Source organism: Chlorocebus sabaeus, chromosome 7 (assembly GCF_047675955.1).
Source record: "Chlorocebus sabaeus isolate Y175 chromosome 7, mChlSab1.0.hap1, whole genome shotgun sequence".
Classification (NCBI taxonomy): Eukaryota; Metazoa; Chordata; class Mammalia; order Primates; family Cercopithecidae; genus Chlorocebus; species Chlorocebus sabaeus.
This window is the reverse complement of record NC_132910.1, coordinates 1,322,382-1,466,560: the sequence shown is the minus strand read 5'-3', so window position 1 is coordinate 1,466,560 and position 144,179 is coordinate 1,322,382. Positions and strand designations below refer to the sequence as shown.

The following is a 144,179-nucleotide window of genomic DNA, read 5'->3' as shown; positions in this document are numbered from 1 at the left end:
CCTTTTGAAATTTGAATGTTTCCCACCGTCTTCTACCTTCTAGAGTTACCGTTGAGGAGTTCTATGTGTTCTGATGCTTCTTCCTTCAAAGTGTTAAGATTGTTCTCCTTATCCCTGGCTTCTGACACTTTATGATGGCATGTCTTGGAAAGAACTACTTCATTTATTGTGCCCAGCGCTACTTGGACCTTTTCTTTAATAAGATGCATGTAAGCTTCAGAACTAGGAGCCTTCTTTATTATTATTTTTTATATTGTACACTCATGTTTTATGTTTTCAGAACTCTTATTCATTTAATGTTGGACCTCCTGAGTTTATCCTTTAATCTTCTTAATTTTTCTTGTTATTTTTCTCCTCTGTGTCTTTTTTTTTTTTTCTGAGAGATTTCCTTGATTTTATCTTCCAATTCTTCCACTGGACTTTAAAAATTGTGATTATATTGTTGCTACATTTCTGGAGATGATTCTTACTGTTTGGTTCTAGGGTATGGTGCTAGAAAGCAGATTGTAAGCTCTGTGCTTTTGTGCTGGGTGGTGCTATGGTTTGAATGTGTGCCCAAGAGTTCATATGTTGGGGAAACTTAATCCCCAAGGAAACTGTGTTGAGAGATGGGACCTAAGAAGAGGTGATCAGGTCATGAGGGCTCTGCTCTTGTGAGTGAATTCATATTATTACCATAGGGGTGGGTTTGTTATCATAGGAGTAAGTTCCTGATAGAAGAATGAGTTTGGCCTTCTCTCCCTCCACCCATCTTGTGCTTTCTTTGCCCTTCCACCTTTCTGCATGGGATGATGAGGCAAGATGTGGGGCAAGATGAAGACCAGATGTGGGACCCTCAACCTTGGACTTTCCAGTTTCTAGAACTGTAAGAAACGCATCTCTGTTCCTTATATATACTTAGTTTTCAGCATTCTGTTACAGCAGCACAGAGTGAATTAATACAGGTAGGTAGGAGGGCTTCTGGGTTGATACTCTGTATTCTAGTAGGGGCCTCTTAAATATCAGTATATGGAGGTATTTTTTCCCCCCCTCTAGACTGTGGGCTTCTCTAGAGAAGAATCTTGCAATTTCTTGCAGGGAGAAAGTTGGAGGCATTATGTATATCTGCCTGCAGCACTTTGGGAGAAAGCATGGGAAGAGGTTGAGGCCTGCTTTCACATAATCCCCGCTTTTCAGCCCCCTCTGCTTTCTACTATGTTATTATCACTGAGTTAAAGGGCCTCAGATTCAACTGCTACAGAGTACAAACTTCCCATCTCTGGAGTTTAGATATTTGGAAAGAGGTGGTAGAGGTGGGGAAAGTAGAGATGTGATATGGATTAGACTGATTATTTAGGATAGGGAGAAATGGGGTGTTCCAAGTACTCTCTGTGAAGTCTTTACATTTCTGCACCCATATCTCCCAAAATATTGGTTTTACTTAAAATTGGTACTTCACTCCCCTCTCCACCCAAGACATTTATGTTTTAGCCTCTTCTTTACTAAGTCAGTTAAAACTCCTCCATCTTCTTTTTCTCTTTCAAAGTTTTGTTGGAATTCTTTCAGCTTCCTCTCTTTTGGTTTTTATTAGTTGATAGCTTTTGGTAAGTACAATTTGTAGATATATAGAAAATTATATTTTATAGATGATGACAAGAAATTTTTCAAAATGTTTGTTACAGAGTTTTTCTGTTTTGTTTTTTTGAGTCGCTCTTTGTCTCCCAGGCTGGAGTGTACTGGCGCAATCACAGCTCACTGTAGTCTCAAACTCTTGGGCTCCCACAATCCTCTCACCTCAGCCTTCTGAGTAGCTGGGACTACAGGCATGCACCACCACACCCAGCTAATTTTTACATTTTTTGTAGAGATTGGGTCTCACTTTGTTGTCTAGGCTAGCCTTGAACACCTGGGCTCAAGCGATCCTCTCTCCTTGTCCCTTCCAAAGTGCTAAGATTATAGGTGTGAGCCACCACACCTGACTTTATCTGCCTTTATGGTCATTTTGATGGGTTTGGGGGAAGAGCAGAGATGAATTTGAATGTAAAATCTCCATGCTTAGATATTTCAATCTACACATTTTAAAAATGAACAAAGAAGAAACCTAGAAAATCTGGCTAATACAAAATCATAGCTAAGGGTGCAGTGGGATAGAGAAAAAAATAGGAAGTCCGACTTCTTGTCTAGTATCCAAATGAGTGCAAATTAAAACCCACCTGAGAGTCATAAAATGCCAAACGTAATTTAATCTTTCTTTATACATTCAAATGTTCCTTTGGGCTTTCATCAGGAACATCCATGATTACTGTACTGTACCTGAACATTTTTTGGAGTTATAGTGGACTTAATTTATGTTCTAGAAATGGACTTTTCTTAAGTGTCTTCTAATAGCACCGTGGTTTCTTGACATTCATGGATGGTCAGCTTCTGCCTTCCTTTGGAGCATTATTTAATAGAGTTTATTAGTTAATGTGATACGGGTTAGATCAGTTTTAAAAAACAGTATAATGATCTTTTTACCATTTCCTTAAGTTAGAAAGTGCAGGATTTTTTTAAAAAAAAACCCTCAAAAGATCAACTGAGATAAGATATAATGGAATGTATTAAATATAACAAGAAACATTCCATGCACTATGAAGAGTATGGAAACAAACAGGTGGAATTATTCAAAATCCTATTCAGAGCATTAAAAAGGCATTGGGCTACCTGTAGATGAGAAAAGATAATTATACTACCATGAGCATCCTGGGATTTATAACTGACATCAGTTTATCAGTGTTTCTCAGACTTCATTCTGAATAAACGTTATGAAGGGAAGTTCTTAAATGCAGATCTCTAATGCCCACCTCTAAAGATTCTGTTGGACCAGGGTGGGATCCTAGGCCTGCACTTTTAACAAGCATCCCCACTGACTTGCCTTCAGGCCAGCTGCAGTGCACTTTTAAATTGTAAATTTAGACAGATGATAATTCAAATAGTATTACTTTCCCCTTCTTTCTCTCTTTCTTTTCACTAATTCTCATTTCCTCTTCCTTAAATAATCAATCACTCATGAAGAATTCAATCAGCAAGGAGCCTCCACAGTCCTTACTATCTATTTGAAGAGGCAGGGCACAAAGGCAGCAAGAAATCATATTGAGTGTCAGGTGAATCTTGTGTCAGCTACTAACACAAAACGACAGGGGATACAGTGGTAACAGACGTAGGATTTTCACACATGAAAAGAGAATTAAGCTAAAACTTGGGCTATTAATTGGTAGGAAGACAGGGGACATTCTCCTAGATGAGGAACTGGCATGGGTGGAAGTCCTCACTTCCTTACTTGTGTATCTCAAAAGCACCTCCAATTCCATGTGGCTGATGCTGGACCCATGCTGTCTTTCTAGATCTGGACCTTCATCACTCTTTCCTAACTCATTGATTATTATTATAATCCCTGCAGCCTCTCAGGCTGGGAGTTTATTTTATTTTTGTTTTTTAGGCCATGAATTGATATATTATTCTTTGCCCCACCCCTTCTCTCCAACCATATGAAATCCATTACTTCATTTGCCACTGTTACCTCTAAATATCTTTGTCTCCATGTCACCATATTCATCCAAACTAACATATTTCACCTGGATTTTTGCAGTACCTGCTGATTGATCTTCAGTTGCCCTTTCCCAGATTTTTTCCTTACTTTGACCAGAACACTTCTCACAATATTCAAATTTGATCATTCTACCCTTTTAATTTAACAAATATCTAAATAGTACTCACAATATGCCAGGCAGCGTTTGGGGAGCTTTACACGTATTAACTAATTGAATATAAATCTCTTGGTTAAAACTCTTTAGTGGCTTTCTATTGTCCTTACAAAACAGGGAAAAAGTAAGGTGGCTCACAAGGTCCTGCAAAGTCTGACTTCAAACAAATTCTTCTCCCTCTTCCTGTACCACTGGGTCATGTGCGTTCTGTGTTCCACCATGTGATGTTTCAGCTCCTAGAATTCTCCCTGCCCCTATCATCATTTGAAATCTTCCTAGATACTGGTTCACTCCATTCACCACTTAGCTTCACCACCCTAGCTAGTCATGTTCGTTTCTTACAAATATACTCATAGAACAATGACCTTCTCCTTCCAAGTTTTCTTTTTCATTGGCATAATTTTTTGATTCACTCATATATGATCCACTAGACAGTAGTTTTCCTGAAAGCAGGTTTCGGGAAGGTTTTTGCTTGTGAGACTAGCTTCGGTATATGTACAATGTATAGTAAAGAGTAGGGCACTCAACTTTTTTTTTTAGTGAGTAAGTGAAGAGAGTTAGAATAAATGGAAAAATGACCAGGGACAGTTCTTGACTAATTTTCCTATACAGCAGGTTCCCAGCAACCTGATTTTAAATTATAGGTCCTTCAGAAAAATGTTGCAAACATCCACCTATTATTTTCTAAAATGATTTTCAGTGCCACCTTGACAGAGTTCTCTAATCAGTGTAGCAGCTGCCTATGTGGTAATTACAACTAGGGATCCTTTTGTAAATGCTTAACTGAACTGGAAACAACAGTGGAATCACGAATCTTGATCAAGTTGTCAAAGCCTTTCATTTCTGGCTTTCCTATAACCAATTCTGATCCTTTTCTCAGTTGTGTTTGGGTCTTGCTTGGCTAGACCTCTGGTTGAAAAATTAGCAGCTCTTTCTCTCTCCTTTCCCCCCAAAACATGCTTTAGGACCAATCTTGTATATACAGGATGGGATTTATTGAGTTCTATATCAATAATTCGTAAATTGGAGAAAGACTAGCTGATGGTGGTGCTTGCACTTCTGTTGTATCAGACTAGGCCCCTCACCATGTGCCCCAGTTACAATCATTGTATTCCTGTCTTGGATCCTCGTACCTGCACCGCTGCCCTGATAACGTACCCTATTTTTCTGTGACTAGAGTCTTGTTTTATCGCTTACTTTGCACAGTTAGGCAGAAAGCTTACCTCTGCTCCCCAATCCAGTGAAGCCTCTCCAATCCAGTGAAACCTCTCTATGACCACCAATCCCTCCTAAAGCTTTTCAGTAATCTCATGGTTCACCTGAATTCCCCGGTCCTGTCTGCTCCAAGACTCCTGCGCTTTGCACCTGTTTCCCATGGTATGGTCTTTTGTTGGAATCTAAATTCTGCCTGCCTTCCTCCACATTCTCAGTAACTGAGGCTGGCTGCGAACCAGATCCTGCTTTTGCCCAGCCTCTATGCTACATAGCTCCCTGAGCCTTTTCCGATAGAGGTCGCGCATGTGGTATAGTTTGTGAGACTGGACAGGGCGTTCTGCCACCTGATATCAATAACATTCCATCATTTCCACATAGTGTGGCCTCCTTAGAGTTCTAAAGAATCTCATGTTAAAAAGCAAGTGTCTCCAGGAAGAAACACACTCGTACCTTCACTGAAAAACATGCATGTTAGAAGGCAGAGGAGGGCACTGGGGAGGACCCATGGAATAACAGCATGGCCTAATCCACCTTCTCATGGTTATCTACTTGTTTCTCCTCTCATCCTCCTCATGCTGAGACCCAACCAATTACTTGGAGTTCCCTTAGATATGAATTGTAATTTCACACCTTCATATTTTTGGCTATGCTTTTTGTCTTTTCTATAACATTATTTTCTTATTCTGAAATTGGATAAGTGTTATTTATTCTTCAGGCCTTATTTACATCTCATCTCTGATATGTGTTCCAAAAAATGTTTCCTTCAAGGAAAATATTTGCTTTTCATTATATTACTTATAACATCACTTTATACTTCTCTGTTTATGATTTTTTCTTTCTTGAATGTGAGCCCCTTGAGAAAATAAACTGCTTTATTAATCTTTGGATTTCTGGTTAAGAAATTCTAATTTTGGTTGTTTGATAGCATCACAGAAACTCTTACTTCAATTATCTTAATAAAACATTTAAAAGTATTTTGTGCTGTGAAATTTGCATTTGTAACTTTTTTGAGCTAACATGATACTTATGTTTTGTCCTTATGTAAAGAACATATAATATATCCTGAGCCAGATAAAAAATTTTGAGTTAGTAATATAAAAAAACCCCTCCAACTTACCCTGCAGGCATCATAAATTCCTTCCATATATCCGGCACAGAACATTCCAGATTTTATATCATTGCCATACACCTGTGGTTGCTTGCAGACATTATCACTTATGATTTTTACTCTGGCTTCTCGAAGTTCATTTTGGGATTCCCCTTAAGAAAAAATAAAGTTATTTTAGTATTTACAATCAGCATCTTTGGCTAGAGTGAAGTGAGCAGACTTTCCTAATATATTTTTCATAGTAAAATTGTCAATACAGAATGAGGTTAATATAAGCAGTTTCTAGAGAAAAGAATTTCTAGTTAAATCTGGCACATCAAATGATAATTATTGTCCAATCACATTTTTGTAAAGATTTCTGAAAGCAAGTAAGCCATTTGGATTCTTTTTTCTGGAAAATTTAACCTTAAAAATAATCAGTTTGTATATTTCAGGAAGGCCTTTTATCTTTTTTAAAGCTTTTATTTGTGGGTTCCAGATTGTTCCCAGAAACTTCGCATGCCTAGTTTTCTCCTTTGGCTTGATAAAATGCCTATAATACTTTGTACATTTATTTTATTATTTCAAGTTTATGATGAGCTTTCATAAATATAAAATATATGTGAAATATATATGTTATATATCATATATATAAAAAATGCATTAAATGGCAATGATTTCACTTCTAATATATTGCAAGTTGGTGGCTGCAGACTGTAAGCTAGATTCTGAGTTTTAGAAACCAGTATTTATGGCAGGCTACATAGAAAACTAAGAATAGCACAAGCATTCAGGGATTCTTTACACCAAACCATATATTGATTGGGAAACCATGACCTCACGGTTGGCAGAATTCTAAGATGGTCCCCAAGATTCCCGTGTGATTCCCCTCCTCCCACGTATGGGCAGGATCTGTGAATGTGATGAATGAGATTCTTATGATTAGGTTATGTTATACAGCAAAGATGAGGGAATTTTACAGATGCGATTAAGACCTCTAATGAGTTTGACTTTGAATTAACCAAATGGAGATTATCAAAGGTGGGCCTGAACTAATCTGCTGAGTCATTTCAAAAAGGGCGAGCCATCCTGGAGTTCAGAGCCTCTTTCCTAAAGAGTTAAAGCAGCACGTTCTACAGATGCAAGTCATGGAATTCTGCCAGCAACCTTGAGCAAACCCTCAAAGGAGCCACAGATGCGACCACAACCCCAGCTGACATCTTGATTACAGTTTGGTGAGACCCTGAGAAGAGGAGTCAACTAAGCTATGTCTGAATGTCTGACTCATTAAAATGTGAGATAAAAATAAATGAGTGCTGTTTTAAACTGTTTGTGGTTTTTTGTTACACAGTTATAAAAAACTAATACAAGAATACAATATATCAACAGCTATAGTCACCATGATGTATGAGAGATCTCTTAAACTTATTCCTCCTATCTAACTGCAAGTATGAATTTGTTGGCCAGCATCTCCCCAACCCCTTCCCCTGTAAAGACCCCCAGCTTCTGGTTGCTTACTGATGATACATTATATTCTTGAGAAATGCTACGAGAGTAGATATTAAGTGTTCTTGCCACAAAAATGATAATTATGTAAAATAAGACATTTGTTAATTAGCTAGATTTAACACTCACAATGTACATATACTATACTTCAACATTACCATGTTGTACATGGTAAGTACATGCAATTTTATACATCGATTTAAAAAAAAACTAAGTACATTTGAAAAAAACCCTAATACAAACACCAATTTCTTTAGAAGACCATTTCCAAGATTTATTTCTGAAGAAATGCTTGTAAACACATTTTTAAAAGTGCTCAGAAGATTTAAGTGTATATCTCAGAAATATGCTAAGAGATTTTTCAAATTATCCTGTTATTTGAATGCAACTGGTTTATATACATTATACACACACACACATATGTATATATATATTGCCTACTATTTCATCAGTTAAAAACATTCATGGTCTGGCACGGTGGCTCACGCCTGTAATCCCAGCACTTTGGGAGGCCAAGGCAGGTGGATCACGAGGTCAGGAGATGGAGACCATCCTGGCTAACATAGTGAAACTCCGTCTCTACTAAAACTACAAAAAAAATTAGCCGGGCATGGTGGTGGGTGCCTGTAGTCCCAGCTACTCAGAAGGCTGAGGCAGGAGAATGGCGTGAACCTGGGAGGTGGAGCCTGCAGTGAGCCAAGATCACACTACAGCACTCCAGCCTGGGCGACAGAGTGAGACTCTGTCAAATAAATAAATAAATAAATAAATTAATTAATTCATATCCAATGCTGAGAAGAGTAAGGTGAAACTGACAACCTATATATTGTAAGTAGGTGACAGTGCGAATTCACAACTTCTTCAGCAAACCAGTTGGTGAAATGTATTCCAAGTTAGAAAAGCATAGCCCATAAATTCTGGACATCCCTGAACTATATCTCATCTTCTGTAAAAATGCTTAATGATACTTCTTGCAAAATATTGATTTTATCAAATAATCAGCTTTTTATTTAATTTTCTCTATTTTTTAATTTTTAATTTTATTCATTTCTATTCTTATCCTTATTATTTCCTTTCTTACGTTTGTTTTAGGTTTATTTTTTTCTTTTTCTAGTTTCTTGAAGTGAGAGCTTATTGATTTGATATCTTTCCTTATAATATGCATTTTCTATAAATTTCCCTTTGTACACTATTTTAGCTGCATCCAGCATATATGTATATATTTTTGTTTTCATTCAGTTCTATGTGTTTTTACAAATTTATTTGAGGTTTTCCCTTTATTTACCTATATTTTTAATTGGTAAGCATTTGGGGATTTTTATGTTATCTTTCTGTTACTGATGTTTAGTTAGATTCTATTATGATCAGAGAATATACTTTGTATGAGTTCAATTTTAAAAAACTTCTTAAGGTTTGCTTTACAGACTTGAATATGGCTTCTCTTGGTGAGTAACGAATGGATGTTTTAATCTATTAATATACTTAATAGATTAAGAATGATAGGATAATTTATTTAATAGATTAAAAGCACCTGTGGGTCACTCACCAAGCGAGGCCATATTCAAGTAGGGTGGAGTGCTCGATAAGTGTCAGATTCTGTTGCCACTCACAAAGCATTATGACAGGTATTTTTCTGTGTCAATCTCAAACTCCTGAAAGACAATGATTTTTCCCACCAAGACAAAGGGGATTTGTGATGTCTTTTTCCCATGACTGTGAAGCAGAGAATGCAAGCCCTATCTTCAGAGAAAATCCATCCAAGAGAGTGCAGACCTAGGGAGGTGTCAAGTTTACAGCAGCACTAATCTACTGGAATTAATAAACTATAGGTAATATTTTCTGTGATTGGTAATAGAACCTTAAAGAAAGCAATGCATGTCTCAGTCTGTATAAGATGGAAAAAAAAAAAAAAAAAAAAAAAAAAAAAACCGCATGGGACATCTGGAGAAAATCTAGAGACCCTAAAAGCTATTCCTGCCTATATGAGTGAAAGTTTATTCCTAGTTCCTTAATAGGAGACTGACAATCAAACGCTTATTCTTTATAATTTCTTGTATATAAATAAATTGTATAGAATCCTGCAAATAGATTTAGTCATTCTCAGAAAGCCCTTTTGCATTTTCTCAAGCCCAGTGTTAAAGAAACTCTCTAGCTGTTGTTATACATATGTACCTGGACTACATGGTAGAATCCAGAGCACGTCTCACTAAGATTGCCTAAAACATTCAATAACTAAATCGTCATTATTTCTTACGAGACTAAGTTTAGTATATCAAGTTGAATCCTTTTAGAGAGGGCAAATAATTTGACAATTCATCTCTACACGATTCTTATTCACTATCACACTGAAATTAGCCTCTTTAGTACTGAAGCAAATTTTGCAACATAGGCATAAAGAATGTTTGAGTTAGTCACTCAATCTGAGTTCTCCTAGACACAGCTGGAACAATAGAAATTAATATGAATTCTGGCAAAGAAAAGAAGTAAATGTTCCTTTCTGTGTATTTTTTCTTGGTTGAGGATGATGTAAGTGTTGAGGTGTTGTTAGACACCTCTGACACTAGGTGAAGCTAGCGTCCCTCTGAATGAAGCCAACACAGAGAAACGCAGGGGCAAAAAATTCAGATTCAGAGACGCAGAGCCAGATGACATCATATAAACTCCTGTGTCTGAAGTGACACTTATTACGCTTTTTTAACTTCTAAATTACATGAGCCAAATTTGTTGAAGTTTTTGTTTCTTTGTTTTTTATTCTGCACCGGTTAATGTGAATTGAATTTCTGTCACTTGCAAAATGAGAACCTTAACCAATCCAATCAGACTGTGTGGAAATGGCTGTCAGTACAATATTGATGGAGATGAAATCACATTGCCCTAGACAGGGATTAGTGCTCTGTTAGCTATACTGAGATACCCACCACCATAGTAAAGGGCTCCAAATCCTGTGATGTAGACAGTTGAATTTGGTTGGAAGGATGCAGAGGCTTCTGGCAAACATATCCGGCGTACGTCATCTGAAAAAGTGACTCTGTAAGAGACCTGCACGACAGCAATGTCGTACTCTCTTGATGCGGAGTGATAGTTCTCATGGACAATAAATCTTCTGACATTTCTTTTCATTAAGGGAGGGTTGATTTTTGTTCCAAAACTAACAGTCCATTGATGTGGATTTTTATACCTGGAAAAAGTTAGAAATTAACAGAATGTATATAAGCTGCCCAAAGTATATGAACTACATTAATTGCATTTAGGCTATTACAAGAGAAATACAATCCTGAGAATACTTGGCTGCGGTTATAGTTTTCTTTGATCATTTAAATATAATCTATTGCTAATGTTTTGAAAGATAAAACATATATAAACACCATATTAGAACTGATATTTAATACAAAGCTATTGAATTTTGGAATTGTAATACACATAAAATATCATTCATTTATCCCTTCCACAAATATTTACTGAGCATCTATGTGCTGAGCCTTATATGAATTACTGGAGATAAAGTGATGAACAAGACCTAAGGTGCCTGCTCACAGGAGTATAAGATTCTAGAGAAGGAAAAAGATCAAAACAAGCAACCAAGTGGATAAATAACCTCAAACATTGATAAAGGCTATGAACAAAATACAATAGGGTAATGGAATAGAATACTAACAGGTCATTATGACTATTTTAAGAATGCATTTGGGCTAAGACATAGTAAATGAGGGTCAGTGTGAGGAGATGAGGGAAACAAATTCCCAGGCAAAAATCCCAAGGTCTTGCATTGAATGGGCTGCAGTCAGAACACAAGGGAAAGAACGGTTGGGGCTGAGCTTGGAGAGGTAAGCAGGGACTAGATTTTAGAGAGTTTCATAGGTCACGATAAAGTGCTTACATTTTATTCAATTGATACGGGAATCTACTGGATAATTAAGACAGAGAATAATGTAGTCTCGTTTACATTTTTAAAAATCATGTTGGTTCTTTCTGGAGAGTAGATTCTTGAAGGTCAAGAATGGATGTGGTAAAGTCTATTAGATGACTGCATAGTCCTTTGAGAGATGATCAAATGTGGTAAATGTGGTTGACTTCTAGCTTGTGGGCTTGGACAGTGGGTAGATTGTGGTACATACAAGGATCAGAAAAATCATTTAGTAGCAATGGAAGATGATCTAGTAAAGACTATGCTTTATACTTAAGGAAAATAAAGCCTGGATAGGTTAAACTATTTGATTCACATCACATATCTGTCTGCCTCTCTCTGCTCTTCCCTTTATAAAACACTGTCTCCCGCCAATTTATATTATTTGTATTTTTCAGAAGACTTCCTGCTTTATTTTATTATATGTGACACTAGCTACACATCTGTCTTGGTGTATTTAGTTACTGGAAGCATATTTTAAGGAAGACACTGACAAAGTCTCGAATGTTCAGAGAATAAGAACCAATGTAGTAGGGCATCTGGAAGTTGGTTCTGCAAAAATGAGGTAAATATATATACATATTTTTTTCACACACATATATATGCATATATATGTACATATATACATTTTTAGAAATTCAGGGTTACATGTGCAGTTTTGTTACATAGATAAACTTGTGTCATGGGGTTTTGTTGTACCTATTATTTCATCACCCAGGTATTAAGCCTAGTACCCATTGGTTACTTTTCCTGATCCTCTCCCTCTAGCACTCTTCAGTATAGCAAAGACATGGAATCAACCTAAATGCCCATTAGTGATAGACTGGATGAAGAAAACGTGGTATACATATACCATGGAATGCTATGCAGCCATAAAAAGAACAAAATCATGTCCTTTGCAAGGACGTGGATAGGACTAGAGGTCATTATCCTTAGCAAACTAAAGCACACAGTAATGATATTTATTTTCACTCATGGTTTGGATATTCTCACTCATTTTGTTTGGTCTGAAAAAGAGAAACTAAAGAATAGCTGTTACATGAATGAAGAGATAAAATTTGTTCCTGTTGTTCCAGATGAAAAAAGCAAAAACAAAAACAAATATTGATGGTGGAAGTTAATAGAGTGCAGATTTGGTGTTCAATGCTATAAAGATATTTGCAAAAATAGAACTATCTAGCACAAAAATGGCTAACTTTGGCAAAGTAAGTTTCCCGTTACTTTGAAAAACCAGACACCAGCATAGGGGATTTCTGGCTTTCTAATATATCAGCTTACTGAGCTCTTACAGCTTTCAAACATTAAGAATTTATGTAGATTCTTTTAAAAAATAGATTACTATTTTTTAAGATGGGATCTTGCATTGCCACCCAGGCTGGAGCGCAGTGGTGCAATCATAGCTTGCTGTAGCCTCAAACTCTTGGGCTTAAGGGATCCTCCTGCCTTAGCCTCTCAAGAAGCTGGAATGATAGGCATGCACCACCATTTCCAATGGGGTTTCACTACCTTGCCCAGGCTGGTCTTGAACTCCTGAGCTCAAGTGATCCTCTCGCCTCGGACTCCCAAAATTCTGGGATTACAGGCATGAGCCACCATGCCCAGCCTAGATTCTTAATACATATTTTCTTCAGAATATTAAGAGTCTCTATAAAGATTTATGCTCTTAGACAGATAAAATTTATTATAGTAACAAAAGTTAGAATTTTACAGGTCAAAAAGAATGTGAAAAGATCTAGTCTATCTATTATCTAATATACTAAGGTTTAATAATTTGCCCAGCTCTCCAACTGCCTGGGACATATTTTTCCCACTAAATTCTGCTGCCACCTATTATATAGAGATACTTGAGAAGTCTTTGTTATTACCATAATAATTAGTAATGAAGAAGAAAGGCAATACAGTTAATCTACTTAGAAAAAAATCTAAAATTTTAAATGTAATAGTGATAAAAATGACTGGTTATTATCTTGAAAAGTAAAATTAAAAGTTATAAAAAGTCATTTTATCTTATAAATGACTTTATAATTTAATATACATTAATAAAATGTGTGCATTCAGAAGCAATTATATGATAGCACAATTTGCTATTCTTCACTTCAGCTTTGTGTTCTGTGGCACTATTGTGAAGAGGTGCTCTATTATGCGAAGGTCACATTGAGTAGCCCAAGGGCCTCTCTGAATCCTTTGGTACTCCAGGAATCTCTTTTGAACTGCCTGTCTTTATCATGCTAGCAAGCTCTCATTTTGGTTGTAAACTGTTCTAATTCCACAGATCTTCATGTGTCAATGCTCTACATTTGATCTGCGGTTCTGGTTCTCCATCATTACAGTTACCAACTTCCTGCATTTATTGAAAATTTCCATTTTACTTTGGAATTGTTTGATTATTTATGATGAGTAGGAGACTGGCCCAAGTGTTTGGCAGAAACAGACACTAGTTTTAAGTGGAGAGCATTGTTTCACAAAAGATTAATGGTGTATGTTATTAGTGAATATTTTGTGTTAGGATGTCACAAAATAGTTCTGATTCCTTACACAGTTTCCTTATTAAAAACTTTGAGGAAATGATTGATGAATACTAGGATAATGACTGTTACTTCCTTTATTCCCATCAAATTTCTGATTAAGTATGCAAATGTAACATTATTTTTGAGAAGAACTTGAAATAACTTTTTCTTATTTTACTTCAGTAATATTTGGGACATTAATTGTTACCAAGAATATGACAAAACTCAGGGCTTTTTAGCAGAAGTGGGTTCTAACTTAAGGTCAATAACTTACCTCTGGAAGCAGTGTGCTGCAGTGACAAGCCATGTATTACTAATTAAGGTGGCCCCACACTGATGGATGTTATCATACTGAAGGGAAGCTTGCCAAGGCCAGGCCGCCTTGGGTGCAATGACTCCAGATGCTATTCTGTTGACGTGTAGTGGAACAACTCGTTTACCACAACCTGAAAAAGATGAGATCATTAAGTTATAAGAAACATCTTGTAATTACAAGAAATGACCTCATTCTTACTTGCCTGAAGACATTTTTCTATACTCCTCCTCCTACCCAGGACACTCACCTTACCTGTCACTGGATTCATGGCCTCTTCTCTCTTGCATTTCAGAGTTCACTTTCTCACTCTGTGAGACCAGGTTAGCTGACTCTCTGATGGACTCTCATAGCACTATGCACTTCCTCTGCCATAGCATTTATCACACTATTTTCATACTTCCTGACTTATTTATATCTTTCTCTACTTTGAAATTCTAATTTTAGAGCCGGGATCATGTTTTATTCACAATGGTACCACCAACTCCTGGTCTAATTTCTGGCACTTGGTAGATGTTAAAAGATACTTGTTGAATGAATAAATACATGAATAAAAATACTTAGGGTGTTTGCAAGACACAGAGGCAAATGCATGAACATCACTGCTCAAATTCATCACTGTTTTTGTAAAATCTTTCAAAATATAGGCCACAGTGATTTGAAGTGATTTAATGAAGCCACTGTTAGCAATTAAGATGAATATATTAAGCATATTTCTTTTTTTCTTCTTTTTTTTTGAGGTGGAGTCTCATTCTATCACCAAGGCTGAAGTGCAGTGGTGCGATCTCGGCTCACTGCAACCTCTGCCTCCCGGGTTCAAGCAATTCTCCTGCCTCAGCCTCCCAAGTAGCTGGGACTACAGGCGCCTGCCACCACACCTGGCTAATTTTTGTATTTTTAATAGAGATAGGGTTTCTTCTTCATGTTGGTCAGGCTGGTCTTGAACTCCTGACCTCAGCATATTTCATAGATAACTTGTCAGTCACAAACAATGGGTTTTATCTCCTCCCTATTAATTACTTTCTCATTATTTTATTTTGTAGCAGAAAGTACATTTTATGGAATTTTTAAAAATTAGAAAAACAAGTCCAGTATTCCCAATCAGAAATATATACTTTCTTCAAATTGCCCCAAAAGGTTACCATGGCAATTTTTTTCTTGAACATGACTAAAAGATCAGTCCATGAGTTAGAAAAAAAATGTATTTAAATCTATTGTACAAATAGTTATTATCTCTCAAAGAAAATTTGGAGCACAGATGGGCAAATATGAGCAAATATTTGAAAATGTCCTTTCTGATGTGAAAATTACTTGTTTATATAAGCTAACTCGACTTACTTGCTTGGACAGTTAACTCCCCTGTTGATGAGCTCATTGCTGAAAAACAAGACGAAACAAATAGTGATAATTTGATATTTTCCTGGTTGGTCTCAATGACCAGGAATAATCAGAGGATATTGACCATACATGGATTCTAGACAGTTGAACATACAGATTAATTAGGCAAATGGCTATCTGATACAGCATCTGTGCACAGTTTTTGTAGAGACTTATAGGCAGCCTCTAATTAGGTGGATACTATCACAAGCAACGGGTGAGTAAGGCACGAATAGTGGATGACTGCAGCCCACAAATAGTTTGTATTAATAGAGAACTATGGTTTTCCAGCAGTTCAGGGTAAAGCTTCTTTGTATTCCACTTCAGAAGATGGGTAAATGGGACAGAGGAAACAGGTTATATTAGTTCATTTTCACACTGCTGATAAAGACATATCTGAGACTGGGTAATTTATAAAGAAAAAGGGATTTAATGGGCTCAGAGTTCCATGTGACTGGGGAGGCCTCACAATCATGGAGGAAGGCAAAAGTCATGTTTTACATGGTGGCAGGCAAGTCAGAGAATGTGAGCCAAGTGAAAGGGGAAGCCTCTTAAAAAACCAGCAGATCTCATTCACTACCATAGAACAGTATGGGGGAAACTGCACCCATGATTTAATTTATCTCCCACCAGGTGCCTCTCACAACATGTGGGAATTATGGGGGCTACAATTTGAGATGAGATTTCGGTGGGACACAGCCAAACCATATTGCAGGTAGACTGTCTTACAGGCCTCAAACTCAGCCTCAGCCAGAACAGATCTGCTTTTTCTCTTTTATTTACTTCGAATTTCACATAAACTTTTCTTTTTTTTTTCTTTAGGATGAAAAAACTTTGAAGACTCTCGCATAAATGATATTTTAAATGCTTTTTAAACACAGTTCCTAAATACTAAAATTGCTTTTTTTAAACAATAAACTGTTACGTATTTCTTATCCAAAATATACTGAATATTGGTGAAAGCTAGGTATTGGACACAATCCGAGATTAAATTCTGTCAACTTCCAAAAAAGTGAGGAATTTGACTAAGGAAACACAAATATTTAACTTGTATACATGTATCAAAACACCATGTTGTATACAGTAAATATACACAATTTTTATTTGTCAATTATATCTTACTAAAGCTGGGGAAAAATAAAGTTGGTGGAAGTTTTCATGAAAATTGTGATGATTTTCAAGTTAAAATGACTTAGCTTACTGAGCAGATGAGAATAAACTATTTTACTTTTTCCTACCAGTGCCATGTTTCTCAGACACATTCTCAGTATTCTATTCCCCATTATACAAAATAAGACTGTTTCATTCTATTAACTTTCTACAAATTCCACTGGGGAAACTAGTGATGATAAACTCTACAAAGTGGGCACTTTTGAAAATATCCAATTCAAGTATACCCTTAAAGGCATCCCAAATCATTGTATGGTGAAGAATCAATTGCTTAGGACCATCAATTGCACAGGACCATCAATTGCTCTTGGTGCTTACTCTATGGAAGGAATTCAGTTTACCATCAAGTGTAGTTTAAGGCAGTAAATTTATTTCGTTTTTAATAAAACTATATATTTTGTCCTTAGTAATGCAATAAAGTGGAAAATAGCATAAAGTTAGAACTCTTCAGTTAAAACTTTGTCAACTTAGCCTGAGTAGGATGCAAGTTATCCATTTCCAGGAATGATACCAGGGTAAGTAGTAATGGTGGTGAGTATAACCAGATTTTTAGGTAGAATGATTACACCTAGAAACAAACTGTCAATACACAAGTAACTAGTTTCTAATTTTGACCAGAGATTTTTACTTTCCAGGTACAGAAATGGAAATAAACATTAACACTTTAGTTTTGAAAGCGACCACCTCCTAAAACGGTTCTGAGTGGGAGAAAGCTAGTTAATATTCAGGGCTCTAAGGCTACAAGTATCATGATGAAAAATGAAGCAAAGTCATCTGACACATAGGCAGTGAGCTGCTTGACTACAGCCGTGGCGTTTGCAATGCAAAGAAGTTGATTTTAGCTTTTTGCTTTGTCACACTGTGCCTCCTGAAGGACCCACACCACAGTTTTTTTTTGTCAAAACTAAATACAGATTCTTGATAAATTATAAATAAATCTTGGGCTACAGGGTTATTTCTAGACTTAATCTAGAATCTCTACAGTTTTCTGTTTATTGGTAGTCGAAAAATTATGTGTTCCCAGGAAGCAATGTTTTTGTCTATAAAAATTGCCTTAAAGATCCTCCTGAGCTGTCCACTGAATGTGCCTTTCTTTCTTTTTTTTTTTTTTTTTTTTGTTGTTGAGACGGAGTCTCGCTCTGTCGCTCAGGCTGGAGTGCAGTGGCCGGATATCAGCTCACTGCAAGCTCCGCCTCCCGGGTTCACGCCATTCTCCTGCCTCAGCCTCCCAAGTAGCTGGAACTACAGGCGCCCGCCACCTCGCCCGGCTAGTTTTTTGTATTTTTTTTTTTTTTTAGTAGAGACAGGGTTTCACCGTGTTAGCCAGGATGGTCTCGATCTCCTGACCTCGTGATCCGCCCGTCTTGGCCTCCCAAAGTGCTGGGATTACAGGCTTGAGCCACCGCGCCCGGCCGAATGTGCCTTTCTTAAGTGCTAGTGATGGCAGCTACAGGCTGTCTGGAGCAGTGGCAGCAAGAGCGGACGCGGGAGCAGCAGTGACGGTGGTAGGTCCCCTGTGCCCCACATCCCCGAGGCAGCCGACTGTGCCACCTCCAACCTCATGTGACCAGGCAGGACCCGCTCCCAGGCCTGGAGCCTCTCCTACTCCGGAACCTGGCCCAATGTTGCCATTCTCGACCATGGCCACTGCAGGGTGGGTGCGAGGAGAAAGTCCATGGAGCCCATCCCTGGGAGCCCCCCAGAGCCTGCCACCCTGGAAGCTACCGCAATGGGACTGGGCCAAATTGCCCACTGGTCTGGGAGCAATGAGGTCAGGCATGAAGGGGTGGGCAGAGAGGTGCCGGAGGCAGAACTGGGCCCTTGCAGATGGAGAGGTAGGTGACTAGGAGATCGTGGGACTACCTGCTTGCATAGAGGAGCTAGACGACTCTAGGGCCTACCGTCTGCTGAAAGCTGAACACTCAGTGGGACAACTTGCCTGCAGAGAGAAGCTTCTAACTCCAGGGCCTCCTCTCTGCTAGGAGCTGAACACCTGCTTGGACTCCCTGGCTACGAAGAGGAGCTGCCCACTGTGGGTCTCCTGTGAGCCGTTCTCTTGCTCAGTAAACCTCTTTCTCGTCTTGCTCACCCTCCACTTGTCTGCGTACCTCATTCTTCTTGGTCTCAAGACAAGAACTCAGGACCTGCCAAATAGCAAGACTAAAAGAGCTGTAACACAAACAGGAATGAAACATACCCCTTGCTGGCCACATTGTAGGCAAAAAGAGAGAAAAGCTGCAGCCTTTTAGGGATCCCAGACCTGGGAGCTCCCCAAGCCAGGGCTGTGACTCCCTCTTTGGGACCCTGCAGTTCCTGTCATCTTCAAGCTTCCTGGGTACCACCACATTCCCAGGTGCCAGCCAGAGAAGTTGCTTGCAGTGAGCTTTGTCCAGCCACAGCCTCACAGAGAGCCAGCACACCTGTGCCAGCACCTGGAGCTGCCCATCATGCTGCAGCCAGTGTGCCTGGCTGTGGGCAGTGACCAGACCCCGTGCTCACTCACACAACCCTCACAGCTCCATGCCTGGGTTGGCCTTGGTGGGCATGGGATCCAGGCAGGTAGCAGGAGGTGGGCAGTCTACCAGGTCAAGTGGGCAGAATGAGCCCAGTGGGCCAGAGCAAAACCTGGGCAAAGGCACCAACCTCTGGCCACAGAGGTTTCTGGCCAGAAAAGCAACACCCCCTAGGATCCCATATCACTAATAAACACTATTCTTTTTACATTTAAAAATTCTGAAACTTTCAAGGATCTATCTGCTACTAGTCAACCACTCAAATTAATTATTTCAGGTTTCCAAAGCATGTGCACGATGTAATAGCTTTCTCAGTAGTAACAGCCCCTTTATTCCACATTGTGTTTTCTATTTCCTTGTATATTCTTATAATCTCTCTGTGATTTCAGGAAGAACAAACATTATCATTGGAATTTTACAGATGAGAAAATGAAGACAAAGGCATGAGTCAATTATTTGGGTGGTCCTGTAGTGACTTAGTGGAGTCAGAATTGGTCAGGTAACTCTCTCTCTTTTTTTTTTGGGAGATGGAGTCTTGCTTTGTCACGCCCAGGCTTGAGTGCAGTGGCGCAATCTTGGCTCACTGTAACCTCCGCCTCCTGGGTTCAAATGATTCTTCCCCCTCAGTCTCCCAAGCAGCTGGGATTACAGGCGCTCGCCACCAGGCCTGACTAATTTCTGGTATTTTTAGGAGAGACAGGGTTTCACCATATTGGTCAGGCTGGTCTTGAACTCCCGACCTCAAGTGATCCACCTGCCTCGGCCTCCCAAAGTGCTGGGATTACAGGCGTGAGCCACCGCGCCCAGCCTCAGGTAACTCTCAAGTCAGTTTCTCCATTAGCATATTCTGCCTTTTAATTTAGTACAATTATTAAAATAAACTGAAGTTCAGAAGCTGAGCCTATAAAAAACAAAAAGACCAGGTAGTCAATGAACAATTTATGCTTCACTCTGGTTTCAGATAGTTCAGGCTTTTACATTCCTGACAAATTAACTATTTATTGGAAATTACACAGAATGCATCATGTAAGTTATCAGAATGGCCATTGTTTTACAATTTCTATTCATTTGCTTCCCCATCTAACAAAGAAGATGGATTAAGCACTTGTCAGGTTGCTCCCTTCTGGCTGGGAGAGGTCCTCAGCTTTATTCCCTAAGTAGTTGACTCGTTGTCACATCAGCAAACATCTGCCCATTCCATTACCTCACATTTTTTACTTCCTTATTTGGTTTCCTCTTGAAGAGTCAGCTAGACCCTTACAAGGGTAGAATGCCCTGTTTCATGTCTGATAATCACTTGCCCTGAATCTCTTCTGTAACTCTCTTAGGTCTAGTATCCATTGAAATTTGTAGGGGAAATCTGTACTTGTCTGCTGGAAGAAGATGCTGTGAAAACAGCTTAGTGGACGAGGGTAAACAAGTTTCTCTCTAGCTGGCTGCCTTAGAATCTTTAATATGGTACCATAAGGAAGAGTTTCCGAGAAATGAATATCATAGCCAGAATTTTTAAGATGTGTTTGACTATAGAAACCTTTTTTAATTGGAGCCTTTTAAGAAATTAGAGATTTAAATTTGATTCTTAGCTCCTTTTAATTACTGAATTCCTCAACCCTTTTTGCGTGAATTTCACTTCTATAAGGGTGAATTTGCATATGTCACTGGAATATAAAAAGAAATTAGTTACTTCTGGTAAAGGCAATAGAGATAGACCTTGATAAAGGTTCGTTCTCCTTAATTGAGGGAAGTGATAATGGTATAATGGGCTAAGGGTGAACAACAAAAAGAAGAGTGGAACAATGTACACGTAGTTTCAGTGATGTTTTCCTAGACTGTGATTTTTAAAGCATTAATGGTAAAATAACTCTAACAGCTTCAATCTTGGCTTGCCATTTTCCCAAATGCCCATAGTAAAAAAAGCTAACAAAAATTTTATGTCACCATATATAGAAACTATCAATAAAAGTATGGCAACAAATGAATTTGTGTTTTAGGAAGGTCCCACCCAGAAAAACAATTACTGCCAAACCCTTAGTATTTTCACTTGCTTAGTCACGGAGGCAGTGCCTAGGTGAGATTAGCCCTCTGTTGTAAATCCTTGCCTTTATTTTGGGATGAGTGCCAATCAGTTACTGTTGGGAAAACCACTGGATGACTAACTTCAGATGTGCTTACATTAGAGACTAATACACCTTGAAATGTCACATCTTTAACTTGAATTTTTTAATCTGAGTTCTAGCTATTATTTGGAATGGAAATAATGACAAATAAATTTGAGATTAGTCAAAATATGAACCTAATAGAGAACTTCATATCACACAGAAGGGGACCTCCTTACCATTAACTTGAACTGATGAGGCATTTATTGGCAAGGCTCTTAAATTCCTCATCTTCTGATTTAAGAAGCTTTGAATTTTCTTCTCTCTTACTGCCCTTTGCTCAGTAGAGGGGAACTGGAACACCATAATGACATCTGCTTTCACACCATCTTCCTCTGGTCTATGCCACACAAAAGAAAGGTACATTTTCAAAGAATACACCTGGAATTGTCCTTCAGTGTTTCCTGTATCTTCCTCCCTTGAATGATCCCTCAGTTGCTGAGAGTGTCAAGTGCTGATTGTCTCATGTCATTCTGACCCAAGGTCATTTCATATGTTCCCTCTTCTAGCTTTCATTATGTTTTCAGCGCATTTCCCGCAATTAATTTGAAGGATTGTTACAGAAGCTAGGAATGACAGACATAAAAAATCATCATCAAAATTATAAGCTTTGAGAGTGTAGAAGAAGCCTTCGTGTTTTCTTAGGCTAATCAACTGTATATTTGATACCTGAATCACTTCCACAGGGCCCATGACAAATACCCTGTAATGACCGTGCAATAATTAAAACGATAGTAAGTTTGATTTTCTAAAGAGGCTTGTTTCTCTTTGGTCAGCTCTGAGTTCATCATTTTGAGTTGAAATATGTCTCCCTATATCTCCCATTCCATAAGGCCTAGGTCTACCAGTTGGAACAAACATAAAATAATTTCCTCCTCTAGCCCAAATATTTGAAGACAACAATATTGTGGTCCCTGAGTCTTCTCCAAATTAAACATGCCCAATTTCTTGAACTTTTATAATATAAACAGATTCAAGTTCTGTTACCTGAGGAACTAAACTTTTAAATACTCTTAAAATAGGAAAACCAATTACAGGTTTAAAGAAAACCCCTGAAACTAATATATATTGATCTGTTATCTCTCCTATTGTTTTTAAACAAACAAATAAACAAAAAAACTGCGAAAAACACTAGAGGCCCATCTCCCTGAATCTTTTTTGGCTAAAAGGACATTCTGAGACAATTTATGTAATTTTGTTCATTTAGGCTCTGGAAATATAAAGATCTAAATAACTAGAATTTTATATCAAATTGGCAAACAGATGACTAATTTTACTTCTTAAATCTGAGGAATTAACATTTTTACCAAGTATTACATAGTGATGATGGCTACCATCCAAAGGACTTCATGAGAGTATGATAATGTTGCTACAATAATATGGTAAATGAGAATTTGAAAACAGAAAACATGAAATCTAGGAAGTTCTAGTATTTATATGCTTTTTCTCTCCTAAGTATTGTAGAAATTACCCAATTTATGTTATAAAATCCTTATGGAAGTCACTGCTCAGTAAAGACATAGAGAACTTTGGAGTACACCTGCCAACAAAGCATTATTAGTCTATTGGTAAGAAAGTGCTAATTATTTTCCCCAAATAAATCAAAATCTGAATATATTATTTTTCTTTATCTTTAAGAAATATGAGTCATACAGGTTCATGCATTTATGTATATGACATGTATGTTCTACTATGTAATTTTTCAAAATAACACAATTGAAACTTCTGAGCAATATCTACAACTGATATGAGTCTTCCCCCTCCACCACAACAAAGAGAAAATTTATTACAACAGGAATATATTTTTGTTTAGGCATGCCTCATGTCGTTAGTTTGCATTACAGATGAAATTTGTGATCTCATTTTGTAGCCAAGTTTCCCTGCTTAACATGTTTGAAATAATATAGTTGTCAAAAGAATACAACTTGGTGCATGCAATGACAAGCTGTTGGGTTTTCCCCAGGTCACGGGTTATGGTAAGTTCCAGGCCTCACAATAAGTTGATGGGGTTTGATTCCTGGTTCTATCACTTTGGGAAACTGTCAGTTGGGGAACTTTGAACATATTTCTTACCCTCCCTGAATCTTAGTCTTTTTGTTGACAAAATGGTGGTCAGCCTTATACTCAAAGACTGCTTTAAAGACAATGTTTATGAAAAATTGTAGCCAAAAGCCTAGTCCATAGAGACATACAATACATGAGGGTCCCTGTCTCCTTTGTTCCTTTTCCCTCCAGTCTTGTGATTCCACTTTTGCCCAACCATACATACGTCAGTCTGACTACTTGGTTCTTGATATAGTTCTTCTTCCAGGCTGAATCTATAAATATCTCATCCACCTGTTATATAACAAGAGGGAAGCTATGTGTTAGTAATATCTTTTATAATAAGAATATGTCTTTGATTAATGTTAAAGCAATAGAAAATTTTTTAACAGAACTAATATCATTATTTAAATTGGTGGATCTTAGCCTTCACAGTGCAACAGAATCATTTGCTGAATTAAAAAAATTTGTGGCCGGGCGCAGTGGCTCACGCCTGTAATCCCAGCACTTTGGGAGGCCAAGGCGGGCAGATCGTGAGGGCAGGAGATCAAGACCATCCTGGCTAATACGGTGAAACCCCGTCTCTACTAAAAATACAAAAAATTAGCCGGGCGTCGTGGTGCGCGCCTGTAGTCCCAGCTACTTGGAGGCTGAGGCAGGAGAATGGCGTGAACCCGGGAGGCGGAGCGTGCAGTGAGCCAAGATGGCGCCACTGCACTCCTGCCTGGGCGACAAGGCGAGACTCCGTCTCAAAAAAAAAAAAAAAAAAAAATTTATGGATGCCAGAGATCCTCTCCAATAATTTTGATTTTGATTGGTCTAGAGGGGATGTAGGCACTCATATTTTTAAAAAACCTACCCAAGTAATTCTACTGTGCTAGAGTAGGTTTCTGGAGTAGAAGGTATCTTGCTAAAACACGATAGAAGGAGTAGCACGATAGAAGGAGTAGCACGATAGAAGGAGTAGCAGAGAGATACAGAGCAGAGATGGGATATTCAGGGAGGCTTTGAGTGGTGACAAAGAAAACCCTGCCTCAGTCCTGGATCTGAGCCTATGCTACTGCTCACAAACTGGGCAACCTTGGCAAAGTTACTGAATCAATTTGAGCCTCAGTTTTCGAACCTGTAAAACAAAGATATTGGTCTGCTACTCATAAGGCTATGAAGGTTAAACACATATAAAATGCTGGGTAAGATTTGGTAGTTAATTGCTGATGGTCCTCTAGCCTCCATCCTGGCATTATAGGTCTTAGCTCTGCAGGTCTTCGCTCATAACGGGTAAGGAGGAGGCATTAGGGATTTAGGAGAGAGCCAAACTTTTAAAATTGTTGTTGATTGTGGACCCTAGGGTAAATCAGGGAGGAAAAAAGGATTAGGTGGTATTCCAGTATTAGCTCAAATTTGTTACTCAGTTTATGTCACCAAAGTAGGAGAAGCAAAGCCACTGCTTTTAGTCCATATGCCTGGCTTTAATCTACTGCCACAGTATTGTGATGCTGTGATCTATCACACCTGGCATTTGGCTTGCAGTATCCCCTAGCACTCACTTGGTAGAAATAGTGTCATCTCAATGTGGGACGGGAAACTACAGTTCATGTTGGACAGAGGAACCAAATGGGCACACAAAATATCCTAAATTCTCAAGGAATGAGAAGAAAAACCAACTGTCATGACTGAAACACACACACACACACACACAAATATAGGGAAAACTGTTTCAGGGATCAAGAAACAAGTTATAACTTTCTTAGCACACTCAAGAATTCATAAATACTTCATCAGGAACTGAATTATTTGATTTCTTCTTTAACTCTTATTCCGTAAAATAAGAAATATTTTCATTCCTATTAGAAATCTGTGACTCAGAGGCATTATGTGAATTTCCCTGGCATCATGCAGATACTAGTAAGCTGGGACTGAAACCCAGGTCTTCTATCTGTAGGGTGCTCCTCTTCCCACTCAATCACACAACCACCCTGTTAAATGTGATGTAAATTTTACTTCAGTTTCTTTCATAGAACATATAGTAATAAGTTATCAAATAATTTATTAACCTAAAGTATAAAACTTGTAGAGATATAGGTTTGGTAATAGCCTTAAACTGAAGATCAAAGATAGCATTTAGAAAATAAATTGCTAGTATCCAAAATATGTCTTTATTGGTACTTAAAGAAAGAAAGCCTAAATGGGCTGAGGTGGTGTGGGGCTTATATGCTAGAAACAAAATTCTTTTGGAAGACATGTTTTCGAAAGGGTGACTTTGTTATAATAATTTCTCTCTCTTCACCCACAGCCAGCTCTACTACTCAGTATGGAGGCAGAGGAGTCCCCCCCTTCAACAAAAAAAAAAAGGCAAACAAAATGGAGCAGGGAGAAAAGTGATACAATTTAGAAGGAAGAAAAGTAAATAGCAGTTGGGTATTTAAAGAAGTTTGTTTTGTAATTACCCTCTGAATAAGTTCAATCACAATTGATTCCTGGCCATTTGTAACTTGTTGGTGAAGGCATTGGATTAAGTTTTTGACTCTGGATAACATCATCAATCTGGCAAGGTGCCTGCTATGAATATCTAAACCAAGCATCAATTTTATCTTTGAATGGTTAGGTTGTCTGGGAAGATAGGAGCTGAAAAAATAACATAAGAAGAATCTAGGCAGAAGAAAGTTTGGTGATCACAATAATAAAAAGGATTCTTCTTTATAAAATTCTAGGACCCTCTCTCTAGAAAAGTCTCATTTGCTAGATCTGAGGAGGGCTTGGAATCTTTAGGTGATACAGGTAGTCTGAGGACAACGCTTTGAGAAATGGGGTAGAGGGACTGGTAAAAAGAAATCTTATAAAATGAATTTACAACAGGAGGAAAATCAGAATAAACGTGAACATAAGTTTTATTGTTGAATGGAGCTTATGTATAAACTAGCTTTCTAAAGACCTGGAAATTGTTTCCATGGCAGATGATGGCTTTCATTATTAGAAGCATTCTTTCCGCCAACGTTCTGGCATTCCAAGTTCCCAGAAGTTTCAGAGAAACTTATACATTTAAAGCTGTGTGCCAGCTTGTTATAAATCTATATCTATGCAACCTAATAGCATTAGCAGTTTGTAAATCTATCCTACCTCCTTCTTTAGGGCATTTCTAGAATTTTGTACTTTGAGTTTGTCTCCTAGCATTGAACAAAAGACCCTCTTTCAGGGTAGTATCTCTTTCTGCTTGATGATTTTGACATGCTAGAAATTACACTGAGATTAAGTTCCAAGAGGGCAATTGAAGATTAGTTGGGTGTTTAATGAAAGAGTGAGGGAGAGGCTGTCAACTCAAACAAACAGACTCACCCAGCCATTCAGCTCTCATTCCTGAATTAACTCTGTTTATACATGTTGCCTGCTTTTCTCTGCAGATGCTTCCTGGCTGGCTCCCCTTACAGCAGTCTATGTATTCACTTGGGGAGTGTTTTGTGGCTAACACTGCAAACCACAGGTACATGTGTCACCAAAGACTGGCATATGGAATGTAAATGCAATATAAAAGCTGTTTTTTCCAACATAACACCAGGTGAGCTCCTTAGCGTTAAAGAAACCAAAACTATGTTGTGAAAAAAACTTTACCTCCTATTGCTTTCTCCTAATTATAACATGAGTAACATACAAAGGATATTATGTAAGAGGGCTTTTAAAAAACACTTTTCGCCTTAAATAAAGCTTCACTGAAGTTTCATTGCCACAGAGATTGAACTCAAGGTAGAAATAGAGAATTTGAGCCTTGGAGCCTCTGTTCACAATGTCAGACATTCAAGGTCCTCTCCCTCTGTGACAAACCTGCCCGGCCCCATCTTCAATACCACCAGTACTTTCAGGCATGGCCCTCATTTTCCTGCATACTCGCCCCTCTCAGGCTGTTCCTTTGGTCTGTAGCAACCTTCTCATTCTGCAAGTTCTGTGTCCCTGAATCACAACTATCCTTCAAGGCCAATCTCAGATAATACCTTCTTTGGGGATATTCATTCATCTCAAACTAATCTGTCTTCCTTCTGTCTCAATTTTTCTAATTCCTCTTTACACCTTCTATTCTTTAATGTAGACATTCATTATATATTTATGCAATATATTCACTATGTATTTATTCAAATATATAGTCTCTTTTATTAAATGGCAAACCCTTTATGCATAGAGCTGGCAATTTATCTTTTCATACTCTAGAAAATAGCATAGTGCTTTGCATGCTGTTGGTCTGAAGTATATTTTTGTGGAATAAACAAATGAATAAAAAGGTGAGAATTTATTTATCAGAAAGTTTTGCATTTACCGGGAAAATTTTACAAGACTTTTTAAAGTGTTTGCTTTACATCAGGTTGAGATCAATGCTCCTAGAAAAAAAAGAAAATTGCACGTGAATTATTGGCAGGGATTTTTTTCCCTGTTTGTGGACATTTTCAGGCAATTGATTCTTTGTGGAAGGCTCCTCCTTGGTAAGACTGTAATAATTATAATAGTAGGAATCACTGTTGTCTGCCATATATGCACCAAGCACAGACGTCATTGTGTTTGAACTCATTTGCTTTCAAATCAACCCTCTATGATGAGTACTATGATTATCCACATTTCATAGAAGAGGAAGTGACTTGCCCAAGTTGACACAGCAGTGAGCCACAGAGCTCACTGAAACAAGGGCCATGTAGCTTCAGAGCCTGTTAATGCCTTCATAGTGCCTACCTCAAGATGAGCATGCAGGTAGGTTCTCACTAAGACCTCCTACCCACTGATGGGCAGCAAGCAGTTTGGAAGTGGATCAGAAACTGTTGCACCCCTCTCCAAAGGCAGCCTATTTTCTTTACTCCCCCAAAATAAGAACCATAATCTTGGTAGTTTTTACTGCAATCCTTTAAGGTTTGTGTCATATCCATATAAAACTCCAGGTGTTTTTTTGATCCAAGAAGTCGGCTATGAACCATTCTCTCAAGCCTGGATAGAGGTTAGTCAACCTGAGCACTGAGTGATGCTCACAGAATTTTGAGGCTTATTAGCCTTCTTGGGGTCAGGTCTAACTGACCAGTGTCATACACGCTGTGTGGGTGCGGAGGATGCCATGAAATTGTGACTTTCAGATTACCCTAAACAAAGAGGTAATCAGATCATCAAATGGGATGTGATACTTTGTGATGCCATCAGTCATTTCTTTGATTGCACTGGTCCTCCTTCAGTGTTTCTTTGTAGAATGTCAGGAGGAAATGGACAGACATCTGTGACTAATCACATGTAACAAGTAGCAATATATGAGATATGCATATCCCAAATTGGTTTACATTTCTGAGATTATGAGGCAAAATATTTATAGAATTTAAAAGTTTGCAATTAAGGATTTTAAAGAATAAAGTATTAACTTTCGGTGTACCACAAAAACCTAGATCTTTGAATTGCTTTTTTAAAAGAGGAAAATATCTCATTTGGATCTATTTAAAGCTGTACTAAAAATATTTAAAACCAGGATACCCAAAGCAAGGGAAGGTCATTATTTAGAAGGTTCATGTCCTCTCCAGATTTGTTGTCTTCTAAATCTCCCAATTTGATTCGTTTATGAGAGAGAATCATTTTTCTTAGCCTTTTATAGTGCCTAACATGACATCATGCTGTATTTGCTGAATGATGAATGATGAACTACATAGATCCTCCTGTGAAGACTATGCTGTATTTATAACTTTATCAGGAAATTTAGAAATAGTTCATATTACTTCTTTTCTCAAAAAACTTCCCTCAAAAAGCATACTCATTCACATCTTTCTTCCAACTGTAGATTGTTCACACTAGATATACATACCTACGTAAATATATCCATCAGTTTCCTTCATCTCTCTCTATTACAGTTCCTTCTACCTTTGCCTTCCTCACCAAAAACTGATACAGGGAAATGAGAACGAGAATATTTTTCTATAGTAAGTGTATCTAATGTATCTGTCAAGAAAAAGTGAGCTAGCACAACATAGAGGATTTATAATCTTTATGGATTTAAAAAATTAAATGAGAGAAGAATTGATTTAGATTTTAATAATTTTATCTTCTATCTTAGCTGAGTCCTTTCCTGACAGTAGAACAATTTAGTGGAAAGAGCACATGTATGGAGTTACCTAGATGACTTCAAATCTCCCCTCTATCATTTTCCAGCTATGGACCTTAATTTCAGAAGCTTGGTTCTCTTACCTGTAAAGAGAAGATAACAGTGCCTTCCTTGTGGTGTTACATCCATGTTGCTGCAAAGGACATGATTTCATTTTTTTTATGGCTACATAGTATTCCATGGTGTGTGTATATATATATATGTATATAGATACCACAATTTGTTTGTCCAATCCACCACTGATGGGCATCTAGGTTGATTCCACATCTTTGATATTGTGAATACTGTGGTAATTAATGTGACAGTGCATCTGTCTTTTTGGGAGAAAAGTTTATTCTCCTTTGGGTATACACCCAGGAAGAGGATTGCTGGGTTGAGTAGTAGTTCTATTTGGTACTTTGAGAAGTCTCCAAACTGCTTTCCACAGTGGCTGAACCAATTTACATTTCCAACAGTATTGAAGCATTCTCTTTCCTCCACAGTCTCATCAGCATCTGTTATTTTTTTACTCTTTAATAATAGCCATTATAACTGGTATGAGATAGTATCTCACTGTAGTTTTGATTTGCATTACTCTGATGATTACTGACGTGGAGCATTTGTTCATATGTTTCTTGACTGCTTTGTATGTCTTCTTTTGAGCAGCATCTTTTCATGTTCTTTGCCTACTTTTTAATGGAGTTATTTGGTTTATTTTGCTTGATGAGTTGTTTAAGTTCTTTACAGATTTTGGACATTAGACCTTTTCAGATGCATGGTTTGCAAATATTTTCTCCCATTTTGTAGGTTGTGTGTTTACTCTGTTGATAGTTTCTTTTATTGTACAGAAGTTCTTTAGTTTAATTAGGTCCAACTTGTCAATTTTTGTTTTTGTTGAAATTGCTTTTGATGACTTTGTCATAAATCCTGTGCCAAGACTGATGTCTACAACAGTATTTCCTAGGTTTTCTTCTAGGGTTCTTACATTAATTGTTTGTGGTCTTACATTTAATTCTTTACTCCATCTTGAGTTAGCTTTTGTATGTGGTGATAGTTAGGGGTCCAATTTCATCCTTCTGCTTCTGACTAGCTAGCTATTCCAGTACCATTTATTAAATAGAAAGTTCTCTCTCCATTGCTTATTTTTGTTAATTTTATCGAATATCAGATGGCTGTAGATGTGTGGCTTTATTTCTGGGTTCTGTATTCTGTTCCATTGGTTTATGTGTCTGTTTTTGTACCAGTACCATTCTGTTTTGATTACTGTAGCCTTAAGTTATAGTTTGAAGTCTGGTAGTGTGATGCCTCTGGCTCTGTTCTTTTTAATTAGGAGTGCTTTGGTTATTGAGGCTTTTTTTGTTTGTTTGTTTGTTTGTTTGTTTTTTTTTTAGTACTGTATGAAGTTTACAAAAGCTTTTTCTAATTTTGTGTGGAAAGTTATGTTGGTAGTTTTGTAGGAATAGCATTGAATCTGTAGATTGCTCTGTGCAGTAGGGCCATTTTAACAATATTGATTCTTCCAATCCATGAGTGTGGAGTGTTTTTCTATTCATTTGTGTCATCTCTGATTTCTTTCAACAATGTTTTGTAATTTTCCTTATAGAGATCTTTTACCTCCTTGGTTAAATGTATTCCTAGGTATTTCATTTGTGTGTGTGTGGCTACTGTAAATGGGATTGTGTTCTTGATTTGGCTGTCAGCTTGGACATTATTGTTTAGAAATGCTACTGAATTTTCTACATTGATTTTGTATCTTTAAACTTTACTGAAGTTGTTTATCAGTTTTGGAATCTTTTTGTAAAACTTTTAGGGTTTTCTAGGCATATAATCATATTGTCAGTAAAGAGAGATAATTTGGCTTCCTGTTTTCCTATTTGGATGCCTTTTACTTCTTTCTCTTGCCTGATTGCTCTTTCTAGAACTTCTAGTACTATGTTGAATAGCAGTAGTGAGAGTGAACATTCTTGTATTGTTCCTGTTCTTAAGGAGAGTGCCTCCAGCTTTTGCCCATTCAGTGTGATGATGGCTGTGGGTTTGTCAAAGATGGCATTTATTATTTTGAAGTATGTTTCTTTGATGCCTAGCCTGTTAAGGGTTTTTATTATGAAGGGATGTTTAATTTTATCTAAGCTTTTTCTACATCTATTGAGATGATTGTGTGATTTTAATTTTTAATTTTTAAATTTTTTTTGAGATGGATTTTTGCTCTGTCACCCAGGCTGCAGTGCAATGGCGTCATCTCGGCTCACTGCAGCCTCTGCCTCTTGGGTTCAAGTGATTCTCCTGCCTCAGCCTTCCGAGTAGCTGGAATTACAGGCATCTGCCACCATGCCACCATGCCCGGCTAATTTTTGTATTTTTAGTACAGATGGGGTTTCACCATGTTGGTCTCGAACTTCTGACCTCAGGTAATTTGCTCACCATAGTCTCCCAAAGTGCTGGGATTACAGGTGTGAGCCACTGTGCCTGGCTAATTGTATGGTTTTTGTTTTTAATTTGGTTTATGTGGTAAATCACATTTATTGATTTACATATGTTGAACCAGTCTTACATCACAGAAATAAAGACTACTTGATTTTGGAAAATTCACTCTTTGATGTGCTGCTGGATTTGGTTTGCTGGTATTTGGTTGAGGATTTTTATATCTATGTTCATCAGGGATATTGGCCTGTAATTTTTCTTTTTTCGTTGTGTTTTTGTCAGGTTTTGGTATCAGGGTAATGCTGACTTCGTAGAGTGGTTTAGGAAGAAGTCTCTTCTCAATTTTTTGGAGTAACTTCATTAGAATTGATCCTAGCTATTTCTTGTATGTCTGGTAGAATTTGGCTGTAAATCCGTCTAGTTTGGGCCTTTTTTTCCTTTTGGTTGGTAGGTTTTTTAAATTATTGATTTAATTATGAACTCAATATTGGTCTGTTCAGGGTTTCAATTTCTTTCCTATTAAATCTTGGAAGATTGTGTTTTTCCAGGAATGTACCCATTTCCTCTAGATTTTCTAGTTTATCTACATAGAAGTGTTCATAATAGTCTTACATGATCTTTTGTATTTCTGTGGGATTGGTTGTAATGTTACCTCTGTCATTTCTGATTGTGCTTATTTGTATCTTCTCTCTCTTTTTTTCTTTGTTAATCTAGCTAGCAGTCCAGACTGGTTTTGGCTGACTCACAGAGGAAGCATAGTAAGGGTTTCGTGTCCTCAGCTTCACCTTTTAACATCAAATGGCTGAAAACTCCACCCCTGGATCATACTAATGCCACCATTTTTTGAACATGCAAAACAGTAAGAGGCATAAAGCTCAATTGCACATGGTCATGTTTCTCCTTTCATAAGTATTTGTGACTTCCACTAGAACTTATTGAACATGTATACTTAGCCAGCTCATTCAGCATAAATTCCTGGCTTATCCTTCCCTCCCTCGAAGTGCATGCTCTCAGCTTCTGCTGGACGCCATGCTTCTCTGCCTGCAGGATGACCAGCCTACAGTAATCAGACATCAGTAATGTCTGATTAATGGACTCTTCTCTGAAGGATGATATGAGAGATGAGATATATCTGCTCCACTATCTCAGGGAACAGGGATGGATTATAGCAGTATCTAAATATGAACTCATTTTACTTTTGCATCTCAATTTGCATTCAAATCAGTAAAGCCCAAAGAGAGGAAGAACAGGACCTGCCACCTGTCTTCCTTGGTTGTCTAATTAGCGCCCATGTAGGACAGAGAGAAGAATCTGGTTGTATTCATTGGGATTTAGCAACAATAAACAGGTGTGGCTCAGGATGAGGCATAAACTCTTCCCGTAATTCTTCTAAAGCTAACCTGGTGGGAGATGGGAGGAGAAAAACACCTGTCTTATTTAAACAGAGTTAAAATAATATAAAGCCTTTTCTGACCATGGGAATCTTTGTCCGGTTTTGAAGTTTTTCTATACTTACTGTGCTCAACATATAATTTAGCCCTTAATTACATCATGTCATGATATTCAGTTCCATGTGTGTTACTCACATCTCTCCAAAAAGATTGGAAGCAGTTTGAGGAGACAGATCATGTTTCCTCTTCTGCAAGACCCAGGTGCCAAGAAACGCATGCAATGAGCTCAATAATCACATCACATGTTAGGAAAAGCCAAGATATTTTAGCTATTTATATTTAAAAATTGGCTCACTATATGAATTAAAAAACTGAATCTACCTAACCTCACATCCAAAGGTGGATTCCACATGTATTAGAGACCTAATGTAAAAGATAAAACTATAAGGTTAATAAATAACATGGTAAAATATTTTTATGCCTTAGAAGGGAAGGAGGACTTCTTAAAGAAAAGCTTCAAAATACAATCATAAGGCAAACAGTGAAAAAATGATTACCTCAGTTACAGATTTCTGTTTTGTAAAGAACAACATGGTCAATATTAGTAGAAGACAGAATGGATAAGTGCAGTGTCTACAACCAACACACCATCAATATCTAGAAAATGTGAAGAACTTCTGCAAAGCAATACAAATAAGGTAAAAAAGCAAGTCTAACAGAAAAATAGGCAAAGAATATGTACAGGCAATTTATAGAAATGAAAGTCCAAAAAGTTAGTAATTATACATAACAATGCACAAACTCATTAGTAATTAGAACATGCAAAGTAAATCACAGTTAAAATACTACTTTATACTTATTAGTGTGGCAAATTCAGAAAGTCAAATAATATCAAGTGCTGTGGACTGAATGTTTATATTCCCCTGAAGTTTATATTTTGAGATCCTAACTCTCAAAGTGATGGTAGAGGAGATGGGGCCTTTGGAGGATAGTTAGGTCATGAGGGTGGAGTTCTCATGAAAGTCATTCGTGTCCTTACAAAAGAAAGTTCTCTTATGGCTTCTGCCATGAGGGACACAGCAAGGTGGTGTTCTATGAACCAGGAAGCAAGCCCTCACCAGACATCTGCTAGATCCTTGATCATCTTCATCTTGGAACCTTCAGCCTCCAGAACTATGAGAAATAAGTGTTCACTGTTTAAGATACCCAGCCTATGGTATTTTTTGTTGTAGTAGCCTAAACATACTAAGATACTAAGTGTTGGTTAGATGTGGGGACATGAAATCCTCATGCATTGTAGATGGGAGTGCACACTGATTCAGCCATTTTGAAGAGCAAACCTGCGCCAAATGGTCAAATTAAGTATATGTACATTCAATGACCTAGTAATTCTGCTTCCAGAAGTACTTGCATGGTCTATAAGGGGGTAAGTAGGAGTCTGTTTAGTGTGGCATTTCTTGGCATGACAGGCAGGTAAAGTATAGTAGATACACACTATGAATTAGCAGTTAACAGCAATAAACTACAGGTATATATAGTAACATAGATCTTTTTTAAAGTTCTCAGTAAAAAGAGGTGAAACAAAAGTGATTTGTAACACAAAATATAAGTTAAAAGCATGTGCATGCAAAACAACAAAACGTATTTTTGTAAGAATGAATACAAACAAAAGAATACCTCATGAAACATAGAATGGTTGCCTGCAAGGGGGAGGGTAAGTGCTTATGCTATGGTGATAAAGGAGGATAAATAAATAATGACAACCAGGGAAGGGCCTTGTAGGTACCTATGATGATAATATGTCCTTATTTAACTTAGTCTTAGCCTTTTAAGGAACACATGCTTAGCTGAAACTTAAAAGTCCATTTTTAAATAGAGTTTCTGTTCATCATGAACCTCTGCATTTCTCTCACTTCTTTTAGAGCTTTTGCATTCTTGTCCGTTTACTTCAGTGAAGACAGAATTGCTTAGTTAACTTACAACAACAACAGTAACCGTAGTGTTGGCCATAAAACATCAATTAAACAAATTTCAAAATTTCCCAGTAAATTGTAACATTTTCCATCATTCAAAGAATGTGTTTATCTTTTTAACTAAGGCAAGTTAAGAGTTTTCTTTTTTTACATTGAGGAGGTTATGTGGAGTCACTTAGGACTGGAGGAGTAGAGGAGGTATTTGGGTGTATAGGTGCAGGCTCCAAGTTCATCCTAGCATAACTCAAGAATTGATTGCAAATGCTCTTTTATAAGATGCTCTGCATGTGAAAGAATGAAGAATCTATATCAATCTGTAGACATTAATTATTGGTTGGGAAAGATGAAACCATAAAATTAAAAAATTGTGCATGATTTAATGTTAACTGAAAATAGAGATTATAAACTCTACAATATTATTGTAAATATGATGCCATTAGGTATACTAGGGACAAAGAGCAAATGATCACAGGAAGAAATGATAAATGATTTGAGAAAGAAAGTATCTTAAAAATGATTCTTTGACTAAAACAAACCAACACATTTGTCCTTTCTTTCTTTTTAAAATAACTCTCTGCTTCTGTGCTTCCTTGTCAGAAAAATTTATTTGAACCTAGTTATTGAGTGACAGTTGATGGGCATTCTGAGTGGAATGATTATATAACTGAGTGTGCTTTTTTCTTTTTGAGAGCAGTCTTGCACTTTAGCTTTAACAAAATTGTTAGCATTTGACTTGATTACTACAAAATAAGTCTGAGTTTTTGTCTTTATCAATATACTTACAAGATGAACGTAAATTCTGAAGATACTCAAAATCTTAAAATGCAGTCTTACAAAAAAGTGTGTAGACTTATAAAAACTAGTTTTGGTATGATTAGGCTTTTCTTCTGGGGAAACTTAGTGGAATTGGGGAAGAAATGGGCTAGGATATCTTGGCCTCAATTCTCTTACCTTTAAATAAGGTAGTTGAGTTAGAAAGAGGAGCTTATTAGAATCACCCATTTGTTAGACATGCAGATGCCCTTACTCACCTCTCCCCACCTACCCATCTCATCAGACTCTGATTAAGCAGGTCTAGGATGGGGCCTAGCAATCTGCAAGATGATTCTAATGTGGGTGGTCTGAAAATCATGTTTTTAGAAATGGAGAAATGATCCACAAAATCCCTTCCACTTACATTATTCTGTGATAAAAAGAAGTTTACCTGACTCACCAAATTTTCGGTCGTCTCTCGTAAGTCCTTAAGTTGATATGTGTTGCTTTGTCCAAAATTGTTATTGATTTGTGGATCTAAAATTTTAAAGGAGCCATGATAGTACTCCATTTTTTGGTCTGTAATGGAAATGAAAAATAGGAAACTAAATGGTTGGGACAAAGATTTCAGAACCCAATTACAGTGGGGCCAATATAAAGTCCTGAATATGTCCCTGAGCTCCTTCATATTTGAATTTTGTTTAAAAAAATTAATGTTTTATATTAATTATAGTAGCTGCCATTTATTGAGTTTCTACAATATGCCAGACTCCTGTGCCGTTTTCATGAATTAGCTCATTTAATCCTCACACCAGCTCTCTAAGATTGGTATCGCCTTCATTTTACAGATAAGAAAAGTAAGGCACAGAGGCATTAAGTAACTTGTTCTATAACTAGTAGGTGGCCTGTCCAAGCTTTAAATCCAGACAGTCTAGCTGTAGAGCTTGAACATTTCATTGCTACATTGCTCCTTGCTGAGTTGAAATGTGTACCACCATACGCTCTAGTGGAAGTAGAGATAAGTGAACGTCCTTGTGAGTTTTGATTTGTAACAAGACAATCAGGCACACTAAGAAAAATTTGAAAAGAAAGTGTAGAGAGGAGCTGTCTTGAGATTGAAGACGAGACTAGTGTGCCACAGGGATAAATCTATTAGGAAATGTAAGAAAGGAAAGTAGTTGGGACTCCCAAGGAATTTGGCAATCTGAGGAGTAAGGCCCAGTGGGGGTAAGAAAGCTACAGAGTTAGAGAATGGAAAAAACACAAGACAACCTAAATCCTTGAGAAGCCTGGCTCAGGGAAGAGGCAGTGGGTTTCTAGACTACAAATCAAGGAAAGAAACAGGGATATCAGGAAGGCATATGTCTTAAGTGGGAAATCTCTGGATCTTGTAATACTTTTTTGGATGTCCTGATTACTTATCCATGTAAGTCATACTGTTATCAAACCTTACTCTCATTTTAAAGGGGCTTTTATGCAACGAAATAAACAGCCCTGAGAATCTTTTGACAATGGTATAAACTACAGCTGGGGTTGTCATATAAGGCCTAGGACTATGATCTTAAGCCCTTTAAGGCTCCAAATAGAGTCTTTACTCCCCCATTTAGTCTGTAGAAGGTGACGACAGATAAGACCATTAAAGTGAGCAGCCTGAGTTATTTATCACATACATTCATGTGAGAGTGACATTGTAGAGATTTGTCAAAAAATATAAATGGCTTGTATTCTCAGAAAGAGACTCAATATAAAAAGAGAATCTTGAAGTGAATTATTTGTGTAATTACAAATATATTTATTGATAAAAATATACTCCCTGAATATTGTTTTGGCAAGAGTAAATTTTTTTCTCTAAAAATAAATGATAATATTGTGTCATACTATAGGTTTTCAATCATTTTAAAATTCCTTATTTTATTAGACAAGTGCTTTTCTTTTGCCTTAGAAATGTTGGACAGAAAATGATGGTCCAGCCGGGCGCGGTGGCTCAAGCCTGTAATCCCAGCACTTTGGGAGGCCGAGACGGGCGGATCACAAGGTCAGGAGATCGAGACCATCCTGGCTAACCTGGTGAAACCTCGTCTCTACTAAAAAATACAAAAAACTAGCCGGGCGAGGTGGCGGGCGCCTGTAGTCCCAGCTACTCAGGAGGCTGAGGCAGGAGAATAGCATAAACCCGGGAGGCGGAGGTTGCAGTGAGCTGAGATCTGGCCACTGCACTCCAGTCTGGGCGACAGAGCGAGACTCCGTCTCAAAAAAAAAAAAGAAAATAAGGGTCCATGAGTAAAAGAGCCAATTTTAATAACTAATTAATCATAGCTTTTCATTTTAATATATGATAAGTGATGAGCTGTTTATTATAATTACTAGTAAGTTTCAGACAATTACAATTTTTGATCTTTTTGTGTAGATTCTCACACAAATCTAGATTGAGAATTCTAAGGAAATTAGAAATCTGTCTACTTTGATTAAGCTGTATCCTGAGTATGCAGAAAAGGAGTCACATATAATAAGCATTTAGTACTTGTTTATTGATGAAATGACTGAAACAATTAAATATACTCTGGAAATTTGCAGGTAAATGTGCAATTTTTTAGATGAAATTACATTTACATATATGTAAATGAAGCTTTGCTGAAAAATAAAGTCAAATAGAGTGAAATCCTTAATTTTACTTACGAAATACTAGGAAGTGAACCAGGAGACCTATGGTCACTGCCACCACTGTCAGGGACAACACAATGAGAACGGCAATCATCCATGGCTTCAGATACCTTCTTTGGGTGCCAAATCCTACCATCCTGCAGAAAGGAAGGGCCCACTGGTTACTCTCAGATAGTAATGCTGCAGGCTTTCAGCTCTCCTTAGACAAGTTCAAGCTGCTGTAGCCTGCCTTTCCCTGCAAAAAGTTGTTGGTCTTTAATTTTGTTCAACGTCATCTTGGCCTGAGAAGATGTGTTTAAAAAAAAAAATCAGGATCTGGGAATCCTAATTTGCTCCTGGTTTCTATTCTAGAGGCATTTGATGGCCTCTTTGTGGCAGTCAGGAATGGTTTCTCTTAGCAGCATGGTCCAAGGTGGCACATATACTTGAAAAGGGACCATTCCGCCTTTCTCCAACACTTTATTATTTCTTTCATCTATCTATCACTTTAGAGTTTACGAAGTGACTTGAAATCTATTATCTAATTTATTTTTATCTTTTATCTTTTATTTTTAACTATTATGAAAATGTTCAGACATAAAAAATTACTAAGAATAGTATAATTATATATATATATATATATAATGTTATTACATCAATTGTTAACACTTTGCCATGTTTGGCTCATTTATTTTTTTCTGCTGCTATATTTTAATGTGAAATAAGACATCATGTCTTTTTACCAAATCATTATTATAAACAATTAGGATATGTCCAACATAACTATGATACTATTAACACTCCTAAAAAATTAATAATATGTCTGCCATATCATCTAATGCCCAGTCCATCTTCAATTTCCCTCCATGGTTTCATTATAATTACAAATGGTTTGTAAAAGCCAGGACATAATCAAGGACCGTGTAGTGCACTTGGTTGTTATGCCTTTTTAATCTCTTTTAATCTAAAAGAGTCCTGCTTCTTTTTGAGTTTTTAATGACATTGACCGTTGAAGAGATCAAACTAATCGTCCTTTAGAACATCTTACTTTCTGGACTTGTCTGAATGCTTTCCTGTGGTATTATTTAACTTGTTCTTCTATATCCCTCATTTCCTATAAATTGGATTACCTTTAGATTTTCTTTAGATCTGAAGTCTCGATTAGATTTTGGTTAAATTCATTTGGCAAGAATACTTCAAAGGTGGTGCTGTGTATTTTATATTACATCACACCAGGAATAAAAATTTTTCCACAATTTTGGAGGAAAAAATAACTCTGCTGTTCTTCTGGCACCTATGATCAGCAACAGCACTTATCACATTGAATCAAATATTAGTTTGCGTGTATGTTCACTTACAGATAGCTTCTCAATGGGCTGCATTAGTCTTGTTCACCTTTTTACCACTAAGACCCAATAAGGCACCTGGTACAGAGTAGGAATCATATAAATCTGTGAGAGTCAGGCAGGAATGATACTAACATTATACAGGAAATAACAGAGGATGAAAGGGAGGATATCTGTTTAAGGGCCCAGGTCGACTAACTTCCATGCTTGTTCTCTAAAACTTGCTATCATAATGAATTTTACTTATCCATTTTATCGGAGTTTATCTCTTTATGTGTATATATTGATAGCCTAAATTTTTTTTTGGAAAGAGAGGATATTTTTCATAGTTTCTTCACAGGATCAGTTGATTTATAAAAAGTTTTTCTTTTGACTATAAAACAGTTTTCTTTGTTTTGTTTCGTTTTGTTTTTTTTGAGACAGAGTCTCGCTCTGTCACCCAGGCTGGAGTGCAGTGGCGCGATCCCTGCTCACTGTAAGCTCCGCCTCCCGGGTTCACGCCATTCTCCTGCCTCAGCCTCCCGAGTAGCTGGGACTACAGGTGCCCGCCACGACGCACAGCTAATTTTTTTGTATTTTTAGTAGATACGGGGCTTCACGGTGTTAGCCAGGATGATCTCCATCTCCTGACCTCGTGATTCGCCCACCTCGGCCTCCCAAAGTGCTGGGATTACAGGCATGAGCCACCGCTCCCGGCCTTATGAACCTTTTTTTTATATATAAATGCCAGGATAAAAGGTAAAACTGTTTGGACCTAAAATAGTTAAGAAGATAATAGTTTTGACATAAGTAATAAAATTAATCAAGAATCCTAGTGGAATGTGAGAGATCTGAATTCTATTGAGTAAATATTGACCATGTGTGCACTGACTGATTAAAAATAATCTAGAGAACTGGCTGTGGAAAGGCAGCAGGTCCTCTGATAAACAAGAGCTATCATGCTCGAATAGAACAACAAACAGAATTCCCATGGGACGTGACATTATTTAACACCTTAAATGACTTAAAACATACATTCATAAGTGAAGGAGAACTTAAAGACTGTTTAGTGTGATTGAATTACTTTCCAAATGAGGAAAATGAAGTCCAGTGATGATTAAGTAATTTCTCTCGTATAATAGAACTACTAGTTATTTCAAACTCAGGTCTTCTAACTTCTAGGACACAAATTTATTCTAAGTGCCTCTCGATTGATTTCATTCAAATTATTGAATAAATTTATCATTTATATATTAATCTATTCATTCAATCATACATGTTCAATTTGTTCAACCCTTCATTTTCTCATAGAAGCTTATCAATATGCCTTCAAGTCATTTGAAAAGAAAAAAAGACCAAAGGAGAAAAGTTAAAACTCAAGGAAATTTATAAGCTTTCAATCCATTTTCCAATTAGAGCACGGTTCCTCTGAGTAAGATAAATGGAGAAAGTAGATGAAAGAATCACATTTCCCACCACCAAGACACACATAAAGTCAACTGATAGGAACTGAACCGTGGGATCAGAGCTGAAGAGTGGTTCAATACCCATTGACACACTGATCAAGTGTCATGGAAGTCATATCTTCAAATCCCACAGAAGGAGCTGTGAGCATCTGAGGGAAAATGGTGGCCAACAGACTAGAGTGATAAGTTGTTAAAGAGTGTTTCTCCTTCTGAGGAAACATTTAGATAGTATAGCAGATGTGCGCTGCCAGATTACAAAAGCTGCAGAAGCCATAGGATAAAGCTGCAGCTACTAAATCCTATATGAATAAATTTTCAACTTACTGCCCACTTTTATCAATATAAGCAAGGAATAAAACAAAAATGTATCACCACTGGGCGTGGTGGCTCATGCTTGTAATCCCAGCACTTTGGGAGGCTGAGGTGGGCAGGTCACTTAAGATCAGGAGTTCAAGACTCTCCTGACCAACATGGTGAAACTTCATCTCTAGTAAAAATACAAAAATTAGCTGGGTGTGGTGGTGTACACCTGTAATTCCAGCTACTCGGGAGGCTGAGGCACCAGAATTGCTTGAACCCAGGAGGCGGAGGTTGCAGTGAGCCGAGATGGTGCCACTGCACTCCAGCCTGGGTGACAGAGCGAGACTCCATCTCTAAAAGAAAATATCATCACCTTCCCATTCTGGAGAGGTCATATTAGTCATTTTTGGAAGATTACTTCAGATTTGAAAAGAAATACACTTGGTAAAGGCTTTTGGAATCTAACCTTTTTGAAATTAAAGATGCACCATTTTGCTCCTGCGTTTTTTTATGCTTTGCTTGTGTTGATAAAACAAACACAGGTGTATTAATTTTCTATTGCTTTGTAACAAATTACCACAAATTTAGCAGATCAAAGCAACACCTATTTATTAGCTCACAGCTCTGTATGTGGCATGGATGGGCTTTCTGCTCAGGATCTCACATGGATGAAATCAAGGTGTTGATTGGGGCTTTCTCATCTGAAATTTGTGATCCTCTTCCAAGCCAATTTAGGTATTAGGCAGAACTCAGTTCCTTGAAGCTGAACTGAGGTCTCTGTTCTCTTGCTGGCTGTGAGTCAGAGGCCTCTCTCAGCTCCCAGATGCCATCCATTACTTGTCACTTGGCCATCTCCGTCTTCAAAGCCAGCAGTGGAGAATCTCCCTCCCAACAAATCTCTCTCACACTTTGAATCTCTCTATTGGGAAAGCCCAGGCTCTTTAAAAATGTCATACGATTAAGGTAGGCCCATCAAGGATACTCTCCTATCTTCAAGCCAATTGATTTATTGGGACCTTTATTATATCTGCAAAATGTCCTCACAGCAGCACCTAGATTAATGTTTGACTGAATAATTGGGAGAAAGTGTATGTACAATGGAGGGTGGGCATCTTGGGGGCTCTCTTAGAATTCTGCCTGCCATAAGTGAAAATACTATGACTTTCAGGAAAATGAACAGAAACCTATAGCCTTCAAAGAAAGCATGTGAGATTTAAATATTCTTTCATTTTTGTAGGGGTGGTGAGGGAGAACTATTTGATGAAAAGGGAATTTTATGGTAAGCATAGAATTAAAAATAACTAAGGGATATTTTACTGAGGTAGTAATTTTGGAAATACAAAGTAAACTCTTAAAAATTAAAATGGGAAGAAAGCTAAAAGTAATCCCTGATTATGACTACTTGACACTCTGCAGTCTTTGGGGATGTTATGGTGACTAAGAAGGAGCCCGTGGTGAGGTGGAAGAGCCTTGGTAGGCCAAGGCAAAGGTAGGCACCACCTTGTTTAGTCACCTGGCCAAACAAGAGATGGGGCAGACCCTTGTGGGACAGACAGCCCAAATGGATGTGAATCCCCAGAGTACAGATGATCCTTATTCACAGTAACACATTATCCTTATTCAGAGTAGCACAACCTATAATTTCCATGAAATCCAATTAGACCAAATCCATTAGACCTTCATTCAGTTTGATTATTTGGGATTTAGAAGGATGCAATCATGCCAGTTTTTTTCTAAAGATGCTGTCAATTAAAACGTGGTGATAATTTGAATAATTTCATGACTTTGCTTTCTGCAATCTTGCAGACTGAAAGACACATTCATTGAAGAATATACAAAGCTGTATGGATTGTTAATGATCAGAGCTGGGAATGGCAGTTTCTCAGTAACAAAGTTCTAAGCTGGCAACTTCTGTGTACGTGAGATCAAAGACAACTTGAGTCAAGACAAAGACATTGTAAACCCTTTACTTCACAAGGGTCTTACTTTTCCTAGAAAAGCCTTTCCCTGAAGGCAGCCACTTAGGCAACTCCAGGATCAACCACATGCCTTTATCATTTTATCTCTAAGCTCCAAGTCTCTTCTTTTGGGGATATTATTTTTTCTTTCTTGTAGATATATTAACAGTGTATAAATGTAGATGCATGTGACCATTACACAAATGGCCATTTACAGACAGGATATTTTTCCACAAGTCTTCATAAAGAAGTCCAAAATACACTATCTGATTTTAAAAGGGATTATTGGTCAGATTTCCAGGCCAAACTACAAGTCTACTTAACTCCTAATGTAACGGAACAAAGGTTCTAAGGTACTAAATTCTGTGGAGCCATTTCACCCAGAAAGCTTTGCTTCCATTTTCCTAGCCTAGGACCTATTTCTGAAAGAAAGTTCTTATAGAAGCAAAGTGATAATTCTACTTTTACTAAAGGAAATTCTGATTCTTTTTGAGGGACTGAACTTAGTGATTTGCTACAAGGAAAGCAACCTTTTGTGGTGACTTAATATACTCTGATAAGTGGATATCTGTCTGGGTATTCTATGACTGTTGCAGAATGACCATTTAATACCCAAAATGATAGAATATAGAACTGCTATTTAGGAAGTGCTGACTTTGTAAAGATTGTTGATATATTTTATTCTCCAAACACTGTTGTCAGTAGAATAATTCGTTGTCATTTTATAGGTGAATAACTTGCTCAATTCATGCAGCCAGTACGCAGAGTTAAAACCTACTGTGGCTGTTATGACTAAGAAGCCTATTTTCTCTGTGATGTCAAATTGCCCTTGGGAAACACTTTTTTTCCTTCTTTGGAATAGGTTTCCTTTTTACCCAAATGAATAATTTGTGGAAATTCAAGTAGCATAAAAGGTAAGTGAAAGGTTTTATAAAGTGAGTGTAGAGGTGGTTTTACTGATAAGAAGCTCCAGCAATCTTCATTGTGATTATGTTTCAAATTTGATTTTGCTTTCATATCTCCTCCCTTTCCACTGGCTTTAAATTCTCACATACTTTCAAAAAGTTAGAATTCCTTTGCTCCCCATCCCCACAGAGGTTCCCATAATGGTGGCCAAAGTAATGTCATGGAAAAGAGACATGTGAGATAAATGTGTATGGAAAAATTAGTGACCATATTTGGAGTTGTTTGTAAACTTCAAAGTCTTTTACTTAATTTGACACTTTTTTCTATTCTTCTAAATATTCTCTATATGTTTTAATTCTTGATATGTTATGTGTACACATATCTTCTTCCTCCTAAGTGTGCAAGATCTTGAAGATGGTGAATAAATCATACACAGCATTGGGGCATTTCTCAAATGGTGTTTCCAAGTAGTGGGGGGAAGAGAGATTTCACGTATTCAAATAGATTTGGAAAAAATAGTTTAAATCAGCAGCCCCAGCCTTTTTGGCACCAGGGACTGGTTTTGTGGAAGACAAGTTTTCCATGGATGGGGGTAGGGGGGGATGGTTTAGGAATGAAACTGTTCCACCTCAGATTATCAGACATTAGATTCTCATAAGAAGCGTGTAACCTGGGTCACTTGCATGCGCAGTTTTCAATAGGGTTCATGCTTCTGTGAGAAGCTAATGCCTCTGCCGATCTAACAGGAGGCAGAGCTTGGGTGGTAATGCTCACTTGCCTACTGCTTACCTCCTGCTGTGCTGCCTAGTTCTTAACAGGCCATGGACTGGTACAGATCTGCAGATCTGCAGCCCAGGACTTGCGGATCCCTGGTTTAAATAAAGTTAAATAGAATCCTCACTTATGCAAATCTTAGCACCTTTAATGGTTTCAAATGAGATTAAAGATGACCAGCTTTTCTTAGTGTTTTTTTTTTTTTAATATATCTGAGAACAAATATAACCCCAGGGCTTAATACACCACCTAGCTCTTACAGACTTGAAAACTAGTGGTTGAATTAGATTGAAATAATAGTTTTCCAAATATACTTTTTACTCCCATCTCTACTGGGATGGTGGTAAAAAAGTATTTCTTGGGGCCAGACGTGGTGGCTCATGCCTATAATCCCAGCACCTTGAGAGGCCAAGGTGGGCGGATCACGTGAAGTCAGGAGTTCGAAACCAGCCTGACCAACATGGAGAAACCTCTTCTCTACTAAAAATACCAAATTAGCCAGGTGTGGTGGCGCATGCCTGTAATCCCAGCTACTGGGGAGGCTGAGGCAGGAGAATTGCTTGGACCCAGGAGGCAGAGGTTGTGGTGAGCCGAGATTGCGCCATTGCACTCCAGCCTGGGCAACAAGAGCTAAACTCTGTCTTGAAAAAAAAAAAAAAAAGTATTTCTTGGGATCCTTCTGCTCCACAGAACAGTTTTGAAAAGGTGGTTCTAGATATATTCTCATGGGATATCTCATGGTCAGATAGGTCAACAGAAGAGGAAGAATCAAAGAAAACATTTTCTATTCCTTCTGCCTCTAACTCCCAGATATGAGTAGGGGTGAGGTGCAGCAAAGAGGGAATTGAAACATTGAATAAAATACCACCATGAATCCAGACCAAATGTAATTCTCTGCGGAAAATGATGAAGAGATTCAGGCTGAGCTGAGTTTGGGGAACTCAGGGAAAGAAAGTTAGGAGCCAAGAAAAGAAAATATGTCATTTCCTCACCTGCCTAGAAAAATGCCTTCATCCTGGTCCCAGGGACAGAAATTAAGCAAACTAACCAAAACAAAACAGAAAAAAGGAAAAATTAAAGCATAACTGAGGAGATCGAGGCTGAAGGCGATTGAGAGCACCTTTCCTGGGTTCCCCATGGATGTATACTTCATCCCCATGGAGAGATACTTCAATCACCTGCCACTTCAGGACAAGCACACAGATACTCACTGTTGATCACATCTGGCCTCTCAGGCTGGAGTTCCTACAGGTTCCTGTTGCCCTGCCTTTCCTCTAGCGTCCATCCAACCCTAATCAGTGAAATTAATTTCAGTTTCTTATCCCTTCTAGATCTCCCTGCCCTCATTCAGTTAATGGTCTCTCTCTAGCTGTATCCTGAACTATGACTGGCATTTAACTCCCTCTCACCTTGAGATATTAGCAAAATATAGAGTTTTATCATCCTAGCTTATAGCTGCAGAGGCTTTCTTCAATGGCATTGAACTTAGACTTTGAATTAATGATAGAGCACAGCCACATACTAGTTTAAATTAATGTGATGTGAGTGAACTGACTTCTAATTGGGAGTGGTATAGCATTAACAATAAGAGCCAATATCTGGAGCCAGACTGCTCGAGTTCAAGTCCCAGTTGGCCACTTGCTAGCTTTGCAATGTGAGGCAAAGCATTTGACCCTTTTGTGTCTTAGTTCTTCCATTTGTAAAATGCAAATAAAATTGATACCTATCTCATAGGATTTGTATGAAGATTAAATGCATGAATACATATTAAATATAACCTACATAGAGTAAATAATATATAAATGTGAGATGTTATCATTCTTTTTATTGTTATTATTATTACATACTTGATAGAAATCAGCCATGCTGAGAAAATGAGCATTTTCATGTGAGGATATATTTTGTATGTAATTTTGATGACAGTAGCATTTTAGATTTTAAGATCATGTTGGAGTTGTCCCATATGAGGGAGTTTAGTTAGGTAATGTATCAGGAAGTACCAGAATATTTTTAATGCAACATTAACCAACAAAAAGTGTTCTCCAGTGTGGCCTAGAATGACATAATAAAAGGAAGATGCTATTTAATTAGTACACTATTAAAAATTGATTAAAGGGTTGAGCCACAAAGTAAAACTTATTACAGAATGTTCTACTTTTCTAGAAAAGGTATGTAATGCTTAACATTATGCAGTGTGTGTGTGTGCGTGTGTGTTTATGTATGCATGTGTGTGTATGCACACTTAGCTTTAACATGTTTTGGCACTAGGTACAGTATCACCTACAAAAGTTTGTAAAGTATATACCAGGTTGGCGGTTAAGCATCATGTTGAAATGATATGCCTGTGTGCAAAAGGAATTGTTTGTATTCAAATGCCTGTGTCAGGGTCCTGTACAATGTAAATATGCCTTAACAAACTACTTCTATGAATTTACCAGCCATTACAATCTTTATGATTTCTTCCGTGTCCTTTCTTTTGTCTGTCTCAGGATCCATTCAGCTGTCCATCTATCTATCCATCCACCCACTCATCCACCCGTTTTTGTTTCCCACAACGTTTTAGTGGGCCTCTACTATGTTTTAGATGTCATGTTTGGCTTAGGGAGGCAGGGATGAGTAAGACATGGTTTCTCTACCCTCATGCAATTCATAGTACAATCTTTAGTACCTTAGTCTCAAGCTGTGCTATGACGTCGAAAATAATGAAGCATTATAAACTTATTTTCTGTAAATATTTAAAATAACACAAATAACAAATTTCCATTAAGTTAACAAAAAAATGAGAGTTTAAGATTTTAAAAAAAGAGACCTTCTATGGGCATCTTGGTATTGCAGATATGGAATTACCTTTTAAGGTCAGTAGACTTTGGTGTCAGTCCTTGCTTATGACTCTAACGTGTATCTTGAGTTTATAAAACCTCTCTGAATTTCAGTTTTCTCCCCTGTAAACTGATGATAATAAATACTACCTAGAGATGTAAAGCCATGAAGTGAGTAAATGAAGGACTCTAGCATAAGTCCTACTCTGGGTCAGGAGTTGTCATATAGGTGATCTCATGTAATTGTCGCTACAGCTTGATGTGGTAGGCTTTATTATTACGATTTTACTAATGAGGAAACGGGTTCAGAGAGGAAAAACAACACAAGTGGCAGAGGTAAGGTAAAGGAAGGACTTATTTGTCTCACTTAAAAGCTATCTGTTCTGTTTGTAACCAGATCACCTTGATAATGTTGTAAAAAAGCCTTTAATAGTGTATATTCAGATCTTGCTTATATTACTTTCATATCTCCAGCGGGTAAATTTCTTGTCATTGCCAGAGATATTTCAGAAACATATCTATGAATCTGTTGGGAATAAGAAGATATGGATAGCTTCAGTTTAATGTCCAGTAACTCTGTGATCTGAGGCAAGTTTTTCCCCCTATAAAATAGGGCAGGCATAGGGACTAACTCACATGAAGATTGTAAGGAATAAATGAGATAATGTGCACAAAGTGATTCAAATTTAGTAAGTGTATAATAAATGGTAGCTGTCGATGTTTTACAAATGAATCATCACCCACTGTGGAATCATATACTTATCTGATCATAAATTCTTACAAACTAGGCTTCCAAGTACTTTATACACATTTCTGTCATCCTCTCTCTTTATCTATCAAATATTATTCCTTATATGGCAGTGATACAGTTTGGCTGTGTCCTTACCCATATCTTATCTTGAATTGCACCTCCCACAATTCCCACCTGCTGTGTCTTGGGAGAGACCCAATGGGAGGTAATTGAATCATGGGCATGGATCTTTCCCATGTAATTCTCATGGTAGTGAATAAGTCTCATGAGATCTGATGGTTTTATAAGGGGGAATTTCCCTGCACAAGCTCTCTTCTCTTGTCTGCCACTATGTAAGACATGCCTTTCATCTTCTGCCATGATTTGAGGCCTCCCCAGCCACAAGGAACTATGAGTCCATTAGACCTCTTTCTTTTGTAAATTGCCCAGTCTTGGGTATGTCTTTATCAGCACTGTGAAAATGGACTAATACAGTAAATTGGTACCAATAGAATGGGGTGCCACTGAAAAGATACCTGAACATGTGGAAGCAACTTTGGAACTGGGTAACAGGCAGAGGTTGGAACAGTTTAGAGGGCTCAGAAGAAGACAGGAAAATTTGGGAAAGTTTGGAACTCCCTAGAGAGTTGTTAAATGGCTTTGAACAAAAACCTGATAGTGATCTAGACAATGAAATCCAGGCTGAGATGGTCTCAGATGGAGATAAGGAACTTGTTGGGAACCAGAGCAAAGGTGACCCTTGTTATGTTTTAGCAAAGAGGCTGGTGGCATTTTGCCCTACCCTAGAGATTTGTGGAACTTTGAACTTGAGAGAGATGATTTAGGGTATCTGGAGAAAGAGATTTCTAAGCAGTAAAGCATTCAAAAGGTGATGTGGGTGCTATTAAGGCATTCAGTTTTATGAGGAAGACAGAACATAAAAGTTCAGAAAATTTGCATCCTGACAATGTGATGAAACAGAAAATCCCATTTTCTGAGGAGAAATTCAAGCTGGCTGCAGACATTTGCATAAGTAATGAGGAGACGAATGTTAATCACCAAGACATGGAGAAAATGTCTCCAGGGTATGTCAGAGGTCTTCAAGACAGCCCCTCCCATCACAGGCCTGGAGACCTAGGAGGAAAAAATAGTTTCGTGGACCAGGTCCAGGGTCACTTTGCTGTGTGCAGTCTAAGGACTTGTTGCTCTGTGTCCCAGTTGCTCTAGATGTGACTAAGAAAGGCCAAGCTACAGCTTGGGTCATGGCTTCAGAAGGTGCAAGCCCCAAGCCTTGGAAGCTTCCATGTGGGTTTGAGCCTGCAGGTACACAGAAGTCAAGAATTGAGGTTTGGCAACCTCCACCTAGATTTCAAAGGATGTATGAAAATGCCTGGAAGTCCAGGAAGAAGTTTGGTGCAGGAGTGGGGCACTCATGGAGAACCTCTGCTAGGGAAGTGCAGAAGGGAACTATTGAGTCAAAGCCTCCTCACAGAGTCCCTACTGGAGTGCTGCCTAATGGAGCTGTAAGAAGAGGACCACTGTCCTCCAGACTCCAGAATGGTAGATTCACCAACAGCTTTCACCATGTACTGGGAAAAGCCACAGACACACAATGCCAGCCCATGAAAGCAGCCAGGAGGGAGACCGTACCCTGCAAAGCCACATGGTTGGAGCTGCCCAAGACCATGGGAACCCACCTTTTGCATCAGTGTGACCTGCATGTGAGACATGGAACCAAAGGAGATCATTTTGGAGCTTTAGGATTTGACTGCTCTGCTGGATTTCAGACTTGTATGGGGCGTTTAGCCCCTTTATTTTGGCCAATTTCTCTGATTTGGAATGGTTCTATTTATCCAGTGCCTGTCCCTCTGTTGTGTCTAGGAAGTTACTAACTTGCTTTTGATTTTACAGGCTCACAGGTGGAAGGGACTTGCCTTGTTCCAGATGAGACTGTGGACTTTTGAGTTAATGCTGAAATCAGTTAAGACTTTAGAGGACTGATGAAAGGCATGATTGGTTTTAAAATGTGAGGACATGAGATTTGGGTGGGGCCAGGGGCAAAATGATATGGTTTGGCTGTGTCCCCATCCAAAGCTCTTCTTGAATTGTAGCTCTCATAATTCCCACGTATCATGGGAGGGACCTGATGGGAGGTAATTGAATCATGAGGGCGGTTCTTTCCCATGCTATTCTTGTGATAATGAATAAGTCTCACAAAATCTGATGGTTTTATAAGGAGGAGTTTGCCTGCAAAAGCTCTCTTCTCTTGTCTGCCACTGTGTAAGAAAGACAATCATGCCTTTCACCTTCTGCCATGATTGCGAGGCCTCCCCAGCCACATGGAACTGTGAGTCCATTAAGTCTCTCTCTTTTGTAAATTGCCCAGTCTCAGGTATGTCTTTATCAGCAGCATGAAAATGGACTAATACAGGTAGACATTTGGAAAAGAAGCTAAACAAATCAAGAAGAGGTTGCTACAAATCAGCTTTTACATTTGAATGATAAGCACATTATTTCAATTCATTGACTATAGACAGAACCTTATGGATTGACTAGTATTGTGAATATTTTACTCAAATTCTAGAAAACCTAGGAAATAACCTTCTTAACATCAACCCTGGTGAAGAATTTTTGGTGAAGTCTCCAAAAGCAATTGCAACAAAACAAAAATTGATAAGTGAGACCTAATTAAACTAAAGAGTATCTGCACAGCAAAGGAAACTATCAACAGAGTAAACAGACAATCTACAGAATCAGAGAAAATATTCACAAACCATGCATCTGACAAAGGTCTAATACCTAGAATCTATGAAAAACTTAAATCAACAAGCAAAAAACAAATAACCCCATTAAAAATGGGCAAAAGATATGAATAGACACTTCTTAAAAGAAGACATGCAAGTGGCCAACAAACATGAAAAAATGCTCAACCTTACTAATCATCAGAGAAATACTATCTCACACCTGTTATAATGGCTACTATTACAGAGTCAAAAAACAGCAGTTGCTGGTAGGGCTGCAGAGAAAAGGGAATTTTTATACACTGTTGGTGGGAATGTAAACTAGTTCAGCCACAATGGAAAGCAGTTTGGAGATTTCTCAAAAAACTTAGGACAGAAGTATTTAACACAGCAATCCCATTACTAGGTATATACCCAAAGAAAAACAAATCATTATACCAAAAAGACATGTGCACTTATATGTTTATTGCTGTGCTATTCACAATAGCAAGACATGTAATCAACCTAGGTGCCCATCAATAGTGGATTTTGGTTTTTTAAAATGTCATAAAGATACTCCTCGAGAAGAGCAACTCCAAGACACATAATTGTCAGATTCACCAAAGTTAAAATGAAGGAAAAGCTCTTAAGGGCAGCCAGAGAGAAAGGTCGGGTTACCCACAAAGGGAAGCCCATCAGACTAACAGCAGATCTCTTGGCAGAAACTCTACAAGCCAGAAGAGAGTGGGGGCCGATATTCAATATTCTTAAAGAAAAGAAGTTTCAACCCAGAATTTCATATCCAGCCAAACTAAGTTTCATAAGTGAAGGAGAAATAAAATCCTTTACAGATAAGCAAATGCTTAGAGATTTTGTCACCACCAGGCCTGCCTTACAAGAGACTCTGAAAGAAGCACTAAACACTGAAAGGAACAACTGGTACCAGCCATTGCAAAGACATGCCAAAATGTAAAGACCATCGATGCTAGGAAGAAACTACATCAACTAACGAGCAAAATAACCAGTTAATATCATAATGACAGCATCAAGTTCACACATAACAATATTAACCTTAAATGTAAATGGACTAAATGGTCCAATTAAAAGACACAGACTGGCAAACTGGATAAAGAATCAAGACCCATCAGTTTGCTGTATTCAGAAGACCCATCACACATTCAGAGACACACATAGGCTCAAAATAAAGGGATGGAGGAAGATCTACCAAGCAAATGGAGAACAAAAAAAAGCAGGGGTTGTAATCCTAGTCTCTGATAAAACAGACTTTAAACCATCAAAGATCAAAAGAGACAAAGAAGCCCATTACATAATGGTAAAGGGATCAATTCAACAGGAAGAGCTAACTATCCTAAATATATATGCACCCAATACAGGAGAACTCAGATTTATAAAGCAAGTCCTTAGAGACTTACAAAGAGACTTAGACTCCCATACAATAATAATGGGAGACTTCAACACCCCACTGTCAACACTAGACAGATCAACGAGACAGAAAGTTAACAAGGATATCCAGGAATTGAACTCATCTCTGCACCAAGTGGACCTAATAGACATGTACAGAACTCTCCAACAAATATACATTCTTCATAGCATCATATTGCACTTATTCCAAAATTGACCACATAGTTGGAAGTAAAGCACTCCTCAGCAAATCTACAAGAACAGAAATTATAACAAATTGTCTCTCAGACCACAGTGCAATCAAACTAGAACTCAGGACTAACAAACTCAATCAAAACCGCTCAACTACATGGAAACTGAACAACCTGCTCCTGAATGACTACTGGGTACATAAGAAATGAAGGAAGAAATAAAGATGTTCTTTGAAACCAATGAGAGCAAAGATACAACATACCAGAATCTCTGGGACACATTTAAAGCAGTGTGTAGAGGGAAATTTATAGCACTAAATGCACACAAGAGAAAGCAGGAAAGATCTAAAATTGACACTCTAACATCACAATTAAAAGAACTAGAGAAGCAAGAGCAAACACATTCAAAAGCTAGCAGAAGGCAAGAAATAACTAAGATCAGAGCAGAACTGAAGGAGATAGAGACACAAAAAACCCTCCAAAAAATCAATGAATCCAGGAGTTGGCTTTTTGAAAAGATCAGCAAAATTGATAGACCACTTGCAAGATTAATAAAGAAAAAAAGAGAGAAGAATCAAATAGATGCAATAAAAAATGATAAAGGAGATATCACCACCAATCCCACAGAAATACAAACTACCATCAGAGAATGCTATAAACACCTCTATGCAAATAAACTAGAAAATCTAGAAGAAATGGATAATTTCCTGGACACTTACACTCTCCCAAGACTAAACCAGGAAGAAGCTGAATCCCTGAATAGACCAATAGCAGGCTCTGAAATTGAGGCAATAATTAATAGTCTACCAACGAAAAAAAGTCCAGGACCAGATGGATTCACAGTCAAATTCTACCAGATGTACAAGGAGGAGCTGGTACCATTCCTTCTGAAACTATTCCAATCAATAGAAAAAGAGGGAATCCTTCCAAACTCATTTTATGAGGCCAACATCATCCTGATACTAAAGCCTGGCAGAGACACAACAAAAAAAGAGAATTTTAGACCAATATCCCTAATAAACATCGATGCAAAAATTCTCAGTAAGGTACTGGCAAACCATATCCAGCAGCATATCAAAAAGCTTATCCACCATGATCAAGTGGGCTTCATCCCTGGGATGCAAGGCTTGTTCAAAATACACAAATCAATAAATGTAATCCAGCATATAAACAGGACCAAAGACAAAAACCACATGATTATCTCAATAGTTGCAGAAAAGGCCTTTGACAAAATTCAACAGCCCTTCATGCTAAAAATGCTCAATAAATTCAGTATTGATGGAACGTATCTCAAAATAATAAGAGCTATTTATGACAAACCTACAGCCAATATCATCTTGAATGGGCAAAAACTGGAAGCATTCCCTTTGAAAACTGGCACAAGACAAGGATGCCTTCTCTCACCACTCCTATTCAACATAGTGCTGGAAGTTCTGGCTAGGGTAATCAGGCAAGAGAAAGAAATCAAGGCTATTCAGTTAGGAAAAGAAGAAGTCAAATTGTCCCTCTTTGCAGATGACACGATTGTATATTTAGAAAACCCCATCATCTCAGCCCAAAATCTCCTTAAGCTGATAAACAACTTCAGCAAAGTCTCAGGATACAAAATTAATGTGCAAAAATCACAAGCATTCTTATACACCAGTAACAGACAAACAGAGAGCCAAATCAGGAATGAACTTCCATTCACAATTGCTTCAAAGAGAATAAAGTATCTAGGAATCCAACTTACAAGGGATGTGAAGGACCGCTTCAAGGAGAGCTACAAACCACTGTTCAGTGAAATAAAAGAGGACACAAACAAATGGAAGAACATACCATGGTCATGGATAGGAAGAATCAATATCGTGAAAATGGCCATACTACCCAAGGTAATTTATAGATTCAATGCCATCCCCATCAAGCTACCAATGACTTTCTTCACAGAATTGGAAAAAACTAATTTAAAGTTCATATGGAACCAAAAAGACCCCACATTGCCAAAACAATCCTAAGTCAAAAGAACAAAGCTGGAGGCATCACGCTACCTGACTTCAAACTATACTACGAGGCTACAGTAACCAAAACAGCATGGTACTGGTACCAAAACAGAGATATAGACCAGTGGAACAGAACAGAGTTCTCAGAGATAATATCACACATCTACAGCCCTCTGATCTTTGACAAACCTCAGAAAAACAAGAAATGGGGAAAAGATTCCCTATTTAATAAGTGGTGCTGAGAAAATTGGCTAGCCATAAGTAGAAAGTTGAAACTGGATCCTTTCCTTACTCCTTATACGAAAACTAATTCAAGATGGATTAGAGACTTAAATGTTAGACCTAATACCATAAAAACCCTAGAAGAAAACCTAGGTAATACCATTCAGGACATAGGCATGGGAAAGGACTTCATGTCTAAAACACCAAAAGCAACGGCAACAAAAGCCAAAATTGACAAATGGGATCTCATCAAACTAAAGAGCTTCTGCACAGCAAAAGAAACTACCATCAGCATGAACAGGCAACCTACAGAATGGGAGAAAACTTTTGCAATCTACTCATCTGACAAAGGGCTAATATCCAGAACCTACAAAGAACTCAAACAAATTTACAAGAAAAAAACAAACAACCCCATCAAAATGTAGGCAAGGGATATGAACAGACATTTCTCAAAAGAAGACATGCATAGAGCCAACAGACACATGAAAAAATGCTCATCATCACTGGCCATCAGAGAAATGCAAATCTAAACCACAATGAGATACCATCTTACACCAGTTAGAATGGGAATCTTTAAAAAGTCGGGAAACAACAGGTGCTGGAGAGGATGTGGAGAAATAGGAACACTTTTACACTGTTGGTGGGATTGTAAACTAGTTCAACCATTATGGAAAACAGTATGGCGATTCCTCAAGGATCTAGAACTAGAAATACCATATTACCCAGCCATCTCATTACTGGGTATATACCCAAAGGATTATAAATCATGCTGCAATAAGAACACATGCACACATATGTTCATTGCGGCACTATTCACAATAGCAAAGACTTGGAACCAACCCAAATGTCCATCAGTGACAGATTGGATTAAGAAAATGTGGCACATATACACCATGGAATACTCTGCAGCCATAAAAAAGGATGAGTTTGTGTCCTTTGTAGGGACATGGATGCAGCTGGAAACCATCATTCTCAGCAAACTACCACAAGAACAGAAAACCAAACACCACATGTTCTCACTCATAGGTGGGAACTGAACAATGAGATCACTTTGACTTGGGAAGGGAAACATCACACACCAGTGCCTATTATGGGGAGGGGGTAGTGGGGAGCGATTACATTGGGTGTTATACCTGATGTAAATGACGAGTTGATGGGTGCTGACGAGTTGATGGGTGCAGCACACCAACATGGCACAAGTATACACATGTAACAAACCTGCATGTTATGCACATGTACCCTAGAACTTAAAGTATAATAATAATAAAAAAAAAATTTTTAATGTCATACATAAAAACCATGGAATACTATGCAGCTGTAAAAAATGAAGTCATGTCCTTTGCAGCAACATAGACGAAGCTGGAGTCCATAATCCTAAGCAAACTAATGCAGGAACTGAAAACCAAATATGACATGTTCTCACTTATAAGTGGGAGATAAACATTGAGCACACACAGACATAAACATGGGAATAATGGACACTGCAGACTACTAGAGAGAGAAGGTTGGGAGGAGGGCATAGGTGGAAAATCTACCTGTTGGGTGCTATGCTCACTTGCAATATATCTGTGTTACAAACCTGCAGATGTATCCACTATAGCTAAAGTAAAAGTTGATATTAAAATTAAATTAAATTTAAAAACAGTTATTCTTCTCTTAGAAATGACTAAAAAGAAAGAAAGACAGTTAAGTTACCCTATTACTTAAACTCAGGCTCTGGCTCTATTGTTCAGGTTGAAATTCAAGCTCCTCCACTTGTTAGCTTGTGATATTGGGCTACTTTTTTCACCTATAAAATGGAGATAATATTACCTAAATCATAGGATTGCTGAGAGAATTAAATGCACCAACATAATGTAATACGTATTTTATAGTTTGAATGCTTATTTATAGTAAGCACTATGAGTTTGCTGAAAACTAGCCCAAAAAGTAATATTTAATTGGTAATTTATAACAAGTTTAGTAATTAGTAACTATCATGGAGAGTTTGCTATTTTTAATTCTGAAGGTATAAATTTAGAATATATTAGGAAATGCTCATGGCAAATTAAAAGCTGATTAAAGCAATCATCTGAAGTGAAATTAAAATATAAAACATGAAAGCTTACAAAGGACTTGCCCGGGACTATCTTTTTCTCCAAATGCGAAGAGGAAGAGGAGAATTCTGATTTTTTGCATTTATTAAACAATACTGAAAATAAAGAGCTATGGGGAAAGAGAGATGTCAGACTTCTGGGAACAGGATAAGAATCTCACCTGAAGAAATCATTTGGTATTTTATCTTTTGTAAGAAAGATAATTGAGGTACTTAAGTGAGTGAATCATTCAATTAACAAAAGTGTAGGAAAAAGTAGGTGTATGGCTATTCCTAAAGGAAAATTCAAACAGAGATTTACACCAAAACAGAAAGAATCCCTGCAATATAGAGAAGAGAGTAACAGAACCCATAGAGAAGAGATCTAAGCATATGAAAGAGCTTAGATCTTTCTTTCATAAGCAGAAAGAGCAAGCATATGAATCGAATATATTTGACAAGGCTTCCACATTGTGTTTCTGTTAATAGAGAAGTAAGAATGGCAAGCATGACTGTAGAACATATTGTAGAATGACTGTAGGTGAGACATAGGGTATTGTAGTAATTATTAACCATCTGCTTTGCCTCAATCCTTAAGCCTACCTGTTGGTGTGATGTGACATCTCCTGCAAATCTTCCAAATCCTAAATTAATATTGCATGAATTTGGCTTAAAGAAATCATAATCATTCAATGTTTCCCACCATTTCCTTTCTTTTTCTTTTCTTTCTTTCTTTTCTTTCTTTTTTTTTTTTTCTTTTTCTTTTTTTCCTTGAGACAGAGTCTTGTTCTGTTGCCCAGGCTAGAATGTAGTGGCATGATCTTGGCTCACTGCAACCTCCGACTCCCGGGTTCAAATGATTTTCTTGCCTCACCTTCCCAAGTAGCTGGGCCTACAAGTGCATGTGCCACCATGCCAAGCTAATTGTTGCATTTTTAGTGAGATGGGGTTTCACTATGTTGGCCAGGCTGGTCTCTAAGTCCTAGCCTTAAGTGATTTGCCTGCTTCGGCCTCCCAAAGTGCTGGGATTACAGGCATGAGCCACCACACCCAGCCTGTTTCCTTTCTTTATCAGCAGGTCTCACTGATGTCTGGAACAATGGCATTGACCACTGATTCTACCCTTGTAACTTTCTTCCCTAAGCTGCAAACACTCCTATAAATATATTAATGTTCATAGAAAAGGACACTTTTGGTGCCCATGAGTTTGATATTTTAAAAGAATGATTTGGAGAATATGAAATATGAAAAACTGAAAATCCTGTTTTACAATATCATGATTCTATAAACATGGATATGCATTTTCACATTCAATATACTTCAATAATTTAATAGTAAAATATTAATTTTTAAAATATTTTTTAAGCAGTAAAACATTAATGCCAGATATTTTACATCTGCTTACCCATTCATTTGTTCAACAAATATTTATGGAGTGCTAGTTATGTTTGAAGCATTGAAGACCCTTGCTGAGGATCTCAAGAGACTTTTTGTCAATTACTATGTGGTTACTGAGGGACTGATGCAAACATGCATTTTATAAATGGGGAAGGAAGCCTAGTGAAGTTCACTAACTTAGTGACCAATCTCATATCAAATTACCATCTCTGAAATTCACCGAGGGGAATCCTTGCCACCCAGACAGGCTGCAGTAGCTGATAAGGAAGACTGGACTCTAAGGAGTTGAAGACTCCAAGGAAATATAGCCATGATTCTGGCTCCCGACAGCCCTCTAGACCTGGAGACATCCCTTAACTTCTGTTTTCCTCAAATTCCTTGCTTTAAAATGGGAGTTAACGATACTTGCGATACTTGTTCTACTTAGCCACAAGGCTGTCTTAGCTATTAAAGGAAATAACATACGTAAAGATGTTTTGAAAATAGTTTAAATCTAAACAATGGTGAAATATTATTATCATCATGGCTATTTGAAATCACTATTTTAACTGTATATAAAGTTATGCCAAGGAATCTTATTTTTTCATATTCTTTGCACATGGCATACCCCATTTTGAAAAACAATATCCAAATAATTTATGTATTTTTCTTCAAAATGTAATAGGAAGAATTGTAGCGAATAGGCATGTTTTCTCAATATTGAGCTCATTTTCTCATTTTCCCACATGGAAGCCCTGGGTCTTCTACAATGGAGGCAGGTGTCTCTGCAGCTATTTACCTCTCAATCTGCATTAGTACCACAAGGACTCACCAAAAGTACAAGTAAACACAGCGAAAGAGAAAACGCTATAGAAGCTAAATTTTATCAATATTGCTGAAAGGAGGCTTGTTTTAAAACACATAAACACCCTCCTTCCACAGACACAAAAAATCAAAACCAATTAAGACACAATGTAATATAGTTTTTCATTAGCCTTTTCTAAAATCTTAACTATTGAACTTGGCCACATGAAATAATGCCAACAATTTTTATGCAAAAACATTGATTTCACAGACATAAATTAAGTAATCCAGGATGCTATAATAATTCCAGAAATTTTAAAAAATCTAATGCAGATTGAATCCACTAAAGACACCTCACTAGAAGTCCTCTACACATCAGGAATGTGGCCACTGATAGTACAGCAAACAAGTCGTCTATAAAACAGAACTGAACTTACCGATACATCTTGTACAGGAGGAAGAATATGATCTTGCAGGTCTGCACCCACTGAACTCAACTTTCTAATCAACTAATCATCTCTAGATGTATTAGAAGTCTACGGCTCAAAGAAATAAGGAAACAAATTACAAGTAGTTGAAATGAAACTAGTTAGACAAGTCTGAACAGAGAAGTTTCAACCCATGGAATACCTTGAAGAAAGCCACAGACAGCATAGTCCCAACAAGAAAGCAATATTTTTTTTGGTATGGACTAATATTGTTAAAGGAGGAGAAACTGGCTACAAAGATTAGAATGAGAAATATCTTAGGAATGTACTAGAATTAAGAGTTTAAAAAAGATTATGGTAGGTATACAAGTATCTTAAAGAAGCTGTCACATAAAAGCTCTAGATAAAAACAAACAGATCTTCTTGAAATCTAAATACATAATAAAAATATAACTCAAGAAACATTCCATAAATTCATGTTGAACAGCAGGTATCTCCACGTCTTACAGAAGCATGGTGAATTTACTAGTACATAATAATTTTTTAAAATGACTACTTCGGAAAGTACAGACAAATAAATTAATACAAAACTATATGTTTCCTCAAATGACTCAATGTGATAAACATTGAGAGACATTTATCAGAATGAAAAAAAGAGAAGAAATAAACATTTTCAATTAGACAAACAACATATGAATACATGACCTTTATAAAAATTAAAAAAAAAAAAGAGACTAAAACCATGTTTGATCATGATCTAATCTTGGTCCTTTTCCTTCTCCCTCAGAAGCAACTAGTGTTAGGAGGAGGGGTGTTAATGCTTATAATGCATAAAAACCATTTATGCATTTTAATTTAAAAGTATCACATTGTATACATTATTGTGTAGTTTGGTTGTATTCATTTAGCATTGTGAAGATCATTCCATTTTGCAAAACACAGATCTCCCTTATTCTTTTTACCAAGTGTATGAAGGACGAAAATATTTAGTGTTTAGCCTTGATCATACTCTTATAACCAAATGGTACCCATTTAAGGGGTAACACTAGTTTAAATAGAGGTTTTCCACAGTCATTGCTTCTAGCACTTGAGGAAAGCATATTTGAAATCTTTCTACACAGTACAGCAGAGTGCTTTAAGTGCATAGACTCTCTAGGAGTGCCAAGGTTCAAATCTCAGAAGTTTCCAAGTCTGTAAAATAGGAATAATACTAATTATCATATTTTGAGTTTTTTGTGAAACATATATGAGTTAATGCTGTGCATGTAAAATGTTTAAAATAGTGCCTCATGCAATGGAAGCACAGCAGAAACATTGGCTATTATTATTAGGACTGTGCTTTGTTTGCATATGTTTTCTTAGCTAATATTTAATAGATAAAACCTTAATGAAGGTTATTCTATTGATACAAGGAACACACATAGGAACATTCTTTCCTTCCTTTTTCTTCCTTTCCCTCTTTTTCCTCCTTTTCTTCTGGCACAGTGCTTCACGGAATACTGAATAGGGCATGGACTTAGAATGGAATTCTGACTCTGTTAGTTAATTTGACAGGTTACTTAAATCCCTTGAGCATCATTTTTCTCCTATTTAGAATGGGTTAATACCATGTATATGCAAGACCTTTGTGAGTATTAAATTGTATAATGTATGTGAAATTGTCTAGCACAATGGCAATAAACAACAGCTTCCACTGTGAGTGATAGAAGTCCTCATAGACAGAGCTCTAACTTTGGAGAGAGATACACCTGCCTGCAAATCCTGGATTTACTCTGTAGGTGCTGGTTGGCCATTTTGTGTCTTAACTTCCTTGTCCATAAATGGAATTAATAATAGCTTTCCAGACTATTGTAGGAATATATGCAAAATGCCCCTCACACTATCTGGTACAAATAAGAAGGGAATCATGGACGATATTAAAGTAAAAGGATGACTGCTCTGAATGCCAATGTGGCAGAAGGTAAGAATTTTATTCAGAATCTCTCTGTGCATCTTAATGCAATCTGGCTTCTTAGCTTTTTGTGTATTTAATTGCAAGAGTATAGAAGGCTAAATGTCTGAATATCAGCATAAACTCCAGAATTGGCAGTGGGAGTTTAATAAGCTATAGGCCAACAGGAGGCAATATGATAGCAAACAAGAAACATAAAACTTTGAAATAGAACCAGAACCAAATTTCTGTCTTCTACTAATTATGGATTTGAGTAAATTACTTGACTTTCTGTACTTAATTGTTCTTCTCTATTAATAGTAGTATATGTACAAATTAAATGAGAATAGCTCAATGGTATTATGCTGAATAAAAGAATCCAAATTCAAAAGGTTACCTATTGCATAATTCCATTCATATGACATTTCTAGAAAAGGCAATACTGGAAAGATAGAAACAAATTATCTATCTGCCACAGGATGGTGATGGCAAAGAGGGGCTTCATGACAAGGAAATTTTTGGGGAGATGAAATTTTTCTATGTCTTGTGGTGTTGATTTTAAGACTGTATATGCTTGTCAGGGGTGGTTCCAAGATGGTCTATGATGAACAACTCCAGTCTACAGTTCCCAGTATGAGCGATGCAGAAGATGGGTGATTTCTGCATTTCCAAGTGAGGTACAGAGTTCATCTCACTGGGACTTGTGGGACAGTGGGTGCAGGACAGTAGGTGCAGCCCACCGAGCATGAACCAAAGCAGGGTGAGGCTTTGCCTCACCCAGGAAGTGCAAGGGGTCAGGGAATTCCCTTTCCTAGCCAAGTAAAGCTGTGACAGAAGGCACCTGGAAAATCGGGTCACTCTTACCCTAATACTGCACTTTTCCAATGGTCTTAGCAAACGGAACACCAGGAGATTATATCCCGAGCCTGGTTCGGAGGGTCCAATGCCCATGGAACCTCCCTCATTGCTAGCACAGCAGTCTGAAATTGAATAGCAAAGCGACAGTGAGGCTGGGGGAGGGGTGCCCACTATTGCTGAGGCTTGAGTAGGTAAACAAAGCAGCCTGGAAGCTCCACCCACCACAACTCAAGGAGGCCTGCCTGCCTCTGTAGACTCCACCTCTGGGGGCAGGGCATAGCCAAACAAAAGGCAGCAAAAACCTCTGTAGACCTAAAAGTCTGACAGCTTTGAAGAGAGTAGTGGTTCTCCCAGCATGGAGTTTGAGATCTGAGAATGGACAGACTGCCTCCTCAAGTGGGTTCCCAACCCCCGAGTAACCTAACTAGGAGCCACCCTCCAGTAGGGGCAGACTGACACCTCACACAGCCAGGTACCCCTCTGAAATGAAACTTCCAGAGGAACGATCAGGCAGCAACATTGGCTGTTCAGCAATATTCACTCTTCTACAGCCTCCACTGCTGGTACCCAGGCAAACAGGGTCTGGAGTGGACCTCCAGCAAACTCCAACAGACCTGAACCTGAGGGTCCTGACTGTTAGAAGGAAATCTAACAAACAGAAAGGACATCCACACCAAAACCCTATCTGTACATTACCATCATCAAAGACCAAAGGTAGATAAAACCACAAAGATGGGGAAAAAGCAGAGCAGAAAAGCTGAAAATTCTAAAAATCAGAGTGCCTCTCCCCCTCCAAAGGAACGCAACTTCTTGCCAGCAATGGAACAAAGCTGGACGGAGAATGACTTTGACGAGCTGAGAGAAGAAGGCTTCGGCTGATCAAATTTCTCCGAGCTAAAGGAAGAAGTTTGAACCCATTGCAAAGAAGCTAAACACTGGAAAAAGATTAGACTAATGGCTAACTAGAAAAACCAGTGTAGAGAAGTCCTTAAATGACTTGATGGAACTTAAAACCATGGCACGAGAACTACGTGATGAATGCACAAGCTTCAGTACCCAATTCAATCAACTGGAAAAAGGGGTATCAGTGATTGAAGATCAAATGAATGAAATGAAGCAAGAAGATAAGTTTAGAGAAAAAAGAGTAAAAACAAATGAACAAAGCCTCCAAGAAATATGGGACTATGTGAAAAGACCAAATCCATGTCTGATTGGTGTACCTAAAAGTGATGGGGAGAATGGAACCAAGTTGGAAAACACTTTGCAGGATATTATCCAGGAGAACTTCCCCAACCTAGCAAGGCAGGCCAACAATCAAATTCAGGAAATACAGAGAACACCACAAAGATACTCCTCAAGAAGAGCAACTCCAAGACACATAATTGTCAGATTCACCAAAGTTGAAATGAAGGAAAAAATGTTAAGGATAGCCAGAGAGAAAGGTCAGATTATCCACAAATGGAAGCCCATCAAACTAACAGCAGATCTCTTGGCAGAAACTCTGCAAACCAGAATAGAGTGGGGGCCAATATTCAACATTCTTAAAGAAAAGAATTTTCAACCAAGAATTTCATATCCATCCAAACTAAGCTTCATAAGTGAAGGAGAAATAAAATCCTTTACAGATAAGCAAATGTGAGAGATTTTGTCACCACCAGGCCTGCCCTACAAGAGATCCTGAAGGAAGCACTAAACATGGAAAGGAACAACAGGTACCAGCCATTGCAAAAAACATGAAAAATTGTAAAGACCATCAATGCTAGGAATAAACTGCATCAATTAATGAGCAAAATAACGAGCTAACATCATAATGACAGGATCAAGTTCACACATAACAATATTAACCTTAAATGTAAATGGACTAAATGGTCCAATTAAAAGACACAGACTGGCAAACTGGATAAAGAGTCAAGATGCATCAGTGTGCTGTATTCAGGAGACCCACCTCACATTCAGAGACACACATAGGCTCAAAATAAAGGGATGGAGGAAGATCTACCAAGCAAATGGAAAACAAAAAAAACGCAGAGGTTGCAATCCTAGTCTCTGATAAACAGACTTTAAACCACAAAGATTAAAAGAGACAAAGAAGGCCATTACATAATGGTAAAGGGATCAATTCAACAGGAAGAGCTAACTACCCTAAATATATATGCACCCAATACAGAAGTACCCAGATTCATAAAACAAATCCTTAGAGACCTACAAAGAGACTTAGACTCCCACACAATAATAATGGGAGACTTTAACATCCCACTGTCAACATTAGACAGATCAACGAGACAGAAAGTTAACAAGGATATCCAGGAATGGAACTCAGCTCTGCACCAAGCAGACCTAATAGACATGTACAGAACTCTCCACCCCAAATCAACAGAATATACATTCTTCTTAGCACCACATCACACTTATTCCAAAATTGACCATATAGTTGGAAGTAAAGCACTCCTCAGCAAATGTAAAAGAACAAAAATTATAACAAACTGTCTCTCAGACCACAGTGCAATCAAACTAGAACTCAGGATTAAGAAACTCACGAAAAACCGGTCAACTACGTGAAAACTGAGCAACCTGTTCCTGAATGACTGCTTGGTACATAACGAAATAAAGGCATAAATAAAGATGTTCTTTGAAACCAATGAGAACAAAGACATAGCATAACCAGAATCTCTGGGACACATTTAAAGCAGTGTGTAGAGGGAAATTTATAGCACTAAATGCCCACAAGAGAAAGCAGGAAAGATCTAAAATTGATACTCTAATATCACAATTAAAAGAGCTAGAGAAGCAAGAGCAAAGAAATTCAAAAGCTAGCAGAAGGCAAGAAATAACTAAGATCAGAACAGAACTGAAGGAGATAGAGACACAAAAAAACCCTTCAAAAAATCAGTGAATCCAGGAGCTGGTTTCACTCAACAAAATTGATAGACCTCTAGCAAGACTAATAAAGAAGAAAAGTGAGAAGAATCGAATAGATGCAACAAAAAATGATGAAGGGGCTATAACCACCGATCCCACAGAAACACAAACTACCATCAGAGAATACTAAAAACACCTCTATGCAAATAAACTGGAAACCCTAGAAGAAATGGGTAAACTCCTCGACACATACACCCACCCAAGACTAATCCAGGAAGAAGTTGAATCTCGGAATAGACCAATAACAGGCTCTGAAATTGAGGCAATAATTAATAGCTTACCAACCAAAAAAACTCCAGGACCAGATGGATTCACAGTCAAATTCTACCAGATGTACAAGGAGGAGCTGGTACCATTCCTTCTGAAACTATTCCAATCAATAGAAAAAGAGGGAATCCTCCCTAACTCATTTTATGAGGCCAGCATCATCCTGATACCAAAGCCTGGCAGAGACACAACAAAAAAAGAGAATTTTAGACCAATATCCCTGATGAACATCGATGCAAAAATCCTCAATAAAATACTGGCAAACTGAATCCAGCAGCATATCAAAAAGCTTATCCACTATGATCAAGTGAGCTTCATTCCTGGGATGCAAGACTGCTTCAACAGACAGCAATCAATAAATGTAATCCAGCATACAAACAGAACCAAAGACAAAAACCACATGATTATCTCAATAGATACAGAAAAGGCTTTTGACAAAATTCAGCAGCCCTTCATGCTAAAAACTCTCAATAAATTCAGTATTGATAGGATGTATCTCAAAATAATATCAGCTATTTATGACAAACCCACAGCCAATATTGTACTGAATGGGCAAAAACTGGAAGCATTCCCTTTGAAAACTGGCACAAGACAGGGATGCCCTCTCTCACCACTCCTATTCAACATAGTGTTGGAAGTTCTGGTCAGGGCAGTCAGGCAGGAGAAAGAAAGAAAGGGTACTCAATTAGGAAAAGAGAAAGTCAAATTGTCCCTGTTTGCAGATATCATGATTGTATATTTAGAAAACTCCCATTGTCTCAGCCCAAAATCTTAAGCTGATAAGCAACTTCAGCAAAGTCTCAGGATATGAAATCAATGTGCAAAAATCACAAACATCCTTATACACCAATATCAGACAGAGAGCAAAATCATGAGTGAACTCCCATTCACGACTGCTTCAAAGAGAATAAAATATCTAGGAATCCAACTTACAAGGGATGTGAAGGACCGCTTCAAGAACTACAAACCACTGTTCAGTGAAATAAAAGAGGACACAAAGACGTGGAAGAACATTCCATACTCATGAATATCAATATCATGAAATGGCCATACTGCCCAAGGTAATTTATAGATTCAATGCCATTCCCATCAAGCTACCAATTACTTTCTTCACAGAATTGGAAAAAACTAATTTAAAGTTCATATGGAACCAAAAAAGATCCTGAATTGCCAAGACAATCCTAAGCCAAAAGAACAAAGCTGGAGGCATCATGCTACCCGACTTCAAACTATACTACAAGGCTACAGTAACCAAAACAGCATGGTACTGGTACTAAAACAGAGATATAGACCAAAGGAACAGAACAGAGCCCACAGAAATAATACCACACATCTACAGCCATCTGATCTTTGACAAACCTGACAAAAACAAGAAATGGGGAAAGGATTCCCTATTTAATAAATGGTGCTGAGAAAATTGGTTACCCATAAGTAGAAAGCTGAAACTGGATCCTTTCCTTACTCCTTAAAGGAAAATTAATTCAAGATGGATTAGAGACTTAAATGTTACACCTAAAACCATAAAAATCCTAGAAGAAAACCTAGGTAATACCATTCAGGACATAGGCGTGGGCAAGGATTTCATGTCTAAAACACCCAAAGCAATGGCAACAAAAGCCAAAATTGACAAATGGGATCTAACTAAACTAAAGAGCTTCTTCACAGCAAAAGAAACTACCATCAGAGTGAACAGGCAACCTACTGAATGGGAGAAAAGTTTTGCAATCTACTCATCAGACAAAGGGCTAATATCCAGAACCTACAAAGTACTCAAACAAATTTACAAGAAAAAAAAACAAACAACCCCATCAAAAAGTGGGCAAAGGATAGGAACAGACACTTCTCAAAAGAAGACATTCATACAGCAGACAGGCACATGAAAAAATGCTCATCATCACTCACCATCAGAGAAATGCAAATCAAAATCACAATGAGATACCATCTCACACCAGTTAGAATGGCGATCATTAAAAAGTCAGGAAAAAACAGATGCTGGAGAGGATGTGGAGAAATAGGAACACTTTTACACTGTTGGTGGGACTATAAACTAGTTCAACCATTGTGGAAGACAGTGTGGTGATTCCTCAAGGATCTAGAACTAGAAATACCATTTGACCCAGCCATTCCATTACTGGATATATACCCAAAGGATTATAAATCATGCTGCTATAAAGACACATGCACATGTATGTTTATTGAGGCACTATCACAATAGTAAAGACTTGGAACCAACCCAAATGTCCATCAATGATAGATTGGATTAAGAAAATGTGGCACATATCCACCAGGGAATACTATGCAGCCATAAAAAAGGATGAGTTCATGACCTTTGTAGGGACATGGATGAAGCTGGAAACCATCATTCTCAGCAAACTATTGCAGGGACAAAAAACCAAACACCGCATGTTCTCACTTATAGGTGGGAATTGAACAATGAGAACATTTGGACACAGGAAGGGGAACATCACACACTGGGGCCTGTTGTGGAGTGCTGGGAGGGGAGAGGGATAGCATTAGGAGATGTACCTAACATAAATGACGAGTTAATGGGGGCAGCACACCAACATGGCACATGTATACATATGTAACAAACCTGCATTCTGCGCATATGTACCCTAGAACTTAAAGTATAATAACAACAAAAAAAGACTGTATGTGTTTGTCAAAACTCATAGAACTATTCACTAAAAAGGTAAATTTTATTTAATGTAAATTATACCTCAATAAAATTTACATTCAAAATAGAAAAACAAATGATATCATAATTATTGCAAATAAACAGCACTCATCAAAGGCCGGCCATTGCCATCACTACTTTACATGTGTTATCTTTTTTTTTTTTTTTTAATTTATTTATTATTATTAAACTTCAAGTTGTAGGGTACAAGTGCACAACGTGCAGGTTTGCTACATATGTATACTTGTGCCATGTTGGTGTGCTGCACCCATCAACTCATCATTTACATCAGGTATAACTCCCAATGCAATCCCTCCCCCCTCCCCCCTCCCCATGATAGGCCCCGGTGTGTGATGTTCCCCTTCCCGAGTCCAAGTGATCTCATTGTTCAGTTCCCACCTACAAGTGAGAACATGCGGTGTTTGGTTTTCTGTTCTTGTGATAGTTTGCTAAGAATGATGGTTTCCAGCTGCATCCATGTCCCTACAAAGGACACAAACTCATCCTTTTTTATGGCTGCATAGTATTCCATGGTGTATATGTGCCACATTTTCTTAATCCAATCTGTCACTGATGGACATTTGGGTTGATTCCAAGTCTTTGCTATTGTGAATAGTGCTGCAATAAACATACGTGTGCATGTGTCCTTATAGCAGCATAATTTATAATCCTTTGGGTATATACCCAGTAATGGGATGGCTGGGTCATATGGTACATCTAGTTCTAGATCCTTGAGGAATCGCCATACTGTTTTCCATAATGGTTGAACTAGTTTACACTCCCACCAACAGTGTAAAAGTGTTCCTATTTCTCCACATCCTCTCCAGCACCTGTTGTTTCCTGACTTTTTAATGATCGCCATTCTAACTGGTGTGAGATGGTATCTCATTGTGGTTTTGATTTGCATTTCTCTGATGGCCAGTGATGATGAGCATTTTTTCATGTGTCTGTTGGCTGTATGAATGTCTTCTTTTGAGAAATGTCTGTTCATATCCTTTGCCCACTTTTGGATGGGGTTGTTTGTTTTTTTCTTGTAAATTTGTTTGAGTTCTTTGTAGGTTCTGGATATTAGCCCTTTGTCAGATGAGTAGATTGCAAAAATTTTCTCCCATTCTGTAGGTTGCCTGCTCACTCTGATGGTAGTTTCTTTTGCCGTGCAGAAGCTCTTTAGTTTGATGAGATCCCATTTGTCAATTTTGGCTTTTGCTGCCGTTGCTTTTGGTGTTTTAGACATGAAGTCTTTGCCCATGCCTATGTCCTGAATGGTACTACCTAGGTTTTCCTCTAGGATTTTTATGGTATTAGGTCTAACATTTAAGTCTCTAATCCATCTTGAATTAATTTTCGTATAAGGAGTAAGGAAAGGATCCAGTTTCAGCTTTCTACTTATGGCTAGCCAGTTTTCCCAGCACCATTTATTAAATAGGGAATCCTTTCCCCATTTCTTGTTTCTCTCAGGTTTGTCAAAGATCAGATGGCTGTAGATGTGTGGTATTATTTCTGAGGACTCTGTTCTGTTCCATTGGTCTATATCTCTGTTTTGGTACCAGTACCATGCTGTTTTGGTTACTGTAGCCTTGTAGTATAGTTTGAAGTCAGGTAGCGTGATGCCTCCAGCTTTGTTCTTTTGACTTAGGATTGTCTTGGAGATGCGGGCTCTTTTTTGGTTCCATATGAACTTTAAAGCGGTTTTTTCCAATTCTGTGAAGAAGCTCATTGGTAGCTTGATGGGGATGGCATTGAATCTATAAATTACCTTGGGCAGTATGGCCATTTTCATGATATTGATTCTTCCTATCCATGAGCATGGTATGTTCTTCCATTTGTTTGTGTCCTCTTTGATTTCACTGAGCAGTGGTTTGTAGTTCTCCTTGAAGAGGTCCTTTACATCCCTTGTAAGTTGGATTCCTAGGTATTTTATTCTCTTTGAAGCAATTGTGAATGGAAGTTCATTCCTGATTTGGCTCTCTGTTTGACTGTCACTGGTGTATAAGAATGCTTGTGATTTTTGCACATTAATTTTGTATCCTGAGACTTTGCTGAAGTTGCTTATCAGCTTAAGGAGATTTTGGGCTGAGACAATGGGGTTTTCTAAATATACAATCATGTCGTCTGCAAACAGGGACAATTTGACTTCTTCTTTTCCTAACTGAATCCCCTTGATTTCTTTCTCTTGCCTGATTGCCCTAGCCAGAACGTCCAACACTATGTTGAATAGGAGTGGTGAGAGAGGGCATCCCTGTCTTGTGCCAGTTTTCAAAGGGAATTTTTCCAGTTTTTGCCCATTCAGTATGATATTGGCTGTGGGTTTGTCATAAATAGCTCTTATTATTTTGAGGTACGTTCCATCAATACCGAATTTATTGAACGTTTTTAGCATGAAGGGCTGTTGAATTTTGTCAAAAGCCTTTTCTGCATCTATTGAGATAATGATGTGGTTCTTGTCTTTGGTTCTGTTTATATGCTGGATTATGTTTATTGATTTGCGAATGTTGAACCAGCCTTGCATCCCAGGGATGAAGCCCACTTGATCATGGTGGATAAGCTTTTTGATGTGCTGCTGAATCCGGTTTGCCAGTATTTTATTGAGGATTTTTGCATCGATGTTCATCAGGGATATTGGTCTAAAATTCTCTTTTTTTGTTGTGTCTCTGCCAGGCTTTGGTATCAGGATGATGTTGGCCTCATAAAATGAGTTAGGGAGGATTCCCTCTTTTTCTATTGATTGGAATAGTTTCAGAAGGAATGGTACCAGCTCCTCCTTGTACCTCTGGTAGAATTCAGCTGTGAATCCATCTGGTCCTGGACTTTTTGTGGTTGGTAGGCTATTAATTATTGCCTCAATTTCACAGCCTACTATTGGTCTATTCAGGGATTCAACTTCTTCCTGGTTTAGTCTTGGAAGAGTGTAAGTGTCCAGGAAATTATCCATTTCTTCTAGATTTTCCAGTTTATTTGCGTAGAGGTGTTTATAGTATTCTCTGATGGTAGTTTGTATTTCTGTGGGGTCGGTGGTGATATCCCCTTTATCATTTTTAATTGCATCGATTTGATTCTTCTCTCTTTTCTTCTTTATTAGTCTTGCTAGTGGTCTGTCAATTTTGTTGATCTTTTCAAAAAACCAACTCCTGGATTCATTGATTTTTTGGAGGGTTTTTTGTGTCTCTATCTCCTTCAGTTCTGCTCTGATCTTAGTTATTTCTTGCCTTCTGCTAGCTTTCAAATGTGTTTGCTCTTGCTTCTCTAGTTCTTTTAATTGCGATGTTAGAGTGTCAATTTTAGATCTTTCCTGCTTTCTCTTGTGGGCATTTAGTGCTATAAATTTCCCTCTACACACTGCTTTAAATGTGTCCCAGAGATTCTGGTATGTTGTATCTTTGTTCTCATTGGTTTCAAAGAACATCTTTATTTCTGCCTTCATTTCGTTATGTACCCAGTAGTCATTCAGGAGCAGGTTGTTCAGTTTCCATGTAGTTGAGCGGTTTTGATTGAGTTTCTTAGTCCTGAGTTCTAATTTGATTGCACTGTGGTCTGAGAGACAGTTTGTTATAATTTCTGTTCTTGTACATTTGCTGAGGAGTGCTTTACTTCCGATTACGTGGTCAATTTTGGAGTAAGTACGATGTGGTGCTGAGAAGAATGTATATTCTGTTGATTTGGGGTGGAGAGTTCTATAGATGTCTATTAGGTCTGCTTGCTGCAGAGATGAGTTCAATTCCTGGATATCCTTGTTAACTTTCTGTCTCGTTGATCTGTCTAATGTTGACAGTGGAGTGTTGAAGTCTCCCATTATTATTGTATGGGAGTCTAAGTCTCTTTGTAAGTCTCTAAGGACTTGCTTTATGAATCTGGGTGCTCCTGTATTGGGTGCATATATATTTAGGATAGTTAGCTCTTCCTGTTGAATTGATCCCTTTACCATTATGTAATGTCCTCCTTTGTCTCTTTTGATCTTTGATGGTTTAAAGTCTGTTTTATCAGAGACTAGTATTGCAACCCCCGCTTTTTTGTGTTCTCCATTTGCTTGGTAAATCTTCCTCCATCCCTTTATTTTGAGCCTATGTATGTCTCTGCGTGTGAGATGGGTCTCCTGAATACAGCAGACTGATGGGTCTTGACTCTTTATCCAGTTTGCCAGTCTGTGTCTTTTAATTGGAGCATTTAGTCCATTTACATTTAAGGTTAAGATTGTTATGTGTGAACTTGATCCTGCCATTATGATATTAACTGGTTATTTTGCTCGTTAGTTGATGCAGTTTCTTCCTAGCCTCGATGGTCTTTACATTTTGGCATGTTTTTGCAATGGCTGGTACCGGTTGTTCCTTTCCATGTTTAGTGCTTCCTTCAGGGTCTCTTGTAAGGCAGGCCTAGTGGTGACAAAATCTCTAAGCATTTGCTTATCTGTAAAGGATTTTATTTCTCCTTCACTTATGAAACTTAGTTTGGCTGGATATAAAATTCTGGGTTTAAAATTCTTTTCTTTAAGAATGTTGAATATTGGCCCCCACTCTCTTCTGGCTTGAAGAGTTTCTGCCGAGAGATCTGCTGTTAGTCTGATGGGCTTCCCTTTGTGGGTAACCCGACCTTTCTCTCTGGCTGCCCTTAAGATTTTTTCCTTCATTTCAACTTTGGTGAATCTGGCAATTATGTGTCTTGGAGTTGCTCTTCTCGAGGAGTATCTTTGTGGCGTTCTCTGTATTTCCTGGATTTGAATGTTGGCCTGCCCTACTAGGTTGGGGAAGTTCTCCTGGATGATATCCTGAAGAGTGTTTTCCAACTTGGTTCCATTTTCCCCGTCACTTTCAGGCACCCCAATCAGACGTAGATTTGGTCTTTTTACAGAATCCCATACTTCTTGCAGGTTTTGTTCATTTCTTTTTCTTCTTTTTTCTTTTGGTTTCTCTTCTCACTTCATTTCATTCATTTGATCCTCCATCACTGACATTCTTTCTTCCAGTTGATCGAGACGGTTACTGAAGCTTGTGCATTTGTCACGTATTTCTCGTGCCATGGTTTTCGTCTCTTTCATTTCGTTTGTGAGCTTCTCTGCATTAATTACTCTAGCCATCAATTCTTCCACTTTTTTTTCAAGATTTTTAGTTTCTTTGCGCTGGGTATGTAATTCCTCCTTTAGCTCTGAGAAATTTGATGGACTGAAGCCTTCTTCTCTCATCTCGTCGAAGTCATTCTCCGTCCAGCTTTGATCCGTTGCTGGCGATGAGCTGCGCTCCTTTGCCGGGGGAGATGCGCTCTTATTTTTTGAATTTCCAGCTTTTCTGCCCTGCTTTTTCCCCATCTTTGTGGTTTTGTCTGCCTCTGGTCTTTGATGATGGTGATGTACTGATGGGGTTTTGGTGTAGGTGTCCTTCCTGTTTGATAGCTTTCCTTCTAACAGTCAGGATCCTCAGCTGTAGGTTGTAGCTGTAGGAGATTGCTTGAGGTCCACTCCAGACCCTGTTTGCCTGGGTATCAGCAGCAGAGGCTGCAGAAGATAGAATATTTCTGAACAGCGAGTGTACCTGTCTGATTCTTGCTTTGGAATCTTCCTCTCAGGGGTGTACTCCACCCTATGAGGTGTGGGGTGTCAGACTGCCCCTAGTGGGGGATGTCTCCCAGTTAGGCTACTCAGGGGTCAGGGACCCACTTGAGCAGGGAGTCTGTCCCTTCTCAGATCTCAACCTCCGTGTTGGGAGATCCACTGCTCTCTTCAAAGCTGTCAGACAGAGTCGTTTGCGTCTGCAGAGCTGCTGCGTTTGTTATTATTTACTGTGCCCTGTCCCCAGAGGTGGAGTCTACAGAGACAGGCAGGTTTCCTTGAGCTGCTGTGAGCTCCACCCAGTTCGAGCTTCCCAGCAGCTTTGTTTACCTACTTAAGCCTCAGCAATGGCGGGCGCCCCTCCCCCAGCCTCGCTGCTGCCTTGCCGGTAGATCACAGACTGCTGTGCTAGCAATGAGGGAGGCTCCATGGGTGTGGGCCACTCCCGGCCAGGTGTGGGATATGATCTCCTGGTGTGCCTGTCTGCTTAAAGCGCAGTATTGGGGTGGGAGTTACCCGATTTTCCAGGTGTTGTGTGTCTCAGTTCCCCTGGCTAGGAAAAGGGATTCCCTTCCCCATTGCGCTTTCCAGGTGAGGCAATGCCTCGCCCTGCTTCAGCTCTCGCTGGTCGGGCTGCAGCAGCTGACCAGCACCGATCGTCTGGCACTCCCCAGTGAGATGAACCCAGTACCTCAGTTGAAAATGCAGAAATCGCCGGTCTTCTGTGTCGCTCACGCTGGGAGTTGGAGGCTGGAGCTGTTCCTATTCGGCCATCTTGCTCCACCCCTACATGTGTTATCTTATTTGATACTTCACAACAGCCCTTTGGGGAGGAATTAACCTCATTTTACAGAAATAAAAACTGAGGATCATAGATGTGAAATAATTTGACTAGTCTCACATGTCTGTAAATGATAGAGCCAGCATTTCCCTCTGGGTCTTTCTGACACCAAAGGCTCTCACCTTGATCATTTAGAATTACTATATGAATGGTGCTTGATACAAATCTAGCTCTAAAAAATAATAGTTTATTTTTTTCCCCATCACCAGTTGATTATGGAAGTTGGGGGTGGGGAATAGCAGCCCTTGTCTACTATGTAAGTCTATCTTTTATGATGTACCCCCTCAAACAACTACAACATCCCAGTATAACTTCCCTGATGTGATGGGAACAAATATGTAAACTAGTATGATTGTCAACAACCACATTTTTAGTGTGGAGGTAATTATTTTTTGTTTCCCTTTAGGCATCTACTTGATTACCTCTCAATAATTCATAATATGTATAAATCACCTGGACTAGTTTATGCCTAAACCTTACTTGTATAGTTGAAATTTATTGCAGAAAATCTTTCTTAAGATTTTAAAAAATTGTTAATAATTTAAATAGGCATGGTACTGCTTTGCTATTATCTCATATTAATGTGCCATTATAATGAAAAAATACTACAATGCATAGGAATTATATCATGAGACAATAACAACATACTTTCCTTGAGGAAGATGTAAGATACTTCTCTGACTGAGATTTTTCTTCAACGGATGTTATTCTCCTCCCTGCAAAGGAGAAATTACAAAACTGATACCAGGTAACAGGTAAGTATTGTCATGTTGTAAATGAAGAAGTGCGAAATAGAACATAGCTTACGAGTCATTGTACATGGTAGCTCAGACCCTATTGTGTTATGGTATTTCAGAGAAGCCTAATATGGTAAATGTCATGGCATTCCACAGGTAATTTGTTCAGTTCCTATGATATTCCTATGATGTACTTTAAGATTAGGACAGTAAAACAAACATCATTAAGATCTGCTCCTTACATGTATGTCATCAACTCTTTTTTTCTTCGACTTTTATTTTATGTTCTAGGGTACATATGCAGGATGTGCAGGTTTGTTGTATAGGTAAATGTGTGCCATGGTGGTTTGATGAACAATCAGCCCATCACCTAGATATTAAGTCCAGCATCCATTAGCCATTCTTTCTGATGCTCTCCTTCCACCTACCGCCCCTGACAGGCCCCAGTGTGTGTTGTTCCCCACTATATGTCCTTGTGTTCTCATAGTTCCATTCCCACTTATAAGTGATAATATGCAGTGTTTGATTTTCTGTTCCTGCATTAGTTTGCTGAGGATAATGGCTTCCAGCTTCATTCATGTCCCTGCAAAGGAAATTATCTCATTCTTTTTTATGGCTGCATAGTATTCCATGTTACATATGTACCACATTTTTAAAAAATAGTCTACCATTAATGGGTATTTGAGTTGATTCCATGTCTTAGGGGTATTGTGGATAGTGCTGCAATGAACATACACATGCATGTATCTTTATAATTTAAATCCCATTTGTCAATTTTTGCTTTTGTTGCAATTGTTTTTGGAGTTTTTATAATGAAATATTTGCCTGTGCCTGTGACCCGAATGGTATTGCCTAGATTTTCTTCTAGGGTTTTTATGGTTTGGAGGTTAACATTTAAATCTTTAATCCATCTTGAGTTAATTTTTGTATAAGGTGCAAGGAAGGGGCTAGTTTCAATTTTCTGCACATGGTTAGCCAGTTCTCCCAGCACCACTTATTAAATAGGGAATCCTTTCCCCATTGCTTGTTTTTGTCAGGTTTGTCGAAGATCAGATCTTTGTAAGTATGTAGTCTTATTTCTGGTTTCTCTATTATGTTCCATTGGTGTATGTGTCTGTTTTTGTACCAATACCATGCTGTTTTGGTTACTGTAGCCATGTAGTATAGTTTGAAGTCAGGTAGCATAATGCCTCCAGCTTTGTTCCTTTTGCTTGGGATTGTTTTGGCTATTTGGGCTCTTTTGTGGTTGCATGTGAATTTTTTTTTTGAGACAGGGTCTCATTCCATCCCCCAGGCTGGAGTACCGTGACATGACATCATCTCACCACAGCCTCCACTTCCCAGGTTCAAGTGATTATTCTGCCTCAGCCTCTGAAGTATCTGGGATTATGGACAATCTAGTGGGTGTGATTAATTTCAAATTTTGTTGAACCCTTTTCTGTGTCAATTGACATGATTATATATTTTTCCTTCTTTAGCCTGTTAGTATGGTATATTACATTAATTGATTTTCAAATATTGAAACATACTTGCACACCTGGAATAAATTTCATTTCATCATGGTGTATTCTTCTTTTTATATATTATTAGATTCAATTGGCTAAAGTTTTGTTTAGAATTTTGTGTCTAAATTAATGAGAGATATTCGTCTGCTGCTTCCCATTTTTGTTTCTCTGGTTTTAGTATCAGAATAATACTGTCTTCATCAAATGAATTAGAATTAGAAAATGTTTCCCTTTCTTCTGTTTTTTTTTTTTTTTTTTTGTGTGTGTGTGTGTGTGTGTGTGTGTGTGGTAGGGATCGTGTAAAATTGGTGTTAACTGAATGTTTTTTGAAAAATTTTCCAGTGAAACCATTCACGCCTGAAGATTTTTTAATAGAATTTTAATTAAAAATTCAATGTATTTAGTAGTAGGAATATTTAAGTTATCTGTATTATCTTTGCTGTGTTTTGGTAGTTGGTGGTTTTCAAGGAATTTGTCCATCTCTTCTAAGTTGTTAAATTTATTAATGTAAACTCATTTCTGGTATTCCTTAATTAACATTTGAGGGCTGCTAGCTCTTTTGTAATATTCCGTCATTTCATTCCTGATACTGGTGATTTCAATCTTCTCTATTTTAATCTTTCTCAGTCTTTCCAGAAGGTTATCAATGTTATTAATTTTCTCTTAAACAGTTTTTTTGTCACTAGTTTTTCTCTGCTGTTTCTTTGTTCGCAAATTTATTGACTGAGGTTTTTATCTTGATTAATTTTGCTCTTTATTATTTCCTGCCTACTCCTGCTTTACATTTATTTTGCTCTCATTTGCTTGTCTCTTGTAGAAGAAATTTAGAGTATTGATTTTACCCTTTATCTTTCTATAATGAGTTCCTGGTTTTACTCCATTACAAACAGAGCACTTACTTTATATGATTTTAATTCTTTAAAATATGTTGAGGATAATTATCCAGAATGTGTGTATCTTGAAAACTGTTACATGAGTGCTTGAAAAAAAAAAAAGTGTATCTTGCTGTTGAGTGAAGTGTTTTATAAATGTCCATTGGACCCTATTGATTGATAGTGTTGTTTAAATCTGTATCCTTGCTGATTTTCTGCCTGGTAATTCTATCAATTGTTGAAATCAGAGGATGTTGAACTTGCCAACTACATTGTACATTTTTCTTTATCTCCTTTTACTTCTCTCAGTTTTTGCTTCATATATTTTGAAGCTCTGTTGTTTGGTGTATGAATATTTAGAACTGCTAAATATTATTGGTGGATTGATCCTTTTAGAAGTACATATGTGCCTCTTTGGCCCTAGTAAGTTTCTTTGTTTTGAAATTTACATGTTCTGATACCAATATAGCTATTACTTTTTAAATAGTTTTTATGATTTATCTTTTTCCATCCTTTTATTTTCAACTTATCTATGTACCTATATTTGAAATGAATTTCCTTTTTGTTGATTAAAAAATAAAACAAAACATTTTTTTTTCTTCAATTTTTAAGTTCAGGGGTAGATGTGTGAGATATGCAGTTTTGTTACATAGGTAAACATGTGCGATAGTGGTTTGCTGCACAGAATAACCCATCACCTAGGTTAAGCCCAGCATCCATTACCTATTCTTTCCTCCTCCCATGCCCCACTCTCCAACAGGCCCAAGTGTGTCATTTTCCCTTGTGTGTGTCCATATGTTTTCATCATTCAGCTCCCACTTATAAGTGAGAACATGCAGTGCTTGGTTTTGTGTTCCTGCATTAGTTTGCTGCGAATATGGCTTCCAACTCCATCTTTGTTCCTGCAAAGGACATAATATTATTCCTTTTTATGGCTGCATAGTATTTCATGGTGTATATGTACCACATTTTCATTTTCTGCTCTGTATTTAATAGGCATTTGGATTGATTCTGTGTCTTCGCTATTGTGAATAGTACTGCCATGAATATACATGTATGTGCATCTTTGTAACAGAATGATTTATGTTCCTTTGAGTATGTAACCAGTAATGGGATTGCTGGGTCAAATTGCATTTCTGCCTCTAGATCCTTGAGGAATTGCCACACTGTCTTCCACAATGGTTGAACCAATTCACACTCCAACCAACAGTGTAAAAGCATTCCTTTTTCTCTGCAACCTCACCAGCATCTGTTATTTCTTGACTTTTTAGTAATAGCCATTCTGACTGACATGAGATAGTATCTCATTGTGGTTTTGATTTGCTTTTCTCTAATGATCACTGATGTCGAGCTTTTTTTCATACGTTTGTTGGCTGTATGTATGTCTTCTTTTGAGAAGTGTCTGTTCATGTCCTTTACTCACTTTTTAAGGAGCTGTTTGGTTTTTTTTCTTTTAAATTTGTTTAAGTTCCCTGTAGACTCTGGATATTAGACCTTTGTTAACTGGATAGATTGCAAAAATTTTCTCCCATTCTGTAGGTTGTCTGTTAGCTCTGATAATAGTTTCTTTTGCTGTGTAGAAGCTCTTTAGTTTAAGCAGATGCTATTTGCCAATTTTTGCTTTTGTTGCAATCACTTTTGGCATTTTCATCATGAAATCTTTGCCTGTGATTATGTCTTCAATGGTATTGCCTGGATTTTTCTTCTAGGATTTTTACAGTTTTGGATCTTCCATTTAAGTCTTTAAACCATCCTGAGTTAATTTTTGTATATGGTGTAAGGAAGGGGTCCAGTTTCAATTTTTGCAGGTGGCTAGACAGTTCTCCCAGCAAAATTTATTAAATAGAAAATCCTTTCTCCCTTGCTTGTTTTTGTCAGGCTTGTTGAAGATCAGATTGTTGTAGATGTGCAGTCTTATTTCTGAAATCTCTATTCTGTTCCATCAGTCTATGTGTCTGTTTTTGTACCAATACCATGCTGTTTTGGTTACTGTAGCCATGTGGTACGTTTGAAGTCAGGTAGTATAATACCTCCAACTTTGTTCCTTTCGCTTAGGGTAGTCTTGGCTATTTGGGCTTTTTTTGTTCCACATGAATTTTAAAATAGTTTTTTCTATTTCTGTGAGGAATGTCAATGGTAGTTTAATGGGAATAGCATTGAATGTATGAATTGCTTTGGGCAGTATGGCCATTTTCACAATATTGATTCTTCCTATCCACAAGCATGGATTCTTCCTTTCCACAAGTTTTTCCATTTGTTTGTGTCCTCTCTGATTTATTTGAGTAGCACTTTGTATTTCTCCTTGAAGAGGTCCTTCATTTCCCTTGTTAGCTGTATTCCTAGGTATTTTATTCTTTTTGAGCAATTGTGAATGAGAGTACATTCATGATTTGGCTCTCTGCTTGCCTGTTTTTGATGTATAGAGATTTTTGCACATTGATTTTGTAATCTGAGACTTTGCTGAAGTTGCTTATCAGCTGAAGAAGGTTTTGGGGTGAGACAAGGGAGTCTTCTAGATATAGGGTCATGTCATCTGCACACAAAGATAATTTGACTTCCTCTCTTCCTATCTGAATATTCTTTATTTCTTTCTCTTGCCTGATTGCCCTGGCTGGAACTTCCAATACTATGTTGTTATTTGTGAATTTTATCCTGTCATCATGATGCTAGCTATTTATTTTGCAGACTTGTGTATGTGGTTCCTTCCTAGTGTCACTGGTCTGTGTAGTTCAGAGGGTTGTTGTAGTGGCTGGTAATGGTTCTTCCTTTCCATATTTAGGGCTGTTTTCTGGAGCTTTTGCCAGGAAGGCCTAATGGTGACGAATTCCCTCAGCATTTGCTTGTCTGAAAAGAATGCTATTTCTCCTTCGCTTATGAAGCTCAGTTTAGCAGGACTTGAAATTCTGGGTTGGAATTTTTTTTCTTTAATACTATTGAATATTGGTCCCCAATATCTCCGAGCTTATAGGGTTTCTGCTCAGAGGTCCACTGTTAGTGTGGTGGACTTCCCTTTTTAGGTGACCTGGCCTTTGTCTCTGGCTGCCCTTAACATTTTTTCTTTCATTTTGACCTTGGTGAATCTGATGATTGTGTCTTGGGTTGATCTTCTCATAGAATATCTTACTGGAGTTCTCTAGCTTTCCTAAATTTGAATATTGGCCTGTCTTTCTAGGTTAGGGAAGTTCTCCTAGACGATATCCTGAAGTATGTTTGCCCACTTGGTTCTGTTCTCCGTGTCTCTTTCAGGTACCTCAATTAGTTGTAGGTTCAGTCCTTTGTTTTACATCATTCCATATTTGTGTAGCTTTTGTTTGTTTCTTTTCATTCTTTTTTCTCCATTCTTGTCTGCATGTCTTATTGCAGAAAGCTAGTCTTCAAGCTCTGAGATTGTTTCCTCAACTTGGTCATTCTGCTACTGAAACTTGTGATTGCGTAGTGTAGTTCATGTATTGTGTCCATCAGGTTCATTATGTTCCTCTTTAAACTGGTTATTTTTGTTATCACCTCCTGTATTGTTTTATCATTATTCTTAACTTCTTTGCATTGGGTTAGAACTTGCTCCTTTAGCTAAGTGAAGTTTGTTATTACCCACTTTCTGAAAACTACTTCTGTCAATTTAGCCATCTTAGCCTCAGTCCAGTTCTGTGCTCTTGCTGTAGAAGTGTTGTGGTCATCTGGAGGAGAAGGAGCACGCTGGCTTTTTTAGTTTTCAGCATTTTTGTGTCATTTTTTCCCATCTTTGTGGGCTTATCTACCTTTGATCTTTGAGTTTGCTGACCTTTGAGTAGAATTTTTGTGAGATCTTTTCTGTTGATATTTTTGCTGTTGCTTTCTGTTTGTTTGGTTTTGGGGTTTGGGTTTTTTTTTTTTTTTTTTTTTTTTTTTTGAAGATAGAGTCTTACTCTGTTGCCAGTCTATAGTGCAGTGGCATAATCTCGACTCACTGCAACCTCTGCCTCCCTGGTTCAAGCTATTCTCCTTCCTTAGCCTCCTGAGTAGCTGGGACTACAGGCACGCGCCACCATGCCCAGCTAATTTTTGTATTTTTAATACACTCCAACCCTAGTTGCCTTGGTCCCTCCCACACCTGAAGGTATCACTAGTAAAGGCTGCAAAACAGCAAAGATGGAAGGCTACTCCTTCCTCTGGCAGCTCCATCCCAGGGGGACACCAACCTGATGCCGGCTGAATGTTCCTGTTGGAGGTGTCTGGAGATCCATGTTGGGAGGTCTCACCCAGTCAGGAGGAAATAGATCAGAGACCTGCTTAAAGAAACAGTCTGACTGCTTGGCAGAGCTGGTGTGCTGCACTAACTGCCCAGCCTCTACAGAGCCAGCAGCCTGGAAAGGTGAAGTCAGCTGAACCACAGAGATGGCAGCTGCCCTTCCCCTGGAGCTCCATTTCAGCGAGACATCAGAGTTCTGTACATATAAACATGGCTGGAGTTGCTGAAATTCCCAAAGGGAGGCCCCACACAGTGAGGAGGGATGGTTCCCGGTCCCACTTAAAGAATCAGTCTGGCCACAATCTGCAGGGGAACTTGGTCCATCTCAGGCAGGCTCCAGCCGGCTGCTACTGGCCAGCTCGAATTCCAAGCCAGTGGGTCTTAACTTATGAGATACCATGGGAGTGGGGCCTGCAGAACCATGCCACTTGGCTTCCTGTATCCACCCATTCCTAGGGGAATGCATGGATCTCTCACCTTGCTATAATTCCTGGATTTGGAGTATGCAAAACTCCTGGATCTCTGTGAGTGCCAGTTAGTGCAGTTAGTATTTATTATAAATATGAGATTTATTTACATTAAAAGTTTGATGTCCAAAACCTGTCTCTTTATATTGCCTGCAACTCTGAGAAATGAAATTATGTTGGATATTTTGGAAAGAATGCTAAGGTAATTCTTTACTCCCTACTCCAACAACCTTGAGATATTTATTCAGGGTGAGGAAACCTCTCTTCTTATTTCAACAATTAAATACAAAGATAGATCATTGATCCTAATCTAATCTGAAGAACATGTACTGGCATACAATCTGAAAGTGACTTAATACATGATATTGGGTGTCGCGGAATTCCTGAGTCATAGAGCATATGTTTATGTAATTCGACTAAAATGTACTGCTACTACTAGCATTCTGTGAAGGTTTCACATCCTTGCCTACACTGGACTTATTCCATTGGTTTATTAGGTGTAAAGTGATGCCTTAGTTTTGTTTTAATTATATTTCTCTGAATACTAGTTATTTCAGCAATTTTATAGGCTTGCTAGCTTTTTGTTTTTGTAAATTTCCTTTTCATGTGCTTTACTCATGTTTCTACTGAGATTACTGTTTTCCTAGTTGATTTGCAGGATTATTTTGTATATTGTAGATATAAGTACATTGTCAGTTTTAGATATTTTAAGTATCTTCCTCAATTCTGTCCATAATGTTAGTTTGTTAGCTGCATAGCAGAAATAGTCAAATGTATCTTATTTTTGCCTTACATTTAATACTTTCTATGCTTTGCTGTAACAATCTATTCCTTATCCTATGTTGCAAAGATATTATTCCTTTTTTAGTATTAACATGATCAGTTTTTCCCTTCTTACTTAGGTCTCTAATCCATTTTTGTTGTCTACCTTTGTGAATAGTTTTAGGTAAGGTTCTATTGTCATGGTGATCTTGAAAATCTGTCTTTTAGAATATTATAGACAGATGACTCAAATTCTGTGCTTTGAGCCCAAAGCTGCACTCACACTGAGGCCACATTTCCCATGAGCTTCTCCCAGCCTGCGACTAAGCACAGGAGGATTTTCAAGATAAGCCCATTTCTGGGAGATGTGGAATTCCCTTGATGAGTAACTTTGACTTGAGGACTCCCCAAAGACTTGGCCAAATCTTCTTAAAACTGCAATGCAATGTGGAACTCTTCCTATTCAACTCTTTTTACTTCCTTCCGTACTACACAAGAATCAGAACTGCATGGCATTGTGAAGTGGCTCTCTGACTCTTCCAACAAGCATACTATTTTCTTCACATATGTTTTCCTTAATAATTATCTTGCACCTCAGATTCCACCTTGAGGTCTGATAGAGTAGTCTTAGAAAATGTGGAACTGATTAGCTCACCTAAGTGTATGTTGGAGAGAGGATGCCATGCTGAATGGCTGCAGGGCACAGATAATCCCAGGCATAAGGTGGCAGGTGCATTGTTAAAGATTTCAACAGCAGTAGCCTGGGAAAATTTTCTGGTGCTTCCTGATAGAGGGGACACCATTGCAGCTGATAGTTCAGGCAGCTGAAAGATAGGAAGGAAGAATGCTTCTTACAAAGATATTGGAGTTGGCTGGTTATGTTAAATTGCATCGCTGTCCTGCATAGGGGTAAGGAGAAACCGAAGGCCATTTAAAATATATTAAAGGCTAAGCGTGAGAACCAGGTACAAAAACCTTTTATTTCATGCAGAGGAAGAGTAGACACAGCCAAGCAGCAAGCTAAAGATCTAATAGTTAGATTCCCAGAATTTGAATGCTTAGTCAAAGTTGATCTGCTATGCTTTGATCAAGGTCCTAATTGGAAGAACTCAGGAACTTGAAATATAAGATGGGACAACTGGATTGATGTCTTTCAGGATGTTGGTTCTGCAGACCCCCTGAAACCTCAGAGTTTACAGAAATAATCACTGTCTCCTTAGGAAGAGCCAGCTCTTCTCCCCTGCTGAAAGATGCTATAGAGCTGTTTCTCCCATAAGACAACAGGTGCCTCTTCAAGAGATATTCTTACCTTCTCAACTGACAACCAGGCCAGTGGCTCAGCTAGTAACATACTGTGGTTGATAAGATAGAAAAAGAGACTATGTACTAAAAGAATTATAAGAACTGGTGTGTATCTATTGGCTCCTGACATTAGGTTTTGAGGGTGGTAGGTCATGGAGGGATAAATGAAAGACAGGATAAGTAAGAATTCATTGACTTAGGAGCACTTTCTCAAGACATGGAATTTGACAACCTAGCAAAAATCCAGGAGCAAACCTGCTAGGGTGGCTCTTAGCAACCTGGAAGAAGCCATATCCAGGATTGAACACAGATGAAATGTCCCAGTTGCTCTAGAAGACAGTGGAGAAAGAAATAAAGAGGCTGAGGGAAGTGGGCATATTGAAACAGATATATTATGTGAGGCCAGAAGACCTACCAAGGTATATGACTCACAGGGAAGCCCAGAAAACATATCATTTATCAAAGTCACTACAAATGGGCTGGTGAGAGGAGCTTGAGAATAACTAAGAAGTTCAGTGATGGCTCTCTGTTGCAGAGGCTGCAATAAGGGAAGCACCTACAGTCCTGCGATTGTCCATAGGGATGATGGGGTCCTGAAGTAACAGAGGCCAAGTGTCAGTGCTTAACTGCCAAAGCCAGGAACCCACAGTGAGCTTTAACAAATGGCAAGGTTAGAGGGACAGCTGTGGAAGTTTTTCCCACAAAGAATTGTGGCGACAGTTCAAAGAGTATGGTGTTTTTAGGGGAAAATAAACAGGCAACTAACCAGGGTGCCGATTAAAATCTACAACCAAAGAAGAAAAAAATGCAAAAATGGAAGATCAGGAGGCTCTGGGTGATCACTCCAATAGAAAGCCATGATTCCTTTCTTAGTTCTTAGACTTGAGGCAATTTTCAGATCCAGAATCCATTGGCTGAAGAGGTGGCTAAGTCCCTAGGAGGAAGAACCCTGTTACCCCGTGATAATTATATACAGTGATGATTCCCTAAGTGCTTCCCCAAAAGGACCTGTAACACTTTACTTACTGGTGACTATACAAAAGGCAAAGAGATTACCCAGATATTTCAAAAACTATTAGAAACGGGATCCGAGTTGATACCGATACCGGAGACATAGAGCATCATTATAGCTCCTGTAAGTGTGGAGATTTATGGGGGCCAATTATGTCCTGGAGATGAGATTCTAGGTATATAGTTCCTTTCTTTTAATACTTTAAAAATATTACTTCATCGACGTCTCGTTTCCAGTATTGCTGCTGAGAAAACTGATGTCATATGCTTCTTGTTTCTTTATAGGTGAACTTCTCTTTCTCTCTGGTAGGTTTTATAATGTTTTAAATTTAAAATCCACTTTAACATATCAAGATATGTTTTTTTCCTTATTTCTTCTATTTGGAACTCTATAAGCCTTTTTTATATACAGTTTTTAAGTTTTCTTTTATTACTAAAATCTTACCTTCATTAGTTTTTAAAATATTTCCTCATCTCAATTTTTAATTTTTTTTTCCTGCATTTGAGAATCTTGTAATTGGGATATTGGCATCTCTACTTCTCTATCTTTCATATCTCTACTTTTTTAAAATTTATTTTTATAGTATAAGTTGGTTTTTATGGCATATTCTTGAAAGCAAGTTTGACTAAAGGAATTAGAGACAATCTAAATATTCTGGTATATCTTCAATATACCTTACTACCACACTTGTCACATTATATTTTAATTTTGTACCTGTTTATTAATATACTCCCCCAATTCAGCAATAAACTTAAACTCAAAAATTAAAAAAAAATTATTTTTATATTTTTGTCCTTCCCTTCTTCCTTTCTGAGAGTTCTTCAATTTGAACTTGCAATTCATCAATTTATTTTTCCATTGTAACTATCCTATTATTTATCTAATCAACTGTGCTTTTGTATTTCAACTCTTACATTTTCCATGTCTAATATTTTCATTCTCTTTTTATGCGTGCTGCTTCTTGTTTCAGATGATTAAAGTGAGCAATGACAAATAGCTCATATCTTCCCTTGTATCTTTAAGTATTGATATAATATGTATTTTATATCCTTTATTTATACTAATGCTTTTGTTTCAGAGGCTATATGTTATCTTGTCTATCGTCTTTCTTCTGAAGAAGTTGTACAATTTGGAGTTTACATATTTTAAACTATGATTTCATGTTTCTACAGGAGCATCAGCTGCTGTATCAGGGAGCATGGGCTGTGGAAGGGTCAAAGGGCAGGTGTTTACTTGTGTCAGTCAAAGTGAATTTAAGGAAAGATTGGGGATGAATCCTAGGGCAGAGAGTCCCAGAGGCCACAATACCTATTATTGATCATTCTCACTCATTGACCTTCTGTCGGTTGACTTTTCCAGTGGGAATTTCACTGATAAATTCTCAAGAGTGAAGCAGCACTAGGAGGAAGCAGGTTCTTTCAATTTTAATGCAACAGCCCTGGAGATCTGGAGGGGTAAAGGTGAGAAGACAGCACCTGAAAGCAGCTGATTGGTGCTACCTTTTCCAGAAACTTCTCTCCTCAGCAGGCTTTTTCTCCTGTCCTTTCAAAATTGGTGGTCTGAATTGCTAAGACTTGTTTCTGGTATGATAAGAAAGTAAAGATTGTCTCAAGGCAACATAGGGCATCACATGGTGTTGGGAGATGTAAGAGAAAAACTTAAAAAGCCTTTCTCTTAACTATCCTCTCATTCTACTCTAGGTTTCAGCCACCTAACTCCCTGCACACTCTATCTAGTTCAAGATAGCTCTAGTCTCCTAGTTCTGGCCTAGAATCCAGGTTCACTTCTTTCATCTGTAGTGTGTCTAGGGTTGATTTGGAGGAGGGAACAAGTGTCTTATGCTAGTACACCATTTTTATAGAAGCGAAAGCCTACGTGTGTGTATACATATACATACATATGCACACACACAAGTGTACTTACCAAATGATCTTATTTTTGAAATGTAAAGTGTATAAACCCTTTGTTAGTGAAGATATATATGTATTTATTTAATAGGCCTTTCGTTAGTGAATATATTTATTTATGTTTGTATAAACATAAATAATGTAAAATGATATACAAAAGTTTGAACTTTGATTTGCTTAGCAGAAAATCAGGGAGAGATTGTTAGATTTGCCTTTGTATTACTCTTTGTTGGGAAACAGCTCACATAACTTTGTAGCTTGAAATGAAATTACAGTTGACCCTTGAACAACATGGGTGTTAGGGTTGATGAGCCCACATAGTCAAAAATTCATGTATAACTCTTGACTCTCTCAAAACTTAACTATGCATAGCCTACTGTTGACTGGAAGTCTTTTTGATAAGATAAAGAGTTGATTGACATATGTATTTTATGTTATGTGTACTGTATACCAGTAAGAGAAAAGAAAAGGTTATTAAAATCATAAGGAAGAAACAATTATTTACCATTCATTAAGTGGAAGTGGCTCATCATAAAGGTCTTTATCCTCATTGTCTTCCCATTGAGCTGGCTGAGGAGGAGGAAGAAGAGAAGGGATTGGTCTCACTGTCTCAGGAGTGCCAGAGGTGGAAAAAATCCACCTATAAGTAGCTCTGATATGGTTTGGCTGTGTCGCCACCCAAGTTTCATCTTGAATTGTAGCTCCCATAATCCCCATGTGTCGTGGAGGGACCCAGTGGGAGGTAATTGAATCATGGGGGTGGATCTTTCCCATGCTGTTCTCATGGTAGTGAATAAGTCTCATGAGACCTGATGGTTTTATAAAGGGCAGTTCCCTGCACAAGCTCTCTTGCTGGCCACCATGTAACACGTGCCTTTGTTCTTCCTTGCCTTCCACCATGATTGTGAGGCCTCTCCAGCCATGTGGAACTGTGAGTCCATTAAACCTCTTTCCTTTATAAATTACCCCGTCTAAGGTATGTCTTTATAGGAGCATGAGAACAGACTAATACAGGTCCTGTGGAGGTCAAATCCAGGTTGTTCAAGGGTAAACTGTAAAATAAACTATGTTTTTTAAATAACATGCACCAGCAGATGGCAGCATACTATAACACATTTGGTCAAACTTTATTGCTTTTCCTGAACAATGTGGGTCCCAGTGACCTGCTATTTCCACATTTGCTGTATTTAACTACAATAAAATGACATTAATGGATTATGCAATCCGATTCTCATTGTATTTGGGTTGGCTGCTTGCTTTAATAGTCATATGTGGTTTTTAATCTGTGTGACTAAGTCATTCTGATGCTCTTCCATTAGTTGTTACTCCTGCTTCGCTGCCATTAGCGTATCTTCCTGGCTTAAAAGAAATACTCTCTTGATTTAAAAAACGACAAAAACTCTTTTGATTCTTTAATATCCTATTAAATAGAGAAGTTCTTTCATCTTTTTCTAAGGTCAGTTGAAAATCCAGTTTCTGACCATTTCAGCCTCAACCATAAGTCTCTGGTGGCCCCTTTTCCACCAGTGGACTGGAGCCAATAGAAGAAAAAGGGTCTAAAAATAATGCTGTGCCTGGCCAAACACAGCCCCAAAAGAGTATGCTACTTTAGACAGTAGCTATCAAAAACACTTCACGTGACTTTGAGAATGGAGACTTAGTTTTATATACAAATGTATATTCAATGGCTAGAGTACTCAATACCTGACACATAGAGGTTTAAGAAATGCTCGTTAGATGAATAAGTAATTATGTAAGTGGGTACTTTGAATATTTTAGGTCAGTGATGTCCAATAGAACTTTTTGTAAATGATGGAAATGTTCTATATCTGTGCTGCTCAAAATAGTAACCGTGAATATTTTGTGCTTAAAATGTGATTAGTATGACAGTAATGACTAAATGTGATTCGTAAGAGGAAATACATTTTTATTTTATTTCATTTGTCTAAATAACTTCATCCAGTTAGTGGCTTTCATATTGGATAGTGTAGCTTTTAGTGCTTAGTGACATTATGCAATTTTGTATTCTCCACTGCTAAGTGTTAATGGATGATGAAGGGCTGAGCCCTTCTGTCTCAGCCGAATACATAAGCCCCCTTTTTGAATACTGTCTACACATTCTGAAAACATTAAATAAAGTGTACTTGGTGCAATTATTCAAGATTTAGGCATTTGACAAATAACTCACTATATATTCATGTATGTTTGCCTGTAGGAGCTCAGCCTTCAAACAGTCTTCTTTCTCTAACTTTCTCCAATCAGGAAGATCAGTTTCCAGATGATCCTAATTTGGCTAAGATGGTATAAATATGAATGTAGTCATACTAGGCTTTTTTCCCTAGCATTTTCAATGTGTCAGCATTATAAAAGAGAGAGTAGAAAAAAATTTCCAAACTCATCTAAGGAAATTGTGAGCGCATGATTTTTATTTTTTTATTTTTATTTTTTTATTCTACTTTATGTTCTAGGGTACATGTGCACAACATGCAGGTTTGTTACATATGTATACACGTGTCATGTTGGTGTGCTGCACCCATTAACTCATCATTTACATTAGGTATATCTCCCTCCCCACTCCCCCAACCCTACAACAGGCCCCGGTGTGTGATGTTCACCTTCCTGTGTCCAAGTGATCTCATTCTTCAATTCCCACCTATGAGTGAGAACAGAGTGCATGATTTTTAATAGTGATTTTTTTCCCTATTACTATTGATCTCATAGCAGTATAATGACTGGGGATCATTTTGCTCCCCAAGGGACATTTGGCATTGTCTGCAGTAACTTTTGGTTGTTGGAACTTTGCAGGGGAGTACTACTGGAACCTAGTATGCAAAGTTTAGGAATGTTGATAATATCACAATGCATAGGACAGTCTCTCCCCCTCCCTCAATAAAGATTTAACTGTGACAAAATGTCAATAGCACTGAGATTGAGAAATCCTGCATTGTAGCAATGACTCAAACAGAATGAATTTGAGTTTGTTGCTACATATATATTTTAACATATACAATATCCTACTATGTGGGGCAAGAGAGACTCAATATAAAACTCCCCAAAAGATATTAGCACAGCAATTATCTCATTAACTAAATTAATTTTAAAAGGGAGGTGGGAATAAAGGTTTAGACACACAGAAAAAGCATGGGTTTTGTTAAATACTAGTCCACAGTCATGTACAGTACTATAAAATATGCAATTAAATACATATAAAAATGACGACTTCAACATAATAATTAAGTAATTCCAAAGATGTTTTCTTGGTTATCTATAAATACTAATATGCAAAAAAATGCTGGCCACTTTTAGTAATAAATGTAAATATTACACAATAAAGTCTTAACCAAAATCTTGTATCAAATTGTTTGTGAATGTCTAATTTTATAATGACTTCTCATGTAAGGTGTTTATGAATATCTAATTTATATTGATTTCCCATTCTGCAGATCCCTTAATTGTTCTGAAGTTTGTTGAAAATTGTTTAAAGAAAATACATTGAGATAATTTTAAAAAGTGAAAAGTAAGTTTACGCAAAGATTGAAACTTCTCTCATTTTAAAGATGAAACTAAAACTAGCTCTTTCTCACCGAATCATTGCCTCTTTTCCTTTCAACTTAAAAATGCCAAGAAAGGTTGCCTTTAATTTATGAGTATATAAAAGCATTTTTACAAAGTTCAGAGCAGAATCCTGTACAAAGCAATATTGACAGTTCTCTTGCTGTCTGATCCAGGGATTTATTGATTACTCCAAAATAAACATCAGTGTAATTGTTTAAAGAGACTAAAATCTACATCATTGAGTATAAATATAAACGTCAATCTTTTTCAAGTTTCTAAGGAAGTTAAATGCACTTCTGAGGGCAAAGGGGAATGGATTCACAGTAGTGCCATCTCTTAAGCCCAGTTTCATGCCTAGTGTCCCTTCCATCATTTGTGTTAACAATGGTGAAAATTAATAACCTTGACTTATCTAGTTCAGTGAACTCACACATTCTTAATGAGGAATATTTGACAGGAGAGACTAAAGCTGTGGAGCCATCAGGTACGGGAGGCATGCCGTTTCAGTGAAAAAGTAGAGCATGCTTAGCCAATTGGTACTTTGATTCAACTGCTGGCTCACTCTGAAAGGAATATTGTATGTCTTAGAAAAAGAAAAATGAACAAATCAGAGACACTTAGCAGCAATGGTAGATCTTTGTGTAGCTGAAATATCTTCTGTGCCCATAGGAGAAAAACAGACGATGTGAAGGAAAGCCTGCCTTCTTCGTGTTTAAGGGGAAAGTCATTAGATCACATTTTTTTGGATTTTGAACTCGAAGATAATACACGTGGCGACACACACTAAACACAATTTTCTAGAGACCACACATGACATTTATAGTTTGGATTTGAGATGATTGTTGCATTAGATGTTAGTTTTAGATTTAATCCAGTCTCGATAATGAGTCACTTTGGTATAGAGTCCCAACTTGTTTTCTTTTCCACAGTCTATCCCCCAGCTTACTATTCCAACAAGGTACCAGGCGTTTCTATCACGTGCAATAACCAGAGGACCTCCAGAATCACCCTGGAAAAGAAGAAGAAAACAATACGATCAATTTGATAAATAAAGGGACGTCAGAAATGGGTTAATTGGCATCTGAATGTCTAATAAACTAACACCTTGGATCAAAATATGTAAAATCATTGTATTTTACTTACCATTAGTATTAATATGATAATTGAGCTTATTACTTACTCCCTGTTAATGCCTTCAGGTACAAGGTAATGTGAATAAAGCTAAGATTTCAGTTTTACCCTTGTACAATTTTTAGTTTTGCTGTCTAAAATTTTTAGTTTTAGTTTAGACAGAGCAAAACGAAATTCTATGACACTACGCATGAGACTAGGAAGGCTTAACTAAGACACAGGACTGTGTTCTTCTAGTCTTACATAAATGATAACCTCAAGACTCAATAAACGAGTCACCTTGTCCATAAGCCTCTCCCAGGTTCATGCCTAGTGTCTCTTCCATCATTGTTTCTGTTAACTAGAAGGAGTCTCTGGCTGTGAATTTGAATCTCATCTTATTCCACTCACATTAATTGACAGGAAAATGTCCTGGATATCATATCACTATGTCTCAGTAGGTTTGAGAGGAGCAACATATGCAAAGGGCACTCCATGCAAATGTGTGCTATTTCTTGCTGAACATATTCTGCTCCCAAACTAAGGTGGAATCCCTAACCCTAGTGGACTGGTCTAAAGTTATGAGGACTTCCCTCTTACCTTTAAACCTTGGTATAGACAAATGATTTTAAATTGATCTTTTAACAATGTACCTATTCATTCAAAAGAATACTATGTGGAAGCCCATTATAGAGTTTTTAAACAAGAGAAAAAATCCTGTTTGAAGAAGACATGGGCTTCTAGAGTCTTGTGCCTTTAGCTCCCTTCCCTTCCATTTTCTTCACATACTTCTTGACCTCCTTCAGAGTCAGTGGACAGAGTGTGAAAACCTCGGTCTACTAAAAGAACTCCTCCTTAGCTCCTTTTCCTTAGGCCCACATCCTAACTTAGGTCCTTGGTATTTCACTATGCTAGCAGTGAAAGGAAGCAAGCGTATATGAACCAGTGAAAAGAGAGATCTGCTTTTACATAGATTTATTTGGGTTTTTCTTTTAAGCCATGTGATCTAGTTATATCTCGGACCACCCACATTGCTTCTCCTTCCCCTCATGATGGAAAGTGAGTGGAGGGAGACCCTGTATTCTAGAATATGTAGCCAAACCCTCGCCTTTCATTTATTTGTTTGAATTATTTGTGTGCTATATTATTAGATTATAAATTCATTGTGGATTCATTGTGATTTTAACAAATGCTTATGCTTCCTTCAGTAACTGCTACAGTATCTTGCAGTTGACAAAAAATGGAATGAATAAGTGAATATGTTTATTACAATCACATGACAGACAGCCAATGGCAGATCAACAGCGGCACTTTTGCATATAAGAAAAGTGCACATATATATCAAATTCTCAAAGCCATTCTTAATTCTTCAAAAAATCACTAAACTGTTCCAGTTTCAAATGCTACAAATTCAAACTTTTATTATTTTATTTGCTTATTTTTATTCCTTTACATATCCAAAATTTAAAACTTATATTCTCCTAAAATGTTTAATGATTATATTATTTATTGAATTAGTTTCTAAATGTGATCTGTGAGGTAACACTTTACCCTGAACAAATGTAGATAAATATGTACTTTTTTGTTTTGTTTCTAATAGCATAATTATGTCTGGAAGTATGTCGTTTGAAGTCAATGGCTTAGATACCTGTGGGACCTGTGGGATGCTTTTACTGACCATAGATATAGATGCAGGTCCCATCTTGCGATGCCTTGCAATTAGTAGGGATTAGATACCTAACTACTGGTTATGATTGTGGCTTGAAGCAATTATTGTATGGCTTCCTGACTTGGTTTCTACTATCTGCTTTCAGTATGTTTCTCTAATGAGAGTGCTATTTGCAGCTGGTGACCACGTTTTAGGGATAGTTCTCCTCAATAGGGTGTTAAATGAGAATTATGTCTCAGGATTATTCCACTCCCTCATTTTACACTCTCCTCCACAGGTTAATTTCATGCAGTCATGTGAAATGATATTGTTCTATGGTCAGTAAGGCCATTCCTACTAACAGTCATTTTTGTGGATTTCAATCTATTCTTACCTTACAGGCATCTAGTTTTCCTGACAAGAATCCAGCACATATCATTCCTGATGATACAGCACCACCATACACATGAACTTGATTACATGTGTCATTACTTATGATCTCTACCTCAACTTCTCACAGCATATTGGGAAAGGGACCTGAAAGAAAGAAAAAATAAATAGATGAAGAACTTCTGCATTGCTGCCATGATAGTTAATTGTGTCTTACAAAGAACGGACCAGTGACAAAACCTTCATCTTGAAGTTGTAAGATTCTGGAGAATGACAATGCTCAGAATCAAGTTACATTTATAGGGTGGTTTCTATTCACTAGGTGCCATATTTGGCTTGTTTACTCCTGCTACCTTATTTAATCCTTGCAGCAGCCACCAAAGAAAGATATAACTATTCTCTTTTTCAGTTGAGGAGACCAAAACTTACCTGATTAGGAGTCTTGTCATGATCACACAGTTAAGGAATAATGTTAGAAGCTTTTTAATTGAGGTGATCTTTTTGAAACCAGAGTATTTCGTACCACCTAGGAGAATATGCTACAGCTTACCTTAACCTTACTCGGAAATCTTCTTCATTACTTTACAAAGGACACAGCTATTTTGGGAACTGTGAATCTTGAGGAAAAGCAGCATAGAACACTACTGTACTACCAGATTTAACTTTAATATGGATGGAATGCTATTGCTTCATAGGAAAACCATGCTTACTCTGATAATAGCTTAACTTGCTATCCAAAACAAATACCAGAGTAAGTAACACATACCAAGAAAAGACATAGCTTATATTTTGTTAATTAACCACACACTTATTGATTGAATGTAATATTGTTTTAACTATTATATTCTTCTCATTTCTTTAAAATAGGAGCAACTTCTATTTTAAAGACTGTACTAATCTTTCATATAAAGATGGATGCCTTGTTTACAACAGGGTCAAAGACAATTGAGAGGATGAGGGAGGGCAGTAGTATTGATTTGAGCAATGAATTAGCATAATTATGTGCTTGAGGGCCTTGAACTTAGAAGGAGCAGATATGAGTTTGAACACTATTTGCACAATTTACAAGCTATGTGACTTTGGGAAAGTTACTAAGCATCATTTAACTCACCTGTGAAAAGGAGAAAATAATGCCTTGCTCAGACGTTTATAAGTTAAAAAACAATGAATATAATCAGTTATGACAGTACCTTGCATCATATTCAGTTCTTGATAAAAGGATGCTATTAGAGTGAACTGTAGAGATTAGGGTATATACTTAAGATCCTCAGGGTCTTAAAGCTGCACTTTAAGGTTTATGTTGGATGGAGAGAAAGTTAGTGCTTTTATAAGGAGAGATCTAGGTTTCTAGGGATTTGGTCATTTGTTGTCAAGAAAACTAATTGTTTTAAAATGAGTAAATTTACTCACCTAAGATTGCCAGTCTTGCTGAGAAACTAAGTCCAGATTCTCTACAGTCATTAAAGATTTTGTAGGGTATTGTGAATTTCTCCACCTCAGTCATCATCTTTAAAAGGGTCATTGTATGGCCATTTTCTCTTCCAGCTCTCATTCTGCTTGAAATGTTCCCAGTGAGGCAGTCTGCTCACCAACTGCTCTTTATATAGACTTTATGCAATCTATTTATTTGTGTCAATGCCTTAGCAATATTCAATACTATCTATTTTGTTGTGTACAGTGTCATTAAAATGTTTACGGTATTCTCAAGTTTTAATCAATTGTATTCTATTTGTAATTTCTGTGTGCGAATTTTTATTTTAGCTACCTGGACTAAAATGCTCAGTCTCAATTTTCAAATGCTTATAATCTTAATCTCAGCTTAAAAAATAAATTCAAGTGCTCGACAATATGACAAACTACTTTACATTACCAATTATTTAAGGAAGAAACTATCCAGAGAGGAGAATGTTTCTGTTTTGCAAGCTGTCTGGTAACAAGATTTCTTTTCTTTAAAAAAAATTATTTTAGATTCAGTGGTAAATTAGTGTCTTGGGGATTTGTTGTATAGGTTATTTCATCACTCAAGTACTAAGGCTAGTACCCAATAGCTGGTTTTTTTTTTTTTTTTTAATGCTCCTCTCCCTCCTCCCATTCTCCATCCTCAATTAGGCCCCAGTGTCTGTTGTTACCTTCTTTGTGTTAACAAGATTTCTAATTAGATATGATTGGCTAAATCTTGGGAGGCAGGAGAAGAGAACCTGAGTATGTCCTTATCTCCATTTCAAAGTGCAGGAAAATAAAAAAATACAATCAAATATCTATTAATTTAGTTTGATGCCTTACAAATCCATAATGTTATTGTGAACTGTATTCAACTTATGAGAGTAGATAGCTCATTGCACAGTAATCTGCACACTATTGGGCTTTGAATGATTCACGATGAAGTACCAGATCACTCCCAAACTCTGGGAGTAGGAGGTGTTTAGTTTAGTTAGATTATAGAAGTAAGCGTAATGGTGTTACTCAAGTAGTAGATGTTTTCCTTTTCTACTTTTATCAGGAAGTGGTTTTAAGTCTTAAAACATTTAATTCCCCTTCATACTCATCACCATTTCCTATAGAACAATGCAGATCGCTAGGAAATTTTGATTACATAATCTGAGATTATAATGATAGTGTATCAACCTGGACTCAACGTCAGAATTTTAGAGTGTATATTGGAGGGAAGTCTACTTCTATAAAAATTAACCGATTAGACTCATATGACTTCATAATAAGAGCCCGAAACAAAAATTAGAAATTTGAGGGCAGATTAAACCCTCACATGTAAAAGTCAAGCAGTAGACATAAAAATGGGAAAGTCATATCAGGATCTAAACATCTATGTTTGTAGTTTATTGTCAAATTTATGAAGTTTCAGGTTGAAGAACAGCTCCATAGATACACGGACCAGAGGGACCCCATTTAATATTTAGGGCTAGGTAAAGAGTAGTCATTCAGTTTATTCACTTAAGGCTATTTCTGTTTAGCTGCATGATGCATTGAGAAAGCTTATCATTACTAGTGCTTGCAAATTATATACTTTATGAATCAAGCAGTCATAGCAGAAACTACACATATGAAAGACAGCATTTGAAAGAAAAAAATATGTAAAAATATGCTTTAATAAATTTGGAAAATAAAGCTCTAACCAGTTTCCAAACAGTCCATATAAAGAAAATAAACATAGGTGCTGTGTAATAGTAATGGTGCTAAAGTTTTTGAAATTCATCACATCTGTTTCTTATTTGTTTGTTTTTGCCATATTTATCATGGGACATCTGATTTCATCTCTTATTTTTTTGATTTTGTATTTTATTTCATATCCTTGTTCAAATGAAGGATAGGTTTATATTTTTTTGCTTTGTTGTTTTACTGAGATACTCACCATCTAATTTAAGTGCTCCCCATCCAGTGACAAACACTTTCCTCTTAGATAAGGCTTCAGAAGTAGCTTCTGGAAGACAGACTCTGTGCACCTCATTGGAAAATATGATGGGGGAGAAGAGCTTCACTACAGCGATATCATCATCATGTTTATGGGCAGCATAGTTCTCATGAATAATAATTGACTCCACCTTTCTTCTCATTAGTGAGGGACTCAGGGTTATTCCAAAACTAGCCATCTACAGTTTGGAATTTTTCTCACCGATCAGAGTAAAAGGAGTACAGTTGGTTCATTTCTAATTTAAATTTGCCCGGGACTCTGGATGGGCAGAGGACATAGATGTGGGAGAGGGGCCAATTTTTTAAGGCAATAATTGATTGGGACCATCTCACCTTCTTATCTGAGGCTTCTCTCCTACGACTGCTTTGCTTTCATCTACTTGATAACAAACCCCCATTCCAAGGCAGCTTAAATTACTCTCCTTGAAGGAAGTTTTTATTTGTATGTTATTCTACATTATTCTATATTATCGCCATTTTTGATTATATAAATAACACAAATTAATTTAAGAAAACATAATTATTAAGTAGACATATACACACACAGATTCACTTATACACTCATATCAAGGCACGATCATATAAATGTATGTATAGTTATAAAGAGAAAGAGATGTAAAATTGGAGTGATATTTTATATATTTTTATTGTTTCCTCATGCTTTCTTTTTATTTAACATCTTACCCAGAATATTCTCCCATTTTATATAAATTTTACTAGGGCTACGGTATCTCTGTATTATTTCCAAGTGTTCTATATGTTAAATTGTCAAAAAACATACAAAGAATAAAAGCACAGCACCAAAGATATTCATGTGGGATCATCAGCTATAACCTATAGTTCAGGAAACGATTAACAGAGTTTTTGTTTGTTTGTTTGTTTTATCTAAAATATCTCTCAGGAGAACAGGTGAGTGTGCATAATCTTTGACAGTGCTGGCTTGTTCCTAGTTAAAATTGAGATTGTTGGAGAGTATATTTTCAGTTGGAACTGAAGATATTCTCTCTAATTTTTTCTACTATTCTTCAGTTAACTGTCATTTATTCCTAACCCTGCTGGACAATCATAAGTGGCACTGGGAGGTCTAAGATGTTTTCTTTTTTGGGTGTTTGTTCGTTTGTTTGTTTTTTGAAATGGAGTCTCACTCTGTCACTCAGGCTGAAGTGCGATGGTGTGATCTCAGCTCATGGCAACTCCTGCCTCCTGGGTTCAAGCGATCTCCTGCCTCAGCCTTATGAGTAGGTGGGACTACGGGCACATGCCACCATGTCCAGCTAATTTTTGTATTTTTAGTACAGACGGGTGTCACTATGTTGACCAGGCTGCAGCCTAAGATGTTTATAAAGGAAATGCAAAAGACAGAACTATCGGATATGAAGAGATGAAAAAGAGGCGAAGCTAGTGATCCCATGGGTATAGACTGGGAACTCATAAGTCAAAACAGTGAGCCGCGGTCAGGAGCCACTCTTCACTGATCAAAGATGCGCCACACAAATGGATCCCCTCCACCTGCAGGCTCACTTGCCAGGGCCAATCACCTTTTCTTGCAATCCAACCATCAGCAATTCTTTCCACGGATGGAAACTCCTTCCCTAAACCACAACCTGTAAGAAGGAAATAAGATAGCTAATTTCAGGTTATAAACATGTGTAGGTATGTTTGGCACATAGTTAAGGGTAGAAATATCTACAAATGTGTCTTACCTTAAAAAAACTATTGAAGTTAATGTTAAATAAACGAATAGTAATACACATTGATAAAATGTGATTATTCACACTTTAAGTAAGTATTAACATTTTCAAAATTATTTAACACTCTCTCTGGTGAATTTAAAACAACATCATTTTATTTATTTATTTATTTATTTATTTATTTATTTATTTATTTATTTTTTTGAGATGGAGTCTTGCTCTGTAGCCCGGGCTGGAGTGCAGTGGCCGGATCTCAGCTCACTGCAAGCTCCGCCTCCCGGGTTCACGCCATTCTCCTGCCTCAGCCTCCGGAGTAGCTGGGACTACAGGCGCCCGCCACCTCGCCCGGCTAGTTTTTTGTATTTTTTAGTAGAGACGGGGTTTCACCGTGTTAGCCAGGATGGTCTCGATCTCCTGACCTCGTGATCCACCCGTCTCGGCCTCCCTAAGTGCTGGGATTACAGGCTTGAGCCACCGCGCCCGGCCAACAACATCATTTTAAAATGTGGTTTTTCACATTCTTCCAGGTCATGCTGTTACGTGCAGCAGTGTACCCTAATAACATTTATTGAGTGCCAAGTGTACACTATTTATTGCAGAAAATAACAAATGTAGTTTTTAAAAAATGCATGTCTAATATGGCAACCAAAATACTACTATAGCATAAACATCAAAGTTTCTATATTAAAGTTTTTGGGTGTCATTTAACCACTAAACAAAATTTACTACTTTAACAAAGAAGGCCAAATAAAAATAAATACAATGAAATAAAAGAAAACTGTTAAAGAAGACATTAGCGAAACTTTCTGTGAGGAAGAGCAAACATTTTCAAGGAATACATACAGATATTCTCAATTATGACTAGTAATTTTTCCCTTGAGGAGAATCAAATTGCATATCCATCTAGAGATATTATATACTTTTGAGAAAGAGTAAACATGGAAAAAGAGAAATGCTAAACGTTTTGAGTTTTGTTCTTTGGTTTATAAACATCTCAGTGATATTCTTGAACTTACAGCTGTTAAGAATGTGTTCTGCTTGTGCTGCATTCATATCTGAAAAAAAAAACCAGAAGATGCTCAGTGATTAAATTATTATAATTTAAAATACTATTCCTACATGATATGACTTTTTCTGGTTGAGAGGAACTGCATCAGTCAGGAAATTTTTAATTCAAAGGCAATAGAATAAAATCCTATGTAAAGGAGAAGCCTAGATGTAAATTGAACTCTTTTGACTGTATGTGGACTCCAGAAAATCCTGGTTTATGGTTACAAGATCACTGGCACAAAGAAAGATACAATTTGCCATAAAGGAAGGAGTCTTCTAGTTAATCAATGCCACACCATTTTTTCAAAATATAAGTTAAAACAGAAGAGTCCAGGAATAGTCTTCGCCATGAATGCATCTTAGAAGTCTGGTAATCTACGCTTGGTCCAGGGATGCTCCCTGTGGAATCAAAATTCACCAATGTGCTAAGAAAACCTCAAAGCATGCTATCTTGTTAGTCATTTTTTTCAAAATGTGAAATAAAGAAAACCATAATCTGTGACTGTCCTCCCAAATTATTTGAATTGTTCTGTATCCTAGTTTGTATAATGAGCAATCTAGACCCACATTTTGTAAAGATGAAAGCCAATGTGGAGTTTTGGTGAGCCTGAAAACTGATGAGTCTTTAATTCAGGTCAGACTCTAAAGTGGCACATTGAGTTCATATGCAGGAAAGTATGATTAAGTTTATTAGAGTAAATTCCTTAGAATTAAATTTTGCCACTAATGGTTTCCGTGGCTTCTAGAATAAATCAAACTTCCTACCTGGCCCTACATGATATGATCCTTATTTACGTCTCTGATGGCAAAGTGGCTCTGCTGTTGCTTTCAGTCATGACTCAATGGCCACCTTGGCCTTCCTGTTTCTTAACTGTACAAAGGTATTTCTGCCTGCAATCTTTGTTCTAGCTGTACCTTTTGCCAGAAATGCTTATTTCTCTTGGCCTTTTTATGGTTGGTTTCCCTTTGCCACTCAGATCTCAGCTTTAAAATCCTGTCCTCAGAGAGAACTTCCATTACAACCAAATCTAAAGTAGCTTTTTCCTCTCTCTGTTCTCTGCATGGAGTTTCAAATTATCTGATATGACTTTGTTTATTTTTTATCTAGTTATTATGTTCCTTACCACAATTAGAATATTAGTTCCATGAAGCAGAGACTTTAATTTTTGGCACAAATAGGTTCTCGATAAATACTTGCTGAGTGAATAAATAAGTGGCAATCATAACTAATAGTTTACTAAGCCTTGTATATTAGGTTCTGTGACAAAATTTATTTGCTTATTATATCCTCACAATAATATTATGAGGCAAATTTATTAAGAACATGATTTATTTTTATTTTTTTAGGGACAGGGTTTCACTCTGTTGCCCAGGGTGGAGTGCAGTGATACAATCATAGCTCACTGCAGCCTCAAACTCCTGGCCTCAAGCAATTCTCTTGCCTTGGCCTTCTAAAGTTCTGGGAATACAGGAGTGAGCTGCCATGCCCAGCTGGAACATGATTTAATAATTCGTGAGGCAAAAGCTTGTGCTGCATACATTTCACTGTAACATCAATTATAGTTTAGTGCCATTCTCTATAGGTTATGGAGTGGTGGGAGAGGGGTAGAATTATAGTTAGTTCACAGCTAAGTTTAGCTCAATCCTAAACGCATCTCCATTTATGTAAAAACTATTGTTGAATTTCCATGATGGTGCTGTATATCAAATGTGAGCATTATGTAATACATGTGTTCCATCTGCAGGATAAAAGAGGTTTAATACCTCTAGTTCTAGAACAAGATTGTGTAGACTCACTTTTCCCTGCTCTTCTCTTGTAAAAACAACTAGGTAATCTAAAAATTATTCATCAAATAACAATAAAAGAACTCTGAAAGCTAGAAGGAAGAAGACAGAATGGCTAGAGACTTCAGAATTTAAGGAAGGACAAGTGGTGCATGTTCTTGGATTTTCTTTTTATTTCACATATACGCTGGACTGGGGACCTAAGGCCTGCAATTTGTAATCATCAACAGGAATAGACAAAATGATCCCAATACATGTCTGTTCTCTCTCTCCAAAGTACTGGGAAAGGGAAAGCACAACAGACAGCTAATGGCAAATTCAAACCTTCTGCTTCGCAGCCAAGTCCTGGCAGTCCGTTCTGCCAGCAGCAGTGACAGCAGAAAGCCCTTGACCATCCCAATCCACACTTCAAAACCAGGAACTACCTGGCAGACTGATATACCCACAAAGACAGTGGCAGCAGAGACCTGCATCTACTCAGAAACATAAGGAGACTCAGGCCCAGCACCCCTCCACAAAGGGTGGCCCACTGATTCAAGGCAGCCCAGGGAAGCATGTTCTACTCCCACAAAAGGGACGGGAAACAGTAATCAAGAGGAAGTGCAGAATAGTATTGCAAGGATATGAAAATTAAATTGTCACTGAAGCAACAAAGAATCTGTACTCTAAACCTAAACAGGTTGCCTATCTGTTAAAGTAGAAGAATTAAATCGAATCAGAAGTCTCCTAATGTAACTAAAATGTTCAGAATACAAAGAAAAATTGCTCATCATACCCCAAAACAGGAAAACTATAATCTAAATGAGAAAAGACAACCAATGCCAATCCTGAGATGAATAAGATGTTGGATGTGTCTGATGTGTATTTTAAAGACCCGCCATAAAAGTGATTTAGAAATAAAGTATAAATTATCTTGAAACAAAAAAAACTAGAAAATCTCAGCAAATAAATAGAAATTATAAAAAAGGACCAAACGAAAGATTATAGGACTGAATAATACAATAAGCAAAATAACAACAACAATAATAATGAACCAATCTGATGGATGGTGCTAATAGTGGAGTAGAAAAGATGGAAAATGAAGTTAGTAAACTTGAGTATAAATCAATAGAATTCACTCAGTCTGAAGACAGAGTATAAATGGATTGAAGAAAATGAACAAAGCCTCTGGGATCTGTGGGACAGTAGCAAAAGATCTAACATTGGTATCATTCGATTTTCAGAAGGAGAGGAAAATAAGTGTGAGGCTGAAAAATATTCAAAGAATTAATTATTGAAAACTCCCCAGATTTGGCCAACAATAGAGACCAACAGACTCAAGAAGATGAGTAAATCCCAAAGAGTACGAATTGCAAGAATCCATACCAAGACCCATCATAACTAAACTACTAAAAATGAAAGAAAAAAATCTTAAAAGCATACAGAGAAAAACGATGCATTACCTGAAGCAGAACACCAATTCAGTAACAGTGGTTCTCATCTGAAACCATGAAGGCCAAATGAAAGTGGCACAGCATTTTTCAAGTTCTGAAAAAAAAAAGAATTATCAACCCTGAATCTCATAACCCATGAAACTCTTTGAGACATATAGAAGAAATAAGTATATTCTCAGATGACGAGAAACAAAAAGAATTTATTTCTAACAAATCTTCCCTTAAATAATGACTAAACAACAGTATCCAAACAAAAAGCAAATGATTACAGGAGGCTAGAATGTGCAGAAAGAAAAGAAAGCTACAGAATGGATAAAAATAAAAGTAAACAAAAGACTATCTTTCATTTAATGAGTTTCTTAAAGAAATATATTTTATGGTTGAAGGAAAAAATATGACACCAACTGATGTTGTGCTGAATGTATGTTGAAGAAATATTTAAGATAAGTATACTTTAAAAGTAGGTAGGTTAAAGAGACCCAAACTGAAGTACATTCAAATGAAATGTTACCACTACATTTCATTTGAAGTGGTAAAATGTCAGCACCACTAGGCTGTGATTAGTTATGTATATAATGATAATACTCACAATAGCCTCTAAGATGACTGCACAAATTGATGAATTTTAAAAAGCCATAAGTAAATCAAAATAAAATTATAAAAAGTATTGAAGTTACTCACAAAAGGATAAGAAAAAAGGAACAGAGAAATAAGACACATCAAACAGAAAACAAATTATAAAATGAAAGCCTTAAACCCTAACGTATCGATAATTAGTATGTAAATGGTTTAAACATAACAATTAAAAGACAAGGGTTGGCAGAATGGATTTTAAAAACATAACTCAACAATGTGGTTTATAAGAAACTCCGTGCTCACTTCAGCAGCACATATACTAAAATTGGAACAATACAGAGAAGATTAGCCTGGCCCCTACACAAGGATGACACAAAGATTTACGAAGCGTTCTATAATATTCCACTACAAATACATGGAAGTATACAGTCCAATGACACTAGGAAGCAACACATAAACAAGTCTGCAGAATAACCAGCTAGCATCATGATGACAGGATCAAATTCATATATAATAATACTAACTTTAAATATAAATTGGCTAAATGCCCCAGTTAAAAGTCACAGAATGGCCAGCTGAATAAAGAGTCAAGAGTCATCAGTATGCAGTCTTCAATGGACCCATCTCATGTGCAAAGACAGACATAGGCTCAAAATAAAGGGATGAAGGAAAATTTACCAAGCAAGTGGAAAACAGAAAAAAGCAGGGGTCTCAATCATAGTTTCTAACACAACGGATTTTAAACAAACAAAGATAAAAACAGACAAAGAAAGGCATTACATAAAGGTAAAGGGTTCAATTCAACAAGAAGAGCTAACTATCCTAAATATATATGCACCCAATACAGAAGCAGATTCATAAAGCAAATTCTTAGAGACCTACAAAGAGACTTATATTCACACACAATAATAGTGAAAATACTTTATTATCTCACTGACAGTGTTAGACAGATCATCGAGACAGAAAAATTAACGAAGATATTCAGGACCTGAACTCAGCTCTGGATCAAGCAGACCTCATATATATCTACAGAAATCTCCAGCCAAAACAACAGAATATACATTCTTCACATCGCCACATGGCACTTACTCTAAAATTGATCACATAGTCGGAAGAACTGAAATTATAACAAGCAGTTATAAGACCACAGCGCAATAAAATTAGAACTCAAGATTAAGAAACTCACTCAAAACCACACAACTACATGGAAATTGAACAATCTGCTCCTGAATGACTCCTGGGTAAATAATGAAATTAAGGCAGAAATCAATAACTTCTTTGAAATTAATGAGAACAAAAAGACAATTTACCAGCGTATCTGGCATTCAGCTAAAGTAGTGGTAAGAGGGAAATGTATAACACTAAATGCCCACATCAGAAAACTAGAAAGATCTCAAATCAACAACCTAACATTACAACTAAAAGAATTAGAGAATCAAAGTGGTGAGCTGCTACGTGACTGGATGGCCGCGTAGGTGCTGGAACAAGTAAACCAGGCAGCGAGCGAAGGACGGGAGTCGGACCCTGGGCCCCGTGGAACTCCAGCCCGCGCCACCACGTCACGCACACGCTCGGCGCTGCGATCCGCGCTTATAACGATATTTGTATTTGACCTGCGTTTTGGAATTTATCTACACTTAAAATGCCACCAGCAGTTGGAGGTCCAGTTGGATACACCCCCCCAGATGGAGGCTGGGGCTGGGCAGTGGTAATTGGAGCTTTCATTTCCATCGGCTTCTCTTATGCATTTCCCAAGTCTATTACTGTCTTCTTCAAAGAGATTGAAAGTATATTCCATGCCACCACCAGCGAAGTGTCATGGATATCCTCCATAATGTTGGCTGTCATGTATGGTGGAGGTCCTATCAGCAGTATCCTGGTGAATAAATATGGAAGTCGTATAGTCATGATTATTGCTGGCTGCTTGTCAGGCTGTGGCTTGATTGCAGCTTCTTTCTGTAACACTGTACAGGAACTGTACTTCTGTATTGGATTCGTTGGAGGTCTTGGGCTTGCCTTCAACTTGAATCCAGCTCTAACCATGATTGGCAAGTATTTCTACAAAAGGCGACCACTGGCCAACGGACTGGCCATGGCAGGCAGCCCTGTGTTCCTCTGTACTCTGGCCCCCCTCAATCAGGTTTTCTTTGGTATCTTTGGATGGAGAGGAAGCTTTCTAATTCTTGGAGGCTTGCTACTAAACTGCTGTGTCGCTGGAGCCCTCATGCGACCAATCGGGCCCAAACCAACCAAGGCAGGGAAAGATAAGTCTAAAGCATCCCTTCAGAAAGCTGGAAAATCTGGTGTAAAAAAAAGTCTGCATGATGCAAATACGGATCTTATTGGAAGACACCCTAAACGGGAGAAACGATCAGTCTTCCAAACAATCAGTTCCTGGACTTAACCCTATTCACCCACAGAGGCTTTTTACTATACCTCTCTGGAAATGTGATCATATTTTTTGGACTCTTTGCACCTTTAGTGTTTCTTAGTAGTTATGGGAAGAGTCAGCATTATTCTAGTGAGAAGTCTGCCTTCCTTCTTTCCATTCTGGCTTTTGTTGACATGGTAGCCAGACCATCTATGGGACTTGTAGCCAACACAAAGCCAATAAGACCTCGAATTCAGTATTTCTTTGTGGCTTCTATTGTTGCAAATGGAGTGTGTCATATGCTAGCACCTTTATCCAGTACCTATGTTGGATTCTGTGTCTATGCGGGATTCTTTGGATTTGCCTTTGGGTGGCTCAGCTCCGTATTGTTTGAAACACTGATGGACCTTGTTGGACCCCAGAGGTTCTCCAGCGCTGTGGGATTGGTGACCATTGTGGAATGCTGTCCTGTCCTCCTGGGGCCACCACTTTTAGGTCGGCTCAGTGACATGTGTGGAGACTACAAATACACATACTGGGCATGTGGCGTCGTCCTAATTATTTCCGGTATCTATCTCTTCATTGGCATGGGCATCAATTATCGACTTTTGGCAAAAGAACAGAAAGCAAATGAGCAGAAAAAGGAAAGTAAAGAGGAAGATACCAGTATAGATGTTGCTGGAAAGCCAAAGGAAGTTACCAAAGCAGCAGAATCTCCGGACCAGAAAGACACAGAAGAAGGGCTCAAGGAGGAGGACAGTCCAGTCTGAATCCATGGGGCTGAAGGGTAAAATTGAGCAGTTGATGACCCAGGATATCTGAAAATATTCTACTGGCCTGTAATCTACCAGTGGTGCTCAATGCAAATAGTAGACATTTGTGTGGAAATCATACCAGTTGTTCATTGGTGGGATTTTTGTTTGACTCCTTACCAATAGCCTGAATTTAAAGTGACATATGCTTTGAGGAGGGAGTGATTGGTAGCAAAAGATGCGGGAAAGAAGTAGGTTTTGTTTTGTTTTGTTTTAATCTTCGCTTTTAATAGTGTCATAAAGATTATACTATGTGCCTTAAGTTTTAGTCATTAGAACTCTAGAGAGCCTTAACTTCTTAAACCATTTTTGCTGAATTCATCTATTTCGAGTGTTGTGTTAAAAGGAAAAATAACAACTAGCTTGTCTGAGGCAAATCCAAAATTTAAAATTAATCTTGCTTCATTGTTACATGTAATATATTTCAGACATTTTCACTGGAAGATTTATGAACAGAAATATTGGATGAAAATTAGAGATTTTATAAAATGCTGACAAATATTTTACTAGCATCAGTAGATTTCTGGCATATGTTTCTGCTAGCTACATATTTAGGAAATTCAAAGCATAAAACTTTGGCAACATCTTGGCTGTTCTAGACACAGTGTACTTGTCAACCCCTCTCAGGTACCTTTTCTTGGAATGCTTATTAGAAGCCAAGTGCAGTGCTTAAGGTTTGTTTTCATTAAATTAGCTATTTTTGCTCCCCTGTTCAAAGATGCATTTTGAGTGTTTATAGATCACTGCCCTTTTTGAAATCACCTGGTATTATTTTTCTCACTGGAAAAGTTAGTATTAAAATCTACAAAACTACATATTTGTGCCTCCTTGGTAAATACAACACACCTAATTAAATGTAGACAGATACTTCAAACATCAGCTGAATTCACTTAAGTTTTTCCAAAACCTCAGTTAAACTGTGAAGCTATTGGAATTTTTTTTTCCTGGAATTTTTTCCCTTTGATTCACAGTGGTCCCATTTATATCTGCTTCCAGCTTAGTGCTATGCATAAGATATGTGTGTGTTTGGTGTTTTGTTGTGTTCTTTTTTTTGTTTTTTAATTTTATTTTTTAATGTTTGCAAATTAAAAAGGGCCAGAAAAATTTGGCACCAGACAAACGAATAAAGATAGGATTGGGAAAGAAGTTGCTAAGTGTGCTTAGTTTTAATAAGTAATTCTTTCTCTTTTTTCAGAGAAGGCCTTACAGAAAATCGTTGTTGAATTGTTGGATGCATTCTTACTCTCCACACAAACCTAGAAATTTTGTGACCCCTTTCACTTACCTGAAAATTAGAGAAATTGATTCAGTATAAGGATAAGGAGGGAAGGTGGACCAGAATGAAAACTGTAAATATTTTTTTAACCTAATATCACTTAAATTGAGGCAGAAAGATATAGATATTCAATGAATTATATTCAATGCATTTAAAATACCACTGTAATTGACAGAGTTAAAAGCATAGATACAAAACCTTGTGTAAGAGGCTGACTTTTCCAAATAAACATTTTTTTAAGAAAAAAAAAAAAAGAATTAGAGAATCAACAGCAAATAAACCCCAAAGCTAGCAGATGACAAGAAATAACTAAGATCAGAGTAGAACTGAAGGAGACAGAGACATGAAAAACCCTTTAAATAATCAACAAATCCAGCAGCTGTTTGCTTTTAATTAATAAAATAGACTGTCAGCTAGACTAATAAAGAAGAAAAGAGAGAAGACTCAAATAAACACAATCAGAAATGATAAGGGGGATATCACCACTGACTCCACAGAAATATAAACAACCATCAGAGAGTACTGTAAACACATCTATGCACATACACTAGAAAATCTAGAAGAAATGTATAAGTTCCTGGACACATATGCCCAACCAAGACTGAAACAAAAAGCAACTGAATCCCTGAACAGACTAGTAATGGGTTCTGAAGTTAAGGCAGTAATAAATAGCCTATCAACCAAAAAAAAAAAAAAAAAAAAAAAGCCCAAGACCAGACAGATTCGAAACTGAATTCTGCCAGAGGTACAAAGACCTTCAAACAATACTGCAAGGCTACAGTAACCAAAACAGCATGGTACCAGTACAAAAACAGACACGTAGTCCAAAGGAACCGAATAGATATCTCAGAAATAAGACCACATGTCTACAACCATGTGATCTTGGAAAAATCTGACAAAAACAAGCAATTGGGAAAGGATTCCCTATTCAATAAATGGTGTTGGGAGAACTGGCTAGCCATATGCAGAAAATTGAAACTGGACCCCTTCTTTACAGCTTATACAAAAATTAACTTTTGGGAGGCCGAGGCAGGTGGATCATGAAGTCAAGAGATCGAGACCAGCCTGACCAATATGGTGAAACCCCGTCTCTACTAAAAAATACAAAAAGCTAGCCGGGCGAGGTGGTGGGCGCCTGTAGTCCCAGCTACTTGGGAGGCTGAGGCAGGAGAATGGCATAAACCCGGAAGGCGGAGCTTGCAGTGAGCGGAGATCTGGCCACTGCCCTCCAACCCGGGTGCAGAGCGAGACTCCGTCTCAAAAAAAAAAAAAAAATTAGCTGCACATGGTGGCACATGCCTGTAGTCCCAGCTACTAGAGAGGCTGAGGCAGGAGAATCGCTTGAACCGGGAGGTGGAGGTTGCAGTGAGCCGAGATCCCACCACTTCACTCCAGCCTGGTGATAGAGCAAGACTCCATCTCAAAAATAAAATAAAATAAAATAAAATAAAATAAAATAAAATAAAATAAAAAACACAAGATGGATTAAAGACTTAAATGTAAAACCCACAACTATAAAAACCCTAGAAGAAAATTTAGGCAATACCATTCAAGACATAGAAATGGGAGAATATTTCATGACTAAAGTGCAAAAGCGATTTCAACAAAAGCAAAAATTGACAAATGGGATTTAATTAAACTAAAGAGCTTCTGCACAGCAAAAGAAACTGCCCTCAGGGTGAACAGAAACCTACAGAATGGGAGAAAAATTTTACAGCGTATCCATCTGACGAATGTTTAATATCCAGAGTCCACAAGGAACTTAAACAAATATACAAGGAAAAAAAATTTCAGTAAAAAGTGGGCAAAGGACATGAACAGATACTTCTCAAAAGAAGACATATATGCAGCCAAGAAACATATGAAAAAGAGCTCAACATCACTGATCATTAGAGAAAAGCAAATCAAAACCACAATGAGACACCATCTCACACCAGTCAGAATGGCTACTATTAAAAAGTCACAAAACAACAGAGACTGGCAAGGTTGTAGAGGAAAAGGAATGCTTTTACACTGGTGGTGGGAATGTAAATTAATTAAACCATTGTGGAACACAGTGTGGCGATTCCTGAAAGACCTAGAGGCAGAAATATCATTTGACCCAGCAATCCCATTACTGGGTATATACCCAAAGGAATAGAAACCATTCTATTACAAGGATACACACACGCGTACGTTCATTGCAACACTATTCACAAAGACACAGAATCAACCCAAATGTACATCAATAATAGCCTGGATAAAGAAAATGTGGTGTATATACACCATGGAATACTACGCAGCCATAAAAAGGATTGAAATAATGTCCTTTGCAGGGACATGGATGGAGTTGCAAGCCATTATCCTCAGCAAACTAACACAAGAACAGCAAACCAAACATCACATATTCTCATTTATAAGTGAGAACTGAATGATGAGAACACATAGACACATGAAGGGGAGCAACACACACTGGGGCCTGTTGGAAAGCAGGTGGTGGGAGGAGGGAGAGCATCAGGAAGAATAGCTAATGGATGCTGGGCTTAATACCTAGGTGATGGGTTGATCTGTGTAGTAAACCACCAAAGCACATGTTTACCTGTGTAACAAACCTGCACATCCTGCACATGTACCCCTCAACTTAAAAGTTTAAGAAAAAAAATTTTTAATGTTTTATTTTTTAATTGACCAAAAAAGAAACTCATTTCAAACAAGCTACATAGATAAACTGAAAGTAAAAGAATGGAAAAGATAAATCATAAAAACAATTTTAAAGAGGAGTATTGGTATCAGATCACGTAAATTTCAAAGCATGGAACATTACTAGGGCCAAAGAGGCACATTATGTAATGATAAAGGATCAACCCATCAACAACTATAGTAGCCACAACAATTTTGGTAGAGGAGAATAAAGTGGGATAAATCATTTTTACCAGTTAAGGCTTAATATACTGTTGCAGTAATCAAGAAAGTATGGTACCAGTGAAAGGATAGACCTAAATCAATGGAAAAGAATGGAGAACCCAAAAGTAGATTCATACTAGTATGCCCAATATACCTAATTAGTTTTTGACAAAGGAGCAAAAGTAACGCAATGGAAGATGAATAACGTTTTTACAAATGGTACTGGAATAATGGAACGTCAATTAAAAAAATTTTAAAAGCCTCTACCTAAATGTCACGGTGTAGAAAATTAACTCAAAATGGATTATAAACTTAAATGTAAAATATAATGTAATGTAAAATTATGAAACTTCCAGAAAAAATGTAACATGTAGAAAAAGTGTAAGTTTAAAATGTAAAACTATAAAACTTACAGAAAAGAGCCTAGATATCTGAGAAAGTCCATCAAATAATACATTAAATTCACTTATTCTTTCTTAGTAAATTTGAAAGCACTTTTACACCTTCCTAAAGAGTAAGTTCTACATTTATTATCTTATTTTTGCAAAACAGGAACTGATGCACAGTTTCAGCAACTTTTGCAGGGCTGACTACTGTCATTGCTAGAATACAGGTCTTCTAAGTCCTAGACTAGCGTTCTCTCTACCATCATCTGCAGTCTTTCTGAATGCATTCCATGCATTTTTTCTTTATATTCTTTATATTTAAATGATGTTTCTTATCCTATAAAATTCAACTCTAGTTTTAAAATTGTGAAATATGCAACCTCTCACCTTTTTTCCCCTATACAGTTCTAAAACTCTATATGGAAAGAGAAATGATTTTAAGGTCTTCAGTTTTCTGTTGTATTATTACTTTTAAAAGTTCCCTCTTTTTTCCTGCCCACTTTGAAGAAATTGAGTTGTTTTATAGAGTTAAAGATAAAACATCTCACAAATACCATGTTTCTGTCTTGTGTTGAGTTCTATGCTAATGCTGGGGATGTGCTTGTGACTACAGCAGGCATATTTCCTGTGTTCAGAAAGTTATATCTTTTGGAGAGAAACATGAAATAAAAAATATACAAATCAAAGCAACTCCCAAGCACCCTTGTGAAGTATGTAAGTATAAGGAATTACCATTGCACGGAAGCCTTTGGTTGGGAATAAGGATCATCTCAACAATAACTTGCTTAGACAAGCAACTGAGTATCTGGTGATGGGTGACGCATCACCAGTAGATGCCTACATGAACCAATAATGAGACCTAAATCACCCCCTCCTCCCCACATCCAGCAACACTGTGAAAGGATCTAAGTCCCTCTAGTACCATAAAGCAGATGCCGGGGTAGGAGTGAGGGATAGGTCCAGAAATAATGAGTTTAAGATGTTAACATTTGACTTAAAAGTAAAGTTACACTTGACAGATACCTATACCTCCTCAACAAAACATTTCCTTCAGGAAGTGTTGTCTCTGCTATTTATAGTCCAGTGCTTTGAAGTCAGAGTCTATTCTGTCCTGTCTGCATAACTAATGGAACTGAATGTTGGATATTTCTCAGAGACTACTCATTCTTATCTTCAAGCTATTTTTTCTTCTTTCTGACTTTGGTCAAATCTACAACATAATTTTATCTTCTGTTAACATACTATAATGTATATGCTCTAACCTCCCAGAATAGTTCTGGGAAAAGGTACTGAGTGAAGATTTACTGATAATTTGTAATTTTCGATCAGTCTTATAATCTCATTGCAAAAGTTAAACAAATTCTGGTAAAACATGACAACTTCAAAGCTAATTCCTGAGAGGCAGCTAGTAGTTTTAGAATTATAATAAACTTTATTTAATTTCATATCCTGAACACTTATCAATCAGTTCTTTGTGTCTGTGTTGCAAATAAGATGGTGTCTCCATGCCTCAGACAGATACTATCCAAGTCCGATGTCTTTCTTGTCATTCTGCCCACTCCATGTCCCGGGCCAATCCTATCCTGTGTGCTGTAGAGAGGGTATGAGAGTGTATCCTACAATGCCAGGCCTCTTTCCTCCTTCCTCCCATATTTTGTTTGTGCCCTACATATTGTGACTCGTGCGTCCATACCACTTTCACATTCTGGATTCAGATTGGAAAGAGTATTTCAAGAGAGTCAGACACTATAGATTACTACTGTGTATCAACAGTAGAGTGTTGGCTTTTATCATATGTATGCTGCATGAACACAAACAATTCCACTGAGATCTCTTTTAAAAAGGAAGAAATGTTATTATATTTGGGTTATCATACAATTCTTACTTATAATTATTTTCATACTTGCCAAAAGAAGATAATCTTCCTTATCACAATCAAAGGTTTGTTCATTATCAAGTAAACGAGAGACTTAAAATGAAAAGTAGTTTTCTTTATGGTGAAATAAAGAAGCTCTCTCTGTATATGAGAAGGTTATTAAAATGAGTAACTATAATATGAAAGAAAAATAGTATTTCCTGCCTCTAAGATAAGGTAATGAAGTGTCTATCTTCAAGAAGCTTTCATTTGATTTCAACTTCTGATGCAAAATGTTATCAGCTTGCATTTTTATTGTGTTCTCATTGTTAGGAATAAACTGACATTTAAGCAATACATCTGCTTTCAAATTGTCATTACTTGGCCTGAAAAGCAAAATAACCAGAATGAATGAGGCCACAGCCACAGTAATTATTATGTCATACTTTATTACTTAAATATTAGTTATATCTTCATGAAAATACAACATAAATATTTTACACATTTTATTGTCATAGATTTTCTCCCCTTGTGTCACACAGGTATTAATACCTAAATTATTCCCTGCTTGTAAAACTTGATCATATTTAGGGAGGAGAGAGTATTTGACAATTCTAGAATTATTTTTTCTAAAAAAGAAATCTAAAGCACTTGTTACATCCACCAACATTGTATATATATAATCATAAACTATATATGTGAATATATATTCAATATATATTCCTGTGATTCAAAAATTCATAATAGCTGTTTGTTATTTTTTAAAGTCAGTAAAATTGAGAGCAGTAGTTAATAATTGAAAGAATCTTCCATAAGAAAAGCAAAAGACTTTAAAAGGACAACCCATAGAATATATTTCATCACTACTGAAGAAACCCCATCACTACAGGAACTCTATACAGGAGGAATAACAAATGTAATAACATTAAGCTATTTTCGCTCTTGATATATCTAAGATCTTTAGACCTGTATACAAAGCAAATAACTGAAGAATAACTATATAATACAAAACTGCCTTTTATAATCATACAAATAAATTAACTGTGATTACCTAAAGTTGACAACATGACACTTGATGTAATGATGGTTAACATTGGATCTCTGAAATATCTTATCTATCTGAGAAAAGAAAAAATACAACGAAATAGAGCTTTGTTAAATATGAATTTCACACATTTCAATGTATCACAAAAATGCTTACATAAAGCCTGCCGTGATGCAAATAACATTTACTTCAATGTTTATTTACGGTTAGCCCCCCCAAACCTCATTTGGGCATAATCCCGCCATCATAAATATTATCTCTATAATCGGATAATGATACTTGAACAACTTGTCACATGGTCAAAGATGACTATCTAAAGGGTTGACTTAATGAGGCATTTCAACCTCTATTATAAAATATACATGGAGAAGGAGGCACAGAGATTTGAAAGTTTGATATATATGGATGCATCACTCACTCATCGCTCAATATCATTCCAGCTCAGTTATCATCCTCATGGATGTGATTGAAAGATCAGCTTTTTAGGCTCTTAATAAACTTTTTTGGCCTGATTTTGATGCTGTGGCAAATGGGAGAAAGGAAGAGGACACATATTATTGAACAACTCTCTAGAAACATCATACTTACCAATAAAAATGTCAGAAAGGATTACTTAGAATAAGATAAGACTGTAAATGCCACTGTGTGTCATTTTAGACTTCCTACATAGGATAATTTGTCTGTGGTATGAATACCTAGGTTGAATTATTTCTTAATAAAACCACAGCTTGTTACAAAATATGTGGTTTCATAAGCCTGATTATAGACTCATCAAGCTGGCTTGTCAGAAAAAAGACTGACTATATACTGAATCTTAAGTGAACCTGAGTCTGCATAGTGAGTTTCACAAACCAGAAGAGAAGAGCTGCTAAGTTGTGAAACCGGGTATATGTCAAAGAAGTGCTTTTCATTTATCTGACTTGATTTATGAAATTTTCTTTGGTGAAATGCCATGTAATATCATCTTGAATAGGCTGGTGAGCACAAGTTAATTAATAAATCAATAGTTACTCAAAACAAATGGTTATGTGTTTTTCTTCCAATTGACTATGAAGGGAAATTTGTTTTTGAAGAATATATTTTTATATACACATGCACATTTATATGATAAAACTGATGCATATTTATTGTTAAAAAATTCTAAAGTAAGCAATATAGAAAATATATTGGAAAGCATTGAAGTCATTTTTAAATCACTGTCTAGAGAACTTGTTATTTACATTTTGGTATATATACTTCCACATTTTATATTTACATGTTTATATATACATAAAATATATTTGCTCTATATGTACAAATATAGATGTTTATATAATATCTGTATGTTTTCTGCCTGCCTCCTTCCATTCTCTTTCCAATTTAATAATTTTTTTTCTAAGTAAATCTCAGCTTCATGAGTCACACATAAACAGTCTGGATTATTGAACTCCTCAGGAAAGTATAAAATTCATTTTAGGTACTGGTTTTAATCTTCTCTTTTAGGAATATGTTTGCTGTAACTGTAACTCAACTTTACAAGGATTGGCAAACTATAGCCTATACACAAAATCAAACCTGCTACCTGCGTTTATATTGCTCACGATCTAAGGACGGTCCTCATGTCTTTTTAATAGTTGAAAAAAAGAATGAGAAGGGTATTTTTGATATCCAAAAATTTTACAAAATTCAAGTTTCAGTGTTCATAATAAATTTTTATTGAAACATTGTCACACCTACTTGTTTATGTGTTGTCTGTGGCTGCTTTAACACTACAGTAACAGCTGTGAGTAGTTGCACAGACACTGTGTGTCCTGCAAAGTTGAAAATATTTACTATCTTGCATTTTATAGAAAAAGTTTGCATTTACCTCTGGTCGAAATTACTGCATTGCCTTTCTTGATGTTATCTCCATTTATGCATTAAGGGACAGGACCGATATTAGTAAGTTGATCATTTATTTACTAGTCATCTCCTTGATGAGTATTTATATGGGCCTGCCTTGCACAAACACTGTGAAAGGCACAAGAAATACAAGAAGAAATGGAGTTAGCTCCAGCACAAATGAATTCACAAGTTAAAAGGGGGCATAGACATACAATGTTTTCATAACTTATGATCAGTGCTTTAGAAAAGGTATATAAAAAGTTCTGTGAGAGCACTGGAAACAGATGCTAATGTTTATTAGGATATTACCTTTCATGCTTTGTATTCACTACATTTGGTGATCCTTAAAATAACACTAGGAGTTGAGTGAAATTATCCCTATTTTGTAGTGCAAATTTTTAGGGGTCAAGCAACTTTTTTAAAGTTATTAGGATGACAAAGGATAAAACTGGGATATCCTTTGTGGCATCTAGATGTCTATGACTTCGAAGTCTGGGCTGTCTCTAATTCTAATACACTGGCCTGCCTTTTTCCCCCGTCAATGAAAATTTCCTTAAAATGTATTTTTGAAAAGGCATATCCACTCCACTTAGTAGCATTCTTCAAACCATTTTATCAGCTTCTGGTTTGAGTTGTGAAATGGCTGAAGAAATAAGTCTGAACGCATGGTAAGAGTGATCTGCCTTCTTTGATTGGTGAATGCTGGGCTCAGTAGTGGCTGCGAATACAACTGAAGAGGAAGAGCTAGTCTGTGTGTTTCTGTGGTATATTTTCAAGAGCAGCCTAATGGGACATATATCAGGGTCATCCATAGAGTAGGTACTTAATAAATGGTATGTGGTAATGTTATTTGTGCCTGGATGGTCGAGTTAAGATTTTAGATAACTCTAATCATTGGTTTTGTATTTGCCTTTTAATTTTTCTATTAGGGCCAGGCGCAGTGGCTCACACCTGTAATCCCAGCACTTTGGGAGCCCGAGGTGGGTGGATCACCTGAGGTTAGGAGTTCGAGACCAGCCTGGCCAACATGGTGAAACCCTGTCTCTACTAAAAATACAAAAATTAGCCAGGCGTGGTGGCAGGCACCTGTAATCCCAGCTACTCAGGAGGCTGAAGCAGGAGATTCGCTTGAACCTGGGAGATGGAGGTTGCAGTGAGCCAAGATCACACCACTGCACTCCAGCCTGGGCAACAAAGGCAAGGCTTGGTCTCAAAAAACAAAACAAAACAAAACAAAAATCTGTTGGGCTTATGTTGTTCAGTCTCTGGTGCCATTATCATTTGTCTAGTTTATTTTTCTAGGTGTCCTGAGATGATGTTGGTGATAGGTTTTAGCTGTGTCTCCACCCAAATCTCATCTTGAATTGTAGCTCCCACAATTCCCATGTGTCATGGGAAGAGGGAGGAGGTAGTTGAATCATAGGGACAGGTATTTCCCGTGCTGTTCTCGTGATAGTGAATAAGTCTCAGGAGATCTGATGGCTTTATAAAAGGGAATTCCCCTACACAAGCTCTCTTTTGTCTGCAGCCATGTAAGATACCCCTTGATCTTCCACCATGATTATGAGGCCTCTCCAGCTATGTGGAACTGTGAGTCACTTATCTTCCCTTTATAATCTTTAATAATCCTTAACAATCTTTCCTTTATAAATTACCCAGTCTCAGGTATGTCTTTATTACCAGTGTGAGAACAGACTAATACAGTGGTTACAGTTTCCAGAATTAGCAAATTAAAACACAGTTAAACTTGAATTTCAGATAAACAATGAATTACTTTTTAGTACAAGCATGTTTCAAATACTGCATGAAGATATTTTCAGGATGATCTGAAATTAAAATTTAACTGGGCATTCTGTTTTTTTCAGGAAATTCTAATGTATATGCAAAAAGCAGCGCTTTCAACTCACATTTTGCCTTAATTTTAACAATAGTATTGTCAGGAGAGGAATAATGCCAGCAAAGATTTAGCTTACCTCATTACTGACTTTTTGTTTCAGATCAGTGCTAAGTTTTGAGTGTTCTACTGAAAAATCAGGATTATATTCAATACTGGGCATCTGGAAGGAGGTCTGGTAATAGTAAAACTTCTGGCCTGAAAAGGAAAGCAGACAGGGATGGTTTCTGTTTAGTAAATTTGAGTTGTATAATTATGAGAAGTAGAGAGGTTGAAAACAAAAAATGATACAATTGGTGAACTCCCGAGAGTTAAAAATTCTATAGCGGTAGTCTATACCTCCCTCTAACTCTATTTTAGGATCACACATTTTCATAGTCACCATGCTTGTCAGTTATGTCATAACACAATTATCACCTGTTAGTGATCATTCATAAATTTAAGCTGTAAATTAAGTAATGGTAGAATGTAACATATTCTCAGAAGTTGACCTCAAATTTAGAATTTCTACTAAAATAATTTACTCTTAGCATATTAACTAATATTATATCACAAAATTACATAGGATATATTTATTGCACTGTTCAATAAATAATATTATACAAACCACATCAAAATTTAAACTCTAGACATAATTTTTATACATAAAAGATTATTTCCCCAACCGTATATAAATGTATTCAAACAGAAATTGCATTCTAAAATATTAGAAAACATTAAAGTTTTAAAATAAGTAAAGTGGGTTTTCAAATATTCAAAATAAAACAATGAATAGATACTTACCATATGCCAAAAAATAAACAAGGAGACCAATCGGTATCACCAGAATCAACACAACAGCTATGACAATAAGGGCAATCATCCATGGTTTCAGTGAACTCACTCTTCTACCCAGTGTCAATGGCCTTTTGAGAAAGAATAGTATGTTAAAAATGAATAGAATTTTAAGACCAAATATTCCTTTTACTGTAGAATTTTTTTTCTGGAATTCATATTTAGCTCATATTGCACTTGGTAACACTTAAATATATTTTCCATGAAAATTTCTTAAATGCTATGAAAATATGATAGACATTTAACATTATATTTTCTTTTTTTAAAATCAGCAATATTTTGCCATTCACTACCTTTTCATATACTTCCTGGTCCATTATACTATATGTTCTAATTTTTTCTTTGTAAATGAACTAATAAGATATATTTGATTCATGTGTTTCAAATCACAATGAACCTAAGAAAACAAGAGTGTCTGGGTCACTCTTCTCATTCTAACATGAAGAGACAGAGGTTCAGAGATTACCAAAACCTCAAAGTTGGATATTAGGGGACCCAGAAATAGGACTTGGGTTGTTTGGGCTCCTTTTACACCTCTATACTTAAAAAATCCTACTACACCATTTACAGTTCATGCAACTCATAGTGCATATGAAGAGCATCTATAATAAGGCTGATTGAAAAAAATAAAATAGAAGAGAACTATAAGGAAAAAATAATTAGCCAAACAAGAAGAGATCATTCATATGATGAACAAGCAAATCAATTGTGGTAGCTCAGGACTTCAGACCCAGGAACTCTGTGTTGTGATAAATATCTATTTCATAGGGTCATAAGAAGTCAAACCTGTGATTTCAATAGATGATATTGTTTATCATAAAACCAAATTTATTTGAATAAATTAAAAATAAATTTTAAGAAAATATCAAGGCAATGATAGTGCCAGTATGCAAATAGGGCAAATGCATAAAAGTAGTATGCAAATGACTGACATTTGGGAATCCCTAGTGCAAGCAGGAAAAGGTAACAAAGCTCTCTCCTCATCCCAGTGCCGGAGCCCACAGTCTAAAGACAAAATTTGAACAGTTACAGAGTTGAGGCAGGCTAAGATAACACCAACATGGGTTGTTTAAAGCGATTTAATCCATAAGGAGACTGGACAAGAATATGATTCTGAGAAAGGTGCTAGTTCTTATACTGTCTGTTAAAATCACACATGGAAAGGAAAAAGAGGGAATTACCTTTCCTGAGATTGGTACCTGGTAAAGTGCATAGTAGGCCTCAGGTTATAACTGAAGACATCAGTTGAGTCTCCTCTTTGGGCATCACTGAACTGGAAGGAGTCAGGCTTCTAACATTCCTGGGTCTGGGAAAGGAGTATATAGAGGCAATTTCTCCATCCCAGAATCATCAACCTGAGCCCTGTTAAGTATTCAAGTAGCACTAATTCTGAGTTCAGCTGGTATTCTAGAAGGATCTTACGTTACTCTGTCCTGTTACTTTTAGGCGGGTAGCAAAAGAAAAGCATTACAATCTGGAAATATCTGAAGTGTCTCTAGAATCACTGAGTTGGAGATGGAACACAGGCAAGAGCTGATGAACATATCCGTCACCTTCACTAATAGAAGACCATGGAGAATCACGAGCCCATTGTCAACATTCACTGAGTTTCTTCTGTGTGTCAGTGAGACACTTCTAGAGATTCAAAATGATTAAGACATAGTCTCTTCTCTTAAAAGATGTGTAATCTAGAGACACATGAAGTAACTAGCATAACGCAAGTCTCAAAATGCTATTAGAGATGAGTGGATACGAATGGTTTTGCCTTAGAGAAGCTGTTCTGAGAACTAGGTCCTAAAGGCTGAGAAGGAATTGGCAAGGGTCATGTGTGCATCAGGCAGAGAACACCATAATCAAAGACAAGAAAACATGAGAACCAAGGACATACTTGAGAAAACCGTACATTAATGAGAGTAGAGGTAAACTTAATTAATGTGTTTATGCATTAGTTAACTCAGCAGGTATTTTATTCAGGATTACTACGTACGAAACAGGAGAATGTAAAGACTTTTCAACAGATCTTTCTTTTGAGGAACTTATAGTCTGATAAAGGAGGAACACAATGGACACAAATTGCTATCAGAATTGCAGAAAATTTAAATGAGAATTTCAAAGAAGGGCTAACGATTCCTCTTTGGAGGAAATAATGGCTGAAATAAGGATACAGTTTTTTTTAAACTTAAAAAGGGTGGACATATCTTCTCACTATTTTCCTCTCTGAGCCAGATACAGAAAACAATTCATAAAGGGGAGTTTCTTTTGCAACAGAATTCTCATCTTCAAAAAATGTGATTACCTGTTGAATTATTCTACTTCTAACACCAGAACCATTACTGTGACTGAATTAAAGTCTTATATGTCAAAATGAGAAGTTGTTTCAGTTTTTTTCCTTCCAGACATTCCCTGAAATATTTATTCCTCAATGTTGTTTAAAAGATAACATTTTTCTCTCTATTTCTTTAAGTACTAACCTAATTTTAGCCTAAACATTGAAGAATTTCCATGGCTATTCTAGACTGCTGGGGAGCTTCCTTCATGGAAGTACTTGGTAATTATTTGTCTACTGGATGAAATAATGTGTCATAAAGTAGTAGACAGCTCTAAACCATTTGTAAAACAAATAACTATTTTTAGCAAAACGTATTGCTATGTGTGCATTGCTTTTTCCATGGCAGGAATGGAAATGAGATTGAGCATTTACTTGGAATTAAGATATAATTTAAAATTTTATACAAAATTTGTACTTAATAATCACTAAAGGATAATTCTGTCTTCATCTTTCTTTCTTGGCTTCTCCCTATCCCTAATACTTCCAATTCAAGGAATTTAGCTTTAGTAAGACTATCCCAGAGAGACTACTAAACAAGTTCACTACTGTACAGGAAAATCCAGCTTTGGAGAAACCTCTGACCAGCAAACCAAAGAAAAATGTAAGTGACTTCACCCTTGAGGAATACCTGAGGCAGTGTTGTTTTTAAAGAAAAAAAGGTTTGTTCGACTCACTGTTCTGTAGGCTATATAAAAAACACGGTGCTGGAATTTGCTGGGCTTCTGATGAGGGCTAAAGGCTGCTTCCAGTCAGGGAAGAAGGCAAATTGGAGCCAGAGTTTGCACGCAGCACACAACCAGAGAGGAACAAGATGGGGTGCCAGGTTTTGCTTTGTTTTTTTTTGTTGTTGTTGTTGTTGTTGTTGAACAATTAGCTCTTGTGGGAACTAATAAAGTGAAAACTCGCTCATCTTAGGAAGGGCATTAATCTATTCTTGAGGGATCTGCCCTGATGACCCAAAGACTTCCCATGAGGCCCCACCTCCAACATTGGTGTCAAATTTCAGGATGAGGTTTGTTGGGTCAAATATCCAAACTCTAGCACCCATATTATGTGGGATCATAGCAATGCCTGAGTTAATATATATGTAAGACTACTTCAAACAGTAGTTGAAACATGGTAAGGATTTAGGAGGTTGGGTTATTTTATTACTATTATTATCCAGGCCATACTAAAAATAACATCAAGTTTTTCAAAAGCAGCTAGGCAAGGATACCAAGGAGTCTGTGAATAGATGGAGTGGAGTGAGCTGGTAGATAGTGAATGTGCTGCTCATGAAAGAAACAGAGGTGGTGCCCAGGACTTCAGAATTCGAGTGACAACACTGGACACTAACTACTCACTGACTGGGGAGCAGCTGAGTAGCCTAGCAAATTGTGGTTTATCCCCCGAGAATGTTCCAGCAGGTAAGAGATTCTAAGGTGGGGGACGGGGGGAGCCTACAGGAGAAGTCACAGGTTCAAAAGTAGGCATTATATGGTGAGCACATTTTGAAGTATCCACAGGGAAAGAATTACTGGACGAAGATAATGAATATGGGAAATTTTAGAACAAGATGGGTGAATCATCAGTTAGAATTTTACTTCATTTCCTAGGTAAAACACAGTAACTCTGGAATAAAGTTGTTGTCATTCAAATACCAGCAAGTGGTGGTGTTACTATTCATAATCATGATGGCTTAATAATAGTGATGATGATCATTCTAATTGTCCCACCAGATGCAATGAGACTGTAATAAAATCGGTAATGTGGACAGAAATACTGAAAGTTGTGTAACAGATTAAATGAGGTTTGTGCTTTCTTTTACATTTCATGTTCTGACAAGCTGTGTGTCTTGTTTCCATAATCCCACATTATACAAATAAGAAAGACATAATGTTTCATAACTGGAAAGTTGATTGATATCATAATTAAAATTATTAAAATAACTGATGCTTTAGTAGATAAAAGTTCAACAGGGGATAATCAATGTCAAGAGTGCTACCCTTCAAAGTTCTGCTCATAAATGCAAATTTACATGGGGAAGTTCCATGAGAAATTATTCTTTGAAGGAATTGAGATAATTAAAACCTGGTAAGAATAAAAAAGAATGCATAGGCCATTGACCTGTGCTATCGAAAACAATGTGACTGGCCAGAGCAGTACTTTCCAACCATTTTTGTCAATATTGCTTCAGATCTGGAGGGGGCACATTTTTTTTTTTTCTGCTTTCTCACTAATGTCTTCAGTTAAGCATCATTCATCCTTAGTCATCTCTCTTCCTACTGTCACTTGATAAAATTTTGACCTCCACAGGAAAGACCAGGTCTTGTTTTGAAAGTTGTAATGTGCACAAAGACATTACTTGCAAATCTTTACTAATGAACAAGTCTTACTGTCACTGTATCTGACCATTGGGAAATAGTTTTTCTTTAAAAAATAAAAGATGAGGCTGGGCACGGTGGCACATGCCTGTAGTCCCAGCTACTTGGGAGGTTGAGGCGGGAGAATCACTTGAACCTGGGAGACAGAGGTTACAGTGAGCTGAGATCATGCCATTTTACTCTAGCCTGGGCAACACAGTGAGACTCCATCTCAGGAAAAAAAAAAAAAAAAGGGATGAAGTTTGAAAGAAAATCAACTAAGGTCTTCCTTGAGTCAGAAAGAACAATTTAAAGAACTATTTGAGAAGTCATGTAAGTCACAGCTAAAGTTACGTAAGTGCTAAAGAGGAGGGATAATGACAGAGTATGACTTTGGCACTTCAGTGAATAATAGCTGTGGGAGCTTCTATATTGAATGAAGACACACTTTTGAGTTTCCAGAGCCTTTTGATCTCTTCTTTCCTTTATTTTTCTTTCCTTTCCTCCCTTTTCTTTCTTTTTTTTTTCTAACAGCTTTATGGAGATATAATTCACATATCATACTGGTCACCAATTTAAAGTGTGCAACTCAATGCTTTTCAGTATATTCATAAAGTGCGATCATCCTATTTTCTAACGTTCTGTCATCCCAAATAGAACTCTCAAAATGAACAAATCAAAGAATAAGTTTTGGTTGTTAAACATATTAGAGAGTGATTGCAGGTTTAGGGACAGTGGTGACAATCACTTAATTAAGCAGCAGGGATTTGTCACTGAAGAAAAGCTATTTGGGCTGAGTGGTGAATCACAAGGAAACAATTTCAAGATGTGGGGAGAGAGCAACAAGGTGGCAGCAAGTTCTAAGAACTGGAACAACAGTGAACTTGTTGAGTCCCTGGAGGAACTGAGGCCACTGTGATTGGATTGCAGTGAGTCCCAGGAAGGGTGGAGAAGGTTAGCCGGAGAGGCAGACAAGGATCACATCATGGGGTCTCTGTAGGCCATGGTGAGGTGTCACTAAATCTAAGGGTTATAGGAATCCACTGGACAATTTTAAAAAGTGTGAAAAACATGATATAATTTACTTTTTCTTCATTGAGACAGTGTCTTGTTCTGTCACCCAGGCTGGAGTGCAGGGTCATGATCTCAGCTCACTGCAGCCTCAATCTCCCATGCTCAAGCCATCCTCCCACCTCAGCCTCTCCAGTAGCTGGGACTACCAACCTGCACCACCACACCTGGCTAATTTTTGCAGTTTTTGTAGAAATGGGGTTTGCCATGTTGCCCACGCTAGTCTGGAACTCCTGAGCTCGAGTGACCCACCTGCCTCGCCCTCCCAAAATGCTGGGATTACAGGTGCGAGCCACTGCGCTTGGCTGATACGATATACATTAAAAAAAAAAAAAAAAAAAAAAAAAGCCTTCCATATATTGAGTCAATCTTACTTTTGCACTCTGAAGGTATAGTACTTTTCTTCACATGTGCTGTTCTGTTCCTTACATTCACCCACTCCTTTGTTTTGCTAATAACACCTCCTTTTACCTAAAACGTCCTCTCTATATCCCTTTTCCCAGCCACTAGCATTTTCGTTTCTGGAAATCTTTCAGTGTGCTGCTCCATACCTTTTCCCTCCTTTAAGAACAAGTTCCTTACACAGCTATCCTCCACCGAGTTAGCAGATCTCTTGAAATTTCCTATCCAGTTTTGTTGCTAACTACTTTATTGCACTAGCCATGTTCTATCTTCTGTTCTAACTCTTTGCACCAATAACCTTGCCCTTCTCCCTACTTTTGCTGCCCTCTCCCATAATTCATACTCTATAGCTTGTCATTACCAATAGCTGCAGTTTCTTCGTAATCTAAATTTTGATGTCTCAACTGTTTAACTGCTACCACCCATTTTCCCAGCTCACTTCCTTGGTACCCTGACTTCTATCCCACTGGGCCCTATAACCTGCTGATCCTCCCACTTCCTCACTGACTCCCATCACCCTCAGCTTGCACTGCTCTCCTTACTTAGCCTACATCCCATGATCCCTCATCATATTCGTTCCCTGGCATACACCCTCAGACCTGTAACTCTACCTGACTTTTCCTAATCATTTAGGAAAACCCAATCTCTGATTAAATACAACTTTTGGCCTATTTTGTGTTACACAAATGTGGCTGGGAAAAAAATAAAATCATTTTAAATCCAGGACCACTATCCTGAAGTTTGTCCTCAGTGATTCCTGACCATCATACTATTTAGCTTCTCTTTCTCCTAATGTGAGAAATAGTCAATTATTTTATATCTTCTCTTTTCAAAGCTGCAATACCTTCTCTGTAATCATCATTCTCAGCCCATGACATTGATTTCATTGCATAGAGAAAATATAAATAACCAGAACAGAATACACACAAGCTCTCACTAACAAATCTGCTACAGTGCTATGCTTTACTTACATCTCATTTCTGGGCCAGTGTTCTCTCCGTTTCCTATTATCACTACACTAATGTTTAGCACAATGCTTGGCTCAAAGTGGGCAATACATTCTGTTTTCTCCAGAGACCATGCGACGTCAGTGGAGGGGATATGAGATAGGGAGTGAAAAGAGAGATAGGGACTGGGTTCTAGTTTTCTCCTCCAATCATTGGTCAGAATCACTTTGAAAAGGGGAAAACAAGAATTAAGCTAATTATCTATATAATTAGTAGGAAAAACTCTCATGTTCTCTTAATATCCAAGATGGTTTTCTCGATATTCCACCGATCTGTACAATCTTGTCTGTATGTGACCTATCACATCTTTAGGTTACTGTTGGCTAATAAGCAAGAATGAGGCTGACAGTTATCTATTTACTAGTTTGCATCTTTTTCCCCCTGAGTTTTATTAAGATATAATTGACAGATAAAAAAAATGTTGGCTACTAGTGGTGGCCCATGCCTGTAATCATAAGGAGGATCTCTTGAGTCCAGGAGTTTGAGACCAGTTGGGCAACACAGGGAGACCCCATCTCACAAAAAAAAATAAAAATAAAAAAATAATTCCCAGTCTGCAGGAACACATTTACATTTTTTAAAAAATAGCCTTTCATATATTGAATCAAACTTACCTTTGCACTCTGAAGATATAGTACTTCTCTTCACATGTGCTGTTCTGTTCCTTACATTCACCCACTCCTTTGTTTTGCTAATAACACCTCCTCTACCTAAAACATCCTCTCTACGTCCCTTTTCCCAGCCACTAGCATTTCCATTTCTGGAAATCTTTCAGTGTGCTGCTCCATACCTTTTCCCTCCTTTAAGAACCAGTTCCTTTCACAGCTATCCTCCACCGAGGTTTTTTGTGTGCCTGTGATTCTAGCTACTTGGGAAACTGAGCTACATCCCTTGAGCCTGGAAGTTTGAGGCTGCAGTGGGCCACGATCACCCAACTTCACTCCAGCCTGGGTGGCGGAACAAGACCCTGACTCACAAAAAATGTATATATTTAAGGTGTTTCACATGATAATTGATATATGTATGCATTGTGAAATTACTACTACAACTAAACTAACATATCTATCACTTCACATATTTACCATTTTTCTGTGTGTATGGTGAGAACGTTTAATAGCTACATTCTTAGCAAATTTCAAATATACAATAAAGTAATATTAACTATAGTTACCATGCTGTACATTAGATTTACTGGGTTGCAGGATAGGTGAGGTGGCCCACCTCTATAATCCTAGCACTTTGGGATGCTGAGGCGTGTGGAACTCCTGAGGTCAGGAGTTCGAGACCAGCCTGGCCAACATGGTGAAACCCCAACTCTACTAAAATTACAAAAATTAGCTGGGCATGGTGGTGTGTGCCTGTAATCTCAACTACTCTGGAGGCTGAGGCAGGAGAATGACTTGAACCCAGGAGGCGGAAGTTGCAGTGAGCTGAGATTACGCCATTGCACCCTAGCCTGGGCAACAAGAGCAAAACTCTATCTCAAATAAATAAATAAATAAATAAATAAATAAATAAATATAATAGAAATAAAATATTTACTGGGTTGCATTTTCATGTGTACATTGAACACTGCCATGAGTCAGGCATATAAGAAAGATGTTTGAAGACAATGCAGTGATATACTATTTTATGCATCAATAGGATTTGGGAACAAGAAATGCAGTTTTACATGTTATTTCACCTCTTCCAGCCAATTCTGCACATCTCACATTATTGAACAGAAAATAAACAATATTTCTCCCATATTTACCTTTTAAGGTTTGGTCACAGCACCCTCACCAACTCTCTGAATAGAGGTTGCATGTGAGGTAGAAAAAGCCTGGACTGTTTCAGACAGAATTCCTTGGCACTCACAAGTTACATGGCCTGGCATCACCTACTGGAGCCTGAGTTTATTAATCTGTAAAATAGAGATGATATCTACAGCGGTACTATGAGAAAGAAAAGTTTGGAAGTACTCATTCAATGTTAGCTCTTATCAAACTTGATTAAGGAAGTAGCTGTGAGTGATTGATCTGGTTGAACAAAACTAGATGGTTTGGAAAGTGTAAGCAGTTGATAGCTGCTCTGACCAAAGCAGTTGAGCCACCACATAGAAGTTATGCTTATTGTGGAGGTTCCTGACAACACTGTAATGAAGTAATTTCTATCCAGATAGTTCTCATCTCCACTTTTCTTTTACTAATCCTCACATTTTAGTGACAAAATACTTGCCACAGGGTGGCTTCAGCTAAATATATGCATAAAAATATAAACAGAATTTGCATATGTCTGATAAGCTGTCTTAATTGTTGGGGTTCTTTCTGCCTGTGTTTGATACATGTGCATAGTGTAAGCAGTCTTAGGAGGGTGATGTTAGAAAGTTGTAGGGTCCCTGAAAATGTAGGGCATGGTCCTTTACTTATGGTTGCCCTACCTTATTCCAAACACATTTGGGAGAACAAAGTGTGAGGTATAAGGACGAAGTACGTGTCACTCTGATTATAATGATTATAGTAACTTTTATATATCACTTTATACTTACAAAGATCTTTAACATATCCTGTAACAGTTGATCCACCCAACATCTATATAAAGTGTATACGGTAAATATAATTATGCCCACTTTTCAACTGAGGCAACTGAGGTTAAAACAATTTACCCCAAAACATAAAAGTAGTAATTTAGTTTTGCCCACCTAAGTTTCTTGTCTTCTATAAAATAACATTTTCCTCTGTACAGTCATTATAGGTTCTAATACAGAATTCACATCACAATGACCAATGTGGCATGTGAGAAAAATAGAAGCTTGAAAACAGAGCAGAAAATACTAAGAAATACTGTTATTATTTTCATCCAAGATCCAGGAATCTGAAAGAGCCCCAAAACTCATACAAGTAGTGTGTAGCAGCGCAAATAGGAACTTCTAGTACTATGGGGAATAGCCATGGAGAAACGCTGCTTGCAGTGGAATCACCCAGCAGACCACAAGGGAGAGACATGCCTGAGTTACATGATACATGTCTCAAGATAGTGAGGCCTCCAAGTACCTGGGCTATGACTCAAGGTGCAGACCAGAAAATAATTATTACTCTTGGAGAGACCTAAAACTCTTTGGTGAAAATAATCATTTGCTTACAAATAGGAGACAATAAACTATTCTATTGGATCTGTTCTCTGTTACCTGAATAGAAATTCAAGGAAAAAAAAAGACAGTAAATCCCTAAAAAGTAAATGGGCCATTTGTTCCACAGGTGCCTCTCGCACAAGGGTTATGATCAAACCCTACATTGATATATGAAACTCTCTTTTCAACGGCACCTCCATTGGGTCCATTAGCAATGAAAACCTTTTATTGTTTTGTAGTTCTCATTGTATTTAACCTGGGTACTCATACAGAGATAGAAACAGGTTCACAGAAGTCTTGGGTCTGGTCTAATGACACTTAGCTATTGACTAGAGAAGTTTTGATTTAAAATCAGGTGTTCTGACCCCACACCCAGTGTGTTCTTCCATATTGTCTGCTCAAAACTGCTATTTATTTCCTAATGGGAGCATTTCAATAATCAGGATTATAATTTATTAGTTGTAATAAATCAGGATTCTAATTTGTTAGTTTATCATCAAATAGAGAACCTGAATTACAAGAATTATAGTGGATTTCATTTGTATAAACTGGAAAGGGTTAACAAATTCAGGCAGCTACTCTCAAAGTAGTATTTAACTGTAATAATTATAACAACAACATGACTTAAAAATCAAGTCATCCATATGATTTTTTCTGCCTTATCTGTAATACATTTTTATGCCTGCTGAGACATATAATATCTTCTATAACAAATTTCTAAAATGAGTATTTGTTTTAAAATGAAAACCTTATAATTTGCATTTTTCTTGAGGATGTCAATCTAGTACAAAACAAAATAAACAAAACATCTGTTATATTAATGAAGGTGGGCCCCTGATTTTAGATGTTGTTAGTCTGATAACCCATCTAAAATTGGCCCCCTGTACTTCTCTACTCATGAGAAACATACTTTTAAGACTGCACCAAGTGCTATATTTGAAGTGCTCATTTTCTGTCCTGTTTAGAATTAATTTCTCTTTCCTATTTCTTCATTTACTTATTTTTAAATTGATAGATAACATTGTATGGTTTTTATTGTTTACACACATGATGCTCTCCTTTGCATATATAGCCAATAGTGGAATTGATGGATCATATGGTAGGTCTATTTTTAAAATTTTTTTTGAGAAATCTTCATACTCTTTTCCATAATGGCTGTAGATACTTACATTCCCACCATGTGTATCAGTTCCCTTTTGGTTAACCCGCTTTAAAAGAAAAAAAAATCTTTTTGACCTATTGGTTGTTTAGGAATGGTTGAAAAACCAGAGAAAATGAGGAGAAAATTAGAGGAGATAAGAAGAATAAGTGTGATACAATAACAAAGGATAAAGAGTAATATGATAAAAATGTAGAATACACACTGAATTAAGCAATAGAGAATCATCGGTGATCATGATAAGAAAAGGAACACAGTAATGGGGTCATAAATCATCTATCTGTGGGTTGGAGAAAATATTGGAAGTGAGTAAATGGGACAAGTGAGTTTCAACAATTGTTTCATGAGTTTATGGATGGGAAGAGAGAGACAAATCATCAAGGTTTATGGAGTTGACAGAGGATTTTTGTTTTCTTGTGGATGCAACAGTTTTCAGTATACTTAAAATGGTGTAACTAACCAGTAGATTGTCTGAGGTTGGGAGGGGAATTGGACTCACATAATATTTGAATAATCATGGATTCTAAACTATTAGGTTCACCCACATGAAATTACCTTCCACATAGGGTCAAAAGTTGTCATATACCAACATTTTCATATGGTTCAATGTAACAGACTGGGAAACTTGGACACACTATAGGCATCCACTTGAGAACATGAATGGATGCAGGTAGGTTCATTGGTTCAATATCAGGAAGTTGAAGGAAATATCATCTAATTCATCAATCACATGATCTCTTTGAAGTAGTAGAAAGATGAGATGGTAGGTGATGAGAACTGAAAATTTGAGGAAGCTGAATAAACTGGGTCAATGTGGAAAATAGTTTAAGGGAATATAGTAGGAATGGTGGGCAGAATTGAGAACTTAGATGAAGAGGCAACTCTTCAACATTTGTGTAGCATATGCTACACAATGCTACACACATGCTACATTTCTGTAGCATTTCTCAGTGGTCTGAGCAGATGTTAGCCATTTTTCGGATAGTAATATCTTCCCTATGTTTTAGCCAGTATGAACGATAAAAGAGATACAGGGAGAGATAATTTAGTGGAGTTCAAGTCATAGTTAAAATTTTTGTTTAAATCATTGACCTAAGGATCGCAAGAAAAGCAAAGACGAGTGTGTGTGTGTGTGTGCGCGCGCGCGCACACACACACTGACAGTGGCTGCTGATGGATATAAAGAATTCAAAGATCAGAAGAGTGAATTAGTAAAAAAATAAAAATAAAAAACCTTGATGCACTGTAAGTAACTAAGATCGCTACAAAGGAAAGTTAGAATGTGATAAAGTCCAAAGTTGTGATTCAGATAGAGTGATTCCAAATCATCACAAAGTCCAGGATGTGCACTGAAGAGTATTATTGGAAGAGAAAATTATAGAGATAAGATGCTCAAGGAAATAAATGACTAAGATGTTGAACATCGACCACAGAAGCACTGACGCTATCTAGGGTAAGTGTAGAAGTAGAAAAGGAAATAGAGAGGCAAGTGTCAGAGTCTCCAATAAATAGAAAGCATAACTTTGGGGTCCATAAGCACAGCAATGAGTAAAGAAAGAGTGTGGATAGGAGAATTGTAGGAACCTCAACAAAACAAGGCAGTTTTACAAGGGTGTGAAGAGTAATGGTCCAAGATGGCATGGAGGAGAAGCACTAAGTCTTCAATTCTGAGGTATCTTGAAGTATGGGAGAATGAGAAACCCTTACTCCAATTATCCAGGGGTATAAAGAATAGTCAGTGAAAAAATAAATTTAGAATACAGTTTATTAACCAGGAATGACATTTCAAGAATGGTAAAAGTATTTGTGCCGAAAAGAATTTATCCTAAGGGATCAATTTTGAATGTGCACAGAAATTAGCCAGAAGAATGACCATTATTACAGATAATAATGTTTGCAGAACATTCATAAGTGCAATACTGACTTCTATGTGTGTCAATTTTACCAAGATGCAAAAATTTAAAAATAACATGTTTAAAGATTGTCATAACATTTTCCTGTAAAAATACTTAACATTAGATTAATACAGACCAGTTTATGTCTTGTTAAGTCTTATTCAATAATATATATGAAGAAAAAAGAAAATCTAAATTATATATGTGTATATATGTATGTACGTATATGTTCTGATAAAACTTTCATTGCATTTTTAAACTTGGAATTGTGCTAATTATTCTTACTCAGTTTTGGGACCATCTGTTTTTTCTCTCCTTTTTTTTTTTTTTTTTTTGACATGTAGTCCTAGTCTTACACTAACAGTGCTAAACTTCTAGAGTTCAAAATACTGTCACAGGAGATGAAGGTAGTCTCTCATTTAAATGACAAATCTGGTTGCTAAATTACAATCAATAGACTCTGTTTTCTACATTTACATGTTTTCAATTGGCAGAGTTCTTTTATTCTCACTATCATGAAATCAAAACTTGACTTTAATAGTCAATGTGGGAAATAACCTAAAATTTATTGATAGATGTTACTACATGAAAAGAGACTCTGATATATTTCTGTGTAAGGCAAAGAGAAATGTAAAATTACGCAGGACCCCATTGAAGAACTTAATCTGAGGAATCTATTCCATAATTACTCATTTGTAGAAAAAGGTAATGACTAAATACTATCTATTAAGTGGAATATAAATAAGGACTAAAGATTAAACACTATAAATGTATTTACATATATATACATCACTATATTTAAATACAGAGTGACTTACCAGAAAAGTAAACAAAATATTTCTGTGTAAAAAAGAGTCTTTCAAGATGCTATTGAAATCCATTTGAGTCAAGTGGAGAAGACCCAAACAACCAGGAGCAGATAAGTTGTTGGTTGAAAATTAAATGATACCAAATAAATTTGAAGAACAATTAAATGCTTCAACTAATATACATGGGCCAAGCATTCTACTAAGTGCTGAAATGTACAACAAAGAATAAAATTGTCTTTTTCACATTACTTAGAGATGACAAAAACTAATAAATAAAGATGTTTGTGTATTCCAAATGAAGAAAACCCTCTGAGAGCTATTTACACTGAAGCATTGATTATCAATGGTAAGAGTAGAGATGGCTTTTCAACAAATGCTTCCTCCACCCATACTACCACTCTTACCCCTCACATTCCTCTGAGCCAAAAAACCAAAGAAAACCAAACTCAGTGTTTCAAAAAAGATATAAAGTAGTCATACTGATTTATCTGAAAGGAGAATGGGAGTGTGGAGTTTTCAAAAAGATTTAGGACCAGGAGAAGACAACTTTAAAAATCTTGAAAGGTAACAGAAATGTAGAAGCTTAAATGGGTCCTTGGACTATTGACCAGATGTAGATCTTTTGCTTTTCCTAGATTTTTATTTCACTCTACTTTTCCTGTCTCTATTTATGTAGTTTTCATTTGTTTCTTTACATTTCTGGTATGTCTCTTTTTCCTTTAACTAGCTATACTACAGAATTGATATTCACATAACCCTCAAAGAACTGTATGTTTTTCACTCCTATGCTCCCCCACCCTACCCATCGCCACAGTGGTAAGAATGGTGCCTGGCACATGACTGAACTTGAATAAAGGCTTTGTTGCCTATTAAAGATATTAAAGAGTTAAAAAGGACTAAATTATTTTATTGGTATGACATAATCAGTTTTTTCTTTACAGAGTAGAGATCATTTAAAGTAAAAATAAAAATAATAATGAATAAATAAAAATAATTGTTCCTATTACTGTCCATTTTAAAAGTAAATCTTAATGTGTTACATGTGGAAAGTGTGTTTTTTGGTTATTAGTTTTTAATAACCTAAATCTTTTTTTTTTTTTTTTTTTTTTTTTTTTTTTTTTTTTTTTTTGAGACGGAGTCTCGCTCTGTCACCCAGGCTGGAGTGCAGTGGCCGGATCTCAGCTCACTGCAAGCTCCGCCTCCCGGGTTTACGCCATTCTCCTGCCTCAGCCTCCCGAGTAGCTGGGACTACAGGCGCCGCCACCTCGCCCGGCTAGTTTTTTTTTTGTATTTTTAGTAGAGACGGGGTTTCACCGTATTAGCCAGGATGGTCTCGATCTCCTGACCTCGTGATCCGCCCGTCTCAGCCTCCCAAAGTGCTGGGATTACAGGCTTGAGCCACCGCGCCCGGCAATAACCTAAATCTTAATTTGTGGCTTTAAGATGAGCAGGTGAAAAGAGGAACATTTTTAATGATAGTACAGAGTTAAATCTGTTAGGAGGACTGTGATTTAGAGATCCATACATTTAATTGAATTTTATATGTAGAAATATTATTAACAATGGGAAAAAAAGTGCAACTCTGGTTAAACACCACTAGCAAAGATATTGGTAATTCCCTAATTATCTTAAGCAGTTTGCATTAATTAACCTCATATTTGTAGATGAAAAATTAATGTTCAATAATGTGTAATCCAAACACTTTGGAAGGTCGAGGCAGGAGGATCACTTGAGCCCAGGAGTTCTGGGCAAAATAAGGAGATGCCCACTTCTACAAAAGATTAAAAAATTAGCCTGGTGTGGTGGCACATGGCCATAGTCCCAGTTACTTGGAGGCTGAGGTGATAGCATTGCTGGAGCCTGGGAGGTCAAGGCTGCAGTGAGCCATGATCATGCCACTGCACTCCAGTGCTGCACTCTGGAAAGAGAGCAAGACCGTGCCTCAAATAAATAAATACAAAAATAAAAGATTTATTTTCTATAAACTTCCTTCCAAATCTATTAAAATACAAAAAATCTTAAGATCCTTTGTTTGCTTTTCACTTTATATTCTATGTACAAATTATTCTTATATTACTCTTATTTTTTTATTTTAAAGGCAAATAATTTCCTGGAGTATTAAAATTTATATTTTTTGAAGTTTTAGTTATATTTATCAATTGCAGAATGAGGGTTGAAATACAATACTTCCTATTCCTTGCTCCATTCTATTCCTATAATTGATACCAGTCACCTCAGGCTCTCTTTCCTCCCTCTCTTTGTGATCATCTCATCCTTACAATAAACTTTGCAACTAAAATCCAATGTGTTACTTTTCAAATCCTATATATAAAATTATTAGTCTGGTTTCTCAAAATAAAGAGTAACATTACTTTATGTTTTCCAACAAAAAGTAAAGAGGAAAAAAAAAAGATTATATTCCCAATTTGAATAACTTCCGATTTGCATTGGGGAAGCCACAGATATGAAACAAATCTTTCAAACATGAAATAAAACTAAACTTACCAATTCATCATACAGTTTTGAGAACACAAACTCTTCTACGTCGTGCTGCTTTGTGATGTATGGTCAAATGAATAGTATGTGCGGCATTCTTTCTGACTTGTAAGCTGACTAAAGTAAGAATGCTTAAGGATTTAAAAGAAACTAGTTTAACAGGTTAGGATGAATAACCTTTAACCAACACTGAGGTGAAGAATCACTTGATTAAGTCTTTGCTGCAGGAAGTAAGAATTTCCTCGTTCTAGCTAATTAAAATTAAGGGAGAAACAATATCGAAGTTTCAAACCTAAGTAACACCCTAGGGTACTTTGAAAAATTTTGTATTTGTCTTTCAAGAGGTAGCGCTCTTCATTCTGAGTCAGTACAAGTCTGGTCTCCGGCCCTGACATTCACCTCTTTCAGAGGCAAGCTTTTAACACACCAGAGGTTTTCATAAAACATTCTATGGCCTTTGATTCACTTTTCTTCAGGCAATGATACTTGTGCTTATGCTCTCTGACCCAGCAATTCATTTGTGTCTATTCTTAAGACGAGCTGACTTTAAGGTAGAAAAATTAAAATATATTTTGAACCAACTACTTTTTCAAAGGGCTTCGCCAGCTGATCATCGTCTGTCTGTATGCTTACAGTGTATTCGCCATTTTCATAGTGAAAACCGCAATTACTTTTGAAACAACCTAATGTATACACTATCATTGCATGCTTTGACTTACCCGAGTTTTTTGTTGTTGTTGTTCTCAATCTAGGCTTTTTCACCCCCACAGAGACTTTGTCCCTTGTTCCTATAATGTTTTTTCCCTCCTTTGTATTACAGTTTTCAATGTAAAATCCCTCTCACTACAAGGTTCAAGTCATTTAGTTAGAACCTGTCTACACAGGGTCCATAGACTCTGAAAGCCTACACTCCAAGGTTAATTCCCGCGGGATTATTTCCACTAATTTCCCCAGCTCCCACACTATCTGAACAATCCTTTACCCACACTTTCCCCTCACGTAGGCTTCTAGTTTTAGTTTTGCTTATTTGCGGATTTATAGACCCATTTCTCCTGTTTGGTATGAATGATTTGAAGTTCAAAACTGTGATGTCTTCATATGCACTTACCAGCACCTCTGCAAACACTGTGGCATTCAATACTTACTGAGGCTTTCTTTTCGTCAGTGTGACAATTGATATTCTCATTTATTTTTCAGCCTCTCTTTGATTTTGAAAAAAAGATTTTGGTAAAACAGAAACATGTCTTAATTACAATTAATAAATGAGCATATAGAAAAACGTTCCAATGATTAAGTACATAATTCTAAACCTTTATCAATTTTCTTTACTATGTAACAAATTACCATAAACTTAACCACTTAAAAACAACTGCCTCTTATTTTCCATTTCTATTCTGTAGATCAGAAGTTCAGGCAAACTCAACTTTTTTCTCTGTTCAGGGTCAGAAATGATAAAAGTAAGATATGTGTCCAGCTACACTTTAATCTGGAGGCTATGGTGAAGAATTTTACTTCCTAGCTCATTCAGGCTGTTGACAGAATTCAATTCCTTGCAAAATGGACTAATGTCCCTTTTTGCTTGGTCACTGTGAGTCAGGACTGCTCTCAGCTTCTGGAGGCTGGTCACACTCTTTGACAAACGGCTCCTTCCATCTTCAAGTCAGCAATAGTGTGTATTTTGAAACTCGGAATCTCTGACTTTTCTGCTACTAGGAAGAGAAAATTACCTACTTCTAATGGTTTTCATGCTAATGTATTAGATTAGGCTCATCTGGGTAATATTCTTTTTGATTAACTCAAGGTCAACTGATTAATAACTGCTGTAGTCTGATTGTTTGTCTTCTCCTCTCCCAAATTCATGTTGGAAATCAAATAACAAAAGTGATGTGACTGGGAGATGGACTTTGGGAGGTGAATAGATCATGAGGGTGGAGCCCGTCATCAAAGAGGCCTTAGAAATCTGTCTTACCACATCCACCATGTGAGGATACAGTAAGAAGGTGCTGACAATCCCATTACTGGGTATATACCTAGAGGAAGAGAAAGCATTCTACTGTTAAGACACATGCACACGAATGTTCACTGCAGCACTGTTCACAATAGCAAAGGCATAGAATTAACCTCAATTCCCATCGATGACAGACTGGATAAAGAAAATGTGTATAGGCACCATGGAATATTACACAGCCATAGAAAAGTGAGATCATGTTTTTTTGTGGGAACACGGATGGAGCTAGAGGCCATCACCCTTAGCAAACTCATTCAGAAACAGATAACTAAATACCACATGTTCTCACTTATAAGTGGGAGGTAAATGACAAGAACTTACGAACACACAGAAGGAAAAGACAGACACTGCTGAAGACTACTTGAAGGCAGCAGGTGGGAGGAGGGAGAGGAGCAGAAAAGATAACTATGGGTACTGAGCTTAATACCTGGGTGATGTAATAGTGTGTACATCAAACTCCCGTGACACGTGCTTATCTGCCGGGTCTGACCCGCAGACCCTGGCAGAGTGACGGATGATAAAATGTACACAGACACAGGTTTTTTGCCTGGGTCCGCAGCTAGGGGACCAGGCCACTCACAGACACCGAGGAGGGTGCTGTAAAGAGTCACAGAAGCCGCAGCCAGGACAAGCCGGCGCTGCGGGCATGTATTTAGTACAGATTTAATGACAAGGGCTTTGAGATAACACAACTTGTGGATAATTAACATGGTCGCCCCCACCAACCCCGGAGAGAGCAGTCCTGCACACGGATTATTAAAGGCCAGGTTCCAAGGCCTAAGTAAACTAACTTATCTAGATCAATTCCTTACACTTTCTTGTTATCTACCCTGAGAGAATTCAGCTGCCTTTAGCCAAATCCTCTTCTGAAGCTTTTGCAAAACCTCCCGGCCTTCCAAGAAGGTTTCCATCTTCTTCTCACAATTTCTCCCCCCACCACCCTGACCAACTGACCACCATGACCATCCTATATCCATCTATGTAATAAACCTTCACATGTACCCCCAAACCTAAAATAAAACTTTTTTTAAATGAAGGTGCTGCCTATGTCTATTCACCAGACATTGAATCTGTCTGGCATCTTGATCTTGAACTCTTCAGCCTCTAAAACTGTAAGAAATAAATGTTGTTTATAAGCTATCCAGTTTATGGTAGGTGTTTTTATTATAGCAGCCAGAACAGACTAAGATAGTAACTTTAATCACATCTACACAATCTCTTTTGCTATGGAACATAACATAATTATGGGCATGGTATCTCATTATATTAGGACAGAAGACTTTGGGGGACCGTTTCAGAATTCTGTCTACCATAATGCCAAACAAAATGTTATTTTTTATGCTTTAAACTATACATTTAAAGCATGCACACGTGCTTACACACACACACACACACACACACACACACACACCCCTATAATTGAAAGACACCGCAAATTTCTGTTAAAAGTTAATGGAAATAAAGACAAAATTTTTCTATCTAAATTTTGGGGCTCTAGATTAAGTAACTCTGCTTTAGGAGGTGAGAAAATGAAAGGAATTTGAAAAGAGGTGCAGGAGAATGAACTAGAGCAGATCAACAATGCAAGAATGCAGAAGGAAGATCAATTTAATGTTCTTCTAACATGAGATGGTGGGAATCCGAACAGAGTACAAGCCAGCAGGAATAGAAAGAAAAGATTCAAATAGGAGATAATGACAGAAAATACTGACAGAGGTGAGAAATAGGACAGAATCAAAGCTAATTTCTAGGTTCTTAGTGCTGTGGGTCAAGGGCACAGGTTCTGAAAATGGTCAGTCCATCTTTCCTACTTTCCTTCTTTTCTTACTTCTTTTTCTTTCTTGATAGAAGAATGTAGAAAATGTTTATAGCTTAACTGGAAGGAAACGACAGAAAGAGTGACAGAACAAGAGAGATGGAGACAGAGAAGGAGAGAGAGAGACATTTAAATACTAGAGAGAGGGTAAGTGATGAACCAACATCTGGGGCAGAACTGGAGGCAGTAATAACAGAACACAGTTTCTGGTCTTTCACTGAGAGGAAAACACTTTGGTAAGACAGAACAAAAGGAGGCAAACAATAATGCAAACACTAGTGTGAAAGTGAGTTATTGAGTTGCAGAATTTTGGATAATCTCTTCTGTTCTTAGCATGGTTAGCACCAAAGTGAGTGGAGAGAGTGTGGGCTAAGTACCAGTGCTGGGGTGAGTGTTGTCTTCTTGGAACAACATGTCAGAAAAATGTTTTTAAAAGAAAAAGAATTGGCCAGGCGCGGTGGCTCATACCTGTAATCCCAGCACTTTGGGAGGCCGAGGCGGGCAGATCACCTGAGGTCAGGAGTTCAAGACCAGCCTGACCAACATGATGAAACCCCATCTCTACTAAAAATACAAAAATTACCTGGGCGTGGTGGCACATGCCTGTAATGCCAGCTACTCAGGAGGCTGACGCAGGAGAATCGCTTGAATCTGGGAGGTGGAGGTTGCCGTGAGCTGAGATTGTACCATTGCACTACAGCCCGGGTGACAGAGCAAGAACCTATCTCAAAAAAAAAAAGGAAAAAAAAAAAAAAAGAAAAAGAGTTATTTGGTGTCATCAATAGTAAAACTGAAACGAGATAGCCCCAATTACTAATGGTGTTAATACGTATGGTTGGATTAATTTTCTCTAACTTTGCTCATTTCTACCAGGCACAGAAGAAGAGCCACTGAATTTTGAGATTGACCTAGGGCTGACAGTTTGTTAGATTGGTAGCCTGCAACCTAAGGACTAGGAAACTGACCATTATAGTGATAGAAAACTAGTTTATGACATCTAAAATGAAGTTCCACAGGTTTGTATGAAAGTGTGGTTTTTAAGAATTAGACATACTATGATACTACGGAGACTCTGAGACATTTAATAAATCAGAACATCAGATACCTAAAGTGAAAAAGAAGTTAAAGTCATTTGAATTTATGAGCTCAAAGAATTAAGGATAGGTGTGGGTCATCTGCCTGGATTTTGAAATTGACCACAAGGAAGAGATGGGTTGGGTGGAGAGGTTTGTGTTGAGTCAGGTGCCTAGTCCCTCAGTAAATGCGGGGAGTGAGCAAGAGGATGACCGTAATTAGGAGTGGCAATGTGTGGTATAGCTAGAGGCATGAATATCAGGGAAATACATTTTTATACTAGTGTGCAGCAAAAATTGTTGGAAGACTATATAAGTATTTGAAAGCTTGTAGTTGGGAGTTGGAAATTTTCTGACTTAGTATTAAAGCCAGGGAGAAGAAACAATCACTTGAGATGGTTAAAACAAAGTGATGTTTTAGATAGTGACATCCAGACTTTAGTAAGATGATGTGGAAGCTTTCTGTGGAGAGGCTGAAGGTATAGGAGCATTTTAATGAAAGGGAGCAAGGAGGACTCAGTGAAACCAGCTGGGAAAGAGGGTGCTAAAGAGATGTGAAACCAGTGGAGGAGGGAGTGGTACAGGGTAAAGGGGGAAAAACCACACACATTATTGGCAAGGAACAAAACAGGGGAAACGACAAGTGGTCACAGGGTGTTTATTGGTGCATAGAGTGGGGAAGGGCAGGATGCCATACTTATGATTCCTGATCCTGGTATTAAATTTAACTGACAACAGACTAGCCTAATGTTCTGGGCTAGGTCTCTGTGGCTTAACTATTTGATGTATCATAGACATCAAAACTGATGATTATATAAAAATATGGTCATAAAATATATAATTTAAGGTGGAGAAATACATAATTTTATAATGCCATTATGTCAATTTGTGAAATACATGCATTCATATATACAAGAATTAGAAAATAAAAAGTAAAAATAGCTGTGCTAAGTTGGTGCAATTGTGTGCTCTCTCCCATCAGTATGTGTCATAATGTTCCTTTAATTTTTTTCAAAAGTGGTGAATAATCCATTTTTTCTTTACTTCTTAAAAAGTAACCTTTGTTCTGAATTCCAGTTATTTTTTCTTCTATGAACCTTTTCATCGAGTAGCTGTGGTTTAGTATTTGTCTTTCCAATAGTTTCTTCTTTATTCTTAGATTCTGTTTATTTTTCCTATCCACTTTTAAATTCCCCCTTTTCTCATAGGGAATTCTAGCCTGTTCATTTAACCTTTGAATCCACTTTTCCTAAGGATTATCAATGTAGGACAAACACTAATGGGTTTAAAAATTATCCCAAGAATTTAGGAGTCACCACATAGGTCTAAATAGAAAGATACATTTTTGAGGTTCAGCAGAAGGTATTTGCTTTGAATACAGACCAAGGGTAGTAATTAAAACCACTAAGATGGCAATCTTACGTGTATATGAAATTTCTCCTTCTGGAAATAATTAGAAGAGGGGCATATGAGCATCTTTTGTGGAGAGTACCGAAGTTTGGGAGTCAAAAGAGAACGCAGATCAAATAAGATGATCTCCTTATCTCCAACGCTACATTTTAAAATAACAGGGACACAGGTTCTGACAGAGGAAGAAAATATATAAAAACATAACTCCACAGGAATTATGTGACCTAAAGAAAGCTTAATAATTCAGAATACAAACTGCTAGGGCTCAGATGTTTTATCCCCACCAAAACTCATGTTGAAATTTGATCCCCAATGAAGTAATGTTGGGAGATTGGTCCTAGTGGGAGATATTTGGGTCATGGAAGCTGATTCCTCAGGAGTGGCTTGGTGGTGTTCTCTCAGTAACAAAGGAGTTCTCACTCTTGAGAAACTAGATTAGCTCTTGCAGGAATGGACTAGTTCCCATGAGAGCAGGTTGTTACAATGTGAGGTTCCTCCTCCTGTCTGGTATCTCTTTGCACATGTCAGCTTCCCCTTTGACTATCTACCATGTTTTGACTGAGGACAAAAACCCTCACCAGAAGTGAAGCAGATGCTGAAGTCATGCCCTTAAACGTTTCAGCATGCAGAATTGTGAGCTAAATAACCTATCTTTTTTGTAAATTACCCACTCTCAAGTATTCTGTTAAAGCAACATAAAATGGACTAGGATGTAGACGAAAACATTACTTTGTAAAATGCTGACCCTAAGTAGCATTTTTTTTTTTTTTTGTATTTTCCACTGTCAGCTACATAATAGCATTAAAAACATTCCAAGTAGATTGATGTAGAGTTCTCAGGCATGCTATACTAAAATATTAGTTAAATAAAATAAAGTTGGATTATATTTATTCTTAAAGCTATCAAGTGAACAATAATTGATTCAGCTAGTTATTCTTTTTCCAATAAATTAATATTAAATGCACACATTGTATGGTATGTTCCTCATCAGAAAATGTTAAATACAATTTAAAGGAACAGCAGTATTTGCCAAATAACAAAACAACACTATAGATAAAAATGTTAACATTATATAAAAACTTCTTTACAATCTTAACAAACGTGTGGCATTGTCTGTGCTGAAATCAGTTTACAATAATATGCTTTGCACTTTTTTTTTTTTTTTGAGATGGAGTGTCGCTCTGTCACCCAGGCTGGAGTGCAGTGGTGTGATCTCAGCTCACTGCAACCTCCGCCTTCTGGGTTCAAGTGATTCTCCTGTCTCAGTCTCCTGAGTAGC

The 144,179-nt window shown here is 37.3% G+C and overlaps 2 protein-coding genes, 1 non-coding gene and 1 pseudogene across 3 annotated transcripts in view; 2 read left to right on the top strand and 2 right to left on the bottom strand.

Annotated features, from left to right (window-relative positions):
• Positions 1–38,894, bottom strand: part of TMPRSS11A (transmembrane serine protease 11A) — a 40,208-nt gene extending 1,314 nt beyond the window's left edge. Inside the window, exons 1-7 of the mRNA XM_037989395.2 lie at positions 38,816–38,894; positions 36,600–36,718; positions 23,740–23,807; positions 21,650–21,810; positions 14,216–14,387; positions 10,449–10,708; positions 6,055–6,197 (exon numbers count right to left, since the gene is read on the bottom strand). Of these exons, the coding sequence (XP_037845323.2) occupies positions 6,055–6,197; positions 10,449–10,708; positions 14,216–14,387; positions 21,650–21,810; positions 23,740–23,807; positions 36,600–36,718; positions 38,816–38,894 (1,002 nt within the window). The remainder of the gene's footprint in view (positions 1–6,054; positions 6,198–10,448; positions 10,709–14,215; positions 14,388–21,649; positions 21,811–23,739; positions 23,808–36,599; positions 36,719–38,815) is intronic.
• A 53,431-nt stretch (positions 38,895–92,325) lies between these two features.
• Positions 92,326–139,311, bottom strand: LOC119621068 (transmembrane protease serine 11G-like). The gene is given in 10 exon segments (XM_073017797.1): positions 92,326–92,655; positions 94,799–94,941; positions 98,162–98,417; positions 99,649–99,824; positions 100,928–100,966; positions 114,564–114,724; positions 115,390–115,457; positions 119,220–119,338; positions 119,924–120,045; positions 139,052–139,311. Coding segments are annotated over 10 exon segments (1,506 nt in total). The 3' UTR covers positions 92,326–92,493.
• On the top strand, positions 105,051–105,157 carry LOC119621087 (U6 spliceosomal RNA). Its single transcript, XR_005237610.1, has one exon. It is a non-coding gene; the product is annotated as a U6 spliceosomal RNA (small nuclear RNA).
• LOC103235597 (monocarboxylate transporter 1 pseudogene) lies at positions 106,206–109,458 on the top strand (annotated as a pseudogene).
• Positions 139,312–144,179: the final 4,868 nt, after the last annotated feature.